The following is a 144,179-nucleotide window of genomic DNA, read 5'->3' as shown; positions in this document are numbered from 1 at the left end:
ATTCTCACTCGACATGGAGAGTGATGAAATTAAAACCGAGACTAAGGTCCTGAATTTAAATAAAGGGAATTATGATGGTATGAGACGGGAGTTGAGTAAGATTGATTGGGTGGTGTTTATGGGGGAGTTGACTGTGGATAAACAATGGAAAGGATTCACAAATCTAATGGAGAAATTGCAAAAATCGTTTATACCGGTTTGGCATAAAAATAAACCAAAAAAGGTGACTCAACTGTGGATAACAAGAGAAATTAGAGACAGCATTGGGACCAAAGAGAGAGCATATCAATTGGCCAAAAAAAGTACCGCAACCGAAGACTGGGAGCAGTTCAAGATGTAGCAAAGGAGGACAAAGGGATTAATCAAGAGAGCAAAAATAAATTATGAAAGTAAGCTTGCGGCAAATATAAAAACCGACTGCAAAAGCTTTTATAAATATGTCAAGAGGAAAAGATTGGTGAAATCCAGAGTAGGTCCTTTGCAGTCGGAATCAGGGGAATATATAATGGGGAATAAGGAAATGGCAGACCAATTAAATTCTTACTTTAGTTCTGTTTTTACAAGAGAGGATACAAATAACCTCCCAAGGATGTTGGGAAACATAGAGACTAATGCAAGGGAGGAACTGAAAGAAATCAGTATCTCTAAGGACATGGTCTTGGGGAAATTGATGGGATTGAAGGCAGATAAATCCCAAGGGCCTGATAATCTACATCCTAGGGTACTCAAGGAAGTGTCCATTCAGATAGCAGATGCTTTAAGAATTATTTTCCAGAACTCGATAGACTCAGGATCAGTAGCCATGGATTGAAGGGTAGCTAATGTTACCCAACTATTTAAAAAGGGGGAGTAGAGAAAAAGTGGGGAATTATCGGCCTGTGAGCCTTACATCAGTAGTGGGCAAAATGATGGAATCCATTATTAAGGATGTAATAGCGGAGCATATGACTAGCAGAGAAGGGATCGGACGGAGTCAACATGGATTTACAAAAGGTAAATCGTGCTTGAGAAATCTATTGGAATTCTTTGAGATGGTGACAGGTAAAATAGATGGAGGAGAGCCAGTGGATGTGGTGTACCTGGACTTCCAAAAGGCCTTCAATAAGGTCCCGCATAAACGACTGGCTTCCAAAATCAAGGCTCATGGGATTGGGGGAAAAGTATTGATGTGGATTGAGAACTGGCTGGCAGGTAGAAGACTGAGAGTTGGGATAAATGGCTCATTTTCAGAGTGGCAGGCGGTGACCAGTGGGGTACCACAGGGATCTGTACTGGGACCCCAGCTGTTCACAATTTACATTAATGATCTGGATGAGGGGATTGGATGTAATATCTCCAAATTTGTAGATGGCACTAAGCTAGGAGGGGTTGTGTGCACGGAAGAGGGGGTCAGGAAGCTCCAGTGTGATTTGGATAAATTGAGGGACTGGGCAGACACATGGCAAATGCACTACAATGTGGATAAATGTGAGGTTATCCACTTTGGTAATACAAACCGGAGGGCAGATTACTATTTGAATGGCAATAGATTAAGAGATGGGGAAGTGCAGAGAGACCTAGGGGTACTTGTACATCAGTCTCTGAAGGCGAGCATGCAGGTACAGCAGGCGGTTAAAAAGGCAAATGGTATGTTGGCCTTCATATCAAGAGGGTTTGAGTATAGGAACAAGGATACCTTACTGCAGCTGTACAGGGCCTTGGTGAGACCACACCTGGAGTATTGTGTGCAGTTTTGGTCACCTTATCTAAGGAAGGATGTTCTTGCAATGGAGGGAGTGCAGAGGCGATTCACCAGGCTGATACCTGGAATGGCAGGAATGACTTGTGAGGAAAGATTGCGCAAATTGGGATTGTACTCGTTGGAGTTTAGAAGATTGAGAGGGGATCTCATAGAGACATATAAAATTCTGGCAGGACTGGACAGAGTGGATGCAGATGGGATGTTTCCAATGATGGGAAAATCCAGAACCCGGGGCCATGGTTTGAGGATAATAGGCAAACCATTTAGGACCGAGATGAGGAGGAATTTCTATACCCAGAGGGTGGTGAATCTGTGGAATTCATTGCCACAGAGGGCAGTGGAGGCAGGTTCATTAAATATATTTAAGAGGGAATTAGATATATTTCTTCAGTATAAGGGTATTAAAGGTTACGGAGAGAAGGCGGGGACGGGGTACTGAACTTTAAGATCAGCCATGATCTCGTTGAATGGCGGAGCAGGCTCGAAGGGTCGAATGACCTACTCCTGCTCCTATCTTCTATGTTTCTATGTTTCTATGTTTCTCACATGACCCTCCAGTTTAAATTCCTCCATATGCTTGTCTAGTCATCTCTTGAAATTCACCAATGTACCTGCCTCCACCATTGATCCAGGCAGTGCATTCCATGCACCAACCACTCTCTGGGTTTTAAAAAAAAACCTTCCTCTAATATCTCCCTTGAATTTTCCATCCATTACCATAAAGCCATGCCCTCTTGTATTGAGCAGTGGTGCCCTGGAAAGGAGATGCAAGCTGTCCACTCTTAACTATTCCTCTTAATATCTTGTATACATCTATCATGTCTCCTCTCATCCTCTTTCTCTCCAAAGAGTAAAGCCTTAGCTCCCTTAATCTCTGCTCCTAATGCATACTCTCTTAACCAGGTATCATCCTGGTAAATTTGCTCTGAACCCTTTCCAACACTTCTACATCTTTCCTATAATGAGGTGACTAGAAGTGGACACAGTACTCCAAGTGTGGGCTAACCAGAGTTTTGTAGAGCTGCATCATTACCTCATACCTCTTAAACTCAATCCCTCGACTTATGAAAGCTAACACCCCATAAGCTTTCTTAAGTTCCCTGTCTACCTGTGAGGCAATTTCAGGAATCTGTGGATATGGTCCCTCTCTGCTATTCCACACTACCAAGAATCCTGCCATTTACATTGTACTCTACCTTGAAGTTTGTCCTTCCAAAGTGTACCAGCTCACACTTCTCTGGATTGAACTCCATCTGCCACTCTCAGCCCAGCTCTGCATCCTATCAACATCCCTCTGCAATTGTCTACAATCCTCTACTCTATGCACAACACCACCAGCCTTCGTGTTGTCTGCAAATTTGCCAACCTATCCTTCTAAGTCATTAATAAAAATCACAAAAAGCAGAGGTGTCAGAACCAATCCTTGAGGGACTTCACTAGACACAACCCTCCAATCTGAATGTACTCCCTCCACCCCAACCCTCTGCTTTCTAAAAGCAAGCCAATTCTGAATCCACATGGCTAAGCTTCCCTGGATCCCATTCCTTCTGACTTTCTGAATAAGCCTATCATGTGGAACCTTGTCAATTGCCTTAGTAAAATCCATGTAGACCACATCCACCACATTATCCTCATCAATATGTCTGATCACCTCCTCAAAGATTTCTATCAGGCTTGTGAGACATGATCTGCCCTTCACAAAGGCACGATGACTATGCCTGATCAGACTATGATTCTCTAAATGCCCATAGATCCTATCTCTAAGAATCTTTTTCAACAGCTTACCCACCACAGATGTAAGGCTCACTGGTCTATAACTACCTGGATTTTCCCCTCTACCTGTTTTAAACAAGGGGACATTTCCCACCCTCCAATCCTCCAGTACCATTCCCGTGGATAACGAGAACACAAAGATCCTAGCCAGATGCTCACCAATCTCCTCCCTCACCTCATAGAGCAGCCTGGAGAATATCTGACAGGCCCCAGGGACTTATCCATCCTAATGCATTTCAACTGCTCCAACACATTCTCTCTCTTTATATCAACATGCTCTAGCACATTTACCCCACCCATATTGCCCTCACCATGGTGAATACTGAAGAGAAGTAATCACTGAGGACCTCACCCACTTGCACAGCTTCCAGGCACATCTTTCCACCTTTATCTCTAATTGGTCGTACCTTCACTCCTGTCACCCTTCTGTTCTTCACAAAATTGAAAAGCCCCTTGGGGTTTTCCTTAACCCTGCTTCCCAGGCCTTCTCGTGTCCTCTTTGTTTCATCTTATATTATACGTGTGAGTTCTTAGACAACACATGGATGAAGGAAAAGGTTCTTCACTTTAAAGTTGTTGTAAACAGCCCATGAAGCATGTCATGAGGTTTTCAAGCCTCCATTACAGATCTTCCATTCAGCAGTCTCTTCTTCTGTATCAGCCCCCTGCTGGCAGCCAAGTATAATCAAACAGGAACTATGATCCTTAAGATCTTGCTAGTGGCAATGCAAATATGATCACTATCATTACACTCTTCTTGCTCTCCCTAACCCCCTATTAAGCTCCTTTCTTGCTCTCCGATATTCCTCAAGAGACTTATCTGATCCTTGCTGCCTATATCTCGTGTATGTTGCCTTCGTCCACCTGACTAGATTTTCCACCTCTCTTGTCAATGATAGTTCGCCCTAACATTCTTTCTCTGCTTCACCAGGAAAGATTTATCCATAACATCCTGCAAGAGATCCATAAACATCAACCACATCTCCATAGTACATTTTCCTGCAAAAATGGTATCCCAATTTATACCTGCATGTTCAAGCCTTATAGCCTCCTAGTTTGTCCTTCCCTAATTGTGATGGCTTAATATCTAGTTCACTAATTACTCTGGTCTGTGAGCTGGAGTGTGGCTGGAGGTGGGCTTAGGGTCCGGAACACCAAAGTCAAGAATGAATGGAGATTTACAGCCAGAACTGAGGTGTGCTCCCTTCAGGTAGAACATAGAACAGTAGAGCACAGGAATGGATTCTTTGGCTCACGATGTTTGGATTAAATATGATGTCCAATTAAATTAAATCTCTTCTGCTCACACCTGATCCTATCTCATAACCTCCTGTTACGGAGTCCAGAGGACCCCAAAAACCAGCAGCAATGGAAATGCACCACAACACAGGGTTACTTAAACAAAAGTCGTTTTTAATTATACTCGAAAAAGAAAACAGAATTGAACTCTAACTTATTACTTAACCTACCTAACTACTTAATCACCCCTCCAATACTAAGTGCAGGTGTGTGTAATGTATATTTAAGATTAGAAAAGTTCTTTGGATCACAGTCCAATCTCACTGGTTGCAGGCAATTCTTGTACTGTGCAGTTTGTTAGCATTAACAAAGTTCACCAGTCTTTGGTGCTTAACAGGCAAATGGTTACCACTCAGGAGGGTTCTTGCTGGTTTTCAGAGAGAGATTCCTTTCCCAGGAAATCACAACTGATTCCTTCTCAATCAGTCTTGCTGATGAAACTTTCCCCCTTCAGGTTTCTCCAAACGATCCTCTTTCTTTCAGGTCACATTTCAGAGCGTCAGTCTTCTCCTTTGACAGACAGCCTTCCAAAGTTTGCCAGCTTTGTCCCTCTGGAAATAATTTCTGACTCCTCTCTCTGTTTCACACCCTCCCTTTCTGGGAGCAAAACAGTTGCATCCTGCAAAAAGCCTTCTGCAAGTCCTGCAAATATTCTGTGCTTTAAAATGTCTATGTGCAAGGTGCTCTAACAATTCCTCCCAAACCACTTCTCAATACTCTGTCACACTCCATTCCCTCCATTTTCATGTGTCCATCTAAAAGCCTCTGAAATATTGTGGCGGCGCATTCTCTCATGGCGAACCGGCCCTGTGTTTAACACCACGTGGCGGGGCAGCCATGGGAAGATGGCGCTGTCAGGGGCTTTTCCTGACTCAAACCTCCCTCTCAGCACGTGCCTCGGGCAGTGATTATGATGTCATCACACACGTGGTGACCAAGCCAGCGCTGCCCTTAAAGGGGCAAGGGGCGCGCACTAAATTCAAATAAATAGTCGCTCAACGTGGTGGCTGTGCTTTCTTCAACTGCGCAGAGCGCCACAGTGTCAAATATCAGGGTGGGAATTCTTCATATTCAAAAGATGTGTCAGTGGGCTTTCTTCTTTGACAATCAATCTGACATATATCTGGCAGGGAGAACTGCACAGTGTGGACAGAACCTACCAACATTTTAATGAGTGGAAGTGAAGTTTTTCAGACTCTTTAAACCTTGCCCCACCAAATGTTCCTCTCTCTATTTCTTTTTGACATTTAGTATCCAGGCAGTAGAGAGAAAAAAAATCCTCATGTGTATGATTTACATTTTGATCAAGTTAGAAGAATTGTATCACAGTTCAATTGAACCTTACAGATTATCATTTGCTTCTCCTCACTTGAAATGTTCAATTCCCATTGATGATGTCGTCATAAAAAAATGAATAGTCACATTTCTCAGGAGCATTTCAGGACAGATAATACATTGGGACTATTATTCAACACTTGATCTATATCTCAATGACCTAGCAGCACTTGAGATGGATTTGTTATCACTGTCTTAATGTTAATATTGAACAAAAACTCATAGCGTTTCAGAGCAGGCTAAATGGAAATGGCACAAGTTAACTGACAGAAAATCAATGCTGAAAATCGAAAAAAAAAAGAGAATATTACTGAATAGAATATAAAATCAGATCTAACATTTACAGCTTTAATGTGCGCAGAATGGTCCGAAACTCTCATATCAAATTTCAAACATATTGGGAAATTCCTGTAGAATGTATTATTAAAAAACACTGGGTCCCAGAAGAGTCCTTCCTGAGTTAAAAGTATGTCATGAAAATCTGTAGCCACTGTGGTTGAAGTAAAAACACAAAGTGCTGGAGAAGCTCAGCAGGTCAAACAATGGCCTGAGTTACATTTCATCTCAATATTTAATACTGAAACTGAGTAGAAAAGATTATATTGGGAAGCTGTGTATCACTGACATTCACAATTTCTCACGAGGAGGCAGTTTGGGGAAATATTTCCCTAATAACTACAACTAAATTAACCCCAATTGAAAATGAAAACAATAATCTGCTCATGCTGAAATTCTGAAACAAAAATACGCTGAAAAAGCTCAGCAAGACTTTCAATGTCTGTAGAAAGCAAAGCAGTGAACCCATGTCAGTCTGTGACCTTTCATCATGACTGGGGAAAGGTGGAGATACAGTTTAGATTTTAGTAGGAGAGAAGGTGGCAGAAGGACGTACGTAACAACAGGATTGTCTAGATGGGTTGAGTTGAAACTGCTGAATGATGCTAATTGTAAGCACATTAATTTTCTTGATGTCTCTAATGAATTGTTAATGGTAAAGTGGTGGGAACTGCCCGCCAAGCTAGACATGAGAAAAACTGGCTGAACTTGATTTTAGAACGGGAAATGGAAAATGCCAGAAAACTCAACATCTGAAGAGAGAGAAACAGTTAACATTTTAGAAGAACAGAGCAACTTAGGGCAAAGGTACATAGTTCCATAAAAATAGTAAGACAGGGTGGTGAGGAAGGTATCTGCCATGCTTGCATTTATCAGTATGAGAAGAGACCTCAGGTTACAACTTTACAAGATGTTAGTGAATTCACACTTATTCACAGTTCTTTAGAATCAGAACCAGGATGTATTATCGTGAACGTCCCATGAAATGTGTGGCTTTGCGGCAGCATTGCAGGTGGAATTATTGCTATAAATTACATTTTAAAAATAAATAAATTAGTACAAATGAAGAGAAAGTGAGGTAGTGCCTGGGGTTCATTGTTCATTCAGAAATCTGATGTCAGAGGAGAAGAAGCTGGTTTTGTGCTGCTGAGTGTCCCTCTTCAGGCTCTTGGACCTCCTTCCTGATGGTAGCAGTGTGAGGAACATTTGGCATTGGTGGATAGAGGCTGCTTTTTAAAGACACTGCCTCTTGCAGATGTCCTCGATGAAGTGAACTATGATTGGCACTGCCCAAGTTCACAACTCTCTGTATTCTTTTCCTGCCCTGTGCATTGGAACCTCCATGCCAGACAATAATGCAATCAGAAAGAATGCTCTCCATGGTACGCCTATAGAGATTTGCAAGCATCTTTAGTGACGTACCAAATCTCCTCAGATTTCTCACAAAGTATAGCCGCTGGTGATAGGATCGATATGGAGAACCCAGGACAGATCTTGAAATATGTTGACATCCAGGAATGTGAACTTCTTAACCTTTTCCACAGCTGACTCCTCAATGTGGACATAGGAGCAGTATTAGGCTATTCAGCACACTGAACCTGCCCTGTCATTTAATTGTGAGCTGATCCATTTTCCCACTCCGCTCCATAACCTTTGATGCCCTGGTGAATCAAGAATCAATCTCTGCCTTAAATATACCCAATGACGTGGCCTTCACAACAGCCTGTGGCAACAAATTCTATAGATTCACAATTTTCTTGCTCAAGAAATTCCTCTGCATCTCTATTCTAAGATCCTGAAGTTGTGTCCTCTTGTCCGAGACTCTCTCTCTCAGCATGGGAAACAACCTTTCTACACCTACTCTGTCCATATCTTTCAACTTTTAATGAGAACCACCCTCATTCTCCTAAATTCTAATGAGTACAGACCAAGAGTTGTCAAATGCTCCTCTTATGATAACCTTTTCATTCCTGGAATCATCCTTGTGAATCTCCTCTGAACTCTTTACAATGTCTGCACTTTGTTCCTTAAATGAAGAGCCCAGAACAGTTCACAATATTCCAAGTGAGGTCTCACCTGTGTTTTATAAAGCCTTAACATCACATTCCTTCTCTTATATTCTATTCCTCTTGAAATGAATGGCAGCAGTGCATTTGTCTTCTTCACCACCAACTCAACCTGCAAGTTCACCTTCAGACTGTCCTGCACCAGCACTCCCAGGTCTCTTTACATCTGGTTATTTTGAATTTTCTCCCCATTTAAAAAATATCATCTGTCCATTTATTTTTTTCTATCAAAGTACATGACTATACATTTTTGACTTCAAGGGAGGCTAGTGTAGAAATTGCAGGGGCTCTGGTAGAAATATTTAAAATGTCTTTAACCATGGGTGAGGAACCAGATGATTGCAGGGTAACTTATGTTGTTCCATTGTTTAAAAAAAGGCTCTAAAAGTAATCCTGGAAATTATAGACCGGTGAGCCTGACATCTGTAGGAGGTAAATTATTGAAAGGTGTTCTAAGAGATCGGATATTCAATTATATGGATAGCCAGGGATGGATTAGGGATAATCAACATGTCTTTGTGTGGTAGGTCATGTTTAACCAATCTTATAGAGTTTTTTGAGGAGGTTATCAGGAAAGTTGATGAAAGAAAGGTTGTGGATGTTGCCTACATGGACATGTAAGGTCATGTGCAGCAAGGATGACAGGCAGGTGATGAGACAAAATAATAGCAAGAGGGATGACAGAGACACACAGTACATTCAAAAACTAGACTGAGGATATTATACTTAAATGCACACAGCATTAGAAACAATGTGGACAATCTTGCAGTACAGCTACAGATTGATGTTGTGGTCATTACTGAGTTGTGGCTAAAGGATGGATGTCATTGGGAGCTGAATGTCCAAGGATACATGTGTATCATAAGGATAAGCAGGTAGGCAGAGGGAGTGGAATGACTCTGTTGGTAAGCAACAATATTAAATAATTAGAAAGAAAGGACATAGCAACAGAAGAGGTTATAGGTTGAGTTAAGGAATGATAAAGGTAAAATAACACTAATGGAAGTTATATACAGGCCTCCAAATAGCAGCCAGGATGTGGACTACAAAATACAACTGGAAATTGATAAGGCATGTGTTAGGTCTGCTTTGTTCATGAATGAGTGAGACAAACACCAGGCTGAGTCGAAATCAGGGTTCTTTGTTCTTTATTACCGGATTGTAACACTTGCGACCAACAAAGTTAGTCGGAGAATGCATTCTGCCGTTATCAGCAAAATGGTGATTTTTTATACCCTTGGATATGTGCTTAGAACATCATCATATCATTACTTGTCCAATGACTAAAACTGTTGCTATCCTTTCCCTGCTAGCTTCCTGCCTCTCAATCCATCAATGTCTCTCTTATCTTGTAAGTACAAGGATGCATTCTGTTACTCCTTAGTACTGGGTGACTCCTTCTCCGGTCCCATCTCATGATGTTTTACCTAACAGGAGTACAAGGACACCTCCCCTTCTTGTTACTGCCCTGTACAGGGTAACTCCCTACACATTCCCATCTCATGATGTTTTACCTTACAATCCCTCCTTTGTCCTCTTTAGAGGACAATCTCGCCCTGACTATGCTACCACCGCGTTACATTAGTTCGCCTATTATTGCCAAGCTCTATACGGGTTCTGTTCACAGGGTAGTTCGGCTGGTGGGCGAGGGCTCCCCCAACCCTCCTTTGCGTACACCCCCCATCCGTCACCCCGATCCCATTGCCCGTTTACAAGTTTCATCCCATTTGCCCCCAAGCAAAAAACTAGCTAACCCCCCGTACATTAGTAAATTCCCAAGTTAACATATGGTCTACAATCTAATTCATAATACTTGTTCTACAATCTGATTAATAATGTTTGTGTTACAATCAATGTTATAATATTTAGGTTACAAGCAAGGTTAAAATTATATGTGTAACAATCTAATTCACAATCCCTCCTTTCCATCACATTCCCCTTCAGACTCCAGATCGATCTCAGCAACTTTCTCCGCCTCCTGTAATGTGAGATAGTCTTGCTCCACAGCCTGCACAGCTTGATATTTCGGAGGCAGTTCATCACGGTCAGCAAAGGCTTTCTCTATGGTCCTCGTGACCAGCGTTCGAATGCATGGAATACAACAACAGCCACAAGTGATAAAAATTGATACAGAAATGAACAAACCCAGCAAAAGTTGTCCTAACAATGTGCTCCATCTCCCAAACACTCCCTGTAACCAGGATAAAACAGGATTGGAGACTCCAGACTGGGCTTTTAATTCTTTCGCCAATGCCCTAAGTTTCGTTAACCCCTTAGTGAGTGATCCATCTGGCCCTGTGTTATTAGAGATAGAAGTGCAGCATAGATCTCCAAACATAGCACACACTCCACCTTTCTCTGCCAGGACCATATCAATCGCTATCCTATTCTGAAGTGTCATAAGGGAAGTTTCTGACAGTTGTTGATGTATTGCCTCAACAACGTCCCTGGTCAAATTTGCAAGGCGCTGGACATTATAGTGAATAAGGTTGATCCTATTAACATTCTTATTTACAGTGATGGGAAAAATTGCACTAAAAACAGGAAAGCTTTCAAACCCAGCTGCAATCTCATCGGCTAATTTAAATTCGTCCGGAATATTCCGGGCTTGGCCAATGGCATCAATCCATACCCCATCAGGGTTCCTTCCTCCCGGCCCCAAGAGTCCAACACTCCTCCTTTTTCTCCACAGCCAACTCTCTGTGTGGCGCAATTCTAGGGAATCCTCGTCTCCCTCCTGCCTTTTGACAATCAGCACTGGCGCATTAAGGGTTACTAGAGCACACCGACCATCCTAGTTAGCGGGGAGCCAGTTGTACAGCACTCTTCTTCCACAAAACTCATCTGTGTAGTCATTCAATCTGCTACAAGTCTCCTTAGTTTCAGATTCATTTTTTTTGTTATGGGACCTCAAAATCATCCCCTGTATATGTTCATGATAACCAGTAACCTGTTTGGCTGCCCTGTCAGGCACCCATGTGGCGTTTTCCCTGCTAATAGTAGGTCGTCTACATACTGAATCAGTGTAACATCTTCCGGGAGCTTTAATTTCATTAGGATTTCGCTAAGGGCCTGATTGAACAGTCCTGGACTGTCCTTATAACCCTGAGGTAATCTAGTGTATGTGTACCGATGTGCTTGGTAAGTGAAAGTTAACCAGTCTTGGCATTCCTCAGCTAAATTCAAGCAGAAGAATGCGTTTGCCAGATCAATGACAGTATAGTATTCGTGCTCCGGACTCAGAGCCCTAAGTGCTACATATGGGTCTGGGACTGGTCTCCCGATGGTCTTGGTAGCCAAGTTAATCTCCCGGAGGTCGTGTACCATCCTCCAGTCTTTTCTACCCTGTTTGGGAACAGGCATGATGGGCGTGTTCCACATACTGTCAGGTGCCGCCCTTAAAACCCCTGACTCCATTAACCCTTCTATCGTTCCTTTAATACCCTCCTCCTGACTGGGCGACAAGCGGTATTGTTTTCTCCATATTGGTTTCTGCCCGGGGTTGGCCAATTCTAGAAATACCTCTCCTTTTATTACTCCCACATCATAGGGCCCCGTTGTCCATATATGTGGACTCAGATTAGAAAGATATTTGTCTGAGTCTCTGTGATCAATATTTTCTCCTTCTATGGCTCGGTCTCTTTCTACTTTCTCATTCACTACCTGGTCCCATGCTTCAATATTCAGTCTGACAAATTTTCCTCCCTCCGGGGTGGAATATCCCGGGATTTCTGTCTGCCTGTATTCACACCCTATCGCTTCCTTTACCATCGGACCCAGCTGTCGAGCGTGATGATCTTTGTCAATACCCAAGGTCACATGAGGCACACTTTCTACTCCTAAGCAGAACCACTCCATTTTTTCTTCTGTCATGACAACCATAGCAGCTATTCCCTCCTTACCTACAAAGATAAATGGACAATGTATCGTTTCTGTCTTCCCTTCTTTTAGAGAGTCCCACCTCTCCTCATATTCCTGGTCCGGGTGGATGGTGTAGTTTAATGTAACATGCATAGGATCTAGTGGATAATGGTAATCCCCATACCGAGGAATACTGGCCCTCCACTCAAAAAACTGTTTAATCAGCCCTGGGCCTGGTTCATCATACAGTAGCCGACTCCAGAAAATACTAACCTCCACAGAGTCTTCTGAAGCGTTAGATGGGGTCATTACTATAAACTGTCCTCCCCTTCTTATTGTATCCCCTGGGTATGTTAACCGAAGGCCCTTCTCAGAACATTGTATGGTTATTCCTAGTTTGGTAAGAATGTCCCTTGCTAATAAATTAATGGGGCAACTTGGCACAACCAGGACAGGCGTTTTAACCCTTTGTCGTCCAAATGTCATGTCGATGTTATCTGTATAGGGCTGTGTTTCCCTTATCCCGGAGAATCCTATTGTAGATAATGTTTTGCCCGAAAATGTGCTCCCTGGGGGTTTTTTAATCACTGTCGTAACTGCTGCCCCTGTGTCAACCATAAATTCAATTTTTTCTCCATTTACCGTCCCCCAAATTTTTGGTGGCTCCCAGGGAGGCGTGATTTTTGATTCTCCAGGGCACCTTCAATAATCAAATTCAGCACTTTCCTCAATATAGTCATTACACTGAGGTGCCTGGACTTGTTGATCACTCTGCCACCCCCCGATTCTCTGGGGCCCATCAATATGTCCACCCCTACCCCTTGCTTGTCCTCTTAAGTTTCCTCCTCTTCCCCGATAGCCTCTAATAGAGGGTAATCTTTTTCCCCTTGCTCTCCCAGCCTCCGGACAGTTCCGCTGGTAGTGTCCAGGATTTTGGCAGTACCAGCATACTGCATGTTCCCCTCTATACATTGTACCTAGCTGTCTTTCCCAACCATTTCTTACTTGGGGTCCCGGATTTATCACTGGCCCCATGACCTGTGGGACTATCTGTTGGGCCGCTAATTTAACCCCTATATGTTCTATGGCTCTCACCAATTTATCGGTTGTTTTGTCCACCTCCTTCTGGGACGCACTTTCTGACTTAGCATGCTCTGATTGACGATGTCGTTTGATTGCATGTGTCAGGTGTCTTTTCCACAAATCCTCTGACATTGTCTCTAATCCCACAATGTCCCTTAATTTTGCTTGAACCGTAGCAGGTAGTCCGTTTATTATCCCATTACGAAAGTGAGCCCTTCCTAAGGGGCTGTGGTCGGGTCTTTCTCCAGTCCCTGTTTCCCATAAGTCCCATGCTCGAGTGAAATACTCGTGTGCAGTCTCTCCTTCCTTTAGTTGAAGGGTTACCAAGGCATCCAAACTATAGGGTGTAGGAAATGTTTCTCTAAGTGCTTCCCAAAATTTATTCCGAAGTGGGTTAAATTCTATTTCATCCCCCAATTTACTGCTTCTTACAATTCTCTCTATTTGCTTCAGGGCCCCTTCTGCCTTTAATTTTATCATGATAGTTCTGACATCTGCGAGTGCTAATTGTTCTTGGCAGGTTTCTCGCTCAAAACAAGAAATCCATGGACTAGCCCCATTACTCAACGGAGGTAGTTTTTTCATTAAACTCTCTAAGTCCATTCGTGACCAGGGTACATATTTTTGAGTTCCCCGTCCCGTGATCAGTAATGGGCATTGATATCTCAATTTTGGGGATTTCTGCTCCTTCTTTACTCTTGGCATGCATTTATTTATCCCACCTTGTTCTGACTCTTCTTTGTCACTGTCACTGTCCCTATCAGTTTCCAATGTCACAGGGTCAAAGGTATATTGGTCACGTTCATCTCTAAGATAATCTTTTCGGCCATAGTTTAGTTGTTTCACATCTTTCTCTTTTGTTCTAACTATGTCCAGGTAGGCATGTCTATTTTTCTCCCTCCCGAGTCTTTTCCTTCTACTTTCCTCCCATGGTGGATCGTATCTCGTTTCCTCATCTGTACTACACTTTTCGTCCTTTACTCCTATTACCATTCCTTCAGCTTTAATTTCTCCTGACAGTGTTGTAGTTATCTTTTCCACTTCCTTAAATACACCTACCATTAATTCTTTTTGATCCTCACTGATCTGCCCCAGCACATTAATATCTCTGTTTAAGTTTTTAATGTTATCCTGAACCTTTTTCATGTTCCATTTCTGTATCTCTAACTCCTTTTCTATTTTCTTGGACTCCAGAGGGGTCTCTACATCTATTACTCCCCCTTCTATTTTTATTAAAGGGGCCTGTACCTCGTCTGATGTATCCCTATTCCCGAGGTTCTTGTCACACCCCAGTGTCTCAATATCTGGATATAAGGGACGTGACTCCAGTGTCCCATCTGGGGTGCCAGAGAGAGAGAGAGAGAGAGAGCATAGCGAGAGAAAGAGATAGAGAGGCAGATACACAGAGCACAAGAGATAGAGAGAGAAAATGCCTTGCACTGGCCCCACTGGGAGAAAAGTCTTCAGATTAACACTTTCGTTTCAAAGGTTTTAAAAGGTTCTCATCCTGTGATCACTGGTCTGGATCAGATTGGGTCTCCCACCACTGGGAACTATCACTCCTTCCTTCCCTCCCACCTCGAGTGAGCTACACGTCAGCCCACAATGTCTGCCCTGATCCCGCAATGGTGGGGGTGCGGGAAAAAAGGGAGGGAGAGAGGATAAAACAGGATCCCATTTGATGCGGAGCTGGAATTGTGGGCACAAAATTAAAACCAAATTGTATTTCTCTGCCCTGCCCAACCTGGGGATTTCAGGGCAGCACCGCCACAGATTGGGATTGGGAGGGGGAGTGGGTGAGAGAGGAGGGGGGGGAGAAGAGAGAGAGGGGGAGAGAAGAGAGAGGGGGGAGGGTGAAAGAAGGGAGGGAGAGAGCAAACCCGGACACTTCGTGGCTGGAAACTGGAAACAGGCACTTTTCCTTTCCCTTCTGTGTTTTGTTTCTTCCAGCTTATCTAAGACACTACGTTTTAAAATTTTTTTTTTTTCTCTCACCTGTCAGGAACATCTCAGTGCCCCCGGGTAACCAACCCCTCTTCCTCCAGCGGTCTACACATTTTCGGAGCATTTTTTGTTTTTCCAATGCCGCATTACTGGTATTTCGCTCCTCTAATTCCTGATTAATTTCCTTAATAACTTGGTCAAAAGTCTTAGCAGGCAACTGTACAGCCATAGCTGCGGGACCGCTTTCTAATGCCTGTTTTAATTTAGGTTTTTGTCTGTTTAGGGGATCTATGTCAACGAAAATTGCTTTTAAAAATGTCCCCTTGCAAGCTGGATGACTAATATCTTTTAAAAGAACAGTCTCGAAGTCTTGTCCTCCAATTGACTTCAGACTGTCCTGTATACTCTGATTGCTCGTTTTCCACTCTCTGTTTTCCCAAAGGGGTCTGAAAGTTAAATTACAACTAGAAAACCAAATATTTGGGCTATACTTTTGTCCTGTTTCCCTGTACCAATCTATGAATTTACGTAACTTTATCTCCTTGGTGATGTTGGGAATACCCTCATTTAACTTATCAAAAGTATTTCGAATAAACTGGGTGTCTCTTAGGAGTTTGTCAACTTTTTCATTAATATCTCCTACCTGATCCGGACACAGCTGTCGCAGCCTTCTGTCGTCGTTCTTGTTCACCAGGCAGGCGTCCCTGAGTACTTTTTTTGTTGTCTCAAGGTCTCTAGTGTCTGCTGTGGTATTCCACCACGGCGAATTGGGGAAATAAATTCTTAACTTCTCAAGTGTACAGACATTATCATACCTACCGGACATTTATAAGTCAGTCTCTCAGATACAATTGAGGCCAATAAGCCTGAACCTTTGTTTTCTTTCAAAGCCCAACCTTCACGTGGGAGATTTCTCCTCTTAATAACCAGTTTAGGGCAGAAAACTCAGGTCCTCAATTGTTTATAGACCACCTTCTCACTCTATTGGACTTTGCAACGACACAATAAAGACTTTTAAACTCTAGTAGTTTCTTGCGAAGCACTTAATAAATGTCATTCAAACACCTTAAGGACTTTTATCTTGTCTGTAATCACTTACGTGTTACAATCCTGGCATGCGACCTTCAATTGTGGTCGTCTAATTTGTCCGATCTCCAGTTCTTACTGACAATCATAAAGATTTAAAAAAAAAAGAATTTTGTTAAAACAGGCTTCTCTGGACCTTTTTATCAGCCGGCTGAGATGATTGTCAGAAAAAACAGAAACCGTCGTCCAGTGTTCACTCACCCATCACGTCGGGGTCACCAAATTGTTAGGTCTGCTTTGTTCATGAATGAGTGAGACAAACACCAGGCTGAGTCGAAATCAGGGTTCTTTGTTCTTTATTACCGGATTGTAACACTTGCGACCAACAAAGTTAGTCGGAGAATGCATTCTGCCGTTATCAGCAAAATGGTGATTTTTTATACCCTTGGATATGTGCTTAGAACATCATCATATCATTACTTGTCCAATGACTAAAACTGTTGCTATCCTTTCCCTGCTAGCTTCCTGCCTCTCAATCCATCAATGTCTCTCTTATCTTGTAAGTACAAGGATGCATTCTGTTACTCCTTAGTACTGGGTGACTCCTTCTCCGGTCCCATCTCATGATGTTTTACCTAACAGGAGTACAAGGACACCTCCCCTTCTTGTTACTGCCCTGTACAGGGTAACTCCCTACACATTCCCATCTCATGATGTTTTACCTTACACATGTCAGAAGGACAGCATTACAGTCATGAATGCATGGTGCATCAAAACCCAAAGCACTACTAGGAGTGCAACAGTCCCTTGGAGAAAAGTCGGGGACTTTGCCTTCTATACAGGAGGAGGAAGAATTGGACTCAAAAAGAGGTTCTTCAGCTGAAGGTGAGGAAGAAGGGATACAAAAAGAGGAGGTAAAGGAAATTAAATTTGGATCTTATATTAAAAAAAGAGGACTTATCCATAATGTTAAAGTAATGAAAGGGAAAATGAAAGAAAGATTAAGGGAAGTTAAAACTGAGATTAAACCTGAAATTAAGGAGATGAAAGAAGAAAGTGATAAAATATAGGATGTAGTAAATAAAATGAAGAAGGAATTGTAGAAAATAAAAGAAACAATTACTAAGGTGCAAGAGGATGTACAACATGTTGAAGACAGGGTGACTAATGTGGAAGATATACCTACTGGTTTAATTACACAAAATGAAAAACTTCCTGATAAAGTGGATATTTTTAGGGAGTTTTAGCAGAAGAAATAATATTAAAATAGTGGGTCTGTCAGAAGAGAAAGAAGGCCCAGATGTGGCTCGTTTTGTTTAAGACTGGATTCCTAAAATATTTGGAGAAGACAATATAGAGAATAAGATAGAAATTGAGAGAACTCATTGGGCTCTGAGACCTAAACCCTTTTTGGTTTTGGCTCAAATACAAACTAAGATTCTTGAAGCGAATTATAAGATGAGGATTTTATCTGATCATTCGCCATTGTTAATAACTATGGACATGCCTGATAAAGCGAAGTTGATATATAGATGGAGATTAAATTCTTTGTTGTTGAAAAAAAAGATCTTTGTGAATTTGTTCGAAATCATATTAAAATATTTTGTGATACAAATTTGAATTTGATAATTGATAAATTTATTATATGGGATGTTTAAAAAAGTTATGTTTTACATCTAAAATTAAAAAGTAGATAAGTTAGAAAAATAATTTACAGATTTAGAAAAAGATCTTCAAAAGTCTGTTTCTGAAGACAAATGCTGACAATTGATTAATTGATTATAATACATTATAAACTTATAGGACTGAGAAAGATATTATTAGAATGAGGCAAAAAATTATGAATTGGGTGCAAGATTGCATAAAGTTGTGGCTTGGCAAATAAAAGTGGAGCAAACTTTGAGATTAATTATTACAATAAAAAAGGATGCCTAATGTAATTACATATAAACCTCAAGAAATAAATGAAGCTTCTAGGAATTTGTATATTAAACTATATACTTTGGAATCTTTAGGAGATGAAACTAAATTAAATGATAATTTATCACAGATAACATTGCAGAGATTAAGTTTAGAAGAACAAACTAAACTTGATGTACTGTTTACTGAGGCAGAAGTAAGAGAAGCAATTAATTATTCACACAGCAATAAATCTCCAGAAGAAGATGGATTCCCATCTGAATTTAGAAAGAATTTCAGAATTTATTAATTCCCATATTTATGCAAGTTTTGGATCAAGCTTCACAAACCTCTGCTCTTGCGGAATAATTTTCTATGGCAATAAAAAGACAGAGACCCCTTTGTAGAGCTCGTCGAAAGAACCAAAGACTTGTTGATCCAAACCAAGGCTTTTATTAGCAAAAGACCGGAGCTCTTCACAGGTGGCCGACCAGTCCGGAATGATCCGACCTGGCTAGGGACACAACCCTTTAAGGCCCAAACAATAGGTGTGGCTTAGCTCTCAGCCAATCGCTGTAAGCACAGTCTAGATACAGTAACTATATACACTATGTACATTGGTGATAGATCTGTACTATCACACCCTTGAAATCTTTATCGTATAGACCTACTTCATTATTAAGTGTAGATTATAAAACAGTAACACAAGTTTTAGCAAATAGAATGAATAATTTTTTAATCTAAATTAATTAAAATGGATTATTCAGGGTTTGTTACAAAAAGACAATCTTTGGAAAATGTAGCTAGACTTCTTAGCATAAAGATCAGATTTTGAGAGTGCAAAAGCTTTATGTTCCTGTTAGGTTAAAAGGAGGGGCAAAAGGTTTGAGAGAGCCGTGGTTTTCAAGGAATATTGGAAACTTGGTTCGAAGAAAAAGGGAGGCGTACATTAGATATAAGAAGCATGGAGTTAAGGAGATGTTTGAAAGATACATTGAATGTAAGAGGAATCTTAAGAGAGGAATTAGGAAAGCTAAAAGAAGGTACGAGAAAACTATGGCAAGCAGGGTGAAAACTAATCCAAAAGAGTTCTACAAATATGTTAATGGTAGAGGAAAGCTAGAGACAAAATTGGTCCCTTAGAAAATCAGAGTGGAAAACTGTGTGTGGAGCCTAGAGAAATGGGGGAGATATTGAACAGTTTCTTTTCTTCGGTATTCACTAAGGAGAAGGATATTGGGAGATGTGGGATAAAAAAAAGCAAATTGGGTAAATATGGGGAATATAGAGATTACAAAAGATGTAGTTTTAGGGCTTTTGAAGAATATAAAGGTGGATAAGTCTCCGGGACCAGACGGGATCTTCCCCAGGACATTGAGAGAAGTGAAGGAGGAAATAGCAGAGGCTCTGGCGGTAATTTTCCAAATGTCATTAGATATGGGGATAGTGCCGGAGGATTGGCGCATTGCGCATGTGGTTCCGTTATTTAAAAAGTGTTCAAGGAAGAAGCCTGGCAACTATCGGCCTGTAAGTTTGACGTCTGTGGTAGGTAAATTAATGGAGAAAATTCTTAGAGATAGTACTTATAAACATCTGGATAGACAGGGTCTGATCAGGAGCACTCAACATGGATTTGTGGGAGGAAGGTCATGTTTGACCAATCTGATTGAATTTTTTGAAGAGGTGACTAGGAATGTGGATGAGGGTAGCGCAGTGGATGTTGTCTATATGGACTTCAGTAAGGCCTTCGATAAGGTACCACATGGAAGGTTAGTTAGGAAGGTGCAGTCTTTAGGTATAAATTTTAAGATAGTCAAATGGATTGAACATTGGCTGAAAGGGAGAGGCCAGAGAGTGGTAGTGGATAATTGTCTGTCAGGTTGGAGGCCGGTGACCAGTGGTGTGCCTCAAGGATCTGTATTGGGCCCATTGTTGTTCGTTATATACATAAATGATCTAGATGATGGGGTGGTGAATTGGATTAGTAAATATGCAGACGATACTAAGATAGGTGGAATAGTGGATAATGAAGAAGGTTTTCAAGGATTGCAGAGGGATTTGGGCTGCTTAGAAAAGTGGGCTGAAAAATGGCAGATGGAATTTAATGCTGATAAGTGTGAGGTGCTTCATTTTGGTAAGAAGAATCAGAATAGGACATATGTGGTAAATGGGAGAGCATTGAGGAATACAGAAGAGCAGAAAGATTTAGGAGTAACGGTACATCGTTCCCTGAAGGTAGAAACTCACGTGAATAGGGTGGTGAAGAAGGCTTTTAGTATGCTGGCCTTTATCAATCATTGCATGGAATATAGGAGTTGGGAGGTGATGTTGAGATTGTATAAGACGTTGGTGCGGCCTAATTTGGAGTTCTGTGTGCAGTTCTGGTCGCCTAATTATAGGAAGGATATAAACAGAGTGGAGAGAGTGCAGAGAAGGTTTACCAGAATGTTGCCTGGGTTTAAGCATCTGGAGTATAGGGAGAGATTGGACAGATTGGGTCTTTATTCTTTGTAGCGTAGAAGGTTGAGAGGGGATTTGATAGAAGTATTTAAGATTATGAAAGGGATAGACAGAATGGATGTGGATAGACTATTTCCGTTAAGAGGAGGAAAGATTAAAACAAGAGGACATGAGTTAAGAATTAAGGGGCAGAGGTTTAGAGGTAACATGAGGGGGAACTTCTTTACTCAGAGAGTGGTAGCTGTGTGGAATCATCTTCCGGGAGAAATAGTGGCGGCGGAGTCAATTGTATTATTTAAGAAAAGGTTGGACAGGTATATGGATGAGAAGAAGATGGAGGGTTATGGGCATTGTGCAGGGAGGTGGGACTAGAAAGGGGTGTTTGGTTCGGTGCGGACTAGAAGGGCCTAATGGCCTGTTTCCGTGCTGTAATTGTTATGTTATGTTATGTTAATTCATTTAGCACCAAAAAAGAGGTGATCTGAGTATTGCAGTGGTGTTAGATGCAGAAAAGGTGTTTGATAGATTAGAATGACAGCAAAGCTAACGTGGAAATATGAATTAGGAGGAGCACAGCTCCCTAATTTTAAGAATTATTATCGAGTGGAACAGATGAGATTCTTTGCTTCTTTATTTGAAAATGTAAAACCGGCATGAGTTAACATAGAACTGAAAAAAAAATTGGAGAAAAGAAATCAGAAGAATTTATATATAAGTGGGAATTGAAATTGTTGGTTGCTGATTGAGAAACACCACTATTGAAGCATTTACTCAACGTTTGGAATAAAATGAGTAAAGATTTTGGTGGAGGGCCTTTATCACCTAATCTGCCATTGATTAATCCTCTTTTGGTCTTTTCAAAAAGATAATCAGTTCTTAAATCGTAAAGGGATTGTTAATGTGGAGGACTGCTATGAGAGAGGACAATTAAGAAATAAATATGATATACCACATACTACTCTTTTTTGTTATTTTCAATTAAGGGCATATTTGAGAGATAAATTAGAGCCAACAATGTTTGTGTCTAATTGCACTGAGGTAGAACTTCTTAGTTGAAGTGGGAATGTCAAATTTTTTTATTTCTTTGATATATTTGCTTTTGCAAGAAGGAACTCCTAAATTAGGATTGGATAGATCTAGGCAGAGATGGGAAAAAGACTTAAATATTATGATAGTTCAACAAATTTGTAGAGATTCTATGACTAATACGATCAATGTAAGTTATAGATTAATTCAATACAATTTTTATGTCAATTATATCTTACCACAGAAGTTGAATAGATTGAAATCAGATTTATCAGATCAATGTTTTAGATGTGGTGAGAATGAAAGGTCTTTCATACATTCAACGTAGTCTTGTTGAAATGTGAGACCCTTTGGGTGACTATAAGTGATTTTCTACAACAAGTTACAGAGGTGCTTTTTTCCATTAAATCCTGATCTGTTTTATTTGGAAATATTGAAGGTATAACCCCTAAATTGAAATGATTAATCTATCACAAGAAATTTGTTGAATTATTATTAGCAATTGTGAGAAGATGTATTGCAATCCCTTGGAAAGTGGATATATATTTAACATAGGTGGCATGCTGAAATTCAAAGTTGTATTCCTTTGTAAAAAAATTACTTACAATCTAAGAAATTGGTGCCCGTACACTCAAATAATGGGATTAAATTTGTGGTCATATCCTTTATAATCCCTCTAGCCCTGCAGAATTCTCCTCTATATGTTTATGTTAGAACTGATGAGTTGTACTGCACATTCTCTCTCTCTCTCTGCAATCCAAGATTCTTTGCTATTTTTTTCTTTTTCTATCTGTTTATATATAGTTTTTATTTTACAGTTTGTATTTTTTTTTTCTTTTTGAGTGGGATATTTTGGTGGGAGGGAAAGGTTTTGGGGTGGGTTGAAAACCATCATGTATCTAATCAATTTGTTCTTTTTTGATATAATAATTGTAGTTACTGCATGTCTGGAGCATTAAATAAAATATTCAAAACAAAAAAATTATAGCATTACAATAATCATGGGGATTATTTTTAATTTTTACAGTAGCAGCAAGACTGTCACAATCTATAAACAAATTAAACACCTCCAGGCTCCTCAGATTTTAATATTAAAATAGATTGGGATCGTCAGGTCATTGTGGGATCTCAGGAGAAAGAGTTTGTGGAATGTCTGGGATTATTTTTTGGAGCAGTTGTTTTGGATTGGCTGCTGTGTAATGAATCAGAGGTGATTAGAGAGCTTAAGGTAAAGGAACCCTAAGGAAAGCAGTGATCACAATATGTTCGAGTTCACTGCTAAATTTGAAAAGGAGAGGCTAAAGTCTGATGTGTCGGTAGTTCAGTGGAGTGAAAGAATTACAGTCATAATAGAGAGGAACTGGCCAAAGTTGAGTGGAAAAGCACACTAATGGGGAAGGTTGGAGTTTCTGTGAGAAATGAGGAAAGTGGAGGTCAGGAAGAAAAAAGAAAAATATTTGTGAATGGAAAAATGAGAGCATTGTGGCTGACAAGGGTAGTTAAAGCCAAAGTAAATGCAAAAATAAGGAATTAAAAGAAATAGTGGGAAGAAAGAGAACTGAGAAACTTTTAAAAACTTGGAGAGGACAACTAAAAGGTGATTAAGAAGGAAAAGATGAATTATGAAAGGAGGTTAGCAAATAATATCAAAGAGGATGCTAAAAGCTTTTTTTAAACATATGAAGAGTAAAACAGTGACCAAAGTAAACATAGGACTGATAGAAAATGACACTGGAGAAATTGTAATGGGAGACAAGGAGATGGAAGAGGAACTGAATGAGAATGTTAGATCAGTCTTCACTATGGAAGACATTGGTAGCATATGGGGCTCTAATGGAACTCTGGGAAGAGAAGTGAGTGCAGTCAAGATCATGAGAGAGAAGATACTTGGGAGCTAAATGATCGAGTGGTGGATAAGTCTCCTGAACCAGATGGAATGCACCCTCATGTTTGGAAGCAAGTAGCTGCAGAGATTGTGGAGGCATTGGTAATGCTCTTCCAAGAACCAATGGATTCTGGCCGGGTTGCAGTGGACCTGAGCATCAAAATGTCACTCCACTGTTTAAGAAGGGAGCAAGGCAGCAGAAAGGAAATTATAGACCTATTAGCCTGACATCAGTGGTTGGGAAGCTGTTGGAGTTGATTGTCAAGGATAAGGTTATGAATACCTGGAGATCCATGAAAAGACGGGCTCAAGTCAGCATGATGTCCTGAGAAAAAAATCATGCCTGACAAACCTATTGAAATTTTTTTTTAATAGATCACAAGTCGGATAGATGCAGTGAATGTTGTGTATTTGGACATTCAAAAGACCTTAATCAAGATACTACATAAAGACTGGTAAACAAGAGGAGAGCCCATGGGTAGAGCAATGGCTGATCAGCAGGAAACAGAGAGTAGGAATAAGGGAATGCTATTCTGGTGGGCTACTTGTTACCAGTGGTGTTCTGCAGGGGTCAATGTTGGGGCCACTTCTTTATTTGTTGCACATAAATTATTTGGATTATTGAATAAATGGCTTTGTGGCTAAAATTGCAGATTATACCCAAAATGGGTGGTAGGGTGGATGGTTTTGATGATACCGAAGGGCTACAGAATGACCTAGAAAGATGAGAAAAATGTATAAATAGGTACAGATGAAATCTTCTTTGGCTTGGCTTCGCGGACGAAGATTTATGGAGGGGGTAAAAAGTCCACGTCAGCTGCAGGCTCGTTTGTGGCTGACAAGTCCGATGCGGGACAGGCAGACACGGTTGCAGCGGTTGCAGGGGAAAATTGGTTGGTTGGGGTTGGGTGTTGGGTTTTTCCTCCTTTGCCTTTTGTCAGTGAGGTGGGCTCTGCGGTCTTCTTCAAAGGAGGTTGCTGCCCGCCAAACTGTGAGGCGCCAAGATGCACGGTTTGAGGCGTTATCAGCCCACTGGCGGTTGTCAATGTGGCAGGCACCAAGAGATTTCTTTAGGCAGTCCTTGTACCTTTTCTTTGGTGCACCTCTGTCACGGTAGCCAGTGGAGAGCTCGCCATATAACACGATCTTGGGAAGGCGATGGTCATCCAGCGCAGCTGGATCTTCAGCAGCGTGGACTCGATGCTGTCGACCTCTGCCATCTCGAGTACTTCGACATTATGGATGAAAGCGGTCCAATGGATGTTGAGGATGGAGCGGAGACTACGCTGGTGGAAGCGTTCTAGGAGCCGTAGGTGGTGCCGGTAGAGGACCCATGATTCGGAGCCGAACAGGAGTGTGGGTATGACAACGGCTCTGTATACGCTTATCTTTGTGAGGTTTTTCAGTTGGTTGTTTTTCCAGACTCTTTTGTGTAGTCTTCCAAAGGCGCTATTTGCCTTGGCGAGTCTGTTGTCTATCTCATTGTCGATCCTTGCATCTGATGAAATGGTGCAGCCGAGATAGGTAAACTGGTTGACCGTTTTGAGTTTTGTGTGCCCGATGGAGATGTGGGGGGGCTGGTTGTCATGGTGGGGAGCTGGCTGATGGAGGACCTCCGATTTCTTCAGGCTGACTTCCAGGCCAAACATTTTGGCAGTTTCCGCAAAGCAGGACGTCAAGCGCTGAAGAGCTGGCTCTGAATGGGCAACTAAAGTGGCATCATCTGCAAAGAGTAGTTCACGGACAAGTTTCTCTTGTGTCTTGGTGTGACCTTGCAGGCGCCTCAGATTGAAGAGACTGCCATCCGTGCGGTACCGGATGTAAACAGCATCTTCATTGTTGGGGCCTTTCATGGCTTGGTGCAGCATCATGCTGAAGAAGATTGAAAAGAGGGTTGGTGCGAGAACACAGCCTTGCTTCACGCCATTGTTAATGGAGAAGGGTTCAGAGAGCTCATTGCTGTATCTGACCCGACTTTGTTGGTTTTCGTGCAGTTGGATAATCATGTTGAGGAACTTTGGGGGACATCCGATGCGCTCTAGTATTTGCCAAAATACAATGTTGGGAAGTGTATGGTCATGCATTTTGGAAGCTTGGCTGCATGGATTAAAAATTGGCACATGTAGAAAGCAGAGAGTCGAAGTGGACCCAGAAAGTATTTTGCCTGGAGGCCAGTGATTAGTGGGGTTTCAAAGGGATCTGTTCTGGGACCCCTCCTCTTTGTGAATTTTATAAATGGCCTAGATGAAGAAGCAGAAGAATTGGTCAGTAAGTTTGCAGATGATACGTAAGTTGGAGGAGTGGTGGACGAAAGGATATAGACAGGATGCAGAGTTGGGTGGAAAAGTGGCAGATGGAGTTCAATCTGGATAAGTGTCAGGTGATACATTTTGGAAAGTCAAACCAGAAGGCTGAGTACAGGGTTAATGGCCAGATACTTAACAGTGTGGGGGAGCAGCGGGAGCTTGGGTCCAGGTTGCCATGCAGGTTGATTGGATAATTAAGAAGGCTTGTGGGATACTGGACTTCATTAGTCAAAGGACTGAGTTTAGGATTCACGAGCTCATGTTGCAATTCTACAAATCTCTGCTGAGACCACACTTGGAGTATTGTGTTCAGTTCTGGTCACCTCTTTATAGGAAGGATGTGGAAAATATGGAGAGGGTGTAGAGGAGATTTACCAGGATGTTGTCTGGATTGGAAAATAAGTGTTATGAGGCAAGGTTAGTAGAGCTAATACTTCTCTTTTGGAAAGTAGAGGGATGAGAGATGATTTATTAGAGGTCTACAAGATTCTGGGAGGCATAGATAAGGTGTACACCCAACACCTTTTTTCCAGGGCAGGACTAGCATGCACCAGAGGACATATGTAGAAAGTGAAGGGAGGAAAATTTAGGGGCGACATCAGGGCTAAATTTTTTACACAGAGCATTGTGGGTGCCTGGAATGCCTTGCCTGGTGTGGTGGTGGAGGCTGGAACAATAAGACCATGGTTGAAAGAAAAATAGAAGGGTACCAGGAAGGAAGGGTTTAGTATATTTTTTGGTAGGAATATATATGTTGGCACAACATTGAGGACCATAGGGTCTGTACTCTGCTCCAATATTTTATATTCTATGTTTTATGATTGGTAGATGAAATAGATGCACAAACTATTATTCAGATGGGGAGAAAATTCAAAATTCTGATGTGCAAAGGGTCTTGGGAGTCCTCATGCAGGATACCCAAAAGTTAACTTCCAGGTTTAGTTGATAGTGAAAAAGCCGAATGCAATGTTAGCATTCATTTCTAGAGGAATAGGATATAAGAGCAGGGATGTAATGTTAATATAAACTGTAAAAAGTCAAATCTCCACTCTAATCTTAGTACACAGCAAACATTGTGGAACATTAGAGCCAGCACCACCAGGCTGAGGAACAGCTTCTTCCTACTTGCTGAACAACCAAAGGAACTGCTCACACTAACCATCTGAGACTGTCATATGAACAAAACAATATTTATTTATTTGTACGCATAAAATGCATGCATATGTTTTGCTTGTCTGTATGCGTGTTCTGTCTGGTTGTGTGTCTGCATTTATTGTTCCGAGGACCAGAGAACGCTGTTTCATCAGGTTGTACTTGTACAACCAGATGACAATAAAGTTCACTTGACATTACATCCTATTAAGCAGCAAAATATCAAATTATATTTATTTCTCTTTCTGCCAGCCAGCTATTCCTCAAAGTCATAGATTCTCAAGTTAGGGCGTATGCTTGAGAATATTTTAGTGGGGCGTAGGAATATTTTGGGAACTAATTAAAAAGTTGGTTTGAAAAAATAAACTCGTTATGTTGATGTGAAAGTTGTGACTTGGTGACATTGTCAGTACAACGCGATTGTGGCAACTTCCAAGTAAAATCACTTCATTCTTTTTTTATTTTCATAACATGTGTTTTTGATGTTTCTCTGTTGGTTCTCCATTGTTTTTCTTATTTTAACTGTTGTTATCCTTGGTTAAAGGCAATGGAATTTCCCTCTTGGTTAACTCAGCCATTGCTGGTGAACTTATCTGAAGTTCCAGTGCAATACCAAGAAGAGTTATCTGAGTTTCAACATGATGAATCTGTGAAAACTCTGTTCAAAGTGAAAGGAACCATGATGTGGCTGTCTAATGAGATCTAAAAGAAATACCCAAACTCGACTAGTAAGGGAACTATTGATACACTTTCCATCGTCTTATTTAGTAGAATATGGCTTCAGTGCTGTTAGTGATTTGTGACAAGCTAAGAGACTCTGACTGGAAATGAGAAAATGTGAAGATTTAAGGTTGAAACTAACAAAATTAATCCCTCTAATCAAAAAATCTGCAGCCAGCATCAAGGTTCCCAATGAAGTGATGACAATTGTTGAATGTGTGTTTGAGATGGTTGACACTTTGAACTACTAGTTGAATATGAAATATGTATTCCAGTGTATTCCCAACCTTAATTGCATTGATATACACTTGTAGTAAATTATTTAATTCAAACGTCTTTTGAATATATAACTTTTTTTTGTTAATGGTGGGGGGATACAATTTTTTGAAAAATTGAAATGGGGCCTAGGGCAAAAAAAGGTTGAGAACCACTGCTGTAAGTAGTTGATTATTAAGTGAAAGAATTCAAGGTTCACCATCTGGAAAAGATGAGGCAGCCATGTCTATGTTTGGATTTTCCATGAGAACAATGGGCTGTACTGGCCCACAGTCCTGACACACAGAGCAGAACTGCGTTGTGTTCCATAGTCAGATCAATCTTAGGCCAGCTTCTGGCTACATGACCATGTGGATGATTCCCCTATGCTGTACATAATATGCTTCAATGGACTTGCTTCTAATTCTTGGAAATCACCATTCTGTGGCATCACTGCACATAACTATTATTTACCATCTGCTCACACCATTTTCTCTAGATTGGCCCACTCTTCTTAACCAATCCCTTCTCTGAATCATACTGTCTTGACAAAGTGTGTTCATGCACCTGCCTCAGAGGAGCGTTATCAGTTTGTTTCCAGTCATTTTTCCAGCTATAATCAGCTATAACATTTTGCAATTAAAAAGTGCACTGTTGTTAATTTATCATTGGCGCCTCGTAAGTCAGATTTAACCGCTCATCAGCTGGAGCGTTCTGCTTTAATGTGAGCACTTGGTCCAGAAATCCAAGTGCATCAGAAGGATAGACCATCATTTCTATTCCAGAAATGTTTGAAACTAAGTGACCATAAAAACAATGAAGAGCAATTTTTTTTTCAATCTATGCAGTCTTTCACAGTAGAGGTGAAGCTACAGGAAGTATAACTTTAGTCTCTATGGAAAAGCACTCAACAAAATATGAAATGAAACAAGTGAATTTAAATGTATGAACTACAGTATCTCAATTATCAAATCAACCGCTCCGGGGCAATATGTTGTTTGAAGAAGAAGAAACATAGAAGACCACAGGCCTCTTCGGCCCTTCTAGTCTATGCCAAACCATTTTTTTTTGCCTAGTCCCACTGGCCTGAACCCAGTACATAGACTTCCATACCTCTCCCATTCATGTACCTGTCCAAATTCTTCTTTAATGTTAAAATTGACGCCACATTCACAACTTCAGCTGGAAGATCATTCCGCACTCCAACCACTCCCTGTGTGGAAAAAGTTCCCCCTTATGTTCCCCCTAAACTTTTTCCCTTCCACTCTTAACTCCTGTTCTCTGGCTTGTATCTCATCTACCCACAGTGGAAAAAAGCCTATATATGTTTACTCTGTCAGTCCCCCTCATAATCTTAAACACCTCTATCAAATCTCTCCTCATTCTTCTATGCTTCAGAGAATAAAGTCCGAATCTGTTTATCCTTTCCCTGTAACTCAGTTCCTGAAGTCCAGGCAGCATCGAGCAAATCTTCTCTGCACTCTTTCTATCTTATTGATATCTTTCCTGTACTTTGGTGACCAAAACTGCACACAATACTCCAAATTTGGTCACACCAATGTCTTATACAGCTTTACCATAATATCCCAACTCTTTTACTCATTACTTTAATTTCTGAAGGCCAATATGCCAAAATCACTCTTTACAACCCTATCCAGCTGTGACACCACATTCAGGGAATTATGCATTTATATTCCCAGATCCCTCTGTTCTACCAGACTCCTCAGTGCCCTACCATTTAACATGTATGTCCTTTCTTGGTTTGTCCTTCCTAAATCCAAAACCTCATATTTGTCTACATTAAATTCCATCTGCCATTTTTACAGCTGGTCCAGATCCCTCTGCAAGCTTTGAAAACCTTCTTTGCTGTCCATAAAACTTCCAATCTTAGTGTCATCTGCAAACTTGCTGATCCAATTTACCACATTATCATCCAGGTCATTGATATAGATGACTAACAAAAATGGTCCCTGCTCTGATCCCTAAGGCACTTCGCTAGTCACAGGCCTCCAGTCTGCGAAACAATCATCCACCACTATGCTCCGGCTTCACCCGTCCAGCCATTATCAAATCCAGTTCACTACTTCACTAATGAATACCTAGCGTCTGAATCCTTCCTGAATAACCTCCCATGCATCACCTTGTCAAAGACCTTACTAAACTCCATGTAGACAACATCTACAGACTTTCCTTTGTCAATTTTCCTGGTAATCTCGAATACTGAAGAAAAAAATTAATATCTCTCCCATCTTTTTTGGCTCCATACAAAGCCAACCACTCTGATGTTCAAGGGAACCAATTTTGTCCCTTACTATCCTTTTACTCTTAATATACCAGGAGATTTCCTTAAGAATTTCCTTAATATTAGCTGCAAAAACATCCTCATGTCTTCTTTGGCCTTCCTGATTTCTTTCTGGAGATTTTTCTTGCATTTCTCATTCTCCTCAAGTACCTCATTTGCTCCATGTTGTCTCTACCTGTTAAACCCCTCTCTCTTCTTCCAAACCAAATCCCCAATATCCCTTGAGAACCAAGGTGTCCTAAGAATGCTAACTTTGCCTTTGATCCTGACAGGAACATATAAACTCTGTACTCTCAAAATTTCACCTCTGAAGGGCCTCCACTTTCCTTGTACATCCTTGCCTGAAAACAACTTATCCCAATCCACGCATTCTAGATCTTTTGTTATTTCCTCAAAATTGGCCTTTTTCCAATTTAGAATCTCAACGTAAGGCCACGACCTATCCTTCCCCATAATTAACTTGAAACCAATTGCATTATGATTGCTGAACCCAAAATATTCACCTACACATACTTCTGTCACCTGTGCTGTCCTGTTCCCTAATGGGAGATTCAGAATTGCATTCTCTCTCTAATTGGTACCTCTATATATTGATTTAGAAAACTTTGCTGAAAACATTTGACAAACTCCAAGCCATCTAGCCCTTTTACAGTATGGATGTCCCAGTCAATTCATGGAAAGTTAAAATCTCCTACTATCACAATCTTGCGTTTCCTGCAGCTTTTACAGATTTTCTCCTCCAACTCTTGTTGACTATTCAGCAGTCTATAACCCCATGAGTGTGGTCATACCTGACCCATTCCACAGCTTCACTCATTATAGTCTCAGTAGATGAACCCTCTGGTCTGTCCTGCCTGAGAACAGCTGTGATATTTTCCCTGACTAGCAATGCAACACCTCTCACTTTCATTCCAACCACACCACCCCCACCCCTGTTCTATCATGTCTAAAACAACGTAAGCCCAGAACATTGAGCTGCCAGTCCTACCCCTCCTGCAACCAAGTTTCACTAATGGCCACAATGTCATAATTCCATGCTCTAAGTTTGTCTTCCTTTCCTACAATACTTTTTGCATTGAAATAGATACACCTGAAGACATTTCCATCACATTCAACTGTTGACTTATAACGGTACATGCAAAATTGATATAAACTGTTCCCTCCTCCACTCCTCTATCTGCTCTAGGACTCTGGTTCCCCTCTCTCTCCAAATCTAGTTTAATCCCAGCACTACCAAATCTCCTGCAAGGATATTAGTCCTCTTCCAGTTCAAATTCAAACCATCTCATCAGAACAGGCACCCAAATGATCCAGAATCCTGAAGCCCTCCCTCCTACACCATGTCTTTAGCCACACATTAAGCTGCATTATCCTCCTATTTCTTATTTCACTAGCATGTGGCATGGGTTGCAATCCTGAGATCACTACCCTCAATGCAGTGCCTATCCCCCTTAAATCGCCTTGCAGGACCTCCTCACCCTTTCTACCCATGTCATTGGTCTCTTTATTGACCACAACATCTGACCATTCACCCTCCCTTCTGAGAATGGTGTAAACTTGATCTGGCGTATCTTGGACCCGGCAACAGGGAGGCAACATATCATCTGGGATACTTGATATTTTTCACAGAACCTTTTATCTGTCCCCCTAACTATGGAATCCCCTCTTTTCTTTCATTCCCTTCTATGCCACAGGACCAGACTCCATGCCAGAGACCTGATTGCCATGGCTTGTCCTTGCTAGGTTGTTCACCCCCCCCCTCAAAATAGTTTCCAAAATGGTATACTTGCTATTGAGGGGGTGGCCACAAGGTTGCACTGCACTGCCTGTCTGTTCCCTTTCCTTCTCCTGACTGTCACACATCTACCCTCCTCTGGCTTCCTAGGTGTGATTGTGACCCTGCAACTCCTGTCTACCATGTCCTCTACCTCCTGAATGATCCAGATTTCATTGAACTCCAGCTCCAATTCTTTAACTTGGCTTGTTTGGAGCTGCAGCTGGATGCACTTCTTACAGATGAAGTCATCAGGGATATTGCTGGCTTCCCTGACAACCCATATTTTACCAGAAGTCCATTCCCTTGCCTTGGCTGCTGTCCCCACTGTCTATGACTAGATCAGTGGTTCTCAACTTTTTTTCTTTTCACTGACATACCACTTTAAGTAATCCTTATGCCATCAGTGCTCTGTGATTAGTAAGGGATTGCTTAAGATGTTATGTGGGTGGGAAGGGAAGGTTGAGAACCACTGCTCTAGACACAATTGCTTCTGAAATATTTTGCTTGAGAAAAATTATCATTGACCCATTTCCTTTGGAGTTATGAAACCATGCACATAACAAGTCAATTAGGTACAATTAAAACAGTGGTTTTCAAACTTTTTCTGATGGCATAGGGAATACTTAAAGTAGTATGTGAGTGGAAAGAAAAACCACTGGACTAGATGAACAAAATAATTATCTGAAAAATCTGCCCTTACCTGTACCTACCTGCTGAATCCATTTTGTTCCTCGAGTAGGGTGACCCTTTCTGACTTCAACTTCGATTATTCCTCGCCTTTTACCTGTTCTTGCCGAAGCCTTTTGTGCCAAAGTCTTACCACTCTGATTCAGCCCACTCCAGTGATGACCACTCTCCCCTTTGTCTTCAACTCTTGAACTCGATTATCCAATAAACTGCTATCTACTGAGTCTCTTCATTTTTCAACCCAGTCTTCAACTGTTGAACTCTATTGCCCAATCAATGATCTCTTCTTAGGAGTGTTTCTGGATAGGTTGTAATACTAATAGCATCTAACACCACATGATAAGGAGTATTCTGGGCACCCAAGGAGCCTTGGCTTTTTCTCTTATTTTTCTTGTCTGCATCTCCCTTGTCGTGTGCTGTCTACTAACTCCAGCAAAACCAGCAAGACGAGATGCCATTCAATGGAATCATTGTAGATTCACAACTGAAGAATATCTGATCCTAAAATGATTTTACCAATGTTGAGTTTTTTTGAACTGTTGAATTTACCAGTAACATTAAAATAACGTGAAGTACATTTTCTTATCTGCAATTGTCTGGCTTGATGCAGTTATATTGAATAAGATAAATCACAAAGCTATTGGAAGAGTTAATTTGAGTTGAATCTGGTCAAGTAATGTGCCAAACATCATGATGGGATTTGCTCATATTCAAAGCATATGTCAGTGGATTTTCATCTTCAACATCCAGGCTGACAAATATGTGGTAGATATAACAACACAAATCTGTCCAGATGTCAATGACTGGAAATGAAATTTTCCAGTCTCCATAAGCCCTACCCCATCAAATGTTCCTCTCGCCCTGTTCCTTTTGCTTGATACTTGGTATCCAAGTTGTCCCTCAGGACCCCTGTATTTGTTTTAGATATGTGTATACCACATATATATAAAATAGCAGATAAAGTATAATCTGGACAAGTGTGAGGTTTCGCATATTGGTAGGTCAAAAGTAAGGATAGGACCTTCTTATGAGCACTGATGTACAGAAGGATCATGCTGTAGAAGTCCAGAGCTCCCTGAAAGTAGCAAGTGGTTAGGGCGCTAAATAAAATCTAAGACATCTTTGCCTTCATCCATCAGGGGGTGACCGAGCTTGCATCGTTTTCTCCCGCATGTCGGAGGCTGACGGAAGCTCAGAAATAGGGGAGATAGTCAGTCTTTTTCACAGGATGGGAATATCAAATACTTATGGGCATAGGTTTAACGTGAGAGCCGGAAGGCCCAAAAATTGTGAGGGGAGTCTTGTTTACACCGAGAGTGGCAGGTGTGTGGACATCATGGTCAGGAAGTGAGTGGGGAAGGGATTTAGAAAATGATACAAAAGTGGTGCTTAAGAGTCATTTAGATGGTCGGATGAAGAATCAGAATCAGAATTTATGGTCATGAACATGTCACCAAATTTGTTGTTTTGCAGCAGCATCAGAGAGCAAACCAACAATGCAGGGAATGGAAGGATGGGAAGAATGTGTAGTCAGATGGGTCGTTTACCTTGGAATTGTGGCTGGTGCAAAATTGTGAGCTGCAGGGTCTGTTCTTATGTTGTACTCGTTTATGTTCTATTTTGATCAAATTAGAAGGATCCTGTCATTGTAAGACTGCACTTTACAGATTATCATTCAGTTTGCCATAGCTTGAAAAGATCAATTCCCACTGATGCCGACTTAATGAAAAAAGGTCATTTTATGCCTTGTGGCTATTATTCAGCACTTTATATGTGCACTCAATGATTCAGCAGCGTCCGGTGGATTTGTTATCTGTGTCTTAATGTTAAAAGTGAACACAAACTCAGAGCATTCAGGATAGGCAAAATCGAAATGGCATGATTTTACTGACGGGAAATCAACACTAAAATTTAAAAATCAAGAGAGAAGTGCATTGAACAGAAGATGGCATCAGATTAATAATTAAAGGCACAAGAGTAAGGTACAAAAATGTGACATCAGTTTTCAGAAATATTGTGAGATGCCTGCAGAATGTATTATTAAAAGTCTCACACTGAGTTACATTTTATCTCAATATTTAAACTGAAGGAACAGATAAAGATATGAGAGCCACATGGGAGACTGTAGATGCTGGAATCTGGAACAAAAATAAACAATCTGATAGAGGAACTCAGTGGTTTGAACAGTATCAGTGGGAGAAAATTAATCTTTTTGAACCAAAAATAGGCCATATTTACAAAATTATTTGCAAAAGGTAAACCACTGAGAGTCTGTCCCCACACCCAACCAACCCTCTTCCCTGCACTTTTCCCCTACTTTGCCCCTCGGTTTACTTTCATATCCATACATTCCTGTAACCGTGCGTTACTTGTTACGTTAGATTCGACTTACACCATTACCAACACTGTGGCATCTTGTCACTTCTCCTCCCTCTGTTGTTTGAAAGACTTCCCCTCGGTCTCAGCCCCTCAATGCCTGATAGTGGGAGGACTCTAGACTATGGTCCTTTCCCCCAGAGTCCTTGGGTTGGCTGCACTGTGCCTCAGTGTGGCCCTTAGCATGTCCTCCTGCGGCTTGGACTCTGCCAGTCATGGTGAGACGGCATTCCCTCACTGATATCTCCATGTGCTGAAGGAATAACAGTGCATCTTTTCTTTTTAAAATATTTTTATTGAATTTAATTTAAAAAACTGATACACATAATAATCTAGTAAATGACATAAACTATATCATATACATAACATACATACATTCTAAATCGAAAACATAACCATAATTCTATTCTTAACTTATCCAAAACATTAAATTGAGGATTGGATTGAATTAACAGCTAACACATAATATATCTAAAGATAATATTGAAACGAAAAGAGAAAAACCAAAAGAAAAGATAACCCCCCCCAGTAAAGGGGAGAGTAAAAAAAAACAGTAATACTCTGAGACAAAAATATATTTTAATTTAATGTAAGGTATGTTATAAATAAAATTCCCTTATTATAAAAAAAAAGAATTTATGCTTTTCAGATGTTATCATCTTCTATAATATGATCAATATTTACAATTCTCAATTATACTCACATTTATCTAATTTACCTCTAAAATAAAAGACTCCCTCTTATAATCAAACCCCTCTCTCTAAACAAGGTTAACTTAGATAAATAATAAACATATGAATCGAAAAACAAGTTCCAGAAACCACACAATGCATATCTGGGGCATCCAAACACCTTAATTCTTTAAATTGTGATAGCAATCCAGGAATGGGCTCCACGTCTTATGAAAATTAAACTTTACATTTTTAATATTGTATCTGATTTTTATTTCTAAACTTAGGAAAGCCACAATATCATGTAACCATTGAATATGCCAAAGATCTTTCCATTTCATCAAAATTGCCCATCTAGCTATCAGAGAAGTAAAAGCTAATATTTGCCTTTGAGTTGAAGTCAACAATGTAACTTTTTATTGAGAAAAACCAAATAAAGCAATAAAAGAGCATGGTTCTAATTTGATCTTAAAAATCACTGATGAAGTTTGAAAAATGTTTTTCAAACATTTTTCTCAATTAGGGCAAGCCCGAAACATATAGATTAATGAAGCCTCAAAGATTTTACACTTGTCACATAATAGATCAATATCAGAATAAAAGCAAGATAATTTAACTTTAGATATATGTACTCTGTGCACCACTTTGATTTGCAGCAATGTCGTGAACAGAAGGAGGACTCATTAATCAAATTAAAAAATAGTGTCCCAATCCTCATCTGAGAGTAAAAAATTCAGATTAAATTCACAATCATTCTTGGTCTTAACTAGCGAGGCCATCAAAATTATTACAAATAATTGAAATTGAGCCTCTTTGAAAAAGTTATGTCAAAAAATAAATCAAGAATGTTTGTTTCAGTGATTCGTGGAAAATCAGAGAGCTTGGACTGAACAAAATGTCTAACTTGGAAATATCTGAAAAAAAATAGCTATTAGGTAGTTTAAATTTTGCCATCAATTGTTCAAAAAAAGCAAAATTATCTCAAATAAAAAGATCTTTAAAACTTTTAATACCTAGTCTATATCAATCCTTAAAACCTGTATCTCACAAAGAAGGTTGAAACATATGATTAGGTAGAATAGGACCAGCAAGAGAAAAACTATGAAATCCAAAAAAAAATTTCTAAGTTGTCCCCATATTCTCAGCATGTGCCTCTGTGGTGATATGTAATTACACCACTAGGTCACCAGGGGTAATCCCAGTGTCCTTGTATATAAAGCAGTCCAGAGCTACAATCTAGCCTTCCAGGTTTGTCTTGCAGTGAGACAAGACCTCTTAGTGTTCATATTAGTTTATTAAAGCTGTCTTATACTTGCACTGCTGGTGTGGTTATTGTCAGGACAATTTAATAAACTAATATAATAGCTACTAGGATGGAAGCTTCTTCTGCTCCAACACATGTTCCCGACCACCTGGAGACTCTTCCTGAGGAATGGAATCCGGGGACGACCAGCACACATGTGCATTCGAGGACATATATGGCGAGGGACCGCTGTACTGGAATTGTTGTGGAATGCAAGGAAGACCACAGAAATACGATAGGGCAAGTGAGAAACAGCCAAGAGCCCTACCTGCCCATGGCTTCACTGGTACAGGTGCTGCCGACCATAAACCCCAGTCCGATGAGAAAGAGGCCACTACAAGCGCAGGTGGAAGGATCTCCACAAGTCGTGCTCCTGATTGCCATGTATGTGCAGAATTCCCGACCACTCCAGAGCCAGGGAAAGCAGACACCACTACCGTCACTCCCCCAGCAGCAGTTTCCCCAGTACCACGGAGACCTGATGCTACCGCTGGGATACCCCTTAAGCCCGCTGCAAACGTCCCAAAGACAGAGATTCAGCCAACAGTCCCAAGCACCCAGGTTACTCCTCCAGCAGACACAAGCCCCACAGAGGCTCTACCAGCAGCTCCCAGTACCCCAGGTTCCGCCCTTGATACACCTAGACCCAGAGACCACGTGGAGACTGGGAACTACCTCCGGGGTGCCCCCACATTACCTAAGGGACCATAGACTGCGGCTTAGCCATGTGCTGCGACCAGACAGGCTGGAGCTCAACCCCAGAAATCCTGGAGTCGCCATGGATTTCGGCTGATGGCAGAGATGCTTTCTGCACTTTGTGGAGGGTGCTGAGGCATCAGATAAAGAGCTATTAATGCTGCTTTTAGCATAGCAGGGAGACCACCCTTACTCCCTTATACAGGATGCCAGGTCCTACCAAGAAGCAATGAGCACTTTACAGAGGCATTACAGTAAGGGGCATAGTGAACTCCACTCCCGGTACAGACTCATGACCAGGTCACAACAAGTAGGGGAGTCTGCCAGAGACTTTATACTCTCTCTGAAAGACCTGGCGAGAGGTTGCAACTTTAAAGCAGTATCAGCCCAGGAGTATGCGGAGGACCTCATTAGGGACAGAATGTTGCGGGCATATGATCCACTGAGACAAGACATCGATTGCTGGAGAAAGGAATGGTGGGGTTAGATGAGGCAGAGACTATTGCAGAAGCTTTAGAAAGCACCAGGAAAGAACTGGAGGAGTATTCACAGGACACACAAAAAGAAAAGTATGCTAATGCTAATGAGGTGGTACATCACTGGCCTACTGCAGGGGGCAACCTCTATACCTGCAGGAGAATAAGGGGACAGGACAACACCTGGTCGGCTGTCAATCAATCAGCCTGAAGGGATCAAGCCCCACCCGGTCAGGTGTCAATCACCCTCCAGAATATAAGCCTGCGTCGGCCTCCTGAAGCTCACTCAGAGTTACTGCAGCTACAGCCAGTCTGGCTCTGTGGAAGTCTGTGGATTAAAGCCTGTTGAACAGTCTTTACCTTGTGTGTGTCTGATTCTGGCTAACAGCGCACTACAGCTGCATCACAGGAATTCACAACAGCAGCAGCACACCTTGAGGGTCCCAAGTACTTTTTCTGTGGACAAAGGAAGCACCCCAGAGCCCTCTGTCCTGCCAGAGAAAATGTTCCAACTGTGGAAAATGTGGGCATTATGCAAAAGTCTGCAGAAGCCCCAAGGTCACAGCAAAGGCCCATTCTCATGCTAATGAGAGGTGGGAAAGCTCTTCTTTCTCCACAGACAAACAGAAGAAGAAGAATGCCATGTGCAGCCAGCCATCTTGGACAAATACTACAGAGCAGAGGACACAGTCTTCAGGAGACGAATATGATGCCGAGTACTATCGGATGGACTCACTTCCCCACGCATGAATCAGGCAAGTCCACACAATTTATCTGATGCCACTGTGTGCATCAAAATTAATGAGGTGAAGGTAAATTGCTTAATAGATAGTGGAAGCATTGAAAGTTTTATTGACCATGGGTTAGTCAACCGCCTTGCCCTCCCCACACGACTGAGTGAGAACCGGATCCTGTTAGCAGCCAGCAGCCTTGCAGATGGGGTAAAGCAGTTTTGCAGGGTTACTCTAGAAATCCTAGGGCACAAAATACAAAGGGTTCAAATTACTAGTACTTCCTCACCTCTGTACACCGGTATTATTGGGATTAGACTTTCAGTTTCAGTTAGAAAGCCCCACTACACCTTACGAAGAAACAACACTGCAGCCTGTCTGTCCTGAACATAGAACCCCCTCTGCTGTTCACACACCTGACCCCAGAATGCACACCAATAGCCACAAAGAGCAGGAGGTACAGCCCAAGGGACAGAGCCTTCATTAGGACAGAGGTCCGCAGGCTACTACAGGAGGGCATCATAGAGCAGAGCACCAGCCCCTGTAGAGCCCAGGTGGTTGTAGTAAAGTCAGGAGAAAAACTGCGCATGGTAGTGGATTACAGCCAGCCAGTCAACAAATTTACACGACTAGATGCCTACTTCCTGCCACGCATAGCAGACATGGTCAACAATATTGCGCAGTATAAGGTGTTCTCCACCATAGACTTGAAGGCAGCATACCACCAACCACCCATTAGAAACAGCGCTCACATTTACACGGCATTTGAGGCAGACGGCAGGCTGTATCAATTTCTGTGACTCCCCTTCAGTGTAACCAATGGAGTGTCCCTGTTTCAGAGAGAAATGGACCAAATAGTAGATGAGTTCCAAATGAAAGCAGTGTTCCCTGACTTAGACAATGTGACAATCTGTGGCCACACTCAGGAGAATCATGAAATGAATTTAAAATGCTTCTTCCATGCAGCCGAGGAGAGGAACCTAACATACAACAAGGACAAATTTGTCTTTAGCTCCAGGAAGTTGCCAATCCTGGGCTACATAGTGCAGAACGGGGAAATCAGCCCAGACCCTGCCCATATGCGCTCTCTCCTAGACCTCCCAGTGCCACACATGCTGAAAGCACTAAAAAAATGTTTGGGACTGTTTGCTTACTACGTCCAATGGATCGCCAAATATGCTGACAGGACCCGCCCACTTATAAAAGCCTTAGTTTTCCCACTGTGCCCAGCAGCCACCAGAGCATTCAAGGACATTAGGGACCATATCGCTAAAACTGCCATGCGGTCCATAGGTGAGTCGATCCCATTTCAAGTAGAAACGGATACATCCGATGTGGCTCTGGCAGCCACCCTAAGCCAAGACGGACAACCGGTGGCCTTTTTGTTGCAAACCCTACAGGGGTCAGAGGTAAGACACTCAGCAGTAGAGAAGGAGGCCCTAGCCATTGTGGAAGCAGTAAGGCACTGGTGATATTATCTGGCGTGCAAACACTTCACCCTTATCACGGACCAACAGTCTGTGGATTTTATGTTCGATAACCAGAACAGGGGGAGAATTAAGAAACACAAAATCCTGCGCAGGTGGATAGAATTGTTTACATTTAACTACGACATTCTATACCGACCTGGGAGACTCATCGAGCCCCCGGACGCGCTGTCTAAAGGCACTTGTGCCATCCTTAATCACACGTCCCAGTTGCAGAGCTTGCACAATGAGCAGGGCCAAAGAGCTGGTCGCTAGACTGTTTCACTTCATTAAAACCCAAAACCTCCCATTTTCAGTAGAGGAAGTGAGGTCAGTGAACAAGAGCTGCCCCATCTGTGTGGAATGCAAACCGCAATTTTACCGGCCAGACAAAGCCACCCTAATAAAAGCTACCAAACCTTTCGAGCACCTCAGCCTCGATTTTAAAGGCCCGCTCCTGTCCAATAATAGAAATGTCTATTTCCTAAACATAATAGATGAATATTCCCGTTTCCCCTTCGCAATCCCGTGTTCTGATGTATCAGCACCCACTGTTATAAAATGGCTCCAACCCATCTTCAGCATATTTGGGTACCCGAACTACATACACACAGACAGGGGTGCTGCATTCATGAATGCAGTAGTACAGCAGTACCTGCACGAGAGAGGGATTGCTACCAGTCGCACTACAAGTTACAATCCCAGGGGGAATGGACAAGTCGAAAGGGAAAATGCCACTATCTGGAAAACTGTCCTCTTGACCTTAAAAGCAAAAGACCTGCCTGTTACTAGATGGCAAGAAGTGTTGCCAGAAGCCCTACACTCTATACGTTCTTTGTTGTGTACTGCCACTAACATGACCCCACATGACCCTATCTTTTCTTTCACAAGGAAAGCCATGCCTAAATGGATGATGACACTGGGACCTGTTCTCTTCACAGCACCCCACAAAGCAGACCCGCTGGAGCATCAAGTGGAGTTGAGGCACATGAACCCTCAGGACGCCTTTGTCACATTCCCAGATGGAAGAGAAGACTCAGTGGCCACCAGGGATCTCATGCCAGCTGGATGCGTGAACAACACGGAGGAAACACAGATGTCTGTGGATCAACAAGGAGCGCAGCAGCAGTCACTAGAACAGTCGTCCATCGAGTCACCCCAGAGGACTATATCACCCACCCCGGAAATCAGGACCCTGGGTACGCCCGCCCCACAAAATATCACCACTCTAGCAGGACCTAATACCATACAAGAGGATGCCCAGCCCATATGGCCACATGACCAACCAGTACTTCCCACTCCCACACCTCCACCAAGAAAGGCCAAAAGGCAGACCGCACTCCCCACCCCTATACCATAACTGAGAAGGTCCAGAAGGCAATGGAAGCCATGAAAAATTTTGGACTTATGAACTTACACACAAGGGAAGGAGGAGGGAGGGGGAATAACAATTTTTTTTTAAAATGTGGGTGAATGTGATGATATGTAATTACACCACTATGTCAGCAGGGGTCATTCCAGTGACCTTGTATATAAAGCAGTCCAGAGCTAGTCTAGCTTTCCAGGTTCGTCTTGCAGAGAGAAAGACCTCAGAGTGTACATAATAGTTTATTAAAGCTGTCTTATACTCGTACTGCTGGTGTCGTTATTGCCAGTACAGCCTCATTATTGGATTGTCTGTCAATTTGGAAAAGGAAAAGGGTAAAAAAGACCCTAAAATTGCCAACATCGATGAATTTCTCGAAAAATTTAATTCCATTTCTACCCAAGAAGGGCAGTCAGCTAATTTATCAAACTGTACCAAAATGAGCAGATTGCATATATTGACCTCCCAGCAATAAAATCTAAAATTTTGAAGTGATGGTGCTCCATTCCTTTTAATCTTTTGTAAAACAGTGAATCTTTCACTGAGTGGATGGTCTTCCACCAGTTCTGGATGTCTGGCTGTGTGCGTCCCCGGGAACAGCCCAAAGGCCAGAGAGTCCTTTACCACATTGTTGCTGGAGATGAACCGTGACAAGGACGATTACTTCCCTAAGCACACACTCTTAGCAAATCTGCATTCTGCAAAGAGGTGGCCAAATGTCTCTACTCCACTGTAATCATCTTGGGGACAATGTGCGTGCATGAGAGAAAATTAATCATTGATATTTTGGTACAGAACCCTTCATCAAATCTGAAGCCTCTTTCACACTTGCATCCACCTAAATCGGCTATTGTAAGGTAAAACATCATGAGATGGGAATGTGTAAGGAGTTACCCTGTACAGGGCTGTAACAAGAAGGGGAGGTGTCCTTGTACTCCTGTTAGGTAAAACATCATGAGATGGGAATGTGCAGGGCTGTAACAAGATGTGAATGCATCCTTGTACTTACAAGATAAGAGAGACATTGATGGATTGAGAGGCAGGAAGCTAGCAGGGAAAGGATAGCAACAGTTTTAGTCATTGGACAAGTAATGATATGATGATGTTCTAAGCACATATCCAAGGGTATAAAAAATCACCATTTTGCTGATAACGGCAGAATGCATTCACCGACTAACATGGTTAGTCGCAAGTGTTACAATCCGGTAATAAAAAACAAAGAACCCTGATTTCGACTCAGCCTGGTGTTTGTCTCACTCATTCATGAACAAAGCAGACCTAACAATTTGGTGACCCCGACGTGATGGGTGAGTGAACACTGGACGACGGTTTCTGTTTTTTCTGACAATCATCTCAGCCGGCTGATAAAAAGGTCCAGAGAAGCCTGTTTTAACAAAATTCTCTTTTTTTTTAAATCTTTATGATTGTCAGTAAGAACTGGAGATCGGACAAATTAGACGACCACAATTGAAGGTCGCATGCCAGGATTGTAACACGTAAGTGATTACAGACAAGATAAAAGTCCTTAAGGTGTTTGAATGACATTTATTAAGTGCTTCGCAAGAAACTACTAGAGTTTAAAAGTCTTTATTGTGTCGTTGCAAAGTCCAATAGAGTGAGAAGGTGGTCTATGAACAATTGAAGACCTGAGTTTTCTGCCCTAAACTGGTTATTAAGAGGAGAAATCTCCCACGTGAAGGTTGGGCTTTGAAAGAAAACAAAGGTTCAGGCTTATTGGCCTCAATTGTATCTGAGAGACTGACTTATAAATGTCCGGTAGGTATGATAATGTCTGTACACTTGAGAAGTTAAGAATTTATTTCCCCAATTCGCCGTGGTGGAATACCACAGCAGACACTAGAGACCTTGAGACAACAAAAAAAGTACTCAGGGACGCCTGCCTGGTGAACAAGAACGACGACAGAAGGCTGCGACAGCTGTGTCCGGATCAGGTAGGAGATATTAATGAAAAAGTTGATAAACTCCTAAGAGACACCCGGTTTATTCGAAATACTTTTGATAAGTTAAATGAGGGTATTCCCAACATCACCAAGGAGATAAAGTTACGTAAATTCATAGATTGGTACAGGGAAACAGGACAAAAGTATAGCCCAAATATTTGGTTTTCTAGTTGTAATTTAACTTTCAGACCCCTTTGGGAAAACAGAGAGTGGAAAACGAGCAATCAGAGTATACAGGACAGTCTGAAGTCAATTGGAGGACAAGACTTAGAGACTGTTCCTTTAAAAGATATTAGTCATCCAGCTTGCAAGGAGACATTTTTAAAAGCAATTTTCGTTGACATAGATCCCCTAAACGGACAAGAACCTAAATTAAAACAGGCATTAGAAAGCGGTCCCGCAGCTATGGCTGTACAGTTGCCTGCTAAGACTTTTGACCAAGTTATTAAGGAAATTAATCAGGAATTAGAGGAGCGAAATACCAGTAATGCGGCATTGGAAAAACAAAAAATGCTCCGAAAATGTGTAGACCGCTGGAGGAAGAGGGGTTGGTTACCCGGGGGCACTGAGATGTTCCTGACAGGTGAGGGAAACAAAATTTTAAAACGTAGAGTCTTAGACAAGCTGGAAGAAACAAAACGGGACACAGAAAACAAAATCTTTAATCGCGAGTCAGCAAAAAAGAGGGTGAGAGACAAGGAGATTCAGTACCGCGATGTCCTAGCTCTATTTGAAGAATTTGGTCTCCCTGGTAACCCACCTGTTACTGCCCCTGTAGAAATAGCTTGTAGACCCCCGCCCTATACATATGTGGCGTCAAAAGGTGCCCCTGGCACCCCAGATGGGATCCTGGAGTCACGTCCCTTATATCCAGATATTGAGACACTGGAGTGTGACAAGAACCTCGGGAATAGGGACACATCAGACGAGGTACAGGCCCCTTTAATAAAAATAGAAGGGGGAGTAATAGATGTAGAGACCCCTCTGGAGTCCAAGAAAATAGAAAAGGAGTTAGAGATACAGAAATGGAACATGAAAAAGGTTCAGGATAACATTAAAAACTTAAACAGAGATATTAATGTGCTGGGGCAGATCAGTGAGGATCAAAAAGAATTAATGGTAGGTGTATTTAAGGAAGTGGAAAAGATAACTACAACACTGTCAGGAGAAATTAAAGCTGAAGGAATGGTAATAGGAGTAAAGGACGAAAAGTGTAGTACAGAAGAGGAAACGAGATACGATCCACCATGGGAGGAAAGTAGAAGGAAAAGACTCGGGAGGGAGAAAAATAGACATGCCTACCTGGACATAGTTAGGACAAAAGAGAAAGATGTGAAACAACTAAACTATGGCCGAAAAGATTATCTTAGAGATGAACGTGACCAATATACCTTTGACCCTGAGACATTGGAAGCTGATAGGGACAGTGACAGTGACGAAGAAGAGTCAGAACAAGGTGGGATAAATAAATGCATGCCAAGAGTAAAGAAGGAGCAGAAATCCCCAAAATTGAGATATCAATGCCCATTACTGATCACGGGACGGGGAACTCAAAAATATGTACCCTGGTCACGAATGGACTTAGAGAGTTTAATGAAAAAACTACCTCCGTTGAGTAATGGGGCTAGTCCATGGATTTCTTGTTTTGAGCGAGAAACCTGCCAAGAACAATTAGCACTCGCAGATGTCAGAACTATCATGATAAAATTAAAGGCAGAAGGGGCCCTGAAGCAAATAGAGAGAATTGTAAGAAGCAGTAAATTGGGGGATGAAATAGAATTTAACCCACTTCGGAATAAATTTTGGGAAGCACTTAGAGAAACATTTCCTACACCCTATAGTTTGGATGCCTTGGTAACCCTTCAACTAAAGGAAGGAGAGACTGCACACGAGTATTTCACTCGAGCATGGGACTTATGGGAAACAGGGACTGGAGAAAGACCCGACCACAGCCCCTTAGGAAGGGCTCACTTTCGTAATGGGATAATAAACGGACTACCTGCTACGGTTCAAGCAAAATTAAGGGACATTGTGGGATTAGAGACAATGTCAGAGGATTTGTGGAAAAGACACCTGACACATGCAATCAAACGACATCGTCAATCAGAGCATGCTAAGTCAGAAAGTGCGTCCCAGAAGGAGGTGGACAAGACAACCGATAAATTGGTGAGAGCCATAGAACATATAGGGGTTAAATTAGCGGCCCAACAGATAGTCCCACAGGTCATGGGGCCAGTGATAAATCCGGGACCCCAAGTAAGAAATGGTTGGGAAAGACAGCTAGGTACAATGTATAGAGGGGAACATGCAGTATGCTGGTACTGCCAAAATCCTGGACACTACCAGCGGAACTGTCCGGAGGCTGGGAGAGCAAGGGGAAAAAGATTACCCTCTATTAGAGGCTATCGGGGAAGAGGAGGAAACTTAAGAGGACAAGCAAGGGGTAGGGGTGGACACATTGATGGGCCCCAGAGAATCGGGGGGTGGCAGAGTGATCAACAAGTCCAGGCACCTCAGTGTAATGACTATATTGAGGAAGAGTGCTGTACAACTGGCTCCCCGCTAACTGGGATGGTCGGTGTGCTCTAGTAACCCTTAATGCGCCAGTGCTGATTGTCAAAAGGCAGGAGGGAGACGAGGATTCCCTAGAATTGCGCCACACAGAGAGTTGGCTGTGGAGAAAAAGGAGGAGTGTTGGACTCTTGGGGCCGGGAGGAAGGAACCCTGATGGGGTATGGATTGATGCCATTGGCCAAGCCCGGAATATTCCGGACGAATTTAAATTAGCCGATGAGATTGCAGCTGGGTTTGAAAGTTTTCCTGTTTTTAGTGCAATTTTTCCCATCACTGTAAATAAAAATGTTAATAGGATCAACCTTATTCACTATAATGTCCAGCACCTTGCAAATTTGACCAGGGACGTTGTTGAGGCAATACATCAACAACTGTCAGAAACTTCCCTTATGACACTTCAGAATAGGATAGCGATTGATATGGTCCTGGCAGAGAAAGGTGGAGTGTGTGCTATGTTTGGAGATCTATGCTGCACTTCTATCTCTAATAACACAGGGCCAGATGGATCACTCACTAAGGGGTTAACGAAACTTAGGGCATTGGCGAAAGAATTAAAAGCCCAGTCTGGAGTCTCCAATCCTGTTTTATCCTGGTTACAGGGAGTGTTTGGGAGATGGAGCACATTGTTAGGACAACTTTTGCTGGGTTTGTTCATTTCTGTATCAATTTTTATCACTTGTGGCTGTTGTTGTATTCCATGCATTCGAACGCTGGTCACGAGGACCATAGAGAGAGCCTTTGCTGACCGTGATGAACTGCCTCCGAAATATCAAGCTGTGCAGGCTGTGGAGCAAGACTATCTCACATTACAGGAGGCGGAGAAAGTTGCTGAGATCGATCTGGAGTCTGAAGGGGAATGTGATGGGAAGGAGGGATTGTGAATTAGATTGTTACACATATAATTTTAACCTTGCTTGTAACCTAAATATTATAACCTTGATTGTAGAACAAATATTATAACATTGATTGTAACACAAACATTATTAATCAGATTGTAGAACAAGTATTATGAATTAGATTGTAGACCATATGTTAACTTGGGAATTTACTAATGTACGGGGGGTTAGCTAGTTTTTTGCTTGGGGGCAAATGGGATGAAACTTGTAAACGGGCAATGGGATCGGGGTGACGGATGGGGGGTGTACGCAAAGGAGGGTTGGGGGAGCCCTCGCCCACCAGCCGAACTGCCCTGTGAACAGAACCCGTATAGAGCTTGGCAATAATAGGCGAACTAATGTAACGCGGTGGTAGCATAGTCAGGGCGAGATTGTCCTCTAAAGAGGACAAAGGAGGGATTGTAAGGTAAAACATCATGAGATGGGAATGTGTAAGGAGTTACCCTGTACAGGGCTGTAACAAGAAGGGGAGGTGTCCTTGTACTCCTGTTAGGTAAAACATCATGAGATGGGAATGTGCAGGGCTGTAACAAGATGTGAATGCATCCTTGTACTTACAAGATAAGAGAGACATTGATGGATTGAGAGGCAGGAAGCTAGCAGGGAAAGGATAGCAACAGTTTTAGTCATTGGACAAGTAATGATATGATGATGTTCTAAGCACATATCCAAGGGTATAAAAAATCACCCTTTTGCTGATAACGGCAGAATGCATTCTCCGACTAACATGGTTAGTCGCAAGTGTTACAATCCGGTAATAAAGAACAAAGAACCCTGATTTCGACTCAGCCTGGTGTTTGTCTCACTCATTCATGAACAAAGCAGACCTGACACTATTCAGTGTCTTGGGGTAGGAATGAGGGTTTGGCCTTTCACACTAGACCACTCTTAACCGGGACACTGAATGCTTTCACACTTGCAAAGATTTATCCCCGGCCTTTGGTCCGTTCTACCTTTAATCGGAAGTGCCTGCATGATGCGGCACGCAAAAGACAAAGTGATGTCATATCATTCTATATGATGGCTGACCTCAGACAGATCTCCTCGGACGTCCAGAAGATATATGAATCCATCACCACACAATCAGGTCTTATTAGCCTCCTTATTGGCAAATTGGTGCAAAGAATGGCTGGTCTTACAGGCCAGAGAACTCCTGATCTCATGTGGCATAATTTCAATAATCTCTTGTGTATAATCTGTGAAGTGTTTGAGGAGGGGAGATTGGCTGAGCTGAGAGTTAGCCGTAAAAAGCATTTGTTTTTAAATGAAGTATCTTGAAAGGTTGCATAATAGCAGAAGGATGTGGAAGAGGAAGAGACCTCAGGGACCTGTATTCTTGGATCAAGTTTTTGAAAAATATGATGATATTCAGTGATATGAGAATCTATGAATGTCTCATGACACATTTAATTTCACTGTTGGGATACTGGGGCCACACCTGAGGCGTAAGAACACAAAATGCCGAAGATCTCTGGAATCTCGGATCAGACTTGCACTAGCTTTGTGGTGGTATGCCACTTCTGGAGAGTATCATTACATCAGTGTGCCTTTTGGTGTTGTTATCTCCACTGTATTCACAGTGGTGAGGGAAATAACTGCGGCAGTGAAAATGTACCTCATGCCACATTTCATAGGGTTGCCAACTGGGGAGTGTCTTCTGGAGACTATTGAGGCATTTGAAAGAAGGGTGGGTATCCAATGTGTGTTGGAGCCATAGATGGCACACATATTCCCCTCATTGCCCCACAGGATAATCTAGCATCCAACTGCAATCGAAAAAGTTGGCACTCCATTGTTCTGCAAGTTGTTGTCGACCACAACTTCTGGTAAGGTTGATCCTTCCATTATTAGCATTTACCCTCACTTGAAAATATAAGCATTAAGTGGTTCCAGCTGTCACCCTCTGTGTTTGCAGCTTTACAATGTCTATGCAGGCTGGCCAGGTCACACCCATGATGCTTGCGTACTTGTCAACTCTCCAATTTACATAATTGCTGAAGATGCAGGTGGTCAGCTATTTCCCCAGTGACATAAGTGGTTTCTGTGAGAACGCTATGATGCCTTAACAAGTGCATGTGACCCTGTGAAGTGTGTGATAAACCCCAGCTTTGCCACTGTTCCCTTCTGCTCCTTCTCACCCACACACTCTATTTGATTGTATCACAGGTCTCCAGAAATGTGAATGATGTGGAAATATTTGCATATTTGATTGAAGATCCTGCCTACCCACTGTGAAAATGGCTGATGAAGGGGTTTCATGCAACATCACGTCATTGATCACCATAATAGCACATTCAACTTCAGACTAAGCTCCACTAGAATGGCTGTGGAGAATGCCTTTGGTCATCTCAAAGGTTGCTGGAGGTGCCTGTCCAAATGAATAGATATTAACACCACCTTCGCGTCAGATGTAGCTGTTGCCTGCTGCTTCTTACATAATATATGCAAGTTTAACAAGGAGCACTTCCTGGAAGAGTGGAAGGCTGAAGTCTCTGATCTCGCTATTCCAGAAAGTCTCCCTTGCAGTGGGCTGCACGCCATACATGAGGCTATAACAGTCCTGTGTGGAAATGACTGCAGAGCCCACCTCACTGTCAAAAGACAAAAGGAGGAAAAACCCAACCCCCAAACCTAACCAACCAATTTTCCCTTGCAACCGCTGCAACCGTGTCTGCCTGTCCCGCATCGGACTTGTCAGCCACAAACGAGCCTGCAGCTGATGTGGACTTTACCCCTCCATAAATCTTCGTCCGCGAAGCCAAGCCAAAGAAAGAGAATGCTATAAAAGGCTATAAAACTTTATTGCTTGTCCTTGAACATAGTGCAACTGTTAAACCCAAACTTTAAAATAACAACTGTATAATAGCCATTGGAACTTTATGTACAACATCAATGTAAACATGGACAATAATTGTCAATAAAGGCAGTGCAAAAACTTCCTTGAATAAAACATTAAGAACGTTAAAAATATTTGGAAACTTTTTGTTGATATTGACCTTCAACTTGACTTGAACATATTACAAAATTGTAAACTTTATGACTTCGGTGAAGAACGAAGGATGTAAACTGATCATTCAAAATTCTCATCCTCATTCTCGAGCAGGTGAATGTAGGAGCTGAGATAATGGCCAGTAATGGCTTGATCAGCTGAACCCTCAGCACCTACGGGTGTCCAGTATATCCCACCCAAAGGGCTGATAAAGGTTGGGATGTAGGCTGGGTGCACCACTGGAGATGGAAGACAGTGTAGTTCAGCAAGAGGGAGGAGAATGGAATGGGGAGGGCTGATGGTGGTGCACAAGAGGCACGTGGCTTCACGGTAGCAGAGATTGGTTGGAATGATGGGGAGGTTGGTGGGAAGGGGGTTGCAGGAGGCCTGCCAAGGATGGAAAGAAACTGAATGGTGGAGGGCCAAGGAAGGACTCACACAATCACTTTGATTGATGAGGCCAGTCTGCTTATAACTGCTGTCTGTGCATGCACCTCCTGTCAAATCTCCATTATCAGGCATCCCAATCCTTCATTTTCACCTGGTGCGCCTGTTACAGAGCCATCCGTTGATCCTGCATCAGCCTCTGCAAGGTCTGCAAGGTCTCAGCCTGCCTATTTTGTTCTCTTTCGTGGTCCATCTGGTCTATTTTGGTTAAGAGGACACCCATATCATTTGCTGCCTCCTGCGGCTTTGTGGACTTCTTACATTTCAGCCTCCTTCTCACACCTAGATATCAGTGAGACAAGTATGTGAATTAACTGCCACACCCTCACCTTTAATTCAAACAAGATTTTTCTTTGAACAGATTAATTATGAATCTTACCACTCCTGGTACAGCTGGAGGTGTTATCCCTGCATTATCGCCAGTTGATGACGGGTCAGTTGCTATCTTCTGATCAGCCAAGGTTGTGACAGAAGATGAGGCAGTAGTAGAGTTTGAGGTACTGGGAGAGGGGAGGGCACCAGGAGCATACTGTTTGTGCACCTCAACCTCCTCATCCTCCTCCTCTGCCTCAGGTTGTGAACTGGTTTGAGGGGATCGTGCATCAGCCCCCCTCCTAGCCTGAAGGTTGCCCACAAGGACGAGTGGAATCGCCTGCCTGCTTGAACCCCAGATGTTATAAACAAGATTAAAATAAGGCCAGTCCTAGCGATCTGTGCCTTTCCTCCCATTATGGTCCATGACATGGTGTGTCCTCCTCCTGAGTGTTTTAAATTTGTTGGTAACCTGTCTCTGGCCCCTTTGTCTGTTTCCTGCCAATCAGTTGCCTCTGTCCATCATCCTTCATTCCTCCTTGGTTAACTATTCCCCAATTGGTTCCTGACCAGCCCCTCCATCCCAGTCAAAATTATTCAAAATGAAAAAGGTGAGTCATACAATAAGAAGTTGGAGATGGCTGGAGGGAGGATGATAAGTGGAGACAAAGGAAGATTGCCAGAATCTGATAATGGTGATGAGAGTGGTATAATAAAAGCCACTAGAGGAGATGAAGGATAGAAGAAACCAGGTGAAACCAAAGTGGGGGGAGAGTGGTATAATAAAAGCCACTAGAGGAGAAGTGAAGGATAGAAGAAGCCAGGTTAAACCAAAATGGGGTGAGAGTGGTATAATAAAAGCCATTAAAGGAGATGAAGGATAGAAGAAACCAGGTGAAACCAAAGTGGGGCAAGAGTGGTATAATAAAAGCCATTAGAGGAGATGAAGGATAGAATAAGCAGGTGAAACCCAAAGTGGGGCGAGAGTGGTATAATAAAAGCCACTAGAGGAGGTGAAAGATAGAAGAAACCAGGTGAAACCAAAGTGGTGCGAGAGTGGCATAATAAAAGCCATTAGAGGAGATGAAGGATAGAAGAAACCAGGTGAAACCAAAATGGGGTGAGAGTGGTATAATAAAAGCCATTAGAGGAGATGAAGGATAGAAGAAACCAGGTGAAACCAAAGTGGGGCGAGAGTGGTATAATAAAAGCCATTAGAAGAGAAGTGGAGGATAGAAACCAGGTGAAACCAAAGTGGGGGGAGGGGGTGGGGAAAGAATCCCATAGTGAAAATATGCGTGGATGAGGATGGAACCAGATAGTGAAGGGAATGAAAATGGGTAGGACTGGCTGGAGATGGGTGGGGAGAAAGAACAATGGGATGCGGGAAAGAGGAACAAGAGAAATATCTCAGAAAAAAGAGAGAGGAAACTCATTACCTGACATTGGAAAATTCAGTGTTCTGTAGTCTACTCAGGCAGTATACAAGATGATGTTCTTCTAGTTTATATTAAGCTTCCCTCTGGCAGTGGAGATCATCAAGAATGGGCAAGTCATTGTGGGAATGGGGAGTTGAAATAGCCTGCAACCTGGAGCTTAGAAAGGCCATTGCAAACTGAACACAGTTACTCTGCAAAATACTTAACGATATTATGAATATTCGCCCTAACACAATTGACAATACTATATCTAAAATTTGAGATATGGAGTAAAATTTGCCCTCATTAAAGTTATGTGCAAAAAGTGAATAAATCAACAGATATAATTTTAATGCATTTCTTGATGTGAACAGATGACACAGATGACACAATTTCAAAGTACATAGAACTTAGATGTCATATTATGAAAAATCACGATGTGGCCTTTTTGAAGAAAAAAACCATCAGGTTTCTACTACTGTTTAATGAAAGAGCATTGTCAAATAGAAACTCAAGCAACTGAAACAAAATGTGCTCCATATTATACAAAAGCACAGGAAGTATATCATCTGCACATACACTCTTCTCTTTCTCTCTCTTACACACTCACACACACACACACACACACACACACACACACACACACACACACGCACACTCTCTCTCTCTCTCTCTCTCTCTCTCTCTCTCTCTCTCTCTCTCTCTCTCTCACTCACTGTCACAAGAGCACATGAACTTGGGTGCAGGTGCCCTTGCTCATGAACTTGCTTCCTTGCTTCCCAGCTCTCTGACCTATCATTCTCCCTGAAACCTCACCTTTTAGTTCTCCGTGTCCTTGAACCCCTTTACTATTATTTTTCTCCATTTCTAGCCTATTTTCTGACTTTCCCAAGCTTTTCTTCTGACCTCTTCCTTGCACTAATTTCCCTCCATCCATACACCTGCCTCTGTACTTGGTCACACTTTGTTTGTCAGCACTCAATCAAGACCATTTAACCGCTCTGGACTCTCTTCTCACCCATTTGCCAGAATTCCTCACCATGATTCTGCCTTAGGATTTTGATTCCATCCATGATCTAGCTTCGGGTTCCCACCTAGGAGCTTGACACTCTTCCCCACCGTACTTTGAGCGCACACCTAGTTCCGATACCAACTATGTTCTGGCTCTACTCTGTCTGAAAACCTGCCTTTCTATTTGCAGCTCTGCTCCTTCTGCACAAAATGAGGTATAAACAGATAATCAGGAAGCCACACTTATAGCCAATGGAAACTGTCACCAGTTCATGAGATGGCAATGACGCACGCTGCCTTTCATAATTATCAGGCATTTGAAATTCCTGGGATTCACGGTACCACAACAGTAAAATATTTTACAGAGGGACTATGGGGATTGAATAATGGCAGATTTTTGTTCAGTTATGGTCGCCTCACTATACAGGAAGGATGTTGAAGCTTTCAAAAGGGTACAGAGGAGATTTACTGGGATTCTTGCTGAATTAAAGGACATGTCTGATGAGGAAAGGTTGAGCTAGGGCTTATCTCTTTGGAATGATGGAGGATGAGAGGCGACTTAATAAAGATGTATAAGATTATTGAGTGTACAGCCAGCACCAGTTTCCCAAGGCGACAATCACCAATACTAGAGGATATCTGTTGAAGGTGAGTAGAGGAAAGTTTAGGGGAGATGTCAGAGTTAGGCTTTTAACGCAGAGAGTGGGGGGGGTTACTGGAATGTATTGCTAGATGTGGTAGTTGAGGATGATACCATAGGTATATCTAAAATATTCTTAGATAGGCACATGGATTTTGGATAAATATTGTGAGGGAAGGAAGGGTTAGATTGATTGTGGAATAGGTTTATAAGGGTTGGCAAACATTATGCTTCAAAGGGCCTTTACTGCGATACACTTTTCTCTGTTCTATGAAACTGGATCCTGTCTTGACAAGTTTCGCTGAGCTTGGAATAAAGTTCAACATCCAGGAGCCAGAACTGATGATGGAAACAAACATCTAATAAAGCTATACATCTTGGCTCATGCCAAATTTAAGGCCAGATAATGCCATCTATCCTATCTGCACCATGAATTACATCCTTCTCTGCAACTTGTGGATAAAGCAGTTTCAGAGGCCAAGACCAAATGATTAGAAGCAGTTGTAAACTGTACATGTCTTTCGGCAGGAAATAATTTTTGTCAGTGATATGATTTAGCTTCATATCTTGTTATTTTATTTTGAATTCAACGTGGACATGTCCAAAATGTTGGATTTCAGAAAGTTAAACTAGAGCAGGATTTGCACAGTAAATGTCAGGGTACTAGATAATGTAGTAATTTAGACAGACTAAGAGGTACAGATTCAGAGTTCAACAAAAATGCTGGTACTGGTTGAAATGGAACTGAATTTTTAAAAAAAAATCTCTATTGGCAGCCCTGGAGTCTTTTTTACCTTCTTCATTTTTCTAAATTAAGCAGTAATCAGATAATGGGACGTAGGTTGAGAATGTGGGCACAATTTAGAAATTTTTTTTGGAATCAATATTTTTTCTCTAGCCAGTCCTATTATAATTCATCATCATTTTTTTAAACTATCAGATGCAGGTTTCAGAGAGTGTTGTAGACTGGGGATTAATAATTTTGCTTCTTTTGAACAATTGAAGGTAAAACTTAAATGACCTAATAGTCATTTTTTCCAGATATCTACAAGTCAGACATTTTGTTCAGTCCAAGCTTTCTGATTTTCCATGGATTTCTGAAACAAACATACTTGATTTATTTTTTTGACTTTCAAAATTTTCTCATAGAGGCTCAATACCAATTATTTATAGTAAGTTGATGGATTTGAGATCAGTTTCTCTAGTTAAGATCAAGAGTGATAGAGATCATGACTTAGATTTGTCACTTCCAGGTGAGGACTGAGATGTTGTTCTAAATTTGATTAATAAATCCTCATTTTGTGCATGACCTTGTCTATTACAATTTAAGGTTGTACACAGAGCACATATTTCAAAATTTAAGTTATCTTGCTTCTATTCTGATCCATTATGTGATAAGTGTTACATTATTGAGGCCTCACTGATATCTATGTTTTGGATTGCCCTAGTTTAAAAAGTTTTTTGAAAAATTACTTTCAAACTTTATCATTTCATTTTAAGGTCAAATTAGAACCATATCCCTTAATTACTTTATTTGGGGTTTCTCAAGAAGAGGAAATATTTCTGACCTCATCTCAGAGGCAAATTTTAGCTTTTACCTCATTAATAGTTGGACGGGCAATTCTGATGAAATGGAAAGGCAGTACTCTACCTACCCATACTCAATGGTTACATGAGATCATGTCCTTCCTAGGTCTAGAAAAAAATTCAGACGTAATGCAAAAGATGTAAAGGTGAACATTTACAAGATGTGGCTCCCATTCATGGAGTATGACCATAATTTAATGAATGAGGGTGTTTGGATGCTTCAGACCAGTGCTGTCTGGTCTCCGTGAACTTTGTTTCCAATTTTTATTAGACATGCAAGTTTGCCTTTTTTAGAGGGAGGGGTTTGATTATTTGGGGTTGGGGGGATTGCTTTCTTTTTTTTATAAAGTGTGTTTGATCTAAAAGGGTACACACACAAGTTATATTATGTATAATCAAGGTTTTATTCAAAATGTTCAAATATTTTTGTATTTTTTCATACCCTAGCAAATGTATGTATGTGTGGATCTATATGGGTAGATTTTTAAATATTAAACTCAATAAAGATATTTTAAAAAGAAAAAAGTATCACAATAATCATTATATATATTGTGCCCAGGGATTTCAGAAAGGTAACCACACTGCTTACGGGTTTACAGCCACAATATTTGCATTTTATTATTGTTTTAGTACAATGGTGAAAAATCAAACATATTTTTGACTCACTTGAGAGCATGAAATACAAGAAAAACTCTTTGGAACAATACAACACTCGCATTTTTCATGTTCTCTGTATAATTAATCACAATATCGATTCAGTTAATGTATTCAGTATGCATCTCATGAAAAAGAAAAAATAGAAGAGATTTATATAATGGATTTCTACTGAATCTAATCATTCAAAGCCACAACATAATATTAGCTTCCAAAATATCAATGAATTGCAAAGCTTTTTTTTATGTGAAACATTTTCATCTCCCTTTTTTAACTCTGTTCTCATTGGCACTGTTTCTCTGGTTTGCCTCAGCCACCTCAATGTCAGATATAGGTTGAAGGTAGGCATCATATAATTACAAATACAGTGAATACAGGAATTAACTTGCTATTGCTTTTAAGAGAAGGCATAATTGTGAAAGGAAATCACAAGAAGGAATTTTACATTGTTATGAATTCTAGTAAATTATTGAAATGAAGAGCAAGGACAACAAAGAGGTTCTGGGGAATGCTCAAGAGATCACCTGAGTAAAAGGGTGTGTACACTTCTCCACAGAAATGAGTAATGATCTACTTTCATTATTTTTTCCATCTTAAAGGCATGTAATTTTGAATTTATTTAATCATTTTCCCCACGGAAATAATTTGGTCTATCAAATATTTCTTCAGGTAAATTAATGTGTTTTTTAAGTTCCCACATTTGCTAAGAATGTTTCTTTTTAGAAAAAATAATGACATCCATATAAATGTATTAAAAAAGTTAATCTGGAAGAATCTCTGCTTTTGGAACACTCTGGGAGATTTTGACATAGATTGTACCCCTTAGTTTCATGTTCAGAAACTAGAGTCAAAATTGTTTTAATTCTAGCTCAAGGGTTTGCTATATATTTTATTCATTGAAAAATAATTAGAATAAAATAAACTCCTGCTTCCAAAGTTTATGAAAATGAAAACAAGGATTATAATCTACATCAAAATATTGTTTCTTCTTCAACGATGTTTAAATATCTTGTATTTAAATGCAGCAGAAACTTTATTCTTCAGTGGTTTTCTGTTTCCTGACAAAAAAAGAGACAATGTCAAACATTGATACACATTGTATTAAAATGGGAATAATATTAAAACAAAAATTGTGATTTTTTTTATCTTTATGATTTCAAAGTTTAATCTCAAAGTAACAAGTTTAAAAAAGAGATCTGGCCTCTTTATTTTGATGTAGATGTGGCAGACTGATTTTTAAAAAATACCCACACATTCAATTCAAATGTGAATATCTTATAAATTTAACTGAAGTTGGCATTTGTTTGTAAAGTTGTTATTATTAACCATAAGACATGAGCAGAATTAGGCCATTCAGCCCATTGAGTCTGCTGCACCATTCAACTCATGGCTGATTTACTTTTCTTTTCAACTCCATTTTCCAGCCTTTTTCAAATTGTTATTCATATTTTCATCTGTCCTCCCATTGTTGAAATCGCCTTCACATTTTAGATTATCTGAATTGGGGTGGGCAACCTTTACTTTTAAAACTTACATTCCACCCTAAGTAATCCCTATGCCATAAGTGCTCTGTGATTGGTAAGGGTTTAAGGTGGTAATGTGAGTGGGAAGGAAAGGTTGAGAACACTACTCTAGACCGAATTGTTACAGAAATATTTTGCTTCAGAAAAATTGTCATTGGCCCATTTCCTTTGGAGTTGTGAAACCATCCACATAATGAGTCAATTAGGCATGATTAAAACTGTGGTTTTCAAACTTTTCCTTTTGTGACATATTATGTTATATTTTATATTATGTATACAAATGTTTTTGGAAGATAGATTGTGAGGTTTTTAGTTAGGTCATAAACAGATACAAACACTTCAAAAGAGATCTCATTTTAAAATGCAAGAGTTATGCATAAGGTGGTACCTAGTATTCTGCAAAGACAATAGACTCCTGTGTTGGAGATTTTCACAATAAGGTGCAAATGGAAGGGCCCATCTCAGGAAACTCATTAAATGATTTTGGGAGTCAGCAAGCTATTTTGGTGGAGTGTGCTGTTTCAGGAAGGTCATGTAGTTTTGCAAGCAGAGATAGTCAGATTTTTCTCTAAGTATGACAGAGAGGGAGAGGGAGGGAGAGAGAGAGAGAGAGAGAGAGAGAGAGAGGAGAGAGAGGAGAGAGGAGAGAGAGAGAGATAAAGAGAGAGAGAGCTAGTCTTCTGCAGTGGTTTTTGGAAGCTTGTTTGAAACCCCATTTTGAAGATAGGTTGTGAGTTCTGAGTTCAGCCTGTTCAAAGCCTTGTGGTCCATATAAGAGGAGATAGCTGGTTGTATAATGTTCTGCTTGGGACAAGGGAAACAGTAAAGGAACCCTGTGGTGACCTGAAAGAAAGAGGTCATCATCTGGGAAACTCTAATGGGGCAAGTGTCTTTGGAAAGACACTGAAGTGGCTGATCAGAAGGAATCAGTTTGTGTGTGTCCAATGAGCAACAAATATCTCTGAGCGGTAAACCTTATTGCGAAAATCTTTAGCATAGAAGTCTATTGTCTTTGCAGAATAGTAGCCACCATCTTATGCGTAACTCTTGCATTTTAAAATGAGATCTCTTTTGAAGTGTTTGTATCTGTTGATGACCTACCTAAAACCCCACAATCCAAAAACATATCTATACATAATATAAAATATAACTATTCACACTTTCCACTCACATACCATTTTAAGTATTCCCTTACTAATCACAGAGTAGTTATGGCATAGGGAATACTTTAGGTGAAATGTGAGTTTTAAAAAAAGGTTGCCCAACCCTGGTCTAAATGGTTTAAGTCAGTGGTTTTCAAACTTTTTCTTTCCATTCACATACTACCTTAAATATTCACTATGCCATAATTGCTCTGTGATTAGTAAAGGGACTGTTTAAGTTGGTACGTGAGTGGAAAGAAAAAGTTTGAAAACCACTGGTCTAAGTGAATAGCTAGATCTATAAAGTACCATGTAGTTTAATCAAGAAATCCCAGTTATCATTTACATTATACTTAAATGACCTTACTGAGATTCTGATAGTTAGGGCAAGGCCGACTTGAACATTTTAAATGACCTGTGGTTTAGTCAAGGTGTGCTGAGCTAAAGTAAATCATTCATCTTACAGAAATAAGAAGAAATGGGTGGATTTCTGACATGGTGAAGCTATGGTCAGGCGGTATAGGATTTAAAGGTACTGAAAATGAAAGAAATTAGGAGTTTTCTGGGTTTGTCTATTTGTTTATGCCATTTCATGGAAGGTTCTATAATCATCAAATCCTTTGATACAACATCTGTTCAAATAAATCAGCTGATATTCAGAGCTTCAGGGAACTCTCTTGGAACAATGATGACCTTATGTTCTGTTGGAATCTGCTTTGTGCCTTTAATTATTCTATTTTTGATTTAATTTCTAGCATCTGCATTTTTTTTGTTCTTTGTTCATTAAAGATAAATATGTTTTGGATGCAGGACACAATTGGTTCAATCCCTGAATAAACTTTTCAAAATAATCTTAGCCGTGATCTTGGTTTGGTGTGTCTGAACTCCAGAAAATGTATCTATATTCAAGATAGATGCATCAATTCACTGTTTGCCAACATTAAATGTAAAATGATTGAGTTATTATTTATAATAGCAGGATAATAGTACAACATGGACTAGGGCCGTTTCTATGTAATAGTGGTCTATGGTTCTAACATGAATAAAGTGGAGCTTGGATAACTTGGGAATGTGAGCAGATAGTTTAAGGATTTGTGGATGTTAACCACACCTAGATTTTCTTGTCATGTACAAGTTCAAATTCAAGTTTATTATCACCTGATTTTATAACTGAACAAAACAACACACCCTGGTCTTCAATGCAAAATCCAGACATAGCATACATACAAAGATACATACACATTACACATATATATACATATAAATATTGTTTAATAAATTGTAGAATCTTGAATGGTTTTTCCGCAACCTGATGGTACCGGCTCTGATGCTCCTGTATGTTTTCCCTGATGGGAGTAGTTGATGCTGTGTACAGGGTGGTAGGGGTCCTCAATGATTTTGTGAGCCTTTTTCAAACAACGATCCTGGTAAATCAGATCACTAATGGTGGGGGACAGGGAGGAGGGAGACCCTATGGATTCTATTCCGCTCTTATGGTCCTGTGATGGAACACTAATCTGATGCTCTATATCTACAGCAGCCCTACTACACTGTGATGCAGCTAACTAGGAAGCTCTCAAAAGAGCTCCTGTAGAAAGTTGCTGGTGGTCTTGCCCACCTCAGTCTTCTCTAGAAGTGTAGTCACTGTTGCACTTTCCTCTCAAGTGAGGGAAATGTTGCATGTCCACTAAGTGAACTTGGTGCTCTCTACTCTCTCCTCTATGGAGTTATTAATGTGTATGGAGGGAGGTTGTCCCTGGTCCTTTTGAAGTCCACAATAATCTCCTTTGTCTTGTCCACATTGAGACTCAGGTTGTTACTCTTGCACCATAATTACAAGATTTTCCATTTCTTCTCTGTAACACAACTCATCGCTATTGCTGATGAAGCCAACTACATATGATGACTCTGTAATCATAACTGGATTTGGCTTTACTGTCATGGTTCAGTACCATGAACAGGAGGGGCTGGACATACCCCTGAGGTGTGATGGTGCTCAAAGTTCCGCTGCTAATCAGGACAGACTCTGGTCTTTCTGTTAGGAAGGCCAAAATCCTGATGCAGAGAGGTGTGTTCAGTCCCAGTGAAGACAACTTCTTCATTAACTTCTGGGGAATGAATGTATCAAATGCCAAACTGGTCAATGAACAGCAGCCTGGCAGATGTGGCATTGTTCTCCAGATGGGCCAGGACATAGTAAAGGGATAAAGCTATAGCATTGTCAGAAGAACAGTTTCTTTTCTAGGAAAGTTGAAATGGGTTCACCTTAAAGAATTTCATAATGTTGGATGTCTGAGTCACAGGGCAGATGTCATTGAGGCCTGTTACTGTCACCCTCTTTGGAATCAGCATGATGGCAGCTGTCTTGATAGGGATGATAGACTGCTGCAGTGACATGTTGAAGATATCTGTAAGGACCTCTGTCAGTAGGGTTTGTGCAGTTCATCAGTACCCGACTAGGTCTGTTGTCTGGTTCCATGCCTTGTGTGGGTTAACCATGGATGGGGTTCTCCTCACCTCAGCAAAATGGATGACTGATCATCAGGGGTACATGGAGCATTCTTTGACTTTAGCCTGTTTTTCTCATCAAACTGTGCATAGAAGATGTTCAGTCATTCTGGGGATTACTCACTACTTTTGTAGCATCAATCGCAATGTTCTTTCTTTCCAGTTGTGTCAAACTTTACCTTTTATGGAAAGAACTGTTGTATTGACCATTCCTGAGTTGTTTTGGATCAGTTGGGAAATTTGACCAGATATTTCAAGCAATGAGTTATCTCTGTATCACAATACAATTTCTGCATAGTCACACAACAATATTCTGGTTGGAATCTTCTTAGAGAACCTAGACTTTGGTTTCCCTGGAGAAATCCTCTCCCATCAATTCCAGGTATCTGATGACCTGTTATACATGTCCCTGCATTCATCACTACCCACTGCCTACAGCACTGGCATTCTGACACCCATCCCCCCCACCCCATTTCTGCTTCTTGGAATTGGCTAACTTCCAGGCCCTGACCTCTGACATGACATCCATGGCCCCAAAATGACCACCTCTAAGTTCCTGTTCAGCAGCTCACAAATTCCCTTCATCTAAACCATCCAAACAAAGTCAATCTCCCATCAGTCAACCTACCAATTTCATACCCTCAAATGGACTTGTGGCTCCTAATCATCTTGAACTGAGCCTCTGCATGTAATTCTGTGTACCACAAATCTTGATTCTGAGAATGCACAAAGCTTAGTTTGCCTCCAGCTTGTAGCAGAAGACAACAAGTTTGAAAAAAAAAATAGGCTGTCATGCTATGCTTTGTCAAAGCAGATAATTGTTAGTCTGTAAACTCAGGGAAAAGAGAAAATTATCTGACCTACTGTGAATCTTAAGAGTGCAGTTAGTCAGGCTTCAGGAAAGAACGGAGGCAGGGTTACTGGAAGCTAAAAATGTTCAACAAACATTAGCAAACTTTAAAATGAACTAAGTATTGGCCTCACATCTTCCAAGATTTAAAGGTGGAAGGCAGGGGATGGGTTGCTATCAGACAAGGAGTCTGTGAAGTTTTAATATTAAGGGAGCTTTGTTAAACAAATAAAAGTAAATGAAAATATGCCCAGGACACAAGCTACAAAGAATCCCCAGAAATCCTCATTTCCTTAAAATAAGCAACCCATGAGATGCTCAGATTTTATTTGGGAGGTGTTGAGTTTGAATAGTTGTGACTTTCCTTCTAAAGTTTTTAAATTAATGCTTTAAGAAATAGAAACTCCATCTTGCTTAGGCATCCAGACTGTTGACTAGCAATGAGGGAGCAGGAGTTTGCAAATCTTGAATTTTCATCCAATGTGTCAAATGTTTGCCAACATCTGAGAATTTTGCAGAGCTGATCATCTTACTGCCAATTAGTCTCTTTATTCTGGGAATAAGAGCTATGATAGCATATGGAATCACATAATGGGTTTCATCTTTTACAGTCCATGCTGGGATTTGGAATCTGCTAACACTTCATCTTGTGTGCCAGCACCATTTCTGTCCATGAGAAAAAGATGTGCTAATCCCATGGTGATTAAAGCAAACATACAAAACCCTAGCACTGCCTCTGCGGGAAATGTAAAATAAATGAGAAAAGTCTTAAAATACACAGCAAATTAGGTAACATCTCTGAAGAGGGAAAGATTTCAAGTCTCAGTTGGTGACCTTTCATCTGAACTATGATTCATCAACCTGAAATGTTATCTCTTTCTCTATTCTTATTTGATTTCTGATCTGTGAAGTAGTCTCATCTAGTTCCTATTTCTTAAAAATAAATATAGCCTGATGGAATGGACTAAAGCGCTAGATTACCTCTGGCATTATTTATTGACAATAGTGGTTGTCTGTACACAGGAATGCTTCATCTAATCTCCATTAATGCCAATCCTCAATGGCACAACTTTACAATTCTCATCAATCTTTGTTCAGCTCATTCCATCTTTCCATAAAGTTCTCTAACAGTGTGTGTGTGTGTGTGTGTGTGTGTGTGTATTTATATATATAAACAATTTGCTGATCTCTAGGATTGTTCAACTGTCACACCACCTACAGGAAGAAGTTGCTTCCCAGTCTGGTAGTCTTAGTTTTATAGCTCCTTGAAGATAGTATCTCAAAGATTCTATGGGCCAGATAGTAAAGGTCCTCAATGATTCTCTGAGCCCTATTTAAGTACCACTCCCTGTAGATATTATTGAACATAAATGCAACAGATCGCTAATCAATGAGTAGTGTACATTTCCTGTGGGCCAGGTGCCTCCATAATGGCTTTAGCCTCTTTCCTCTTTCTCCACTGAAGGGTTTCAGAGCTCGTGTCCTTGTAGAGTGCAGGAAAAGAAAGCTATCGGCCTGTCTGCCTGCTTAAGGGCCATCGGCAGAGCTACATTGGAGGAATCACTCTCTACCTGGAATGGTGCATTTTCATCCACCACATGCATGGTGGCTTTAGCAATATAACTCCTGAATTAGCTAAAATCTGCCAGGGCTTTGGCTGATAATGGAAAGGAGATGGATTTTAAAAGGTGGAGGACCTTTTCAGTGTAATGAGGTACCCACTGGGTATAGATTGAGAAGAAGCCCATGCACCTCCTTAAAGCTTTCATGGTCCTTGAATTCAGGAGGGCTAACAGGGGGAACATAAAGTCAGGGTCTGGGCCAATGACACTATTCTCCACTACATAACCCAGTATAGCTAGAAGTTCAATGCAAAACACACACTTACTGACATTGTACGTGAGGTTCAGGGATTTGGCTGTGTGCAGAAACTTCTGAAGATTGGCGTCGTGGACCTCCAGATTGTGTCCACAAATGGTGACATTGTCAAGATAGGGAAAGGTAGCCCTGAGCTCGTACTAAACTACCATTTCAACCATCTGCCTCTGGAAGATCAAGACCCCATTCATAATACCAAAAGGGACCCTCAGGATCTGATAAAGACGTCCATCTCCTTCGAATGCTGTGTAGGGGTAGCCCTCGGAATGGATCAGTAGCTGGTGATTATGCAGCTTTCAGGTCAATGGTCAAATAGACCGGGTACTGCACAATTTCATTCACCATATCTGAGATTTGGGGAAGGGATATGCATCCAGCAGAGTGAAGCGATTAATAGTTGGCTCTAGTCAATCACTAGCCTGGGCTTTTCTCCCCCTCTACCGACTACCACCTGAGCTCTCCATGGGCTGGTACTGTGTTCAATGATTTTATTCCTCAAGCATCCGCTGTATTTCTGCTCTAATAAATTCTTGGTGCCCTGCATTATATCACTTGCTCTTTGTGGTGAACCACTTACAGTTAGGTTCTGAAACAAGTGTGGGGCAGTTCGATATTCAGTATGGAGAGACCACATGTAGTGTCTAGCTTTTGGGACCTTCCCTTCTGCACTGTGATTGGGGGGTGGGGAGCGTGGGCTTGAGTACTCAGTGGTCATGCTTTTAAGGTAACACAGGAAGTCAAGGCCCAGCAACACAGAAGCACACAACTCCTCCAATACATACAATCAGAACCTACAAAATTTCCCCCCCCATCCACCTTTACAGTTAAGTTTGCTGTGCAATACCCCTGAATAGTTGCTAAATACGATTGCAATGTCAGATAAATACAGTAGTCCATTGGGTAAACCTTTAGGTTTATTAAGCTCTCAGTTGAGCCAGTATCTATCCATCAGATGACTGTTTCCCCTCACCTCCATCGTTGAGTTGTTCAGCTGGTGGATTTTTGCAAAGTCGAGGACAACTGATGCCAGTACTGAGGGCCGGGAATATGGTGTCAACCATGAGGAGCAACAAGATGGCTACCATTCCCACTGTTGCTTCACTTCTCAATTTCCTCAATGCTTCATTTCCAGTAGTTGTTCCCACCATGAGGCGCAGCAAGATTGCAGCAGTGAGCAGCACGGAGAAGCAGACACCCACACTTCTGGGCTTGAGCATAGGGCATACAATAGTTCAGGGTCCCACACACTGTCGCCTTCCTGGTGTTCCCCTTGGCCCAACAGACTTTCACCCAGTATCTCCTCTTACCACATCCTGAAGACTGAATCCTTCGCAGGGTATCTTGTGCAGGGGTGTTTGGTCTGTCCACAGGAGTAGCATCCCTGGTTGTGTGTGGCCACAGTAGTCTTTACTGGGAATAGTTGCGCTCCGCAGGCCTGGTCTTCCAAGAAGGCGCCGCACTCCCAGTTGGGCCTGTTCAAGAGATTTTGCCAGATCGAGGATACTGGCAAGGTCTATCTTCCCCAACTCTAGCAATCACTGCCTCACATACATTGATCTCACTCTGCCACAAGTGTATCCTGGACTTGCTCTTCTTCCTCACCTGGGAAGAGACCACTTTGTAGTGGCACTCTGTCGCAAGTGTCCATAGTTCCAGAACATAGCCATCCAGCGATTCACCCAGTCATTGCGACATTGAGAGTTGGTGTCTCACCAGCATGTCATTCTGAGGCCTCATGTAGTGGGCCTTCAGGCCTTTGATGGCTATCTCATATGTCATGCAGTCCCTGATGACTGTGTACCTCTTGGGACCGACTTCCAAGAGGAGGGCCGATCTCTGGAGGCTGTTGGAGTGGAAGACTTCTTAGGTGTCCATTAGGCAAGATTTGAAGCACTCAACCAGTAGGCGAATTCTTCCAGGCCTTCTGGGGACTGAGGGTCACCATGGAGCATGCTTGGCTTCCATAGAGCTTCCATCCGGTTTTCAAAAGTAAGCTAATAAAATTGAAACATGACTTGTGTGGAGCACAAATATGCTTTTATTAGCTTACAATTAACAGCCGATATCTACAATGGTCTTAAGGTAAATTTGAGACAAGGCGAGAAAACAGGGTTTAATATCAGAAGCGATGGGGCAAAGCCAAAAGGAGGGGTTGGCCATCTAATCTACCATAAACAGTGAATTCCAGTTCACTGCAGGACACAAGGTTGTTGTCATTACACCATTCAATGAGCTGCTGTCTTCCTCCTCTATGCTTCCTCTTTGGAGTTTGTGATTCTGTTGACAACTGTGGTTTCACTGGCAAATTTGTAGATAGCATTGGAATTGTGCCTGGCCACACAGTCATGGGTATGTAATGAGTAGGACAGTGGACTAAGCATGCATCCTTGAGGTGCACCTGTGTGGATAGTTTGCAAGGAGGGGAATTTTCCAAATTGTACTGGCTGTGGTCTTATGATGAGGGAGTCAATTATGCAGTTGGAAAGTGGGGTACAGAGGTTCTGGTTTCAGAGCTTGTTGACCAGCACTGAGGGAATAATGGGGTTGAAGGCCATTGGAGCTGTCATCTCTGAAGAGCAGCTATATGTATGAGTTGCTGTTTTCGAGGTGATCCAGAGCTGAGTGGAGAGCCAGCGATATTGGTTCTGCTGTAGAGCGATTGCGATGATAGGCCAATTGCAGTGATGAGAAGTGATGTGACAGACAATACTAACGAGGAAGAAAACACAAAGCTTGAAGCTTGTAAATTGTTTTATATTTTTTGATCTAGTTAGGTTTAAGGATCAATAGTAATATTGCATCGGGAGAAAAGATAATGTATTTCTAATTGCAGTGTTACGAGCCCAGAAGACCCCAAAACCCAGTGGCAATAGATATTCACCAAGACAAATGGTTAGTTAAACAAAAGTTGTTTTTAATTATCTTTAAACATGAAAATAGGATCAAACTTTAACTTATTACTATTAACTTAAGTCCCTTCTAAGTGCACGTGTATGTAATTGTATGCAAGTTTTGATTTTTTAAATAATTTTTTAAATTTTCCACACTGTGAACCATATCAACCAAAATATGTACAAACATATGTCATTAAATTTAAAGTGGTCTTTTCCGCCCCACCTTCCCTCCCTCACCTCTACCCACCCCCCTCCCAATACCCATAAATATTCAACTTATACAATAAAACCATAAAACAATATTTTCACACAAAGGAAAACAAACAAGAAAAATGTGTCATCTATTCATTACACACTGAATCCAGTCGTTTTATCATTTTCACTCTCATTTTAGGGGATGGAGGTTGTAGGCAAGCTCTCTCTGATATCGTCCATTTATGGCTTCCAAATTTGTTCAAACGTCGTGACTTTATTTTTTAAATTGAATGTTATTTTTCTGATGGAATACATTTATTCATTTCCATATACCACTGCTGTATACTCATGCTCTCTTCCATTTTCCAAGTTGACATTATACTTTTTTTTGCTATCGCTAAGGCTATCATAATGAATTTGTTTTTGCACTTTATCCAATTTGAGGCCCAATTCTCTACTTCTTGTTACTTAAAATAAATATCTCTGGTTTTTTGGTATGTTATTTTTTGTAATTTTATTTAGTATCTGATTTAATTCTTCCCAAAATGTTCTTGCATACACCTCTTTTCCACTTCTTTGCCACCTTCATCCCTCTTTTCCCCATTTTCATCTCTTAGTTTTCTCTTATTACACTTAATATACAACAACATATTTAAGACAAAGTACCCCCGCAGTTCCCACATCCACTAATACCTGAACCCCAAAGTTCCCCCCTCTGAGTTGCCCCATACCCCTTGCCAGGCAACTACAACTCCCCTTTTCATTTGGGTTGCGATCTTGTTCGCAGTGTCAACGGATTTTGCAGGGACAGTTATTCCCCCTCCACCCAGCCCTCTCCAGGAAACCCTTTTTTTTTTTTTAAAAAAAAACACACATAACAAAGCTCTCTCTTTTTTTTCTCCCTTATTCCCTTCCTTCCCTTCTCTTTTCCCTCTTTAGTTCTTTACATATACATTGTTTTTACATCTTTATATATACTTTATCGCCATTCTTCATTCTTGTTACATCTCTTTTCCTGTCCTGCAAACGTTCTCAAATTCTTGCACTTTCTCTGGATCCGAGAACAGTCTGTTTTGCTGCCCAGGTATAAATAATTTAAGCACGGCTAATATGAATTTTTAACCTTTTCTCTACAAAGTTGATTTCGCAGTATTAAATTCCTTCCTTCTCTTTAAGAGTTCAAAATTTGTGTCTGGGTAAAAAAATATTTTTTGACCCTTGTATTCCAATGATCTCCAATCATCTCTAATTTTATTCCTTGCCCATTCCAGTATATTTTCTCTTGTCGTATATCACAAAAATTTTACTCAGACGGATCTTGGTTTCTGGTATCCTCTTTCTCCTCTGATTGCACACTGAGCTCCGAGAGTCATTTTTGTAGTGTACTGGCTGGTGGGTCACGACTCTGCAGGGCAGGTACTGACCTCGAAGGTTGGATGTTCCTCGTCACCACAGCATCCTGTACCTTCCTGTAGGTAAGACCTTCATCCTTCTCTGGCAACTTTTTTACCTTTTTTTCCAGCTGTTCTTACTTTCTCCTTCTTGGAAGCCATCTTCTTTCTCTTCTCTGTATCTTTATCTTCTATTTCTTGTACTTTATTTCTGTTATGCTTTGCTTTTTCCCGACATTTTTTTCTATTTTCCTGGAGAGGGCTGGTTTTCCTGACTGACAACTACTCCATCATGTGACTCCCCAGAAAAGTTCTTTGATTCACAGTCCATTCTCACTCTTCCAAGTTCACCGGTATCAGAGAATTCTTATACTGTGCACAGAATTCAACATTTGCAAATCTTCACCAGGCTTTGGAGCTTGAAAAGTAAATGGTTACCACTAAGGAAGTTTTTTGTTGGTTTTCAAAGATAGATTGGTTGTTCGCTGGACACCCACAAGAGATTCCTTGTAACCGGCCACTTCAGTGTCTTGCCGAAGAAACATGCCCCATCAGGGTTTTCCAGATGATAACCTTTCTTTCATGTCATCACAGAATTCCTTTTTATTTATCTTATTTCAAGTGAAACATTAGACAGCCAGTCCTCTCTTCTTGGATGAACTACAAAACTTTGATCAGGCTGAACTAAGCACTCACAACCAGTCTTCAAAATGGGATTTTCCCACAAGCTTGCCAGCTTGTCCTGTTCCAGTCCCAGGTGCTGGTGCTGAGTGTAAAACTGCCAAACAATTCCGCCCGCACGCACGCTAAAGTGTTTGTATCTGATCTACACTTAAAAACTGCCCCAATTTATCTCCCAAAAACATACCTACATACAATAAAGTTTATAGATACTTATTTTAGTAGGAATATTTGTGCTACATATCTTAACAATTAAAAGTGATGTTGAGATGAGATAGTCTACAGTTAATTTTATCACTTGCAAATAAATTTCCATTTGCATTAACTAAGTTGGTACAGAGTTAAAGCTTGGAAATTTCCTAAATCTGACATAGAACTATTTTGAAAAACTGAAAGGCAAATGCTGAGAAGAATCATAATTTGATAAGGCCATGACAAGAGAGTAGGTTAGGAAATTATAAATGTAATTTCTATCTTAATTTCTGAAAATAAGAACCAAAAGGTTTCAGCGCTCTGTGATCTTTTTCTCCCCCCATAAATATGATGTAAATTCATCACAATTCCCAACATAGATCTTTAAGGTAACTGAACCTAAATATATGCATCTTGTAATACAAAAGGATATTCTGAATGAGAAGCATTTTATTACACAAGATTTTCAAGCTCTTGAACTTTGTTTTATTTCAAGTGAATCAGCCAGATAATTATATAAAGAAGTGTCTCCAATAATGGTCTGAGAATGAACTGAAAATGTGGCACACTGTTGCATTAATAATCTAGTTTGGTTTTGCAAGCATCTTGAGAAATAAATTGCAAGGGGCTACTGGAGAATTCTAAAAATTCAAAGATTCCTTTTATTGTCATAATATCTTAATGTAATATACATGATATAGAACATGGAACATTTCAGCATGGCCCACAATGTTGTGCCGATTTATACCCAAAACCAAAACACTCTGCCTCATAACCCTCTATTTATCTTTCATCCATGTGCCTGAACAAGTCTCTTAAATGCCTTCTTAGATAAACCAAGAGCCACCGGGACCATTGCCCAGAGTCCCTAATTATCAGAAAAAGCAGCAAAACGGAATCCCTTCAGAGACAGAGTGTATATAGATTGACTCCAGTTCTCCCACTATCCTCCACAGGTGCATAGACTCAACTTCAAACTATCAGCAAAACGAGCATGAGATTCAAACCTCTGATATGATCAGAAAGCCTTCAGCACCCGAGGGCCTTCAGGAGGCATTCTAACCCTCAGCACCATCTCGAATCCCAGTTCTGGTACCTGGTTCCCACTACCTAGTTCTCAGCAGCATACAGCCTACGTGGGTCCTTCATAGGCAAGTCACCAACAGCCTGCAGCCTGAATGGGTCCTTCAACCACTGGGACCCTTGCTAGTCTGTTGCCATGCTCACCATCCTATAAGGTTGTCTGCTTCTCAAGGTGGAGCGTTCTTCCCATTTCGGGTGCCCTGCACTAATCTGCTTTTCCTCCAGCTTCTGCAACCCCTCGTGGTAGGCTGCCCAGCCCAGGCACTACAATCTTGGGCAAAGATCGTGGTTTCTGGATTTAATGAAAAAACTGTTGGCTCCATTAAAAGGCCATTTGAAGCTTGCATGGAGCTGTTGGCATTTGGACTGGGCAGTAGAACCCTGTGGAGCAGCGCTGTCTCTTTTCCTTGCTTTCCTGGGTCACAACAGTGGCATCACTACCATTACAGCAATTATAATAGGGGTAATATTTTAAACTTACTTTCATTCCCAAGAACAGGTGAGTTTGGGGCCAACTCAGCTGAAAGTTCAAACATCTCTAGTCTGCTTCACAACACCCAATCTAGAGATTCAGCAGGAGTACAAGGTGGATGGGAAACCTGATCTACACCTGGGAGACAGATTGGCTAGTAATAGTTTGGAAGACTCTGATTCAATTGTTCCAGGCTTATTATTTTGTTCGCATCAGCCAGGTTTCTGTGGGCTTGGGAAACCCAACTGTTAATGGGATGCAAGTATATTTATAACACTGCTTGCAGTTCAAGAGGAGCAGAAGTCCTTCCCACAGTCCAAATAAAAAAGTACCTTCCACCACCTCAACTCCCTGTCGTCACTAATATGCTTGCTCATGAGAATTTCCTCCTCCTAGGTTCTCTGATACTTAGGATAGCCCCTCCAAAAAGGAGTACATGGTCATAGGTTACTATTATTTCATACTAGTTATTTGGCCTCTTTTTGGAGTGGCCACCCTACTTGGCAGTCAGCTTCGACCATAAGCTTATACTCTGATCAGATAGGCATAAAACTGCAGGCAAAATAATCAAAGATATCCTTAGCTAACAGCAAAGAAATATCAAGGAAAGCTTTACTTGATTTTTCTGATGTCTTTTAATTGATCTCTTAATCTGAAGGTACTGTTCTTGGCCTATATTAGGAAATGCACAACTTACGTGGTTGACAAATCTTTCGGCAATCTTTAAGAGTAATGAAGTTATTGTCATTTCCTCCACAACCCGTATAGCTGAATCTCTCACACCGGTGGATATCTTGGTTGAAGTAATACCGTAGGATGTTAGCTGCACAGGTTCCTCTATCTTTGATTTCAGTACAGAATGAGGGAATCACTGTAAAGAAATCACACAAGTAGTAGAAACTTTTTATTGACCTTCAAAACCATTATTTAATTTAAAATGATGAAATAAAGAAAAAAATGTTCTCGAAGAATTACATGAAATTGGGTTGCACTCCAGCTGGCAAGTTGATATATCTTTGAAGTTATTGGCATTGCCACTGCATCCCCCAAACACAAACTCTTCACACATTCCCGTTGCGGTGTTGTAGAAATATCTTTTAAAGTAAGCGCGGCACCTTCCAGACTCTGGTGGCAAATGACACTTGTTGGAATTCACTGTAAATGTAAAAATAAACTTTGTTAAATATATTTTGCACAGATGCTTGTTTAGATACCCATCCATTGTAAATTACATGCAATTAGTGCCTGAGATCACCAGGGACTATATGAATTGTTTACAGGGCAGCACAATCGGTGGCCTCTTGTTTTTCTCCCTATACAACTGGATCCTTGACATCCTGATTGGAAGACCACTGCCAGTGTGTATCGGAAACAACAGGCCCTCCTTGCTGAGAAACAACAAAGGTGAACCTCAAGGATATGTGATTAGCCTACTGCTCTGCTCTCTCAACACCCATGACTGTGTGGCAAGGCACAATTCAAATGCAATCTACAAATTTCCCAATGACTCCACACCACATGGCAATGAGGAAGCATTCAGGATTCAGGTAGATCAGCCAATTGAGTGGCATCATAACAATAACTTGGCATTCCACATTAGCAAAACTAAGGAACTGATTGTGGATTTCAGGAAGGGAAAAATGAGGTGAACATTGAGGGGTCAGCAGTAGTGAGGGAAAAGAACTTCAAATTCCTGGATGTCAACATCTCTGAAGATCTGTCCTGGGACCTTCGTGTCAATGCAATCACGAAGAGGCTCATCAACAGCTATATTTTGTTAGAAGTTTGAGGAGATTTGGTACGTCATCAAAGACTCTTGCAAATTTCCATGGAGAGCATTCTGGCTGGTTGCATCATTGTCTGGTAGGGAGGTGCCAACACACAGGACAGGAAAAAGCTACAGGGGGTTGTAAAGTCAGGCAACACCATCATGGGCATTAGTCTTTACTCCATTAAGAACATCTTAAAGAGGCAGGGTCTCAAGAAAACAGCCTCTATCATGAAGGACCCTCACCACCCAGGCCACACCCTCTTCTCACTGCTACCATCAGAGAGATGGTACAGGAGCCTGAAGAAGCCCAGCAACAGTAGAAAAACAGCTTCTTCCCCTCCGCTATCAGATTTCTGAATGGACAATTAATCAATAGTTCAAAAATGAGGAAAATGTGAGGTAATGTCTAATTATTTTTAAATTTTGTATTTACATAACAATTTACTGCAATTTTGCATCAGTAATGCACAATATTGTGCCACAAAGCAACAAATTTCATGACACATTCATGACAATAAACCAGATTCTGATCATTACATCTATAATTAACGTAAATGACACATTTCCTTTTCCTGAGTTTGGCCACTGTCAATATATTCTCTAGCTGATATTTCATTGAGCCTGGAAACCAAATTCTATCATTTACATGTGACAAATAACAATGTAAAGATTATGGATTTGCACCCTAACCTTCACCAGAAATTTCCAACCTCCTATTGTAATCTCCAAGTCCACACCCATGGCTTTGACAAGGACACATCACCTAGAGCCTTCAGTTGCCTCCAGTCATCTCTTCTTGGGTCTCTCTTGGTGTACAGGTCTCTGCTGGGCCTTCATAAGAAAAGCAAGGGACTCGGAGAGAGATTTATCAACTTGCTTTTGATAGGATTCCTATCCTGACTATGGTCTAACTGCTGTCTTTCAGCACCCTGTGCTTGATCTGCCAGGAACACCAGCTGTTTAGGAGCAATAGCACCCTGGTGCCGTTATCAAAGATGTCGAAGTGCAATCTAAAGGAAGAAGCTTTATGTAGCCAGAGCTCATCATTTCCTGTCAATAATAAAGGTAAGGTCTTGCAACAAGTGTCTGTCAAGCTGGGTCACAGATTAAAGAGCAAGACATCTCTACATTATTTCAAGTGCCATGAGCTAATGAATATAGAAAAAGGAGGATAAGGTAGATTGGGGTATGGCTAAAAGGATGATGCAGGGCTTTAGATTTAGTTATAGAGTCATAGATTATAGTCATTGAGTCAGAATAGAAATAAGCTTTAGATTCATTGACCAGCAGACATGCATGTGCATTAATCCCATAATCATCCTATTTTATTGTCCCATTCTCTTTAACTTACCCCCTCCCCCATTAAACCATATACCTTTGTTAGAGGTAATTTACAATGGCCAATTGATCTATCAACCTGCAAATCTTTAAATGCAGGGGGAAACTAGAGCACCTGGAGGTCACCCATGCTTTCTTTCGCTTGGCTTCGCGGACGAAGATTTATGGAGGGGGTAAATGTCCACGTCAGCTGCAGGCTCGTTGGTGGCTGACAAGTCCGATGCGGGACAGGCAGACACGGTTGCAGCGGTTGCAGGGGAAAATTGGTTGGTTGGGGTTGGGTGTTGGGTTTTTCCTCCTTTGCCTTTTGTCAGTGAGGTGGGCTCTACGGTCTTCTTCAAAGGAGGTTGCTGCCCACCAAGATGCATCACCCATGCAGTCAAAGGGAAAATATGCAAACTGCAACTGTACAGGAGGTCAGTACAGAGTCCAGATAACTGAAACTTTGAGAAAGCAGCTCTCTTAGCTATGGTGTTTGTAGCACTTAAAAACTGAATGTAGAAATTCTGCCTGGCCAACAGGCAAAGTAATCTCAAGTAGTATGTGATGTCATACATGTACTTTGACTGATCTTTGAACTGTGTTTGAGGAAGGTAGGTCCTGTAAAAGCTAGAAGGGTCACACCTGAGCCTCCTTGCAGGGAGGTTTCCAGTGCTACTGGGAAGTATTAAAGTTCATCCAGAAGGGAAATGGGTCACAGAGTAGATGTACAGGTGGAGAAGAGAGACAACCACACACATACAGTAGAGGAACATCTATGTTAGGCCAGTAGGCACACAAAGGCATGACTGAAGGGCAGGTCTGGCAACCAAATAATCTAGGATATAGATTCTACAGTGATATAGATGTGTGTGTGTGGATGTAAAGTGAAAGAAATGGAACTGTTGCAATATTGGTAGAGAAATTTATAACAGTGGACATGAGGAAATATATTCCAGAAGGCTTTTCTAATGAGCATTTATAAGAAAAATAAGAAAGGAATGATCACCCCAGTGAGAGAATCCTACAAGCCTCCTAACAGTCAACAGGAAGGAGGGGTGCAGGCATTAAATCAAATTACAGTGAAATGTACACTAGTGAGGAATTCAATTCCTCCAACATTAACTGGATCACTTTAGATTGATAGAGTTTGACAGCACACAGGAACATCCTAGCTTATTCATGCTGACCAAGGTGCCTTACTGAACTCATCTCATTTGCCGGCATCTGGCCCATATCCCTCTAAATCTTTCCTATCAGGAATCTGTCCAATTTTTTATATATATAGATGTAAATAAATAAAATAAACTTTTCTTGTAACAATTCCATGGGGTCCTAGAGATGCAGGGGTGTCAAGGAATAACAAGGACCCCTAGAAAACTAGAACTTGCTCGCAGACCAACTGTTCTCTTGTACCAGACTGCCAGGGATTTTTATCATTAGGCCTTGCCTGTGGACTAATGAATCTTTTCCAGGCCTTCCTGACACTGTTTAGGAAGAGATTCAGTGTTCAAAATTTATACAAGGTCTGGCAGGTTCAATAGGGCCTGGGCCCACATTATCATGAGACCTTCATTTGATTCTGATACAGGAAAGATTGGAGTCTGTGGATGTCCAGATATGCTAATGCTGGAAGTAGCCTTGGTGTTTGATTGGATTTCCACCTGACCTGATTTTCAGTCCATGATGGACTTGACTGTCAGGTGGGGAGCACTAAGGAGCAGGCCAACACTACAGGTACATAACCCAGAGTCAGCATCACAAGTCTCAGCAGGGGGCATGAGGGTAACCACAGCCATAATCTCAAGTTCAAAAACTCGCTCAGTGGGAGGGGTGGGATGGGGTGGTGCCTACCATCAACCTCCTCCGTACACCACTGCCACCCGCCCCTCATATAACAAACAAATGCACTAGTATTGCAAGGAGACTAGTGACGCTAGTGACTAGTGACGTGGGTGAGGGGTCACAATACCTCATTTGGGTGCGCGATGGTCATGAGCAGGTGGGGGGGGTTCACAATACTTTGTGGAGGCAATGCCCTGAATTCCCCCCTTGCCACCACCTCCCAGTGCCAACCCTGACATAACCTCCTATTGCTGTTGGAGTAGTGGATAAAATCAGATGAGCTTTGGCAACAAAAGTGATGAAAGGGAACTCTATATTCTCCAGTCTCACAATCAGTGTTGTTAAGTATGTTACCAGTCCTCAACTTCTTTGTGTTGCTTGGCTTCCTTGCAATGGTGGAGTGGAGTGCCAGGGTCATTGTAATAATTTCATCTTGCAATCTAACTTTGATGTTCAAAATTCACTAAATAATCAGCAGATATTTCAGTCATTCCAATGAGGTTTTAGATACAACAGTTACCTGAGAAACATTTCCAACCTTTTTGATCTATCAATACTGAATCATTATGGTGCAATCACCCTTGCTTGGGTCAGTAAGAGCTGTGATCTTTGGCCCATTTCTGCCACCTTGGTAAGTAAAGCAAGTCAAAAAGATTGGTCTCAATATGAAACTGAAAAAAGGGGAACAGTTTGAGGCATACCGCATACCTAAACGTAACACATGACATTTGAGAGGCACAGGTTTTTAACGTGAACAGGAAACAGAGGAAAGTATGTGATGGAATTGAGGAACAGAAGCAAAACATGTCAACTTGGTGGACTGACTGACTCACTGGTGAAAGACAGACTGGTGTATGGTATTCCAGATAATAGTCTAAGGGAAATACAGCTAAGAGAACAAAATCTAAACCTGACTGATTATAAGAAGTTTAGACAGAAACCAAAGATGTATGGAACAGAAGTGAAGGTGACAAGATATTCAAGTATTGCTATACCAGTGCAAAAAGAATGCATGGTCAAAGTGAAACACAAGGGCAAAGAGCACATGCTACCATTCATCATAGTACCAAAGGATGTACAGGCCATACTACATTTAACAGCCTGTGAGAAATTGAACCTGGTTAAAAAGAGTACTCGTTGTGGAAAGTGAAGGAGAGACAGTCGATGATGAATTTATGAAAGAGTACAATGACCTATTTCAATGTCAAGGCTGCCTTCCAGGAGAACACATGATCAGAGTGGATAAACTTGTGCCAATTATAATAAATCCATGCAAAAAAGTTCCATTTGCACTTCAAAAGCAACTAAAGGCAGAGTTGGACAGGATGGAAAGCCTGAATGTGATTCAGAAGATAGATGAACCAACAGAGTGGGTGAGTTCACTCGTCATTGTAGACACAAAGAATGGAAAGCTTAGAATTTGCCTGGATCCAAGAGATCTAAACAGAGCAATAAAGAAAGAACACTTTAAGCTTCTGACATGTGAAGAAATCATGTCACAGTTTGCAAATGCAAAGTTTTTCAGCAAGTTAGATGCATCATCAGGATTTTTGCAGTTAAAATTGGTTGAAGCAAGTTCAAGACTGTACATGTTCAATAGTCCATTTGGCAGATACAGATTCCTAAGGTTATCATTTGGAATTGCCTCAGCTCCTGAAGTGTATCACAAAACTCTCCATATAGTCTATGAGCACCTGGACAGAGTTGATAACTCAATCCATGACATCATAGTATGGGGAACCACGAGAATTGAGCATGATGAGAGACTAAGGAAAGTGCTGGAAGCAACAAGGAAAGCAAACCTGAAGCTGAATAGAGAAATGCCAGCTCAGGGTGACAGAACTAACATTTGTAGGAGATATTATTGTTAGGGAGGGCATCAGACCAGATCCCAGAAAGGTGACCACTATTGGGTACATGCCAAGGGCACAATGCAAAATGGACAAACAGAGGTTTAATGGAATGGTCAACTATATGGGTAAATTCATATCCAACCTGTCAGAAAAGACAGCTCCATTGAGAAGACGAACAGAAAAGAACATTGAATGGGAGTGGGATCATGACCACGAAAAGTCATGGAGGGAACTAAAGAAACTGCTCACAGAAGAACCAGTTCTGAGGTTTTACAACCCAGCAGGACCCATCAAGATATCATAGTGGACTCGGTGCAGTTCTTCTGCAAAAATATGACTGCCAACCCATTGCATATGCATCATGCTCAATGACAGATGCGGAGATGCAACACGCTCAAATTGAAAAGGAGCTGCTCAGCATCACATACTCCTGTGAAAAATTTCATCAGTTTGTGTCAGGACAAGCAATCAGTGTAAAGATTCACCATAAGCCCTTGATGGCATTGTTCCAAAAGCCATTAATGAATGTCCACTTTGAATAGAAAGAATGATGATTAGGCTGCCACGTTATACGCTGAATGTGACGTACAATCCAGGTAAGATCATGTACACAGCAGGCACACTGTCTAGAGATGTTGACACGAGAGACCCTGCAAACACCAAAATAGATGAAGATGTGAACGCCTTCGTGGATATGATCACAAGTGAACTGTCCATATCAGATGCAAAAATGGATATCATAAAGTCAGAGATAAATAAAGATGAAACACAGACAATTGTGAAAAAACATCTTGGATGGCCTAAAATGAAGCAGGACTGTTCACCTAATGTTTCAGAGTACTGGAACTGCAGGGCAGAACTATCAATGATTGACGACATCATCTACAAAGGAAACAAAATCCTTATCCCAAAGAGTTTGTGAAAAGAGATGCTAAAAAGGATCCATGGAGGACATCTCAATCAAAAAATGTAAGAGCACTTACACCATGGCCAAGGATCAACAATGATATAACAAATGAAGTGTCAAACTGTACAATATCCTGGAAATATCAAGCAAGCAATCCTGCAGAACTACTAAAGCCACACCCAACACCACATAGACCTTACCAGAAGGTAGGCGCTGACCTATTCGAATGTCAAGGGACAAACTATCTTGTAGTCACAGACTATTACTCCCTGTATCCAGAGGTGTGCAAACTGAACACCACTACTGCAGATGCTGTAATAACAGGTATGAAATCCATATTCTCCAGACATGGTGTGGCAAGTGAGGTCTTCACAGACAATGAACACGTTTTGCAATTTAAAGTTCAGAGTTTGCCAAAGGGTGGGACTTTGTACACACATCAATGTCCAATGGTCTAGTGAAAAAATCAGTACAGATAGTGAAAAGACTGAAGAACAAGGAAAAAGACAGTGGAATGGACTTCCACCAGAGCATGCCACTATAACATACCATACTCGAGAGGCATTCTGTGGTATCAGCACAACTCCTTATGGGATGTAGACTAAGATCAAACCTACCCATTCAGGAGAGCCTCCTAAAAACCAAAGAGGGGAAGAAGGTGAGGAAGTTCAAAGAACAACAGAAAGAAAAGCAAAAGTATTACTTTGCCAGAGGAACAAAAAAACCTACCAGAACTCCACTCTGGTGACCAAGTAAGGCTAAAAGACAAAATGAACTTATGGACTCACAAGGGAACTGTCTTTGGTGAAGTCTAACCAAGATCATACACCATTCAGATGAAGGTACTGTTCTGCAAAGAAATCATCAAGATCTTCAAATGGTACCAGCCACAGTAGATGGAAAGATGGGTACTGCTGAACAACCTGAATGCATGGCTGAGAAGACATCATATGAGGAAACAACTCCAATACAACGTCAATTAGGAGATCGTCAAGACATGTGAATCCTCCTAAGAGACTCATTGAGCAAATTTAAAGACTCCTGTTATAGAATGAAGTAGTGCTATTTTATTCGCTCTTCAAGTTTTAGTGTATGTAAATTTTAGTGTATGTAAATATGAACACATCAACATTGCTAACATTTTTAAACTTGATTTGTAACAATGAAAATGCAAGTTCCTGGTATTAAAAGTTAAAATTGCAGAGTTATACAAAGAAAACATGTTAGTTAACTGTGAGATACTTTTGTTTTAAGAAAGGGAGATGTCATGATAGTGATCATGTTTGCATGGCCACTAGCAAGGCCTTGATTATAGTTCCTGTTTGATTAGACTTGACTGCCAGCAGGGGGCTGACACAGAGCAAGAGACAGCATGCAGAATCTGTAATGGAGGCTTGCAGCCATGACCTGCCTCATGGTGCTGTTTACAACAAATTTAATGTAAAGAACCTTTTCCTTCATCCATGTGTTGTCTTAGGAACTCACACATACAAATACCAAGACTAAACACCATGGCTGGAGGTTAATTGGGCAGCACTGGTGTGGGCTGATATGGCCTGTTAAAATCCTACTGTTCATGTCTGAATTTAAAATTTAATTTAAATAAAATATTCAATGACTTGCTAGAGCATTTCTGAGGGCATTTTCAAAGCCAACTGAATTGGAGTGCATCTGCTGGTACACATGATTGATTTCTTCCTTGAAAAACATTAATGAAGTGGATGGATCTTTACCACAATCCAATGATTTTTGTAGTCATTGTCATTGAGTTATTGTTCCTAATTCCACATTGTTAACCGAACCCAAATTTCAGTTAAATCATCTGTCAAATGAGATTTGAACTCTGAATTGTTAGCCAGGATTCTGAATTCATATTTAGATAACTTAAACACTGTGTCATGACCACACAACGTGTGGTCAATTTCATAAATATTCATGAGAAAATGATCTCATGAACAAAAATAGTCAACGTTTTTAACCTATATTATCGGATCTTTGCCAAAAATGTCAAATGCTCCCAAATAAGCAAGCTCTATTTAAAAAAAAAACATATACATTGTAAATCTGAAATAAAATAGGAACACTTGACAGCAACAATGTCCCAAGTGAATGTTGCTGCTGTATACTGAGCACCATTCATTTAGTTTCCATATGCTGTGAAAGGTTTTCTTCTTGTATCAACAAGGTCATTAGTGCACTGACCTGACCATTACAAGGTTTTTGGAATAAAATATTCTTAAAGGCTGAGAAAACCAATTGTAATCATTCTTTCATAGGCTCAGTTGAAATTTGATTAAAGGCTATTAAAATACAGCAGGAAATAATGATGTTCTTTATTCACTTTCAAAATAAAGGCTGGAAAATTATTCTGGTAATTGACTGATTGTCTGGCCATTCCAAAGATGTGCAAGTACCTACACTAACACATTTTAATAAATGTGGAGAAAGTGTATTTAAACTAGGTCATTGAGCACTTTTCTTTGGAAGGATGTGCTGCTGTCAGTCTCCTGTATGTACTGTTACATGGAACAGCAACTCTCACTCACTTGGAAGTGTGCCATGATGGTATGACAAACAAATGTCAGATATAGATCGGTTCAATACAACTTTCAACATCAATTATATCTTACCATACAGAAATTAAATAAATTGAAATCAGATTTTTCAAATAAATATTCCAGATGCAATCAATGACATATTTTAAAAAACACACTCCACTTGGTCATATTCAAAATTGAGACCTTTTTGGACAAAATTAGGAGTATTTTTAGAACTAGTTACTAAAGTTAAATTTCCTCAAGATCCAATGTTAATTTTATTGAGTAACATATCTGGGAAAGGCCAAAACTGAAATGAAAAATGTTTCAAAAGAAATTCATTAAATTTGCATTAGCTGTTTTAAGAAAATGTATATCAGCAACATGGAAATCTGATTCTTATTTGGGAATGGGTAGATGGCATGCTGTAATAAAGTTTTTATACCTCAAGAAAATTACATAATTTAATAAATGATACTTCCTTAAAAATGTGGTGCCCATATTTATATATTGTAGGTATTACATTATGAAAACTATCCCCTAAACCTCAAGAACCTTATCCTCCTTGAATTTAATGTTTAATATTGTAAAGGCAAAATTTGAATGTGTTAACTTCAGTAACCAGATGTATTTCTTTTTTTTTTTATTTTTTTGCATCTTTTTATTTTATTCCTCTTTTTTTTTCTTTGTTTTTGGGGCTATTGTGATTGGGGGGAGCGGGAAGGGTTAGAGGAGATAATATTATGTATTACTGATTCAAGATGCATGTGGATATTTTCTGTATCTAGATATTAATGCATGTATAAAATTTAAAACATTTAAAAAACTTTCACTCACAATACCTACTTGTTGATTTCCACTGCTTGGGCAATCTTCAGTGTTCTCAAAAGGTCAGAATCACCTCTGATAACAACGGCCCTCTGAATCTGCTGATCAATGATTTCACACAGTATTGTGCATCTGAGATTCTGAGTTTTGCCACAATAACAGTTGTTCAATTACTTTCATTCAAATAGAAACCAAGTCTTTTCTTAACCATGAATCTCATTTAAATCTTTGTACGATCTTGGCTTTGGTTAAAGTGATTTTTTTTTTAAATAAACAAATCCACCCCTTTATTAAGTACTTTAATCAATATTGTTATGCAGGTTCCTCACTAAATTGCACACAAGAATTCCATTTACTGCATTTCGACAGGATTTCATTGTATTCTTCACATACCTTAATGTAATAATCACATGGTGTAGTTGAGCCCACAGTCATGGCCATTGAAACATAGAATATTGCAGCTCAGAAACTATTGCTTTGGCCCATTTGTTCTGTGCCAAACTATTATTCTATTGTTGGGACTATTATTCTGCCTAGTCCCAATGACCCTCCATAACCATCCATGTACCAATCCAAATTTTTCTTAAATGTCAAAATGGAACTCACATTCACCACCAGCAGGCAGCTCAGTCCACACACATGAAGAAGTTCCCTCTAATGTTCCATTTAAACATTTCACTCTTAATCTTGATCCTTTAGTTTTTGTCTCTCCCAACTTCAGTGGAAAAAAGCCTGCATTTATTCCAATTCATAATTTTTGTTTACATCTATCAAACCTCCCCTCACCTTTTGATGCTCCAAGTATCAAACTGAAGATTGCCCAAAGCTCCTAATCTGTTTAACATTTCTCTAGCTCAGTTCCTCAAGATCCAGCAACATCCTTGCAAATCTTCTCTGCACTCTTTCAATCTTATGGATCTTTTTCCTGTAGTTAAAACTGCAACCAATACTCAGGGTTGGTGCCAGAACAAGTGTTGGGGGGGCATCAGGGTAACCTTGGGGGGCATTCTTGTGCTGGTAGCTGCCAAACAAATACCTCTGATGCTCCGATAAAGCAGCCAAAAACACTGCTTTTATTGCATGGAGAGTAACTGGCATGTTGTCAAGCTAGATACTAGAGACACTTGACACACGCTAGTGACATGGGCAGGGAGAGTGTGATGGGGAGTGATGCTGCAAGTGTATGGGGGCACAGCACCTCACTTAGGGAGCAATGCCCATGGATGCACCCACAGCTCCGACCCTGACAATTCTCAAAATCTTATTCAACTTCAGCATAATGTCCCAATTCCTATTGTTATCATAGGCCAGCAGCATAGATGTTTATCAAGGAAGTGTTACTTTTTAAATATTATTATTAATTACTAATAACAACACCTAATCTAACTTATCTAAACTTAACCCCCAACTATGCACAAATAGACTTGTTTGTGTGATACCCAAAACATTACAGCTTAGGCAAAATTCTAGAAAGTCCTCTCCAAGTTGGTTTTAGGCATCCAATGCTGACAAGAAGACTCTCAAATTGATGCAAAGAAGCAAGTATGAATGAATGCTAAAAACTCACAAAACCTTGTAGAGTTATTTCTGGAGCAAATGTCCTTTCAGACGAGTGTGGTCACAACTCCCCTTTTTCTTTCTTTCTTAGGGGAACTGAAACATACGACTTCCATGATGCTTCCAAAAAGAAAAACCCTGGCAAGGGTCAATCAAAATTACTATTCCTTTGGACTGTGTATTTCAATAATTTCCCTGGCAGGGAGAATGAAACAAATTGTCCATCACCACAGAGCCACTCCAGCACAGTCTTCCTTCAAATGGCTGCTGCTCCTTTAAAATGGCCCACAATCACCAAGTATGTTGTTCCTTTAAATATTTCATGGACATGTCTCTCCACACCTGTGTGTGGATAAAACCAACAAATGTTCCTTCGCTTCCTCCAGAAGCTAAACCTTGGGTAAAATCTGTTCCTGATTGTTGCCAACTCAGTACCCTCCATAGTTGTAGATGGTTGAAACTTATACGAGACATCAATTTGTTAATCCTTAAAATGACAGTCACACTAAAATAAATGCCTCATAATATTATACACAATGCTTTGATTTATGAAGGCCAACATTCCAAAAGCTCTCTTTACAAATCTATCAACCTGTGATGCCACTTTCAGGGAATTACTATTTATCTGTATTCCCAGATCCCCTGTTCTACTGCAATCCTCACAGCCCCACCATCTTCCACAATGGTTCGCAACCTTTTTATTTCCACTCACATACCACTTTAAGTACTTCCCATGCTAATAGCTGCTCTGATTAGTAAAAGATATGTGGGTTGAAAGAAAAAGGTTGAAAAACCACTGTTTTAATTGTACCTAATTGACTCATTATGTGCATGTTTCATAACTCCAAATGAAATGGGCCAATGACAAATTTTCTCAAGCAAAATATTTCAGTAACAATTGGGTCTAGAGTAACAATTCTCAACCTTCCCTTCCCACTCACATATCTTAAGCAATTCCTTACTAATCACAGAGCACCAATGACATAGGGATTACTTAAAGCTCAAACTTGTCCACATTAAATTTCATAACTTTGCAACCCATTTTTTCCAGCTGGCCCAGATCCCTCTGGATGCTTTGAAAGCCTTTCTTGCTGTCCACTACACCTCCAATCTTTGCATCATCTGCAAACCTGCTGATCCAATTTATCACATTATCATCCAAATAATTGTTATTTTTGATAAACAACAATGAACCCAAAGTTAGGTAACTAAAACTACACACAATACTCCAAATTTAGCCTCACCAATGTCTTACTCAACTTTACCATAATATTCCAACTTCTATACACAATACTTTGATTTATGAAGGCCAATATGCTAAAAGGTTTCTTTACAACCCTATTTATCTGTGCCATCACTTTCAGGGAATTAAGTATCTGTATTTCCAGATCCCTCTGTTCTGTTGCACTCCTCAGAGCCCTTCCATTTACCATATAGGTCCTTTCTTGGTTTGTTGTTCCAAAATGCAACATCTCTCACGTATCTGCGTTAAATTCCATCTGTCATTTTTTGGCCCATTTTTTCCAGTTGATGCAGATCCCTCTGCGAGTTTTGAAAGCCTTCCTCGCTGTCCATAACACCTCTAATCTTAGTGTAATCTGCAAACTTGCTGAATCATTTTACCATATTATAATCCAGATCATTGATCGAGATGGCAAACAACAATGGTCCCAGCACTGATCCCTGAGGCACACCACTAATCACAAGCCTCCAGTCTGAGAAGCAATCATCCACTAGTACACTCTGGTTTCTGCTGTCCAACCATTGTCAAATCCAGTTCACTACTTTATCATGAATACAGGTAGTTCCCAACTTGCGACCATAATGGGGACCGAAAGATTGGTTGCAAGTTGGAGAATGGGGACCACTGTAAACAGTACTTTTAATATAAAATATTTACTTGTACAGTAGTTTTAATAAAGATTTTAAAATAAATTTGGTCATATGTGTGGGTGGACATAACTCATGTCAGAAATAGAGGACTACCTGTACCTTGCATCCTAACCTTCCTGACTAATCTCCCATGCTGGACCTTGTCAATAGCTTTAATAAAGTCCATGCAGACAACATCGATGGCCTTTCCTTCATCAACTCTCCTCATAAATCTCTAGAAGATTGGTTAAACACCACCTACCATGCTCGAAGTCATGTTGATTATTCCTAATCAGTTTCTGGCTATCCAAATAATTGTATATCCAATCTCTTAGAACACCTTCCAATAATACCATCAGGCTCACTAGCCTACAAATTTCCAGGTTACTTTTGGAGCTTTTTCATTAAAAAACAGAAAATTATCAGCTATCCTCCAATCATCTGGCACCACATCTATCCATGACCAAGGAAGGACATTTTAAACATTTCTGCTAGAGCACCTGCAATTTCTACAATAGCCTCCCTAAAGGTCAAGGGACTATCTTGTCAGGCCTTGGGGATTTATTCACCCTTATTTGCTTTAAGACACAAACATCTCCTTTTGTTTAATCTGTATAGTTTCCATGACCTAACTGCTTGTTGAAATTTGAACACATCCTACTTCCAACTACTCTTTGCCCTTTTCTAGAGTGAATACAGATTTAAAATAAACCATTTAAGATCTCCCCCATCAATTATGGCTCCATGCAAAGCTAACCACTCTGATCTTTAAGGGGACCAATTTTGTCCCTTACTATCCTTTTACTCTTAATATACCTGTGTAAAACCCAAGGATTTCCTTCACATCATTATTTCTCATAGTCCTCAAGAACCTCATTTGCTCCACATGGCCTATACACCTCTCTGCTTCAGAACCAGATCATCACTATCTCTCGAGAACCAAGGTTTCCTCTGCCTGCTAACCTTGCCTTGCCTCCTGACAGGAATATGTAAACTCTGTACTGCTAAAATTTCACCTTTGAAGGTCCTCCACTTACCTCAAACATCCTTGCCTGAAACCAATTTATCCCATCCTACCTTCCAGATCCTCTAATTTCCTCAAAATTGGCTGCATTATCTTTCTATTTCTAACCTCACTAGCACACAGCAGAGGTAGCAATCAGGAGATCATTACCCTGGAGGTTTTGTCCTCAACCTAGTTTCTAACTCCCTGAAATCTCCTTGCAGGACCTCCTCACCCTTACTACCTACATTATTGGTCCCTACATGGACCATGACATCTGGCTGCTCATCCTCCCTCCAGAGAATGCCATGAACTCAATCTCAGACCCTGGTATCAGGGAGAAAACATACCATCTGGGATACTCAATCTCTTCTACAGAACCACTTATCCACACCCCCCCCCCCCCACTATGAAATTCCATATCACTACAGCTCACCTCTTCTTCTCCCTTCTCTTCTTCACCACAGGACCAGATTCCATGCCCAAGTATATCCAAAATGGTATACTTATTATTGAGGGAGACAGTCATAGGAGTGCCCTGCTTGTTCCCTTTCCTGACTGTCACCTATTTACCCTCCTCCTGCCTCCTAGGTGTGATAGTGTCCCTGTAACTCCTGCATCACCCTCTCTGCCTCCCCATTGATCCAAATTCATCCAATTTCAGCTCCAGTTCCTTAACTCAGCTTGTCAGGAGCTGCAGCTGGATGCACCTCTTGCAGCTGAAGTTGTTAGGGGTACTGCTGGTTCCCTGTCATCCACATTTTGCAAGAGCAGCATTGCCCAGCCTTGATTGCCATTCCCACTCTCTATGACTAGATAGACAATATATAATATCTAAAACTCCTGCCCCCTTACATACCTGCTGAATCTTTTTTGTTCCTCAAATAGGGAGATCCTTTCTGACTTCAACTCCAAATATTACTTGCCAGTCTGACTCAGACCACTCCCTCCTTTGTCTTCAACCATTGCATTTGATTGGGCAATCAAGTTCAATTTGCTGAGTCTCTCCTATGGCAACACCTTCGTCTTGAACTCAATTGCCTAATCAACTGTTATCTGCTGATGTTGCTTAACGCAAACAATTTATATTTATACATTGATGAAATGTGGCAGAAGATTTAACTATTTGTTTGATTGAATCAGGGTTTGGTGCATGAGGGAGGCAGGTGTGAGGGATTAGAGCCGAAAGAATTAAAGTTATAATCAGGGAAAGTGATCACAGAGGTTGAGGTGCTGTCTGATTTTAAGATTATGTTGACAAAGGTTGCCTAATTCACAAAGCAAAATAGGAGTTGAAATATGTTGATTGCTGCTAGCAATTGAATGCATTTATGAACATCTGTGCTATGGTTGAGGTTTTGGGGTTAGAGATGTCCAGAATCATGAAGGGGAAATTGGAACAGTGGCTGATTAGGTTTAGGTCTATTGAGTTTTGGAGTGAAACAAAAAAAAAAATCAGTGATGAAGTCCATGGAGGAGACATGCCAAGAATTGATCAAAACACAGATGCTGGATGAACTCAGCCAGTCTCACAGCATTCATAGGCAGTAAAGATATATTACCATCCTTTCAGACCTGTACCCTTACAATGACACTGTCTGCAGAGTTTCATCATTTTCTCTGCCAAGAATTGATGACAGTGCAGGACTTGCCAAACAGAGATCAACATTCATGGGTTTTGTAGATTAATACAGCACGGTATTGGCCCTTTAGCCCTCGATGTTGTGCCGACCCATATATTCCCAAAAGAAGTACTGAACTATCCCTACCCCATAACCTTCTATTTTTCTTCCATCTATGCGCCTAAGAGTCTCTTAAATGCCCCTAATGTTTCAGCCATGATCACCTTCCCTGGTAAGGCACTTACCTCTGATATCTCTCTTAAACTTCCCTCCCTTCACTTTGTACATAAATCCTCTGGTGTTTGCTTATCCAGCCCTGGGAAACCGATGCTATCTATGCCTCTCATAGTCTTGTAGACATTTATCAAGTATCCTCTCATCCTTCTACACTCCAAAACAAAACATCCCAGCTCTGCTAGCCTTGCTTCATAAGACTTGTTTCCCCATACAGATAACATCCTGGTAAATCTCCTCTGCACCCTCACCATAGCTTTCACATCCTTCCTATAATGAGGTGACCAGAACTGAACTCTGGTCTTACCAGAGATTTGTAGAGTTGCAACACTACCTCAACCCCTGAATGAATGAAGCCCAGCATCCCTTAGGCCTTCTTAGCTATCCTATTACCCTGTGTGGCAAACTTCTCCAACTTTTGTGTCATCCGAAAACTTACTGACCCATCCTATCACCTCTTCATCCATGTCATTTATATATTAAACAAAAAAAAATCATAAAGAGCAGTGTTCCCAAAAGAGATTGTTAAGGCACTCCACTATTCTCTAAATTCCAGGCAGAATACTTTCCTTCCACTACTACTGTTTTCTAAGCCATTTTTTTTTTTTAATTCACACAGCCAATGTTCCAATTATCCCATGTCTCATGATTTTCTGGATGAGTCTCTTGTGGGGGACCTTGACAAATGCCTTGCTAAAATCAATGTAGATCACATCTACCACCCTACCCTCATCAATTTCTTTTGTTACCTCCTCAAAAAAAACTCAATTACACTTGAGGCACAGCCTTCCCTTCACAAAGTCATGCTGATTATCCTAGAGACTGTACTGCTCCAAATGCTCATAATGCTATTTTTTTTTTAAATATTTTTCACACTATGAACCATATCAATCAAAATACATACAAACATTTCCCTCTTAAATATACACAGTGGCATTTTCTCCCCTTCCCCCCCCCCCACCTTCCCTCCCTCCTTCCCATCCCCCTCCAAACCCATTAAACGTTCAACATATACAATACAATAAAACCATTAAACAATGTCACACACAATGAAAATAAACAAGAAAATTGTGTCATCTACTTTTACACACTGGATCAGGTCATTTTGTCTTCTCCTCATTTTATCATTTTAGGGGGTGGAGGTCCAAGGCAAGCCCTGTCTGTTGTGTTCCATGTACGGTTCCCAAATTTATTCAAATAATGTGACTTTATTTTTTAAATTGTATGTTATTTTTTCCAATGGAATACATTTATTCATTTCCATGTACCATTGCTGTACTCTCAGGCTCTCTTCTGATTTCCAAGTTGACATTATACATTTTTTTTGCTACAGCTAAGGCTATCATAATAAATCTTTTTTGCGCTTCATCCAGTTTGAAGCCTAATTCTTTACTTCTTTTATTACTTAGAAGAAAGATCTCTGGATTTTTTGGTATGTTGCTTTTTGTGATTTTATTTAATACCTGATTTAGATCTTCCCAAAACTTTTTCACTTTCTCACATGCTCAAATTGCATGTACTGTTGTTCCCATTTTCTTCTTACAGCAAAAACATCTTTTTGATAATATTGAAACCCCTTTATTTAACTTTTGGGGGGTGATATATAGCCTGTGTAACCAATTATATTGTATCATGCGTAACCTCATGTTTATTATATTTTTCATATTTCCAGAGCATAACTTTTCCCATATTTCATTTTTTATCTTTATGTTTAAATCTTTTTCCCACTTTTGTTTGGGTTTATAGCTTATTTCATCATTTTCCTTCTTTTGCAGCTTGATATACATGTTTGTTATAAATCTTTATTATCATTGTGTCTGTAATCACATATTCAAAGCTGCTTCCTTCTGGTAATCTCAGTCTGTTTCCCAATTTATCCTTTAAGTAGGTTTTCAGTTGGTGGTATGCAAACATTGTACTGTGAGTTATTCCATATTTGTACATCATTTGTTCAAATGTTAATAAATTATTTCCCATAAAACAATTTTCTATTCTTTTAATTCCTTTTCTCTCCCATTCTCTAAAGGAAAGGTTATCAATTGTGAAAGGGATTAGTTGATTTTGTGTCAATAATAATTTTGGTAGTTGGTGATTTGTTTTTTTCCTTTCTACGTGAATCTTCTTCCATATGTTGAGTAAATGGTGCAGTACTGGTGAACTTCTATATTGCACCAGTTTTTCATCCCACTTATAAAGTATATGTTCCAGTACCTTCTCCCTTATTTTATCTAGCTCTGTCTTGGTCCAATCTGGTTTTTCCCTTGTTTGATAAAAATCTGATAGATACCTTAATTGTGCTGCTCTATAATAATTTTTAAAGTTTGGTAGCTGCAAACCACCTTGTTTGTACCATTCTGTTAATTTATCTAGCGCTATCCTCGGTTTTCTCCCCTTTTCATAAGTATTTCCTTATCATTCTCTTTAGTTAATTGAAGAATTTCTCTGTTAAAGGAATTGGTAACAATTGAAATAGTTATTGTATCCTTGGGAAGACATTCATTTTAATGCAATTTACCCTCCCTATCAATATTAGTGGCAATTCTTTCCAATGTTCTAAGTCATCCTGTAATTTCTTCATTAATGGCTGATAATTTAATTTGTATGGGTGGCTCAAATTATTATCTAATCTAATACCTAGGTATCGGATTGCTTGTGTTTGCCATTTAAATGGTGATTCTCTTTTAAACTCTGTGTAATGCGCATTATTAATTGGCATCGCTTCACTTTTATTTGCGTTGATCTTGTACCCCGATATTTCTCATATTCCTTCAATTTCTTATGTAGTTCTTTTAATGATATTTCTGGTTCTGTTAAGTATACTATGATGTCATCTGCAATTAAACTGATTTTATACTTCTTCTCCTAAGGATCCTCTTCATTAGTGTGCACACCACTGAAACAAGACCCATGGTTGATAATTCCCAGGATTCTCCCTATTACCCATTTTAAACAAGGGGACTACATTTGCTATTCTCCAATCTTCCGGCATCTCTCCTGCAGCCAAAGAGGATTCATAGATCATAGCTACTGCCCCAGCTATCTCTTCTCTCATTTTTCACAGCAGCCTGGGGTATATCACATTCAGCTCCATGGACCTTTCAATCTTGACATTTTTAAGGAGATCCAACACTTCCACTTACTTAATTAATCTCCACATTGTCCAGCACACAGGGCTGTTCAATTTCAACCTCACCTTGATCAAAGTTATTTTCTTTTGTGAATACTGATGCAAAGTATTCATCTAGGATCTCCCCAACCTCATCTGCCTCCAGGCACATGTTGTTTCCTTTATCTTTTTTGCAGCCCCACCTTCATTCTCATAATCCTTCTTTTCTTCACATAAACATAGAATGCCTTGTGGTTAACCTTAATTCTACATGCCAAGGCCCCCTTCAAGCTCTTCTAAGTCCTTTCTTAAGATCCTTCCTGACTACCATATTCTTCTCATGAGCACTTCACATATCTAATGTATGTTTCCTTCCTCCTCTTGCCTAGTTACATAATCTGTTTCCTCAGCCACAATTGCCTTTTCCTACCAAAGTTTCCTTATCCCAGTGGAAGAAACCCATCTTGAACCCAACACATGTGGTCCATAAACTTCCTCCTCATTACTTCTGCTTTCACCTTTAAACATCTGTTTCCAACTTATTCTTGCTAGTTCCTGCCTCATCCCTTCATAATTATCCCTTCCCCAATTAAGCACTTTTCCAATTTGAACTGTTTTTATCCTTTTCCATAACCATGTTGACACTAAGGAAGTTGAAGTCACTCTCACCAAAATGCTTCCCTATTGAGAGGTCTGCCACCTGACCAGGTTCATTCCCCGGATTGAATTTTCCTACAATTGGCAAATCATATACAGATGGTCCAAGTTCCACTACGTCTTGAAAATGACCTTCCCCTGTGGAAATCATCCCAGGCATATACAGAGCTAAATCATTTCAGGAAAGATCCTGTTCAATTGTTGACATGCAGCCACCTGCAAATGTAAAATGTAAAAGTCAAATTATACAACTGGTTTTCTTGTAAAGTGCTTCAGAATTTAGAACTGTATTGATCCAAACGTTAACAAAAATCCATTTAGTACATGAATAAATGTAATTGGCTGGCTTTTCACACTCCCTAGAAAACTCATTCAACAAGCAGGAACTTCCTTCCTACCCTGCAGATTTCTCATTGAACAAATCCTATTGTTTAAAGAGTACTGGAAATAAACATATTGGAGTAAAAAAAAACTTACTTATTATGTTTTAGCAGTGCAATGTGCATTTTATCTCTTTTTTGAAGCTATTTTAATTGCCTTTGCAACCACTATAACTAAAATTCATACACTTCTGACGTTTTGCATTGTAGTAATAGCAATGGAATTTGATTTTACAGGGTCTTTTATCATAAGACAGTCAGCAGACATTTCTCTGCTCTGGAAAAATACAAATGGTTGCTTGTAGCATCTGTAAAACTACAAAATAACTGAGCAAACAAAAATATTGAAGCCCAGGAGCAAAGAACACATGAAATTCAAGGTATTGCTGATCAGTAAAAGGCATTTTTGTAAGAATCTGAGGATAATGGGGAAACTGACCAAGAAAAGTAGTTGAGGCCAGCAATGATCAGCTATATTTTTTTTACTGACAGGACAGGCTTGAGCAATGCAGTGGCCTGCAATTGCACCTATTTTCTGGTGTTCTTGTATAACCCAAAATATGGTATCTGCACTTAACCAATGTAAAATCAAGTTAAAAAAGAACACCACAATGCTGGAGAAGCTCAGGAGGTCAAAGAGTGTAGTTTCTATAGCAAACATACATAACCAATGTTTCAGGCTTAAGTCTTTCATCAAGGTATGGAAAAGTGTTGGCAGGTGTCTGAACAAAATGATTAGGTGAAAGGAGTAGGGAAGGAGCACAGTCCCAAAAACAGGATATAACAGATGGATAAGGGAGGGAGGGCACAGTAGAGAAGGCCATAAAGGAAGCATTAGATCACTCCTGCCAATACACAAGTGAAAGGCTGCCTCACTTGAAAGGACTGGTTGGGGCCCTGAATTGTGGTGAAGGAGGGAGGTGTGAACGCAAGTGTGGTGGCACTTCCTGCAGCCAGAGGAGATGGTGCCAGGGTCGATTGGTTGGAGGGATAAGTGGGTGAGGGATTCACGGAGGCAGTGGTCCCTACAGAAGGCAGAGGGGGGAGGAGAGAGTAAGATGTGTCTCGTGGTGGGATCATTTTGGAGGAGGTGGAAATTTTGGAGGATAATGTGTTGAATGCAGAGGCTGGTGGAGTGGCACATAAGCACAAAATGGTTGTTGCATCTGGGGATAGAGAGGGCCAGGGGAAATGAGTGGGAAATGAGGAGATGCAAGTAGAGGCTGAGTTGATGGAAGGGAAGCCATCTGTGTGGAAAAAGGTAGACGATTTAGATGATCTGGACTGGAACACCTCATCTTGGGAACAGGTGCAGCAAAAATCAAGTACATCATTATTGCTTAAGCACACTGAAGTGTTCGAGTGCACGTTCAGTGGACTTAGGGTTATTCATGAAGGATGGTTGATTGGGCAACTGGTACATGTGAAAGAAAATGTCACCAACAGTCTAAGTCTTCAGATGTTCTGATTCCACCTGAGACTCAGAATACATTGATGAAATTGAAGGAAAAACTAGAGTATCATTGCTGAGCTAAACTAAACAGACAACCCAATGAGAGAATAACTTAAATACTTAACATACCTGTAAAAATAACTTCTGATGGTGAAATATGAAGAGCAAAAGTTACTAAAAAGGAGCCATTTTCAAAGTTTTTGTTTTACTTTAAAATACCTGAATTGAATAATTACTCAAATTGTGACGTATTCTGCAATACATCAAAGTTTTCACTTCTATAGAGTCAATTGACTTGGGAAAAACTATACTGAGCATCCATTAATGAGCAATGTAAGCACAGAATGAAAACTCAAGCATGATCCGGTTCTGTAGAATTCAGGGAGACATCCAATTGGGATATGTTTAAGTCCAAAAGCCTCTAGAATAATCTGGAAACTCTAAAGAATGATGATGTCCTATGAAGCCAAGAAGTATTCTCCTCATATTTTCAGCAGTTTATATTGAAGAAGAGTAGTACATTTCATTAGTGATGCATTGCATTAAAATTGTACAGCAGGGCTGGTTATAAGTTGCAGAGAGACTTCTTTATGGACGTCATATGACCTGATTTCAATTATTTGTCCATTGGTACTGGAAATGAAAAAGATTGCTAATCCCAAACTATTCCTTTGGGCTCCAAGCCTTTCTTTATAGCCTTTCCACATTATATTTAATAAATTCCACTCACAAAAAAAAACTCAAGACCTAAAACAATGGTTCTCAACCTTTTTCTTTCCACTCACATGCCATATTCTCTATGCCATAGGTGCTCTGTGATTAGTAAGGCATTGCTTAAGGTGGTATGTGGGTGGAAAGAAAAGGTTTGAAAACCACTGTTTTAATCGTACCTAATTGACTTGTTATGTGGACAGTTTCATAAACTCCAAAGGAAATGGGCCAGTGACAATTTTTCTCAAGGAAAATATTTCAGTAACACTTGGATCTAGAGCAGTGGTTCTCAACCTTCCCTTTCCACCCACATACCACCTCAAGCAATCCTTATCAATCACAGAGCCCATATGCCATATAAATTACTTATACGAGTGGAAAGAAAAAGATTGAGAACCACTGGTCCAAAACTTGTTCAAAACATGTTCCTGTTTATCACCAATTTATCAACTTATCAGAACCATTTGGAGGGAAATGGGCCAAACACAGATAGGTGAGACTAGTATGGGTGCAACATTTTGGTGGCATTGGGGAGTTGGCCGAAAGGGCTAGTTTCCATGCTGTAAAACTTCATGACCTACTTGGTCTTCACTGGTTCACCTGTGGCTTCCATTTCCACAGTGACCTGAGTTTCAATGGAATTTATCCTCACATGTAAATGGCTCCCTAGTTTCACCTCTCCCAAGACCATAACAATCCAAATGTAAATCAACTGCTTAATTGCACTTAATTTAAAGGTACATTTTTGAAAATATTTTTATTTAGCTTGGCAAATCCATTTAAATAAATGAAGTGTCTCAAGATATGCTAGCTGTAGATAGAATTAAGCTAAGTGGTGGACAAAAAAATTAATGAATAAAGGGCAGTTGTGATCTTCTGCGATTCCTTGGGTGAAGTAAGGCTTGATGCATTTCAGTTTAGGATGACAATTTTAAACTTGATTCATATAAAGTGGATTAGTTAGTGAATGATTGAAAAATGTGTTAACACAGTCATCAGAAGATTAGATGATGGAACTCAGTACAACTAGTCACTACAATCTATATACTGTTTGTTTTAAATAGAACAGTACAGGCCCTTCAGCCCATGATGTTGTGCCAACTGAAATTAACCTATTCCACCATCAACTCTTATCTCCCTTACAGCACAGAACACTTTTTTCTTAAATCAATATGCCTTTCTGAATGTACTTATTGTACCAGCCTCCACCACCACCCCTGGAAATGCATTCCAGGCACCCTCCACTCCATGTTAAAAAAACCTGATTCCCTAAACTTTCCTCCAATCACCATGACAGATGCCCTGTGGTATTTGCCGTTGTTGTCCCAGGAAAAAGGTGCTGGCTGTTCACCCTCTCTAATCCCCTCATAATCATATACTTCTACTACCTCTCATCTTTTATCGTTTGAAAGTGATGTCCCAGCTCAGTTAACCTTGCTTCATAAAAATATTTTCTCCAATCAGGCAGCATCCTGCTAAATATCCTCTGCACCCTCTCTAAACTTTTTGTATCCTTCCTGTAATGAGGCAGCCAGACTCAACACAATACTCTGTAGTTCAACCAGAGTTTTATGGGGCTGCACGATTATCATAGGGCTATTGAACTCAATTCACCACCATACCATATGCCTTCTTAACCACACTATCAACTTGTGTGCCAAGCTTGCGGGAATTTAGATCCCAAGATTACATTCCCCCCCCCCCCCTCACCACACAGTTAAGAATCCTACCATTAACCACGTACTCCATCTTCAAGTTCAACCACATAAAGTGCTTCAATTCACACTTAACTGTATTGAACTCCATTTGCTATTTCTTAGCCCTACTGCTCCTATCCACATCCTGTTGTATCCTACATCAACCATCTACACCAGTGGTTTTCAAACGTCCCCCCTAAACTCGCATTCCACCTTAAGCAATCCCTATGCCGTAAGTGCTCTGTGATTGTTAAGGGCTTGCTTAAGGTGGTATGTGAATGGGAAGGGAAGGCTGAGAATCACTGCTCTCGACCCAATTGTTACTGAAATATTTTGCTTGAGAAAAATTGTCATTGGCCCATTTCCTTTGAAGTTATGAAACCGTGAACATAACAAGTCAATTAGGTACAATTAAAACAATGGTTTTCACCTTTTTCTTTCCACTCACATACCACTTTAGGCAATCCCTTACTAATCACAGAGCACTTATGGCATAGGGATTACTTAAGGTGGAATGTGAGTTTAGGGGGGCAGTTTGAAAACCACTGTCCTAAATGAATACTTTACTTCAGTATTCACCAGAGAAAAGGACCTTGGTCAAGGTGAGGTCAGAATTGAAAAAGCTTGAGAGCTGCACCATATTGAGATTAGTACTTTATTCACAATGACATTTAAGTGTTGGGTCTAGAAAATATCCTCCAAGATAGTAACTCCCAGTAATTTAAATTTGACAAGTTTATTGCCATCTGATTGTACAAGTACAATCTGATGAAACGGTGTCTTCGCTACAAAACATGAAGACACAACACACATACTGACAAATAATACATATGCAGGACAAGTATTTCATCTTTACAAATAAATGAATAAATATTGTTCTGTATATATGACAGTGACAGGTGGTTAGTGAGAGCAGTTCCTTCTGTCATTCAGCATTCTCACTGCCAGTGGGAAGAAGCTGTTCCTCAACCTGCTGGTGCTGGCTCTGATACTCCTGTATCTTTTCCATGACGGGAGCAGCTAAAAGATGCTGTGCGCAGGGTGGAAGGGGTCCTCAAAGATTTTGCACACCCTCATCGGACAACCATACTGGTAACTCATGTCAATTATGGGGGAGGATGGGGGGGAAAGACTCCAGTGATCCTTTTTGCCACACTAATTTGCTCACCCTTTCTACCATGGATCTCCCAGTGATAACTTGGTTATTCACTTTTGGTTTTTTCTTCTTAAAAGTCCACAGTTCCTTGGTTTTTGAGATGTTGAAGATATTCATGAATACATTGGCAAATTGATCATGTGGTGAACTGTTACACACTCTTTAATCTGGTTCCGCCCTATCCTGTGACTGGACCCTTGGCTCCTCGCTCTTGAACCTGTATAAAGGCTAACCTCTCCCCAGAAAGCCTCAGTCACAACACAGGATGATGTTCAAATTTATTGTAAATAAAAAAAAGCCTATTGTTCTGTAACTCCAGTCTTTTGAGTTATTGATAGCACTTCAATTTTATTTATAATATTTTGTTCCAACAATGGAACACTCTTAAAGCCTAATAAGCTGGAGATGGACCAACAATCGCCAGAAGACTCAGACCGCTTAGAACTCAAACTATGTTGCTTTGATGTTGCTTTGATGTCTTTCTACAGAACTCCACCGGATTTGTGGCCATGGAGGCAAACAGGCTGCATCTCCTCTTCTCCTGTGTTCTCGATGTTCAGGGACACCTCAATGCATATGGAGGCAATGAATATACTCAAGGAAGGACCAGTACAGGAAGAAAGTTAATGAGGTATATGCCAGGCACATGCAGGCTACCCACAGACAGCAGCCAGGTGAATCAAGTGACAAGTTCCTCCGGGCCCTGTGTGGACTGGCATGAGTGTGCAACTTTCAGTCAGTGTCAGCTGCCCAGAACATGGAGGTGCAACAGGTTATTAAGAAGGCAAATGGAATGTTGGCCTTCATCGCTAGAGGAATTGAATTCAGGAGTAGGGAGGTAATGTTGCAACTGTATAAGGTACTGGTGAGACTGCACCTGGAGTAGTGGGTCCAGTTCTGGTCTCCATATTTGAGGAAGGATATACTGGCTTTGGAGGTGGTCTAGAGGAAGTTTACTAGGTTGATCCCTGGGATGAAGAGGTTGACTTATGATGAAAGATTAAATCGTCTAGGATTGTATTCGCTCGAGTTCAGAAGAATGAGAGGAGATCTTATAGAAATATATAGGATTATGAAGGGTATGGATAGGATAGATGTAGGAAGGTTTTTTGAGCTGGCCGGGGAAACTAAAACGAGAGGACACAGTCTCAAGATTCAGGGGAGTATATTTAGGACAGAGATGAGGAAAAATAGTTTTTCCCAGAAAGTAGTGAATGTTTGGCATTCTCTATCCAGGGAAGTGGTTGAAGCTGCTTCATTAGACATATTTAAAATTTGGTTAGATAAATTTTTACATGATAGAGGAATTAGGGGATATGGGGAGAAGGCAGGTAGGTGGAGTTAGGTCATAAATTAGATCAGCCATGATCTTATTGAATGGCGGAGCAGGCTCAATGGGCCATTTTTGGCCTACTCCTGTTCCTACTTCCTATGTTCCTATGTTCCTAGGATATGATCCAGGATGCCTATGTTGCAGATATCAGTTTGGACTATGTGTGCCAGAGGGTACTCACGCAGAGTAAGTTAGACTTAAGATCAACCTTGTGAAATAACTGGAAATCTCCCGCTTTAACATGGAAGATACTCCATTTGATGATCGAACCCACCACAGCCGCAGTGTCCCAGGAGCACCAAAGTGTTACTTTTGCAGTCAACCAAAGCATCCCCAAAAACACAAAAGATGCTACATACTCGAAGTGCAGAAAGAAGAGGTACTACGCGAAGGTATGTTCCAGTCCCAGCGCTGCCACATGCACAGCATGGGAGCCGCCATCTTGGCCACCGTCAGCTTCCAGGGATGACCACGCTGCAACACGGGGGCCGTCACCTTGGATGCATCCAACTTCTGGGGTTAACCACATCACTGCTTGGGCACAACCATATGTTTCCAGACTACGTGTCAACACGGGCTAGACTACAAACTGACACTGTGGTGCTAGACCAAAACGGTCCACATCAACTCTCCCGTCTATGATGGACATCTCAATAAGCGATCAGGCGACAAGAAACCTTTTTGATAGAGGGACCACTGAGAGTTTTATCCACCCAATACAGTGCAGTGTTACTCCATTAAAGAAAAGCCAGCAAGCTGTAAAGTCACCCTGGCCTCAAAGATCCACTCAGCCGAGACCTACAGCTACATCACTGTGATGCTAGACCATGCAGGGCGTGACTTAAAAAAAACTTTAAACTCCTTATCATGCTGCAGGTCTGCGCACTAGTGCTACTAGGGCTGGACATTAAGTGCCATCTCAAGGGTGTCACAATGCAATACGATAGTTCCCTCTCCCCCACTCATGGTCAGAAACTCTCAGTTCATCAGCACACCCTCTCCCACCATGGTACCCCCCCCCACCCCACCACTGCCAGCCCAACCGACACACAGTCTCTCTACTCTCGATACCAATCCACCATCACAGCTAATCAACCTCAATGCCACCTATAAGCCAGTTGCTACAAAAAACTGGCAATAAAGTGAAGGGGACAGGATGTTTATTAAAGCAGAGGTCTGGTGACTTCTGAATGAGGAGATCATTGAGCCCAGTACCAACCCATGGAGAGGCCAAGTGGTGGTGATCAACGGTTGGGGGTAAACACAGGAAGGTGATCGATTATAGCCACTCTACACAGCTGGATGTGTACCCCTCCTTCGAATTGCAGACATGGTCCATCAAATTGACCAATATCATGTCTTTTCAATGATTGACCTGAAATCTGCCTACCACCAGCTCCCCATCTGCCTAGAGAACTGCCAGTACACTGCCTTTGAGGCAGACAACCACCTCTACCATTTTTTAAATATTTTTTTTTATATAAAGTCTCCTTGGTGTTACCAACAGTGTCTCCGTTTTCCAGCAGGAGATGGACCAGATGGTGGACCAAAATGACCTGTGTGCTACCTTCCCCTATCTGGATAACATCATGATTTGCAGCCATGACCTGCAAGATAATGACGCAACCTCCAGATATTCCTTAACAGCCAAACACCGAAACCTCACCTACAACAGGGATAAATGCATTTTTACACCACCCACCTGGCGAACCTTAGCTGTGTTGTGGAGAATGGGGTTATTGGCCCTGACCCTGACCACATGCACACACTGCTAGAGCTCCCCTTCCCCACAGCCTCAAAGCTCTGAAAAGGTGCCTGGGCTCCTTTTCCAACTACGCCCATTGGGTCCCTAATTATGCAGACAAAGCTCACCCCCACATCAAGTCCACATCCTTCCCCCTGATAAGAGAGGCTCAGGCAGCCTTCAGCTGGATAAAAGAGGACATCACTAAAGCCACAATGTATACGGTGAATGAATCTGCCCGGTTTCAGATCGAGAGCAATGCATCCGATTTCACCCTGGCTGTCACTCTGAACCAGGCAAGTTGGCCTTCTTATCCCATACCCTCCAAAGCCCAGAAATATGACACTCCTCCATCAAGGAAGAGGCTCAGGCAATAATTAAGATGGTGTGGCACTGCAGACATTACCTGTCCAGCAGATGTTTTACCTGGCTCATGGACCAATGGAATGTGGCATTCATGCTTAACAAAAGTGGTGTAAGTTAGAGAATGATAAAATTTTGAGATGGAGGATTGAACTTGCCATCTACATGTGGTGAATGTCTGCTAAGCTGCCTGTCACCCCTCTGACGAGCCTTGCTCTACTAACATTGGCTGTGCATTATCTCTACTGTTAAGGACACTCCCCATGGGTATAACTGTATATGCACCTATTGTCTTTCATTATTGTATCATGAGTTTTTGCTAATAAAAGCCATGATTATTGTTTGACCACATTGTCTTTGTCTAGTTCATCAACTGGCACTTCAATTTTATTAGCAGGAATGGATGCAGCACTCAAGCCAGAGCAGCTGATAATCGACCAGTCTGCCCCGAGGGCCAGAGAAATTTGCAACCACTGGATTGCTTGTTTCGATTACTACGTGGCTTGAAACAACGTGGTCGATGAGGCGATACAGTGGGGCCACCTGAACTTTATGTTGGGTGAGGTCCCTTCACCGTAACGCATGGAGCTACCACTCTGGCTATAGCCTGGGAACGTCTGACTGCTTACTATGCGGCGCCACGGAATGTAGTGCTTGCTCGACACCAGATGCTGACTAGACGACAGAAACCCAGGGAAAGTGATGCTGCCTATGCACTGGCCCTCGACTCGCTGGTAAATGAATGTGATGCCAGGGCAGTCAATGTGCAACCACACCGCAATGCCTTGAAGCTGGATGCTTTAGTCAACAGGATTGACTCCAGTTACATCCAACAGAGGCTGCTGGAGATGGAGTCCTTAACCTACGTCCGGGCAGTCACTCTAGCCAAAACACTGAGAAGTGCCATGTGGTCCAGTAAAATGCTAGAAACCGAAAATGAAACATCCAGGAGTGCTGGAACTCAGAAGGAAAGAAAAGGGCGAACCCCTGAAAAATGCTACTTCTGTGTTAAGAGCTGGGACCCCAGACAGAAGTGCCCTGCTTGATTTGCTACCTGCAGCTATTGTGGGAAACTCGGCCACTTCGCTAAAGCGTGTAAGGCAAAAAGTACTCCCATTGATAAGAAGCAGAAGAGACGCATCAAGAAAATGCGTCCTGGAGCTGCAGGAATGGAAGACAACTGTGAAAAGTGGGAATCTTCAGTCAAGCAGGCTGAATCGACTTCAAGTGACGGCGAGGTGAGATCCCCTGTGATAGCTCAATTGACTCCAAAGCTTGGGGGATGTTACGGACTGGAATGGTTGACTATGAAGGGGGAGGTGAATGGTGAATCTCTTGATTGTCTAATAGACTCGGGGAGTGCTGACAGCTAAGAAAGTTGCCAGAGCCTTAAATTTGCGGAGATATCCAGTGAACCAAAAGATATCGATAGCTTGTAGTGAACTTACAAAAACTGTACGGGACAAGTGTAAAGTTTCTTTAAATTTGCAGGGGCATTGCCTTGCTGATGTGTGGCTCTTTATTATGCAGGAGCTCTGCGCCCCTGTGTTACGGAGGTTAGATATTTAATCTCAGATGAACAGTGTAGTGTTAAATTTCTGTGGGCCACTACCCACATTTACCATCCCCTGCGCTACTTACTGCAGTATGTCTGCATTAAAGATCAAAGCTCCTTCCCTTTTCAATGATTTATCCTGAGTGTCAGCCGATTGCCACTAAGAGCCGTTCTTAAAGCAAAGAGGATTATCAAAGTTTATCAAAGCGGAGACCCAGAGACTGCTTAAAGAGGGAATAATTGAACCTAGTAAGAGTCTGTGGCGAGCCCAAGTAGTAGTCGTGAAAAATCACATTAAGAGACGACTGGCTATTGACTACACTAACCTGGATGCCTACCCCCGCCACACATCAATGAAATGATTAATCAGATAGTGCAATACAAAGTGTACTCTTCTATTGAACTCAAAGCAGCTTATCACCAAATCCTCATTTTGAAAAAGGAACGGATCTATACAGCTTTTAAGGCTGATGGGGGGTTATACCAGTTTTAAAAGGTACCTTTTGGGGGTCACTAATGGTGTGTCCGTGTTTCAGAGGGAAATGGATAAGATTGTTAGGACGTATGAGTTACAGGGTACGTTTCCCTATCTGGATAATGTCACTATCTGTGGGAAAACACAGGCTGAGTACGACAGCAACTTAAAGAAATTTTTAGCAACAGCTAAAGAATTCAACCTTACATTTAATGAGGGCAAATGTGTGTTCAACGCGACAGAGCTACCCATTCTGGGCTACATTGTCCGCAAAGGCGAAATCCACCCCAACCCGGAAAGAAAGGCCCCCCTTAAGAAGTTAGCACCCCCTGTAATGGAGGATTAAAACCATGTACCCAGATGCTTTTTGCTTATGTGGAACTGACGACACTGGGTCCACACGCAGGTCACCTTACTTTCAGAACTAGCAGATGTAATTAAACTCAGCCATGGGGACTTATCTGAAGATACACTTTGAAATGGAATTCCACTGTGAGGCCCAGGGAAAGCAGTTGTCAAATGCAACACTCTGAAATTGACGAATTGGTCACAACCTGTCTTGCTCGAGAAGTTTTAATAAGTCTTTGTATCTACGAGATAAACCAGGAAATTATAACATCCTGGTTCCATAATAATTAATCTTCTAAATTGTAGAATGTAATGTTCAGTTTTGATTTTGACTGACAAATATTAGAAGGAGTAGGCGCATGATTAATTGTTTTTGGGGTATATAAGCCTGTGGTCCTGCTGCTGAAGTTTAGACTCTCCGAGGGGTGGGAACACCCCTTGTCAAGAAGGAAGAACAGCCAGAGTCCGAGCAACGTCCCAGTCGGGGGAGGTGGAGAAGCTGCTACCAGCGCCCTGACAACCTACTATAAGTGTGCAGTCGTTGCCTCGCTTCGGCAGTTGGGACCAGTCCAAGCGTTGATAAGTATAGTTGGGAAGGGCTTGCATATTGTAGTGTGAAATCAGCTTTTGAATTAGTAATAAACATTTGTATAAACTGAACTGCTCTCGGTGTGTGTGTCTATTTTCTTTCGGTAGCTCAAACACTGTGACCAATCTAAAATGAACAAAATGAGAGGTATAAGTTTACCCAAGACAATTGGCGCTGCGAGCAGGGTTGGTCTCAAGATGTTTCGCCGAAAGAAAGAGGTGAGCCCTGAGCAGTTCTTGATTCCTGGATGGACTTCCAAAGACGATGGGTTTGGCATGTTGGCCAATACCCTGTCTTTGTTGGGACCACCCATTAGTTGGGATGAGAAGTTAGACTCATCAAGTGCACCTCTGGGAGAGCGGGTTGCCACTCTCCTTCGAGAAAGTAAATTTCCTGATAAAAAGGGAACGCTGACGAATGGTTTTTGGTTGCTGGCCACAGCATTACGCCACTCCGTTCAGCGTGAAGCAGAATTAATTCAAAGAGAAGTAGAATCTCAGTGCAAAAGAAAGCAATTAGAGGAGGAGCTAGAAGTCCTGCGACAATGCTGTTCCATGATGAGCGAGATTGTTCGCACCAGTCAGGACAGAGCCAAAGAATGGGAAGATAAGCATGTCCAAATGATTTGCCGTAATATTAAACTCCGGCAGCAGCTCTGTGCAGATAAGGAAAGGCATGGAGTAGAACCCGATCCATATCGTATTCATGCCATGATAAGGAATGGTAACGATCCTGATGTAATTGAGGATTGGGATGGGAATATCTGGAATGACAATGGTAATAATGCAGATACTCCTCAGCATGTGTCTAACATACTACCCTCTCCATCTGCTGTTCACGCCCGCCCTATAAGGCAGCAGATTTCCCAAACAGACAGAAGGGGGGATGATGTAAGGGTAGAGATGGAAGGGATAGATACCCCGGTTTCCCATGTGGACCCAGGGGAAAATACCCAAACCCCTGCTTATGCTCTATGGCCTACTCCCTCTGTTGGATGGCCTCCACCTCCTCCCCTAGACTGGGTGGAGGACCCTGTGAGTCAAAGTGGGAACAGGGGTCGGAAGGAGTCAATGATCCGTGATTTCTCAGTAAAAGAGCTGGCTGCCATTGGAGATCGATTTAGGCAAAAAGCAGGGGAACATCATCCCCAGCTGCTGAGTCCTGGCCCAGCTGTGCTTTCTGCTCCCACTGCTGCTTCTATCGAGCTGGCTTCTCCTGCTCCAGTTACTCATGATGAGGTAAAACAATGGGTTAAACAGGCTCTTAAAGATAACAATAGCATGTGGTCCTGGAAGCCCCCGAACCCTTCTGAAGCCTCAAGGTGTGGGCAGGATTCCCGTGTCTACTCCATCGAGACACGGCGCACACATGGGGATCCGCGGCCCTACATACCGTTAACAATCCACTGGGGTGGGGGTAATGATCGCCAATACTTGGCTTTGGTCGACACCGGTGCAGAGCACTCGGTGATTCCTGGTAATCCCGACCTCTGGACTGGACCGGCCTTTCAAATAGAGGGGTTGGGAGGAGCGGTCACCCTGGCAAAGGAAATAAAAGTCTGTGCCATGGTGGGTGATAGCCCTTCCCCTGTCTGGTTACATGCCCTGGTGGCTGCTACTGACGAGTGTATCCTGGGTATTAATATGTTGGCCGGTATGGCCCTTAATACTAGCCAAGGGGGATTTGAATTTGGAATTCGAACTATTACAAAAAAACTAGTAGTGGGTCAGGTTAAGTGGGATCCTGTGATGGTGCCAGCCCCCATGAAACCAGTGTGCATTCCACAATATCGTCTCCCTGGGGGGCAGGAAGAGATTACTGCCACCATCGATGCTCTGCAAGAAGAAGGGGTAGTGAGGCCCGCAACGTCGCCCTTTAATAGCCCTGTTTGGCCGGTCCAGAAGCCAGATGGCTCCTGGAGAATGACAGTTGATTATCGTTTTTTGAACAAACATGCCCCACCACTTGCTTCAGCAGTTCCGGACATTGTCACCCTTATTGAAAACATTGCTACTGGGAACTCAGGAACATGGTATGCTGTCATTGATCTCGCTAACGCCTTCTTCAGTATTCTTATAGCTGAGGATTCACAGGATCAGTTCGCCTTTACCTGGAAGGGGCGCCAGTATACCTTCATCCACCTTCCAGTATCGCCTTCCCTCTCAATTCACCATTATATTGATGATGTGGCCTCCTGGAGCCTCTGGCAGAAACAAGAGGGTCGCCGAGTCCCACTGGGATTCTGGTCACGTACCATGTCCGAGGCTGCCACTCGTTATTCTGTTTTTGAACAACAGTTACTAGCCTGTTTCTGGGCCCTGCTAGAGACTGAAAGAATGACAGGTGATGCAGATGTTCAATTGCGACCTGCACTTCCTATAATGAATTGGGTCCTGGCTAATGATGCTAATCTAAAGATCGGGCGGGCTCAGCAGTCTTCTATTGTTAAATGGAAGTGGTATATTCAGAGTCATGCGACCAGAGGGCCTGAAGGGGTGGGCCACGTACACGAACAGGTGGCTTACCGTCCCAGGTCAGGAACTCACTTATCGGAGGAGGGGGATGGTGGCTCCAGTCAGTATGCTGAGTTGAAGGCAGTCACTTTACCACTAGATCCCCATGATCACCCTCTTCGCCTGTTTACTGATTCCTGGGCTTTGGCTAATGGACTTGTGGTATGGATGCCTGATTTGCAAAAGAACAACTGGATGATACATGACCGCCCAGTATGGGGCAAAGAGTTGTGGCAGCTGTTGTGGGATGCTTCCCACCATCGTGAGATAACCGTTTATCACGTTGATGCCCATACCAATATGGCGACTAACATGGCTCAACATAATGCAGTAGCAGATCAGCTTGCCACTATCAGCTGTGCTGATACCGTCCCCCTGGCTCGATGGGCACATGAACAGAGTGGTCATTTGGGGGAGAAGGGATCAGCTATGTGGTCCCGTACACATGCTTTATCCGTCCATCAGGATGATGTCCGCGTGGTCGTACGTACATGCCCAGAATGTCAGCTTGTGAAGTTCCATACCATTCCACCTGGTCCACATGGCCGAATAAAACGGGGTGCTCACTCAGCTGCGGTCTGGCAAATTGATTACATAGGCCCCATGCTAGACTGTATGGGTAAATATTACATCCTAGTAATGGTTGACACCTTTTCGGGCCTGGTTTTTACTTTTCCCACCAAGACGGCTGACCAAGCTAGCACTATCCAAGGACTAAACCATTTGATTTATCGTTATGATGTTCCAGAGGAGATTCACTCTGATAATGGCTTGCACTTCTCCAGGAAAGCAGTCTGTGATTGGGCAAATGACAATGGTATTTTATGGATCCACCATATTCCTTATTACCCGCAGGCTGCCGGGTTAGTTGAACAAATGAACGGCTTACTGAAGGAACAAATTCGTTTGGAAACATCACTGGGGACCCAGAAGGGATGGTGCCATGTGCTGCAGCAGGCAGTCGACAATTTGAATCATCGCCCTTTAAAAGGAGGTACACCTTTCCACCGACTTCTTCACGCTCCTGAATTACAGCCTATTCCAGAGGAATAACAGTCATTGCCCCCCATCCCCGAACTAGAGAATGTTGGACAAAAGGTATGGGTGGCACCACCAGGTAGTGGCCCTCCTGTAAAAGGGGAAATAGTGACACCTGCCCAGGGTAACACTCACTGGGTAGCTATTGAGGGACAGGATGATTTAGTCTGTTTAAACACTGAACGCTTATGGTATCATGAGTGACATGTGTCAGGCTTCTTTGTTCCAGGTTCTCCATTTTACACTCCTGGTGATCTGGCTTAACAGCTGCTTTGATGCCAGCAATTGGATTTGTAATGTCGAGGACGTTCCAAGGGAGTTACCCGTGGGAAACACGGTCCGATGCATTACACCAAGGAAGTCCTCGGTCACCAGCCTCAAGTGCAGCTTATATAAATATGTTATTGTTCAGCATGTTTCAAAATCTGTTTGTGAGCTCCAGTACCTGGGTATTGTGGCCAACAAGGATAATTTGAGCCTTGGTTGGAATCCTTTCTCATGGCTAACTGCTACATTTGGGGGGCTGGGCCACACTATCCTCCGTTGGTTGCTCGCGTCATTGCTTATCTTTGTAATTGTTGTTTTGATTTCTCTTTTTTCGCTCCCTCTGTACTCAAATACTGATTAGGCCTCGCAAATGACAGATTGTGACCAAGGGGTGGGATGTAATGGAGGATTAAAACCATGTACCCAGATGCTTTTTGCTTATGTGGAACTGACGACACTGGGTCCACACGCAGGTCACCTTACTTTCAGAACTAGCAGATGTAATTAAACTCAGCCATGGGGACTTATCTGAAGATACACTTTGAAATGGAATTCCACTGTGAGGCCCAGGGAAAGCAGTTGTCAAATGCAACACTCTGAAATTGACGAATTGGTCACAACCTGTCTTGCTCGAGAAGTTTTAATAAGTCTTTGTATCTACGAGATAAACCAGGAAATTATAACATCCTGGTTCCATAATAATTAATCTTCTAAATTGTAGAATGTAATGTTCAGTTTTGATTTTGACTGACAAATATTAGAAGGAGTAGGCGCATGATTAATTGTTTTTGGGGTATATAAGCCTGTGGTCCTGCTGCTGAAGTTTAGACTCTCCGAGGGGTGGGAACACCCCTTGTCAAGAAGGAAGAACAGCCAGAGTCCGAGCAACGTCCCAGTCGGGGGAGGTGGAGAAGCTGCTACCAGCGCCCTGACAACCTACTACAAGTGTGCAGTCGTTGCCTCGCTTCGGCAGTTGGGACCAGTCCAAGCGTTGATAAGTATAGTTGGGAAGGGCTTGCATATTGTAGTGTGAAATCAGCTTTTGAATTAGTAATAAACATTTGTATAAACTGAACTGCTCTCGGTGTGTGTGTCTATTTTCTTTCGGTAGCTCAAACACTGTGACCAATCTAAAATGAACAAAATGAGAGGTATAAGTTTACCCAAGACACCCCCAGACTTAGCAAAAGCCCTTAAAAGGTGTATGGGATTCTTTTCCTACTACTGCAAATGGGTTCGGGACTACGCCACCAAGAAACATCCTCTGTTTGGCACTAAATCTTTTCCTCTCTCTCCAATGTCCTTGAAGGCTTTCGAGAGAATTAAAGCTGATATTGCCAAAGCTGCACTCTCGTCCATTGACGAGGATGTCCCATTCCAAGTGGAAACTGATACTTCAGATTGTACCTTGGCAGGAACCCTTAATCAAAAGGGCAGACCTGTGGCATTCTTCTCCTGCACATTACGCGGACCTGAACTTAAAAATCATGCCATTGAAAAAGAAGCCCAGGCTATTATTGAAGCTGTTCATTACTGGAGACACTTTCTAGCCTGCAGGAAATTTACTCTTGTCACTGATCAGAAATCTGTAGCCTATAAGTTCAGTACTAAACACAAAAGTAAAATCAAGAACGATAAGATGGCACGCTGGCGAATAGAACTCGCAACTTATAATTATGAGATCCAGTACAGACCGGGCAGGTAAAATGATCCCTCTGATGCATTGTCGCAATCTGTTGCTGGTGCTCAGCTGGAGGGGCTAAAAGAGATCCATAGTAGACTGTGCCACCCAGGAGTCATGAGGTTCTTCCACTACTTAAGGGCTAACAACCTTCCTTACTCTCTGGAAGTCAGGAAACTGACTAAAAGCTCTCCCATTTGTGCAGAATGCAAACCACAATACTTCAAAGCTCCGGAGGCCACTCTCATCAAGGCAACTCGACCTTTTGAGAGGATTAACTTAGATTTTAAAGGACTGTTACCTTCCAACAACAAAAAATCTATATTTCCTTACTGTAATTGACAAATATTCCAGGTTTCCCTTTGCGCTACCCTGCCCTGACGTCTCGTCAGCATCTGTCATTAAGTCACTTAACAGAATTTTCAGCATTTTTAGTTTTCTCAATTACATTCATACTGATAGGAGCACAGCATTTATGAGTGCTGAACTGCGGCGAACCCTGCTACGAAAGGGGATCGCCACCAGCCATACCATGAGGTACAAATACAGTCTGGAAGACTGTTAATCTTACTTTAAAAACACATGGTTACCCTGTTACCCAGTGGCAGGAGGTGCTGCCTGAGGCGCTACATTCTATTCGGTCATTATTGTGTACTGCAACAAATCAAACACATCATGAACATATGTTTGCCTTTCCTAGGAAATCAGGAAATGTGATGGACTGGCCAGCCTGTTTATCTGAGCCTGGAACCGTGCTGCTGAAGAGCCATGCTCGGGCGCATAAAACAGACCCCGTAGTCCAACCAGTTCAGCTACTGCTTACCAACCCCAACTATGCTCATGTTAAATTACCAGACGGGAGTACAGACACTATACCCCAAAGAGATCTGGCCTTGTCTGGTTTGCCCCTTCCTTACACCCCTACTCAGAGTGAGCCTGAGAGATTGGGCTCACCTCCCCAGCTTGTGACCCCTAGTAAGCTTTCAGATGGCCATGCTCAGGCTCCACTGCCTCACACTGGCAATTCTGGAACGGGTCCAGAAGTCAGTCCTTCCCACACTATAGACCCAGGAACTGTACAGTTCCTAAAGTTGCAAAGGAGCCACCTGTTTTGAGAAGAAGCACCAGAATTTGTAAACAACCTGATAGGCCGACATATTGCTTGCTAGATACTGGCGTATTTTGGCTGTTAGAGTATTCTCAATGCCAAATCCATGCATCGCTTGCTTCAGTCTTTCCCAACAGCTGTCATTTTGATTTTAACCCTTCTTCTGCCGGGGGGAAGACTGTGGTGAATGTCTGCCAAGCTGCCTGTCTCCCCTCTGGCGAGCCTTGCTCTACTAACATTGTCTGTGCATTATCTCTACTGTTAAGGACACTCCTCTTGGGTATAACTGTGTATGCACCTATTGTCTTTCATTATTGTACCATGAGTTTCTGCTAATAAAAGCCATAATTATTGTTTGACCACATCGTTCATCAACTGGCATTTCACTACAACAATGGTATTCTGTATCAGCCAGGGAAGCTCAAAGTCCCCAGATGCCCTATCCCAAGGGATATGTGTCAGTGCAGATAGGCTGCCTCAAAACTCTCCATAATGACATCTGCCATGAGATTTTTCCACTTCATCAGATCTTGTAACCTGCCGTACTCCATTGGGGAAGTCAGAGACATGATCAGGGACTGCCAGGTCTGCGCGGAGTGCAAACCCAGCTAGGCCTGCCTATTTTTTAGCTACGTGGAGCAATTTATGCTACAAGCCTACACCGGCAAGGCCCCTCAACTCTTCCTCTGCTACATTGTGTACCCATATTGAGCTCATTAACGTCACCCATTTTGCTGCAAATGTCCACCCTGACCTCTAATTCACTTGGTCCATCTCTAGCAACACTCTCCATTTCCTCAATCTGTCTCCATCTCAGGAGACAAACCTTCAGACATCTTTTACAAACCCACCATCTCTCACAGCGACCTCGACTACACCTCTTCCTACCCCGTGTAAAGATTCCATTCCATTCTCTCAATTCCTCCATCTCATCTGCACTCAGGATGAGGGCTTCCATGCCAGATCATCAGAGATGTCCTCCTTCAAACAAGGTGGCTTACCCTCTACCACCATCATCTCAGCGCTCATCTGCATATTGTCCATTACCCACACATCTGCCCTGGCCCCCTCCACCCCCACATGCAATAAAGACAGGATTCTGCTTGTCCTCACCTACCACCCAACTAGCCTCTGCATCCAACATATCCTCCTCCGACCTTTCCACCACCAACACATATTCCTTTCTCTTCCGTCTCTGCCTTCGACAGGGACTGCTCCCTCCGTGACTCCCTTGTCCACTCCTCCCTCCCCACCAATAGTCTCCTTGGGACCTACCCCTGTGACCTCAGGAGATGCTCCACCTGCATCCACACCTCCTCCCTCACCACAATTTGGGGCCCAAGTCTTTCCAAGTGAAGCAACATTTCACGTGAATTTGTGGGGATCATCTACTGCATCCGGTGCTCCCGTTATGGTCTCCTCTACATCAGAGACACTAGACACAGACTGGGAGATCACTTTATTGAGCACCTCAGCTTTGTCCACCACAATATTATGGATCTTCCAGTGGCTACCCATTTCAATTCTCCATCCCATTCCCTTGCTGACATGTCCATTCATGCACTGTCAGACTGTAACTACCTGTAAATTGGAGGTACAATACCACCTCTTCTGACCCTCTAAGTGGATGGCATTAATATGAACTTTTCTAGCTTTGTTAAACCCATCACCTTTCCTTATCTCTGTCTCTCCATTCCATCTCCTTTCACACAAACAGGATAAATCATCCCTTATCATATCCAATTAACACCCTTTGTTGCTCTGGATTCCTCCCTCACTGTTTGAATTCTGAGATTTCCTGCTTCTGGCTCATTTCATTCTGCTTATTCCTTGAAGAAGGGCTCAGGTGCAAAACGTTGGCAATATATCTTTGTCTCCAATAGATGCTGAAAAAAATTAACTTAGTTCCTCGAGCATTTTGGTGTGCTTTTACTCTTCACTGTACTACACAGCTTGAAGGTGTTGTTACATTCTCCTGTGTCATGTAAAGTGTGGCATACACCTTGGAATTTGCTCTTCCTGACCTTTCTGCTAGCCACTTGCATGCTTTCCTGGATTGAGGATTATCATTTCCTGATACAAAAAAAATCAGCAAAATCGTCACCTTCCTTATGCTCTGCAGTGAATCCAGCTGTTTCTCAAATTAATAGGCTACTTTATTTTCAATTTAACCTTGCATTTTATTTTATCACCTCTTTGTCTCACCTCCATTCTGTTTCATTGACTTCCCTGCTTGTCAAATGTTTCTTCTTTATGCTTTAGCATGTCTAACATGGGTAAGACATACAGTGAATAATTGATGAATGGAATGATATGGATCTGGGGAGTGTGGTGGAGCTGAGGGATCCAGGAGTGTAGATGTGTAGTACCTTGAAGGTGGCTTCACAGATACACAGAGTAGTCCAAAAAGCCTTCAGCACATGGGCTTTCATCAGTAAAGTTGGGCTGAAGGGCCCGTTACTATGTGTATGACTAATACTGGAAGAAAGTTCTCCTGCCAACACAAATATCATCCTAATGGGTAGACTGAAAATGGAAAAGAAGGAGGTACCAGAAATGCTGGTAATGCTGAAAGTAAAAAAGTCACGAGATCTAGGTGAGATGCATCCAAGGTTATGAGATTATACAAGTCCTTGATATACACCTTCAAGAGTGCTAAAGGACTACAAAATAGCTCATGTAAAACCCTTGTACATCGACTTTAATAACCTAGGTAGAGAGGGCTAAAAGCTATGCTGGAAAGTTGGTTTAATATGGATGGATTAGCATGAATTTCAACACAAATCTGCTTTGTAACTGCATTCACTCTTGAAGTTATGCATTTGAAAGTTGCAAAAATGTTCACTGAAGGTGCTGTTTTGAGTAACAGCAAAAATAAAAGATTTTTGGGGGAAAAAAACCCAGAAAACTTTTATGGGTGCTTTGCTAATACTTTCTCCCCTTTTAGAATCAAGCAGATTATATAGTCATCATCTCATTGATATTTTAAGAACAAAGAGGTGGGTGGATACATAAGCATCTGATGGTTTCATGTCATCAGCCACCTTTGAATAAACCATTTCATGATTGATTCATCAATTGTTCTAACAGTTTTATTCCAAACTTTATTTAAAAGAAAACAGAAACATAGCATACAATATAAAAAATAATCAAAGAAGATTTTTTCATTAATATCCATTCCCCCTCCCACCCTTACAGCCAGCTTCCTTAACGGGAGCAAAAAAAAAGAAAATATTAATTATATATAAAGAAAAAGATTTTTAAATGTTAACAACATTTCAAAGTATATCTAACTGCATATATTTCAAATACGGAGACCACTTACTAACAAAAAGAAGAATAACTATCATGCAAAATATAAGTAATTTTTTTCCATAACAACACATACTTTCAATTCATTATGCAAACGAGCTATATTAATTTCAGTATCATCTTTCCAGGTACTAGCAACGCATTTACTCATGACTGATAATACCAAACGTACAAAAGCAATTTGAGTTTTATCCAATCCCATTCCTCTTAACGAATATAAATTTCCCAACAAAAAAATCATTGGATCTAACAGTAATATAAAATTATATAATTTCTCCAAAACTACTTTAATTCCTTGCCAAAATGATTGAACTTTAACACAATTCCTTACAGCATGTAAAGAAGTTCCAGTACATGAACCACATCCAAAACAAGAATCCGAATTACTAAACCCATATTTTTTTTAAATTTCTGGGGTCAAATATAATTGATGTAAAAAATTATAATTAACCATTCCATATCATACATTAGTCAATTTAATTACATTCTCCTGACACATATTCGCCCAATCATCTTCAGGAAAAATAAATACTAAATCACTCTCCCATTTAAGTTTAGATTTCTTCCAATCTGGTTTATCCATATTATCTTGTAACAAATTATACATAACTGAAATATAACCCTTTTTCGTTACAGAGGAAATCAAAGATTCAAATCTCGACAAAGTAGGTAAAATCATCCCTCTACCGTAATTATCTTTTATCAAAGCTCTAAGTTGATAATAAGCAAACAAAGAATTTACAGGTATATCAAATCTTTCTCTCAGTTGATTAAAATAAAGAAATTTCCCCTCTGCAAAACAATCTTGTATTGTCTTTATACCTTTAGAATCCCAAATCTTTAAATAATTGTTAAACATTGAAAAAGGAATAAGCTGAGTGGAGTTAAAATAGATAATTTATCTTTCGACCCTAACACCCTATTTTTTTTTAGCCAAATCATCAATAAATGTTTCAATGTCGGCATATCATATTGCTGTAACAAATTCAAATTCCAACAAAATATAAATTAATGTATTTCAACCCTAGGAATACACACCATCTCCACTTTAGCCCAGCTAGGAGATGGATCTAAATCCATCAATCTACTGGGCCACTTCATAAAAAATTTCAAAATGTGGTAATTGTAATACACCCAGTGAATACTTCCATGTAAGTCTAATTTATCTTTCCATAAAAACCCTCCCACTGCTTTATTCAAATCTTAAAAAAAAAACCCTTATAAAGTAAACAAGGTAGTGACTGAAATAAATATTGAATTCATGGAAAAATATTCATTCTAATACAATTAACCAAACCAATCAAAGTTAATGGAAGATCTTTCCACTTAATCAAATCTGCTTTAATCCATCTTAATATAGGTAAATAATTTAATTGATATAATGATTGATACTTCGTATCCATTAACAAACCTAAATATTTAATTTTACTTGTCCACCTTAATTTTGTAATTGTTTTAAATTCAGAATATCTCTAACTGGTAAAATTTCACTTTTATCCCAATTAACTTTATATCCCGATAATTCTTCAAATTTCAACAAATGTTCTTGCAATTGTTTCAACGTCCATTCCAGTTCCGTCATCCGCAAGTAAATTAATTTTATATTCTTCATTCTTAATCCACATCCCTCTAATGTCTTCATTTTATCTAATAGCCTGAGCTAATGGTTCAATAACCAATGCAAATAATCCTGGTGACAATGGGCAGCCCTGTTGAGTTGAACAAGACAATTTAAATGGTAAAGAAATCTGTCCATTTGTCACCACCCTAGCAATCGGGTTTGTATATAAAGCCTTAACCCAACCAATAAAAAAGGGCTGAATTTAAATTTCTCTAACACCTTAAATAAAAAATCCCACTCAACCCTATCAAAAGCTTTTTCTGCACCTAATGCAAACACCTGGCTGTGGGGGGGGTTAGGTTAGGTTGCTTTCGATATGCATTGACCAAAGTAATTAGTTGAAATATATTGTCTGATGCATTTCTATTTTTAATAAAACCTGTTTGGTCAATATGTACCAATTTAGGCAAATATTTAGCAAGTCTATTAGCTAATACTTTCGCTATAATTTTATAATCCACATTTAATAAAGAAATAGGTCTTTATGAAGACACTTTCAATGGATTTCTATCTTTTTTTTGAATAACAGTTATTAAAGCACTAGAACATGATTCTGGTAGCTTCTGATCTTCAGTAACTTGATTTAACACCTCTCCAAATTCATTAGATAAATCATCATAAAAAATTTATAAAATTCCACAGGAAATCCATCATCCCCTGGGGACTTTCTGTTTGGCATTTCCTGAATAGTTTCCTTAATTTCAAAATCCATAAAAGGAGATTCCAATTCCTGAACATCAATTCCATCTAATACCAGTAACTTTAATTTAGATAAGTAAGAATCAATAAAACCATTATCCTGTTTCCCCTCAGAAGTATATAATTTTTGATAAAATGAATAAAATTAATTTCCTGAGGCTTATGAGTTAACATTGAATTCTTCTTAACAGCATTAATAGTCCGAGATGTCTGCTCAGCTTTCAATTGCCAAGCAAGTACCTTATGAGCTCTTTCCCCAACTCATAATAACTTTGTTTAGATTGATTAATTAAGCAGTCAAACTGATAAGTTTGTAAAATATTATAATGCAACTTCAACCTCTCCAATGCAATTTTTTTAAACCTTCTGTTGCCCCTTTCTGAAAGTCCTGCTCTAACTCAGCAATCTTATTTTCTAACTCTAAACTTTCTGCCATATATTGTTTCTTAACTTTCATAGAATAACTAATGATCCACCCTCTCAAATAAGCTTTTAAAGCATCCATATTACAAAATGACTATCCACAGAATTAACATTTTCAGTCAGAAATAAAGAAATCTGCTCTTTAACAAAAGTAACAAACTCCATTTTTTTCAATAACATTGCATTAAACCTCCATCTAAATGACAGATGCACTACCTCCGAACTTTCACAAGAAAAAATAATGAATGATCTTATATAACTCTACTTTTTTTATTCAGCTCGTAATACTCTACCTTGCAAATGCGCTGATACCAAAAATAAATCAATTCTAGAAAACGAATCTCTGTAGGGTTAACTTTTCTCCAAATATCCACCAAATTTAAATCTTTCATTAATGCATTAATTTGTATTGCCATCTTTGATTTCCTTATACTTTTTGGATTTCTATTCAGTAAAGTGTTGAGAACACAATGAAAATCTCCACCAACTAAAACATTTTCATTAACTTGGGTTAACAATAAAAAAGCTTCTGAAATAAACCACTCATCATCTATATTAGGGGCATAAAGATTCAATGAAGTCCGTGATTCAGCAAAAATTTTACAATTCACTCTTAATACTCTACCAGCATACTCCTCTAAAGATTCCAATTCAAAAGGTAAATTTTTATGAATCAAAAATCGCTACTCCTCTTGCCTTAGAATTAAAAGAAGAAGAGAAAACATGATCAACCCAATCCATTTTCAATTTCAAACATTCTTTCTCAGTCAAATGTGTTTCTTGTAAAAAAGCAATATCAATTTTCATTTTTTTTAAAAATATAAGCCAATATTCTCTTTCTCTTGATTGGATTATTTAACCCCTGCACATTAAAAGTTGCAAAATTCAATTGAGACATATTTTTTTCCAACTACTAATATACTTATACACTATAAAATAATACACCCCCTACCAAAAAATAAAAACTCCTTCAAAAAAAAGAAAAAATAAATACAAAAAAACCCACCCAAAGGTAGTAATGCCCTAAAAAACAGGGTGTGGTAAACTCACTAGTGGTAGATGACTATCAAAGTTTTCAGTGTCATCCACCCCGCCCCCCCCCCCACCCCCAGCCAGATACATATTGATTATTTAATCTAACACAACCAAATAGAGTCCATACATTCAACTCAATGATTCCAACCCCAATGACTGCTCCGGATCTTCAACATCAAGAAGATTCTGTGTCATTTCTTCTTTCCTTCCATTCTTTCCATCCCCATGTCCATGTCCATTCACTCTCCTCTTAGGAGATAATGGAGAAGATCCATTTCTTTGCAATTCCAGCAGAGTTGGCAAAAACCAAAGCATCATGATCATTCTCAAAAAATTGAGATAGAAAATTTCCATAGAAAACCTTCAAAATTGCAGGATAATGAAAAGCAAACTTATAACCTTTTTGCCACAAAACATTTTTAGCCGTATTAAATTCTCATCATCTTCTAATAACCTAGACTCAAATCAGCATAAAAGAACACCCTATTATGTTGAACCATTAATGGAGATCAATTCTGTCTCACATTCTGTACTGCCATACATAAAATCATTTCATGATCTTGATATTTTAAACAACGAATCAAAACTGCTCTCGGTGATTGTCCTGGAAGTGGTCTTCTTCTCAAAGCCCTATGAGCCCTGTCCAATTCCAAACCTTCAGGGAAAGACTCTTTAACCAGCACCTCTGGGATCCACTGCTTACAATTTTTTTTATAGGGTCAGCACCTTCCATATCCTCTGGAAGACCAACTATTTTCACATTATTCCTGACTTTGATTTTCCAATGAATCAATCTTCTTCATTAAATCTCTTTTCTGAATCTACAAATCTACAAAAGAGCCTTCCACTTTTTCCATTTTTTCTCTATTACATTCTACCTGAGTTTGACACTCAGAGAAAGCTGTTTCAATTTTCTTAAAATTATCTTGCACAGTGTCTACTGATTGTACACATTTATTAATATCACTTTTAACTATAGTCATTTCCAGTTTCACAGTTGACATTTCATCACACAAAGTATTCATTTTTATTTTCATCTCCATAAATCCTTGAGTCATTTGAGTTGATATTTGTTTTGACATATTATGCATTTGCCATATTTGACCAGCAATCCCCTCCAAAACAATAAACACTGAATCCAGTCCAGATTTCACTTCCACTTTTTGAGATTTACCCTCTTTAACAGCAATCTCCTCCTCCTGGATGTATTCCAATAAGGTAAGTTCCTCTTCTTCCTCAGTCAGCACAGTTCCTTTATCTGAATGGCTGCGGGTCTGGACACCCGACACCGGCACCCCAATCTCTTCGGGACACCGGCGCTCAGGCTCCCCCACAGCGCTAATTTTGTCCAGCAGTTCTCTGGCTCATGATGCCACATGCAGGCCAGGCAAAGCCATTGGATGTGCAGAGGCATCTTCTGATGCTACCCTGCGTGCCACCGGGCTGCCCAGTGAGATCACAGGCTTGCGGATCCCCTTATTGGCCATGCCGCCCGCGCACACGACTTCGCATGGACGCGGGTCGGCAATGTCCAAACTCACTGATGTACCGGTGCCATCTTGTGGATGCAGGATCGGCGCCAGAGTCAAAGTCAAACAGGCTGGAGTCCTCTGAGGCTTGGAGACTCCCAGCGACTACTCCGTGGATTCAACAATGCAGGTAGACCTCAATTCTTCCGCACTTTTATATGGTAGTTTTTTCTGAAGCTGAGGTTTGAGCTTTTTCACATTAGATGCCATCATAAAGCACTGTTATTTAAATAACTGTAAATCTTATTTTAAGCACTTTTATACTATTACAAAACTGGGTATTTAATGACTCAGCTGGGGAGAGGTGGAAAACACGTCTTCCTTCTATGCCATCTTGCCACGCCCCCCAATTGTTATAACAGTTGATAGAACTCCATATATTAAAATTATTGCAGGTAGTTTTTAAATACATCATGACATGAGTAAAATGACATCCAAAACTCCCACAAATGAAGACAGATCATTGAGTAGCTATGAAGCAGCCTTTGATGCAACCCCTGGGACAGATAAGTTTTCATAATGCAGCACATGACTTCACAGACTCAAGTCAAATGTTGGTCAATAGTCTGAAGAAAAGTTATTGATTTAGCTATGCTCACCACCACCAAAGCAAAGATCTTCAACAATTTGCAAAAAGCTTTCTGCATTTCAGCACTCGCTGCAAAATTATACATATTTAAACATGTAGGGCATGGTTGGGCTGAAGTACATGGCAGTTCTTGAATTTCAATATTGAATTCAGAAAATCGGCTTCTCTTGTTTGTGTCAGAACTAGTCAGTTCTAATGAAAGATGATCCAGACATAACATGAATTCAATTTTTCTTCAGATATTACTGATCTGATGTGAATTTCCATTATTCTTTTTATTGTGAACTTCCAGCAACAGTTCTGCCATTGCGTTATCTCTTTCCCTTCCTCAGGTTCATCCGGCTCTTTTGTATACCTTTAGATAGATCAGCTAAAATTAACTAGTTCACACCAATGATGTCCATTGGACAATCTTGGTCTCCAACCTATCATTTATATTTCCTTTGTTCTCTCAGTGCACACTCATTTTTCATCCAACCTGAAATGCAAACTTAATTTTTCTCTCCACAGATGCTGCTTAATCTCCTGAGCTTTTCCATCATTTTCTGTTTTTATTTCAGATATGCAACATCCACAGTTTTATTTAATAAAAACTTTCAGCAGGTGCCATTTGCTCTGCTATTAGGTTGTCACTCATTTCTCTGCAGAATCAAGATAAAAAGGCTTTGAGATTTTGAAGTATTAATTAAATACTATTATTAATTAAATTAGAAAAAAAACGTTTTACTTGTAATATCCTTTAGGAGAGAATTTGCCACAAGGATAAAAAAATTTAAGTGACCAGACCCAGAATTTTATGCCATTTCAAATTTTTTTGGGCATACCAGTGATACGAGTGGACTGAACCGTTAGAACGTGGAACCACACCATGTTGTGCTGACCTATGCAAACCTACTCCACATCCATCTAATCCTTCCCAAGCCCATGACTCTCTATTTTGCTGTTAAATTGCACTTCCAAGCTGGACCAATCCTTCCAGGCCAAGTCAGATGCAACATGATAGTGGAAGTATCTAGCATGGTGTAAAACGAGACAGTAGACAATCAAAGTGCTGCAAAAACTTTTAGTTTTGCTTCATTTGGTATGGTCACCTGCCAATTTAAGACTTTGTAAATGGTTCAGACATTCGACAACTTTGAAAAGAAATAGTAATCAAGTGAAACAAGCGGGAACACTAAAGCAGACTTTCCATTGATGTGAGAAACCAAAATGCAAATGTCCAAAGATTTCCAGCATGAAAAGAAAAGCATAGGGAATTGGATTGTGCGGAGAATGACAAATTTGAACTATCTTAAAAGAAACTCTAAATAGGAAACAGAATATATTCTTCCAGTGATGAACTCATTCCAACGTGATGCCAGCAAGAGTCTCCAAACAGCAAAGACGGGGATGATTGAGGCAGAGCTCCGTTCAACCAGATCAAGTATAGGCATTGCTCCCAGAGTGAAACTAATGGGTGCCAAGTCTCGAACTTGGCGAAACCACTTTCTCGACTCTGATTTTCTCACCCTCTCTTTGTGACTGAAGTTAGCCTCCGCAGTGATTTTTTTTTCGATGAATTGAGCAGGCAACTTTTTTTTGCCATGTTTTATCATTGGTATTTTGATTTGCAAACTTTACGACAAATTCCAGCAACACGACTAATTAACAGCGATTGTTGCTCGCCAAATGGAAGCGAACTCAGTCACGATGCGCTTGGCTGTTGTGAATGCGTTACCTTTGGACCCCGCTTCACACGGGAGAGACAGGAGCAAAGCGCCGCAGGTCACGCGAAAGATGCCCCACTGCATGGTCGGTCGGAGTGAGTTGCGTTGCTCCCCCCTTTCACCCGAGGCTGCAGGTCGATCCGGATCTGCGGCGCAGTCTCAAGCTGTCGCATTTATAGAGCAGGGTTTCCGATCACTGCGCCGTTTGTCCATTTCGGAGATAGTCAGGTGGGGTTGGAAATGGAAAAACAAATCCCCCAATGGAATGCATTTCCTTTTGTTTTGGATGAACAATGACGGGCACTCAGTAATTTATCAAAGTTGAACGGAAAGATATACCAGAAGGTGGGTGGGGATCTAGATGAGGATTCGTTTTCACTTGATGTGGTGTGGACACGTTGATAATGCCAATCAACAGGCACCCATCTGTATGAAATCCATTTTTCACACTTGGCCATTCGCCTTCAGGTGATTAAAACACTCAACCTGAAGCTCCCACCACTCTCTCAGGCATCTAGGTGGAAAAGCTCCCCTTCACATTCCCTTCTAAATCGCCACTCCTCACCCAAAATCTATTTCCTCAAGTTTTATTCTCCTCTGACAAGGGGAACATTCCTAAATCTCTCTAATCTATACCCCTTATAATATGAAGTACTCATTTGTGTCTCCATTTGACCTCCTCCACTCCGCTGAGAACAGACCTCCTCTCTTCAATTTCTTCTCAGGACAAAAATGCTTCATCCTTGGCAACATCGTACTTTGTGTCCTCTCTAGCTCTATTACATACTTTCTATAGAATGCAGAACAATACAACTGACTACAAGCCCTTTGGCCCTGTACCCCTTCCACCCACCCCAACATTTTATTCAGGCACCAGCCTGCACTTTGCTCATTCCTTACAAAAAGATCAAGCCCGAAACATTGGTGATGTACCTTTATCTTTGCTATATAAAATATGCTGTTTGACCTCCTGAGTTTCTCCATCATTGTTTTTACTTCAATCACAGCATCTGCAGACTTACATGGTTTACTTCAACATGATATTGAACTTATGTATACCTACAAAAAAATCCGAAACCCTCCCGGCCTCATAACTCTCTATTTTTCTTTCATTCATGTGCCCAAGAGTTTCTTAAATGCCCCTATTTTTCTAGTCTCAGATGCTTGCTATTCCTGCCCTGGGAAAAAGGTGCTGGCAGTCCACCATATCTATGGCTCTCAGAGTCTTGTAGATTTCTATTAAGACACTTCTTGTCCTTCTTCACTGCAAAGTCAAAAGCCCAAGCTCTTCTAAATGTACCTCATGAGATAATTTCTCCAATCAAGGCAACATCCTGGTAAATCTCCTCTGCACCCTTTCCAAAGCTTCCACTACTTACTGTAGTGATACAACCAGAAATGAACACAATATTCTAAGTGTAGTCTCACCAGAGATTGATAGAGCTGCAACATTACCTCATGGCTCCCAAGATCCCTCTGTTCTTCCACACTATTAAGGATTCTACCAATAACCACTAGTGGCGACATTCTGAACCAATTGGAGATGGGTTAGGGAGGACTGACCAATCCCAGTGTATAGAAAGTTAGCATAATCCAGACATGAGAAGGGTGTAAAGAACCCTTTTGAGGCCTTTGAGTGAGAGGTACAGTTTTATTTTAACAATGGTGCAGAGTTGGAAAAAGCCAGCCTTCACCATGGCATTGCCCTATTTATCAAATTTAAAGACAGGGTTGAAATAAGGTATTTAACGTGGGGTTTAATAAGAGAGTGTACCAGCTACTACACACACAGAAACACCACAGGACACAGTGGAGGTTTCAGTTGAACTGTTTATTTGAATTTCGCGTGTGCCCCTTTATGGCTAACAGGAGTTCTTCCCCACGCTGGGTTATGCCATCACATTGCCTGGGGTGCGAGCTGTGGCCTAGGCCACAAGGTAATCAGCAAGCCTCGACAGCACCATCTTCCTGCAAATGCCCAGCCAGTGCAGCAATACGAGTGGGGCTGGTTCGCCACAAGAAATGTGCACCGCCACACAACCACCCTAGAACTGACTTACGCATCTCGCCGCTTGGGCGGCCAATCCCTTTGCTTAGGTTGGGCCATCCTCACGGGTTGATCGAAGTCCACATGCACCATTTTCAGTCTATCAACAGTAAATAACTCCTCCCTGCCCCCAATGTCCAGGGTAAAAGTCTTTCCTGACTGGTGTAGGACCTTGTACAGGCCCTCGCATGGGCACTGCAGGGTGTTAAAGTGCGGGCCATGCCGGACGAAAACAAAATCTGATGAGGCTAGTTCCTTGGGAATGTTCATCAGATGTTTGCCATGGTGGGTTGGCAGTGGGGGTGCCAACGAGGTGAGCCTGTTGCAGAGGTCTGCGAGGAGGGTTGGGTTCTCACCTCCAGATTCTCGCCTGTCCCAAAGAACTCTCCTGGTAGCGTCAATGGTGAACCATAGATGAGTTCCGCAGATGAAACCTGGAGATCCTCCTTCGGGGCCATTCGAATGCCAAGCAGAAACCATGGCAGTTTGTCTGTCCAATTAGGTATTTTGAGCTGCGCTATGAGAGCTGCCTTGAGATGCCAATGGAAGAGCTCCATGAGTCCATTGGCCTGGGGATGATAAGCTGTGGTGTGGTGGAGCTTGACCCCAGGTGGTTTGCCAGTTGCACCCAGAGGGTGGAGTGAACTGGGCGCCCCTGTCGCTGGTCATATGAGCCGGGATGCCAAACCAGACTTCCAGTTAGTGAGCAAGGCCCCGGTGCAGGACTCGGCGGAAGTTTCTCTTATGGGGATGGCTTCCAGCCACCTTGTTATCCAGTCAACCACAGTCTGGAGGTAGCGGGCATCCTTGGACACCAGTAGGGGGCCCACTATGTCAATGTGGATATAGTTGAACCTTCTGGCTGGCGGGTCGAAACGTGTATGGTGGCTTTGACATGCCGTTGGAATTTAGAGGCTTGGCACTGGCTTGGGCTACTTGTTTTGGACTTGGGTTACTTGTTTTTTAATCTGTGCCAGACAAAACATTCTGCCGCCATGCATACTGACGCCTTCATGGAAGGGAGGGCCAGGTTGTGGACCATTCGGAATGCCTCTTGCCTCCATTGTGGGGGAACTACTGGGTGCGGTGAGCCAGTTGAGACATCACACAGTAGCATGTCATGGCTGACCAGTAGCTTCAGGTCCTCGAGGCGCAGGCCTGTGATGGTGGTTCCGAAGGCCTGCGTCTCTTCATCCCCTTACCCACCTGGTGTCGGATGTCGGTAGTGAACTCCAAGACGTAGGAAAGGTGCCATTGCTGGTGCGCCGATCAAGGGTCCTTTGCCATGGCAAGGTCCTACGTGAGTGGCTTATGGTCTGTGAATGCAGAGAAAGGCCTGTCCTCCAGAAAATAGCGGAAGTGCCTGATGGAGAGGTCCAGGGCCAGGAGCTCCCTGTCGAAGGCACTATATTTCAGCTTGGGAGGTCGGAGGTGCCAGCTGAAGAAAGCTAGTGGGCGCTACTGTCCATTGACCGATTGCTCGAGGATGTCCCTGATGGCTGTGGCAGATGCGTCTATCAAGAGTGCTGTGTGGGCATCGGGACGTGGGTGGGCCAGTAGCGTGGTGCTAGCAAGGGCGTCTTTGGTGTGGGTGAAAGCGGTTTCGGCCTTCTTCGTCCACTCAAGGGTCTTTTGTTTCGCTGAGATTAGGGTAAACAGTGGGCGCATTATGCGGGCTGCCCCTGGGATGAAGTGGTGGTAGAAATTAGTGAACTCCTTCAGGCTCTTGAGGGTGTCCAGCTTGGGGAACTGCTGCATGGCCTAGACCTTGTCCTGTGATGGTGCTGCTCCATCTGCAGTGATGATAAGGCCCAGAAACTATAACAACTCCTTCCTGAAGTGGCATTTGGCCACATTGATGGTGAGGCCGAATTCTGCCAAATGGGCAAACGGTGTGCGGAGATGGGTCTTGTGCTCATTGTGATCCTGACTGGCGATGAGAATATCGTCGAGATAAATGAACACGAAATCCAGGTCTCTACCCACTGCGTCCATGAGCTGCAGGAATTCAAAAAGGCCAAACGGGGTGATGATGGCAGTTTGGCCAATATCATCCAGGTGGATGGGGATTTGGTGGTAGCCCCTCACCAAGATGACCTTCGAGAAAACCCTGGCGCCATGCAAGTTAGCCGTGAAGTCCTGTATATGGTGAATAGGTTATCAGTCAGGCATGGTTGCATCATTGAGCTCTTGGTAGTCCCCACAAGTGTGCCAACCCCTAGAGACCTTTGGGACCATATGCAGGGGTGAGGCCCAGTGGCTGTCTGACCTGCGGACTATGCCAAGTTCCAGGAAGCAGGAGAACTCCTCTTTCTCGAGCTTCAGCTTCTCCAGTGGCCTTGTGTCAGTGGGGGGGCCTTGTATGGCGATGTGGTGGTGGACACCATGCCTCAGCATGGTGGCGGTAAATTGTGGCCGTAAGATGGTGGGGAACTCATCCAGGATGCAAGAGTACTCGTTTTTGAGTGTAAAGTCGGTGGTTATCCCTGGGCCACATGCACTGGTCTAGAAGGTGTAGGCAAGTACGAGACTCTTGCTCTTAAGGTCTACCAACAGGCTGTGCACCTGAAAGAAGTCGGCTCCCAGCAGTGCAATGCCCACAGTAGTCAGCAGGAACATCCAGTGGTACTTGTTTGGTCCGAGGTGTACCTGAATGCTTCACGTGCCGAAAGTCTTTATGTTGGTGCTGTTCGCTGCCCAAAGGGTCTGGCCTCGTGTTCTCATGCAGGATTTAAGGCCGTTTGGGGGAAGTTCGCTCAGGAAATGCTGATCACTGGTCTTGTCGACCACAAGCAGGAGTCTGTTTGTGTGTCCAGCCTGGTTGTTTCCCTGGTATGAGCAGGGCTGTCAGCACTTGTGGGCTTGGGATTCCCAGCATTGGTGGTGGAAACACCAGGTGGTTTGGTGTTATTCCGGCTTCTGCCTGGGGGTAGTCTGTGGTTCGCTGGGTCAAGGCTGGGTGACCTGATTTGTGGCAGCCTCGTTCTCCCGTATGGTTCTCCACAGCCACATCGGCGTGGGCTGCGACTTTCCGGGGTTCTGAGAAATCCTCGTCCGCCAGTAGGAGCTGGATGTCTTCCAGCATTTGTTCCAGAAAGACTTGCTCAAACACCAGGCAGGGATTGTGGCCTTCTGCCAGTGCAAGCATCTCATCCATTAGAGCAGACGGGAGAGCCTGGCCGTGCATTGCCGACGGGAGAGACCAAAGGTGCCGAGGAGGAGGGCTTTGAGGGCAACATACTTGCCCTCCTCTGGTGGATCGTGGATCAGATCATCCACTCTGGCCGCAGTTCCTTCATCGAGGGTGCTCACCACATGGTCAAACATAGTGAAGTCAGAGGTGATCGGTCTGAGGTGAAACTTCACCTCCACCTGCCTGAACTAAGTGCGAGATCGATGGGTCCAAAAGGGGGGGATGTTTCACTGCCATAGCGCTGATTGCCATCAAATCCATAGTTGGAGACCAGATAATGTCTGGGATCTGCAGGGTCACCAATGTAGCGACTGCTACAACACAGAAACACACCACAAGACTTCCACCCACAATGACTCCCTCCCTCCATTGCACTGCTCCTTTCTGCATCTGTAATATTATTCCTGACTAGTAATGCTCAACCCTGTTTACTCCCAGATCCTATTCCTTTTAAAACATTTATACGCTGGTACATAAATCAGCCAATCCTTTCCTTGCATGAGCCCAGTCTCTGTCACCCCCACAACATCATATTTCCATGCTCTAACTTCATATTTATTCCTAATACTCCTTGAATTGTAATAGACACATTTCAAACTCACCAACTGACAACATTTATGCTTTTTCCCCTACTTGTCCATCCTCACAAACCCACAACACATTGCATCATCTTTTCTACCTTCTGCTCTATTCTCTTCAGTCACATTCTGGTTCCCAACCTCCTGCCAAACTAGTTTAAACTCTCCCCAACAATTCTAGCAAATCTGCCTGCTATGATATTGGTCGCTCTCCACTTCATGTGCAGCCTGTCATTTATGTGCCAGTCATACCTATCCCAGGAGAGATCCTGATGAACCACAAATCTAAACCCATGCTCCCTGCACCAATTCTTTAGCCACACATTCATCTGTCACAACTTCCTATTCCTACCTTCACTGGCATGTGTCACAGGCAGCAAGTCTGAGATTATCACCCTTGAGGATCTGCTTTTCAGCTTCCTTCCTACCTTGCCATATTACCTTTTTCAGATCTCATCCCTAGTCTGATCAATGTCATTGATACTAATATGGATCATGATTCATGGCTGCTCACCCTCCTGCTTAAGAATGCTGTGGACTCAATCAGAGACATCCCTGATCCTTGCAGCTGGTAGGCAACATACCATCCAGGAGTCTTGATCTTGTTTACAAAACCTCCTATCTATTTTCCAATCAAATCCCCAATCTCTATAGCTCTCCTCCCCCCAACTTCCCTTCTGTTCTGTGCTAGAGACTGACCACTATGACTTGTCCCTGGTGTGTAGATCATCTCTCCTCCCCCACAAACAGAATTCAAAACAGTATACTTATTGTTGAGGGAAACAACCACAGGAGCACTCTGCATTGACTTCCTATTCCCCTTCCCTCTCCCAACCATCACCCAGTCACATGCCCTTTGACTGTTTCCCAATAGCTTCTGTCTATCACCCACCCTACCTTATGAATGATCCTGAGTTCATCCATTTCCAATTCTAGTTCCTTAATAATGTTCACCAGTGATATTTCATGATTCCATTTGAATTTAATGGAATTGCATTGTTTATTCCAACATGTAATTAGACACAATGAAAAACTTTGTTTTGCTACTTATCCAGAGAAGTCCTCCACACTTAAGTGCAAGAGGTGGTGCAAATTTTTTTTAAAAATGTACAGTGTAGTATTACATGGAAAAATACAGTTAAAGCAGTACAAGTGGTGCAATGAGAAAGGATTTGTGAGATAAGAGATCATCTGTTACTAATGAAGATCAATTCAAGAGCCTGATAACCAGAAAATTAACTGTCCTTGAATCTGATGGTGTGTGTTTTCAAACTCAAGTATCTTTTGTCTGATGGAAACAAAGAGTGTGTGACTGGGGTGAAATGTATTTATCCCATTGATTATGTTTTAGTTTTGATGTTTTTAATCTCCACATCTTTTTACTCCATTCATTCCAATAACTCAACAACCCTATTGAAGTGACTGATATAATTAAGACAGATTTACTCTAATCCATAATAACGTTTTATAGAAAATACGGACACATTTTAATGAAGTGCTTGAAAGCATATAACATAACATGAGATGTGCTCATTTTTTATCGACCAGATCTATGCTTGAATAATAAACAGAGTAAAAGGTTATTCAACTTATTGTGTTCATTCTGGCACCATAGCAGAGAAACACCATAATTCTGACTCACTTCCTCTTTCCCATAAACACAATTTTTAAACATAATTTTTTTATCTAATTTCCTTTTGGAGCTGGATGTGCTTACATTGCTCTTTCAGTTAAAATATTCTTGATCGCAAATCTTGTTAATGTGTGGCCACTACTCTTGTAACTGAAAGGAGTTGCACATGAAAATTGAGATACACATGAACATTCAGGTTGTTTAAAAGCTTTGTCAGTTCTTGCTTGTGGGTGTGTTATAATCAGCCATCAGTATGTTTCAGATAGGGTTAAGATCTCAATGTAGTGCCTTGTCAAGTAAGTCAGACTAGTTTCACTTAACATGTTTTAATATGGATAATTCACTCAAGATCAACCAGGGCCTAAAATCAATTCCAGGAAGTTCTGAGGGATTAATGTGCTTTGACTTTACACCTTCACAGATTCCTCAAAAGCTACACTTCTGCATTTGACAATATAAATCCTTTCTGTTTTCCACATCTATTTTAAACTTTAGATTTTTATATCTTTCTACTCCTGCTGATCTCTTATCATATCAGTTGTTTCTCTACTGACTCTGCCATCCCTCCCCAAGTATGGGCACCATGGCATCAGAATGATTTTCAACTGTGGGCAAAGTCTTTGTCAGATGGAAAATTCTGGAGTAGAAAATAAAGCAGCATTTGACAGAGGAAACATTTACCAGGTCTCTGCGGACAAAACAATTCAGTCCTGAAATATTAACCATGTCTCTCCTATCACAGATGTTGCCTAACCTGCTTTGTGTTTCGAGCATTTTCTGTTTTAAGATTTACAGCATCTGCATATTTTTTTCATTTTCATGTTTTAATTTTTTTATTATTGCAATATTGGATAGGATCAAGCCAAGAGGTTGAAGCATATGTGTGGGAATGTGTGAAATATGGAAAGTGAAGTTGGCCACTTGCAGGTCAAATGTAGTTGCATGGAAATGTTGTTCAATAACAGCCTTGGCTCAAAACGGGACTGGATTGGGTACAGGAAAGCTGACAGGAAACCTGAATGGCCAAAGGATGTACATTTATTGTTTAAAAAAATATTTCCTTTGGAAGTTGTGTGGGCCACCCTAGAACAATATACTTGATGAGAAAGTATTTTCTCCCTTTCCAACTGATAAATAATTCTATTAACATTTTCAATTTGAACAAATTACAAATTAAGTTATTGAAGTATTCTCTATAGAATCGCAGTTAACAGATTGCTGGATTACTGGCTGTGACAGTGGTAGGAGAATATTGTTCGGCTGTGAACGTTTAATCTATCCGGGACTGGTGAGCCCATTGTTCTCATATCTTCTGTTTACTGCATGGCGCTCATTTTTAAAAGCTCTTCTTTTTATCTACACTTTGCAACCTGTGATTTTCTGAACAGGCCTTTTTATTTTGTTTTTAAGACAAAGGTAAAGTCTGAGATGGAAGACTTAACCGACAAAGACCGTTTGAAAATGGAGATAGAACAACTTAAGAAAGAATTACCTCTAGAGAGGATGCTGGTAGGAACTCCTGTTTATAATTTCAAACATTATTTCATTTCTTGCATTTCCTGTTGTAATTTTATGGAGTTACAGATAGGTTGTATGACCACACTGTTAATGTTAATTTCAGTGTGTAAACAGCAATATTAATGAAATCCAATTAAAGATCAAGGATATGAGAAAACGATTGACATTTTAAGTATATTTTAGCAACATGTTCCATGTCAACAAATCACCTATCACGTAAAATTATAACCTTGTGTGATAAGGACATGTCTGTGTACAATATCCACTAAGGACAGTAATGTAGCTGATACTCATTGATTATGGGCCTCGTGCAGGTTATTGTTAATCACTTAAAGTATACATAGTCAGTTTACGGGAAATAAAAAATGGAAACTGGAAGAATACATAGCACAAGTTAAACATTGCTGCCAGAAGTAGTACCAGCAAGGCTGTTGTTGCATTCACTGGCTGTAACCAGCAACCTCACAAAAACAGGAGAGATGATAACATCTTAATGTCCTCAGAGCAGCCAGTAAGTGTCCATACGGCTGTAAGGTAGGAAATACAGCAGCCTATTTTACACTCCAATCTCCTATCAATAGTGTATGAAACTGGCCTTGTGATGTTCTTTAGTGACATGGATTGACTTAAAATATTGAGAGGGACATGAGAAAGTGCTTTCCCATCCTTGTGAAAAATACCGTTGCATGATTTAGTGTGCACCTAGCGCAGATGTTAATAGATGTACACCAGATCATTTCTGGTGTGAAGTGTTATCTCATATTTTTTTTCCTTTTCTTTGAGGCACAAGTACTATCCCGTAAGCCATTTGCTGCTCTCTCTCGATAACATTGTTAACGTGTTTAAATTCTATTACTTTCTGGCATTTATTCTTTGGACTATTTCAGGTATCCAAGTGTGCAGAAGAATTGAAGGATTACATTGAATCACAGTCTGCAGAAGACCCTTTGGTCAAGGGAATTCCTGAGGACAAGAACCCCTTCAAGGAGAAGGGAGGCTGTGTGATCACATAAACCAGAGAGGATTTGGATAGCCCTAGGTCATCAGGGTATTTTCCATAGCCTCAGTGAAGCTGGAGGATGGAACAATAGTTTTATTTTAATCTCTCAGGCATCTTAACATAGATGTTGAATTTAAAACAAAGCTACAAACTGGATTGGGCATTGAAGGGTGAGAAAATTAAATGGGAGGGTTGAGGATAGGGGAGTGGAACTAAAAGGATTATGAGGATGGGAGGGATCGAAGACAAGAAAGGATCTTGGACCAAAGGGATGAGAAGATTGACAGAGAAATGATGGAAGTATGGTGGATTTTAGATTTTTATCATGGATGGGGCAGTTTAATGGGAGAGGATCGGGTGGTGGGAGAAGAATATTGTATGGAACAGCCATGATCCCATTATGGAAACAATCAAGGTGGGGTATAATTTGATCAGGGTGTCAATTATTGGAGGTGGGTGGGTAGGTTCATCACAAAAAAAAATCAATAAATGGGCCTGAAGATATCAACTGTGGAGGGAGAGAGATTGTGGAAATGATCACGAACAAGGAAAACTGAAAGAAGACATTTTGCTGGAGGAGATGGATAGTCCTTGAACAACCTTTGTCAAGTGGGCATGCTTTAAAATTGTTGCCAAAGCAAATTTCATCCTCTGGTTAAGACTTGCTGCTGGTTGCAAGGCCCACATCATTTGTGGACTCAGGCAGACTTGAAAAGCCTACTACTGGTACAGAATTGATCAGGACTTTTGAAAAATATTCCATTTTGTAGCACTTAAAAACATTGTAGAACACAATAACATTTGTCATCCAATATGTTTTAATATTTGATTTGTAAATTAGGAAACCAAGAACACTTTCAAGCTACATTGAAGATAATGTCTTGCCTTAATTTTTACAGAAAGTTGTGTGGTTGACAGGACCTTGAGTTAATGTCTCATCTGAAAGACTATTCTCTGACCATTCCAGCACTTCCTCAGTATTGCATTGAAATGTCAATCTGGATGTTTTGATTTGCTTAATAATTCACTCATTGTGCGAAGAACTGGAATGAAAGACAAATTGCTTAAGGAACTCTGTGGGTTGAGCAGCATTAGTTGAAGAAGAAAAATGGTCAATGTTTTGGGTTTGAACCTTTCATTAAGATGTGTTGAGACCCGAAATGTTGACTGACACCACCAGAGTTCCTCCGGTGGACTGTTGTTCGTTCCAAAGTTCAGAATTTGCAGTCCTTTGTGTGCGATTGTATCTCTTATTCCAGATTGTTACTCTTTAGAAGGCTTGGCCAATACCTCTTCAAATGTAACTCCTGATTCCTTCAACCACAAAAGAAGCATACCTTGTGACTTATCCACTTTAAATGCAATCAGCTTTTCTCATGCTGTTCCATTATCGATTTTAATAAGCTAGTCTAATATCTCAAATGATTCCATCTTTACTGTGATTTCAACAGTATCCTTTTTAATGACAAAGTAATTATCTTGTATTTCTGTTCTTTTGCAATTAGAACCTAGACAAGAGAACACGACAGCACAAAAATAGGCCTTCAGCCCATCGAATCCATACCAAACTATTTTTCCACCTAATCCCATTGACCTGGTCCATAATTCTATCAAAATTTATCTTATTTTTTGGGTATTTTGTAGACCTGATGGATTCAACATTGATTTCAATAAATTCAAACAATGATTCTACAATTCCAGTACTATCCCTTTACCCTTGCACCGGGTTCATCTTTCATATTTAATTAATATTTAATTTCTTCTGCCATCTACAAGTGTGCTACAGCTATCAGTGCTTGGACCCTAACTTTCTACAGTTTATATGAATGATGGTTTCGAAGGTATCATTACTAAATCTGCTATCAATGCACATAGGTAAGAAGTAAATTGTGAACATGACCTAAAGAAGGGGTGATGGGTTCATTGAATGGCAATGATCTGGAAAATGGTGTATGATATGGGAAAATATGAAATTGTCTATTTGTAGCTGGGAAAAAAAAGTAAACATTTGATCTAAATGGTGAGGGATAGTAGAGACATTTAGGTGTCACTTGCATGAGACCAAAAACTGCAAATAGGAAAGATAACACAATGTGAAACCTTATGGGAAGGGGAATTGAATACAAAATGGAAGGTTATGCTTCAGTTACATAGAATATTGGTGAGATCATTTAGGAGAACTACGTAATACATTGGCCTCCTTTTTTAAGGAAATAGGCTACAGTATTTGAAGTAGTTTAGAAAAACTTTACCAGTCTAATGGAATGTGCAAGTTTTCTCATGAAGAAAGGATAGTCAGGCTAAGGTTGTAGCCATTGGAATTTGTTAAAGTGAGAGGGGACTAGATCAACACATGCAAGATCCTGAGATACATAAGTAGGGTGGATCCAGTGAGGTTGTTTCTTTTGGTGGAATTGTACTGACAATCACCACACCAGCAGTGTGAGTATAAGACAGCTTTAATAAACTAATATGTACACTAAGAGGTCTTCCCTCTCTGCAAGACGAACCTGGAAGGCTGGACTGTAGCTCTGGACTGCTTTATATACAAGGTCACTGGGATGTCCCCTGATGACCTAGTGGTGTAATTACATATCACCACAGGGAGAACCTAGAACAGGGTCAAAGTTTAAACATAAAGACATGCCCATTTGTGACAGGTTTATGACCTTTTTTCTCTCAAAAAAGTTGAAGGCCTTTGGAATTCTCTTTCTTAAAGGAAGCAGCATCTGGGGATTTTTGAAAACAAAATAAATGGGTACTTGATCAGCAAAACTATGAAAGGTTGCCACAAGCAAAATAGGAATGCAGAGCTGAGATGATAGTCATGTATCCATGATCATGATGAATGACCTGAGGAACCAAGTGGACTTACTCCTGCTCCATATTTGTATGTTCATTTGGTCAATCCAATCAGAAAACGTACTGACTTTCCCTTTTCTCCCGCACCTCAAAACTGTTTTATTTCTACTTTCTTTTTTCAGTTTAAATTTATTTTTAAAAATTTAATCATACAGAATGGTAACAACCCATTTCAGTCCATGAGTCCGTGCCTCCCAATTAACCTACGCCCCAGGTACATTTCAAATGGTGGGAGGAAGCCAGAACCCTTCCCCGGGGAAAACCCAAACAGATACAGGGAGAACGTACAAACTCCTTACAGACAGCATGGGATTCAAACCCTGGTCCCGATCGCTGGAGGTGTAAAAGCGCGGTGCTAACTGCCTGTGATGTTAACTCAGTTTCCAACTCTACAAGGTCTATCTGTTCTGCTGAATATTTCCAGAATTTTAATGTTCCAGTTACCAATAACATAGATATAATCAATGGAAGAGAAACCAAACCACCTGATTACATGCTCTTAAGGAAGGATAGTGTATGAATGTGGTGGTACACCACCAGCCTATTGCAGGGGGAAACCACTGTACCTGCAGGTGAGTAAGGGGACAGGACAACACCTGGCCGGCTGCCAATCAGTCGGCATAGATGAATCAAGCCCCACCCGGTCGGGTGTCAATCACCCTCCAGGATATAAGCCTGCACCGGCCTCCCGAGGCCTCACACTGAGTTGCTGCAGCCACAGCCAGCCTGGCTCTGTGTAGGTTTTTGTGGATTAAAGCCTGTTGTTCAGTCTTTACCTTGTGTGTGTCTGATTCTGTCTAACACCGCACCACAATTAAATTCATTTCATTTATTCAGATACCTTGCTATTTAGCATGGGCGATCATGCCTCTCCATCCATCTCAATCTCTGACCCTCCGAATTGTACTTGTTGCCTCCTCTGTTCTCCTTCGGTGAAGGCTCCATCTTTGAGCTGAGAGCATAGTCAAAGTTGAGTTCATGATTATACAAGGGAAAAATACTGAAATGGTTTTCCATTGCCTTCTTCAGTTGCATGGTCCAAACTGGATGGGTAACCCTGACCATTGATCAGCAGATTCATCTGCCCAGCATTTTTAGTTGTAAAAGCCATCCACCATCTGGAATCCATGGATTCACGTGACACTGATTGGGAGGCTAAATAGGTACTACACTTTACCCAAGGATGACCTGTAGGCTATCAGATGGAAGGAGCACCTTACACCTCCTTTTGCTGAACAATTGCACAGAACCAACACCTATGTATGAAATTAGGAAATCTATAGAAAATCTTTTTTTTACAGTGTGAGAACATAATAATGACATAGAATGGGGTAGCCGATGAATGCAAATGGTGAAAGTAAAGTATAAGGTGACTCTAACAAGGTGCCACACAAGAAGTCACTTAACAAAATTAGGGAAGATAGGATTAGGGTGATAGACTTGCATGCAGTGAGAATTGATTCATAGACAGAAAATAAAGGGTTGAAAAACAGATAACTTTTGCATTGGGCAGTTGTAACAAGTGAAATGTCCCAGTGACTGGTACTGGGGCCCTAGCTGGTTGTTATAACCATATGACCATATAACCGTTTACAGCACGGAAACAGGCAACATGATTTATGAGAAGGATCCAGGGAAGCTTCAGGGGAAAGATAGGCTGTGTGAGAAAATGGACAATAGAACAATATTGTCTGATAGGAATTCGTATACTTTGGTGAGAAACTGAGAAGTGTTGTTCGGAGAGTTCTGATTGTCAATAGATTCAAGTCACAGAAAGTTAAAATGCAAGTATGGAAAACAATTCAATATAATTAGTATGTTTATCTTTCCCTCAAGAGGTTTTCAGTGGTAGAGTAAAAAATGTTTGATGGCATTTAAATTTAAATTAAATTTACTACACAGTAAAAGCTGATTCTGGCCTTTGAAACCAGTGAAATAATTATATCCAATTCACCTAGCAATCCTGCACAATTTTAGAGGAAGACAGCAGAATGGAGCACCCAGAAAAAAATCCCACACAGGTCACAAGGAGAATGTACCAACTCCTTACAGACACCTTTAGATTCAAAGCTGGGTTACTGGCACTGTAACAATGTTTCACGAACCGCTCTGCAAACTCTTCCACCCATAAAGTCTCATGTGAACCCATTTATATTGAGTTCAAGAGAGACTATATCTGGAATATTCTGTATAGATCTGGTATCCCTAAATAAGGAAAGATATACTTGCATAGAAAGTGTGTAGGGAAGTTACCACATATTAATTCTTGGAATGGCAGATTTGTACAGTGAGGAAAAACTTAAGCAGATGGGCCCTCGAGTTTGGAAGAATGAGAGTGAACTCATTCAGATGCATAACAGTTCTTGGAGATTGACAGAATAGATGTAAGGGGTGTCTAAAATCAGGGTCATAGAATCAAAATAAGGGTAGGTCATTCAGTAGCGATTGTGAATTGATGAGGGATTTATTAAAATTCTGTACACAAGGAATCTGAAAGAAGACCTCACTCAATTATTCTGTGTTCATCCATTACCATCTTAATGTCCTTGGATATGTTTTTATCAATCTGGTCAGAGTTTTTCACTCCTCTAATGCTGTACACATTTCATCTGCTTCCACTCTTTTCATAACAAAAAGGCAAACTTGAGTTTGGAAGAATGAGTGATCTCATCTGAAAAGCATAACAAACTGGCTAACATTCCACCCACCTCTGGTGTCCATCTAGGTTCCTACAAATGTCTAGAGAAGGTTCAATCTTACACCACCCAGCATCTCCCGTGTTCCCAAGTATCTCTTTTTTCATCTCTTGCTGCCTTTTACTGGCATCACTCTCAGACAAGGTGATAAATGACAATCCTTTCCCCAGAACATCCCTTGACCCATGTCTGCCTGTCTCCGTACTTAATTTGGATGAACTACAACTCTATTTCTTTCAATATCAGGAAGACTAAAACATTGCTTTAGACTCCTATCAGATTTTCCACAAGCTACTATTGTTTAAGTCTGAATCAGAGCTCATTGGGTCTCAGCATCCTGTTGATTTATTCTGCACTTTTTGTTGAATCAAAACAAATAATATTAATGCCGAACTGACTTTGGCTTTCTGAGCCTGGAAAATTGAGGAAGGTGAATTATTATTCGGGAAAATTAGTCCATTGCTGACGTTCACCGGGTTAATGTCTGTATCTTCTGTGATAATAAATTCATCTCCATCATCCTGTCCAGCAGTTCCTTCAAATAGTTGCCAAGTGTCTCTTTTTCACCTCTTGCTGCCTTTTGCCATTACACTCAGAAAAGTGATGACTGACAAACAAATCACCAAATCACCACTTAATTAGTTATTTATGAAATGAAAAGACATTTATCAGTGGAAGTTACTGTGCTTTTGAAAACTGATTTCTGTACAATCCCTTTTGGTAAACATTGAAAGAACATATATAAAAACACACCACAGCAGCCATCACAAACGTACTATAGGCAAAACAGATGTGATCATAAATTCAATTTGTTGCTGGGGGTAGAAAGATAAAACATGTTTTAAAGAAAAAATCAAGAGATGAAGGCTGTAATTAACAGAGCCAAAATAAGCATGAGTTGGCAATCTACTCAAGCAAAATTTAGTAAACAAGTTAGTCCAAGAATTAGAGTCTGGGAATTTTTAACAACATATTTTAAATAATATGAATTGAACTTCAATTATCTAACAAGGAAGAATAAAAAAGATTTAAATCCTTTTATGTTTGCCAACCAGATTCCATTGATTTTGCTACACAGTTATTTGAAACAGAATTGTAATTCTTGAGTGCAGCAACAAGCTTGTGAAATTTGCTAAATACAGTCTTTTTCAATAATCGAAACTATTGATATTTTTCTTCAATTATAACTGCAGATTTCCACAACTAAAATATAATGCGATAGCATAAAAACAATTATTTTTGCAAATGTTCTGAAGCACAATTCAGGCCTGGAGTAAAATCTATCACTCATTGGAAATGGTGACTCAAAAAGTTGGTTTTATTGTAGCTTACAGAACTAAACTTCTGGAATCTTTCCCTAAATAGTTCAATGGTGGCAATAAACAACTAAAATAAAACATTAAAACTGCAAATAGAAGAGCTGGGCATTAACATTTTGAGACTACTTTCTCTTTATTAATTTATTTCAAGGTTGATGGACATTAGCTGTGCTAATTTGGAATAATATTTGAATTAGTGCTGGCGTGGGCTCATTGAGTAATAGAGTCTGGGGCTTGGACCAAGAAGCAGAGAGAAAGAGATGTGGCCTACTTATCAATGCCAACCATTTTGCCTGCATTCAGCCTCCCTCTAAATCTCTTCTATCCTTGTCTCTGTCCAAATGCCTTGATGGGTCAAATAGCTTTCTTTTGTGTTGTAATAAAAAGCAGTTGAGAAGGAGAAGCATAGAAGACAGCCCTACAGGATGGTTTAGCAGACCAGTGAGAGGCTAAGTGGCAGAAGACCTCACACATGCTGCAGGTTTCTGGCGACACAGTCAAAGGACCCACGCGGCTGCCAACTGCCGGAGACTGGCTCATGGGGACCAGGTATCAGAACTGGGATTTGAGAGACTGCTGAGGGCAAGAAGAACTTCCAACCAGCCTCAGGCATTGAAATCTTCCTGAACATTTCAAAGGTTTGCATCTGGAGTTAAGGTTTCCAATGGATTGATCAGGGGTCTGTATGGCTGCAGAGGCTCTAAGTGCTGGAGGCGAATACACGGACTCTCAGCATCTCTTTTCCTTCTCTTTCTCTTACCATAAGGGGCATCGAGCAGTAACAATGGCAATGCTTTATCTGCATTATGGCAGGCAAAAGAATATCTTGTACATTATTAGATTTTCTGTATTATTACACAACAATAAAGGAATCGAATATTCCTTTCTTCTTAATTTGGTACAAGGCAAGTAGTCCTGAGATGATCAGATGTTTAAAACTTACTTCTCTGTAAGCTCTTGGCTCTAAATTACCCCTCCAGCCTTCAGTATTTTCTGTACGTTGCTATTTTGAAATCTCGATTAGATGAGCTCTTGCTTATCTGAGATCATTTCTTTTGGTGTTCAACTGATCTTAGATCCTTTCATTGACTGCTCACTCTTTCCTCTAGTTCTGCTCAGTTCAGCTCTGCTCCCATTGTGAGATATCTCTTCATTTCTTCTTCTGGACTCACCCATTCTACTCCTAAGATGGTCCAAATAGCCCCAGCACCAGCGACAGGGGTTCGAACACTGTGCTGTCTGTCCAATAAGCAAGAACACAAATCTGAACTCTGCTGGTCCAGTCATCTCCTGGATAAATTCTGCCCTCTATTAGTTCTCAATCAATTTTGAGTTCCTGGATAAGTTACAGGATCCACCAACTCATCATCAGGCAGCCTGAAGATATAATTTCTCAACTTGACCATGTCTAATTCAGCCTTTGTGCAACCATCCTATTTGACCATGAGCTGGTCTTCAATATCACATCCCATAAGTAAAGGTCTGGGATACCTCCACTCTTTGGCAATTCCAACTGTGACATTTTTAAAGGTGCCCTTGTCACCGTTTGGTTTCCACACAGTTTGCAATTTACTCTCTGGAAAATTCAACATCTGAAATTCTGCTGCAAGAAGGTTGTGCTTACTTATCTCCTGATAAACTATATTCATATCCATGTTCTCATCAAGAAATTATTCTGCACCCACATCATTTTATAGTTCAATCTCCTCCAAATTCATTACATTTAAAATTTGTGTTCCTCCCTGTTAGATGTGGATTGTGGAGGAACACATGGACTCTCTGTCTGGAACTTGTACGTTTAAGGTTGGACTCTGCCACTCATTGGTACTGTGGGCTCATTTAAGTGGGTGGTATGCTTAGCTTAGCGGTTAGTGCCATGCCTTTACAGCACCCACAATCGAGACTGGGCTTCAAATCCACACTGTCTAAAAGGAGTTTGTACATTTTTCTCATGTATGCAAGGTTTTCCTTGGGGGCTTCGGTTTCCTCCCACCATTTGAAATGTACTGGGGGTGTAGGTTAATTGGGTGCAAATTGGGTGACACAGACTCAATAGCTGAAATGGCCTGTTACCATGTTGTATGTCTACATTTAAATTTAAACATTTTTAAAATTTAAATTTAAAAATATATTTTAAAAAATCAGTGTCATCGTTAGCCAGATGCCAAGTTCAGAATAGTATAAATATTAGTACATGCCACATCTCTTTCTCTCTGCTTCTTGGTCCAAGCCCCAGACATCGCTCCATACCAGATCACTACTATGGACGTTGCTGGAGGAGTCATGAGTAAGGTGCGCATTACATTTAAGTTGAGCTGTAGTACTGTGATAGATCAGCGCTTGCAGAGAGCCACACTCCTGGTGGTACAGGGAATCAGGAGTGTGTTTGAAAGTCCCTGTATGTGAAGTGTTTACACATGCAGGAGCATGTGGAAAGTTGGCGGCCACTGGTTTTGGAGTCCAATCTGGGTCTGATGTGAATGTCTATATAGTTGTTTAGTAGTAGAGCAGGCTTGAATTTCAGAAAGGAGAAGAATACTATTAATACAAGATTCAAAAGAATGTGGTACAAAGCATACTCTCAAAACCTAGATCAATGGACACAAAGAAATAATCCACCAGACTCTGAATTTAAGTTCAATAAGCAAGCAGATTATTCTAGTTCCTGGAAACCAACGATGAGCCCGTGGCAGTTTATGGTATGACCTTCAATAATCATCTCAAACAATAAATATCAGCCATCTCCCTTATGATCTTCAGCGACAGCACTACATCTAATATCCTTCTATCAACATCATATAACATTACAATTAATACGCACAAAAAATCAATCATTTAATTCCATTGGTACAAGGTAAATGCTGCTGGATATTCTCCATTTAATGGCTCACCTAAAAAGTCTCAAAATCTCTCCACCACACAAGTTAGAAATTTGATGCAAGACCCATTACTTGTCTGCAAATATACAACATCAGTATTTCTTGATTGTTACCTGTGCCAATCAGCTTCAAAGCCCTGACCCTCCAGTGAAAAGACATTCGGAGCCAGAGTCAACACATGCTGTCCTTTTGCTCATCCACACGAATCGCATTTCCTGCATTAGGACAGTAACCTTCTATTCTTTTCCTAGTTAAATACCAGTCTAAATGCCTCTTAAACATAATAATTACACCTGATTCTACCATCTCCTCTGGCAGTGCTTTCCAGATATCAACCATTCTCTCAACTGCACAGTATACAATTTTTAGTGTTAATGTAGCAATGCATAAAGCTTAATTCTCAGTTTATATCTTCACTACAGACATAACCAATAAGGATAATTTCAGCAAATTTTGCAAAATAAAAATTAGCTCTGCACTAATTTACACTCAATGCTTCCCCACTGCTAGAATTTCTCACATGAAATCAACAAAATGGAATCTAAAGAATTCAGAAATTAGGAGTGAATATTAAATGGGACCCTGCCAAAATTGCATGCACTATAAATTCCTTTTTGCTGCCAATAGATAATCAGGAGGATGACTGGAAGGGTGTGATCAAGGAACAATGAAGAAGAGCAGCAATTTGAAAGCACATAATGTATTTCAAAAATTATAAATTTTGTGTTCAGGAAGAGAGTTCCTTAACCAAAATCACCAAATTTAGATTTAGTAGGGGAAATGGAGTACAGAATATCAGTCTGTTCTGTAAAAGACTGCTAAAAGTGCAGAAGAGATGCAAGGTGGAAAGAAAAATCTGAAAACTATTAAAGATATAACTTTGGCAAGCAACCAAAATACAGTAAAGCACTGGTGGAATGGTATGAAAAGACCAGTGAATGTTCAGCACATTGCATTCAGAACTTTATGTTCAGACATTATTCATAAAACAGCTAAATATTTGTAAAATTCAACAAAGAGCTGATTTAGATCAGTTGAACTTAGAATTTGACACAATAACAAAAGCTGTTACAAAATTTTTCATCTTTTTGCATTTAAATATATTGTCCTTTGAAAACTTACACAGATATACTGAGTTGTGGTATAATTATAGAAGCTAGGCTTAAGCTAGAAATAAATTGAACAATATTTTGATGGTGATTTTTGATTGAAATAATTTTTGGAAATAATACATGTAAAATATTTGAAATTAATGGGCCCATAGTTCCAGATGCACTGACTTACAGAGAAAGTTTGTTCTTAACTTTCATGGATCCTATGGTTTTGATTTGCTTTAAATTGAATCTGTGTTCAAAATGACACAGCTGTTCTTTGTGACAGGACCTCATTTGACATAAACAGCATTGTATTAACATAACGGCACAAAACAAGCCTCACTTGCAGAATGGCTGGAAAATGAGTCCCGAAAGCACCAACCCCAGTTGTTCCCATACCAGCAAATACATATCTGACAAGCACAGCAGATTGCAAGAGGCAAGTTAGCCTCAGGCAGTATATCAGCCCTGCCCCTGGAACAATCTGGAACCCTTTTACAACTCATTTTCTGTAAAAGATATAAAACATTTATTCAAATAGATTTAAGCAAATAAATTTTAAAAAAAATCTAATAAAGTATGAATGTAACAAAAATATACTAAAATACAAACAAATAATTCAAAGGAGTGGCATGGTTGGCGTAGCGGTTAGTGTAACGCATTTACAACGCCAGCAATCAGGACTGTGGTTCAAATCCCGAGCTGTCTGTAAAGAGTTTGTACATTCTCACTGTGTCTGCATGGGTTTTCCCCAGGGGCTCTGGTTTCCTCCCACCATTCAAAACGTACTGGGAGGTTGTAGGTTAATTGGGAGTATATTGGGCGGCATGGCCTCGTGGGTCAAAATGGCCTGTTATACCATACTGTATGTCTAAATTTATAAATTTAAAATTAAAATAAATATATTAATTATTTTCCTGTAGTAAAAACACAAACCTGCTGGAGGAACTCAACAGGTTTCACAGCCTTCATTGGAGGTAAAGATATATAACCAATATTTCAGGCCTGAGGCCTTATTTTAAGGTATGAGTGAAAAGCAGGCATGCATGTGAATTAGAAGGCTGGGGAGAAGGAAAGAAAGGGCAGTGTGAGGAGTATCGACCAACAGACAAAGGCGATAATTGGACATGGATAAGGTGAGAATTGATCAGGGGAGTGGTCGTGTTCTCTGAATGCAGAACTGGAGGAAAGGAGACAGGAGAGAAAAGGAAAGAGGGAGCTAGAGGAAAGGAGAAATTCCAAGACGTTGGCACATGAGGCTGTAGTGACCACTTCAGCTCCTCACAACTGTGAAACCTCCAACTCACTACATTGTATCTACAATTGGGAAACTCTCATCAAAATACAAATCGGGAACCAGACATGCAAATTAGCAGATGAGATCAGTAAGATTCTATGTGGTTTAAACCCACTGAACCCTGGGAATACAGACTGCTGCAAACTGCAGAGTGGATGCGTGGGAGTCCATCAGAAGTTCTGCTGGAGAAAGCAGAAACGTATAAATATGGGCCAGTATTAGTGTCAGATTGAGAGTTAACCCCTTCAGACCTGCGCTCCCAACAACCTTACTTTCAAATCTAGGATACTAGAGTAGAAACTGGATTACCTGA

General features: G+C 41.1%; 2 protein-coding genes and 1 long non-coding RNA gene across 4 annotated transcripts; 2 read left to right on the top strand and 1 right to left on the bottom strand.

Moving 5' to 3' along the window:
* Positions 1 to 56,445: 56,445 nt before the first annotated feature.
* On the bottom strand, positions 56,446 to 122,023 carry tfpi2 (tissue factor pathway inhibitor 2). Of its 2 annotated transcripts, XM_069915656.1 has the most exons (5): positions 121,762 to 121,833; positions 82,393 to 82,472; positions 72,292 to 72,471; positions 72,014 to 72,187; positions 56,446 to 57,565 (listed from the first exon to the last, which is right to left on the bottom strand). In XM_069915656.1, coding segments are annotated over exons 2-5 (423 nt in total). In that variant the 5' UTR covers positions 82,394 to 82,472; positions 121,762 to 121,833; the 3' UTR covers positions 56,446 to 57,497. The 2 variants fall into 2 exon arrangements, with proteins under 2 accessions (XP_069771757.1, XP_069771749.1); XM_069915648.1 differs by lacking the exon at positions 82,393 to 82,472 and having other exon boundaries at positions 121,762 to 122,023.
* On the top strand, positions 102,233 to 109,122 carry LOC138751411 (uncharacterized). Its single transcript, XR_011349907.1, has 2 exons — positions 102,233 to 102,500; positions 108,010 to 109,122. It is a non-coding gene; the product is annotated as an uncharacterized lncRNA (long non-coding RNA).
* Positions 122,024 to 130,277: 8,254 nt separating the features above from the next.
* Positions 130,278 to 133,414, top strand: LOC138753042 (guanine nucleotide-binding protein G(T) subunit gamma-T1-like). Its single transcript, XM_069915638.1, has 3 exons — positions 130,278 to 130,489; positions 130,612 to 130,710; positions 131,607 to 133,414. The coding sequence occupies exons 2-3, from the start codon at positions 130,630 to 130,632 to the stop codon at positions 131,730 to 131,732; spliced, it is 207 nt and encodes a 68-aa protein (XP_069771739.1). The 5' UTR covers positions 130,278 to 130,489; positions 130,612 to 130,629; the 3' UTR covers positions 131,733 to 133,414.
* The last annotated feature ends 10,765 nt before the right edge of the window (positions 133,415 to 144,179 follow it).

Source organism: Narcine bancroftii, chromosome 1 (assembly GCF_036971445.1).
Source record: "Narcine bancroftii isolate sNarBan1 chromosome 1, sNarBan1.hap1, whole genome shotgun sequence".
NCBI classification, from domain to species: Eukaryota; Metazoa; Chordata; class Chondrichthyes; order Torpediniformes; family Narcinidae; genus Narcine; species Narcine bancroftii.
This window is presented reverse-complemented; position numbering and strand designations above follow the sequence as displayed.

Coding starts and splice junctions, on each gene's coding strand:
- tfpi2 (XM_069915648.1), bottom strand. CDS start 121,834: ATGCAGTGGGGCATCTTTCGCGTGACCTGCGGCGCTTTGCTCCTGTCT. Junction 72,472..121,761: donor GTGTGAAGCGGGGTCCAAAG/GTAACGCATTCA, acceptor TTACATTTACAG/TGAATTCCAACAAGTGTCAT. Junction 72,188..72,291: donor GGAGTGCAACCCAATTTCAT/GTAATTCTTCGA, acceptor ATTTCTTTACAG/TGATTCCCTCATTCTGTACT.
- LOC138753042 (XM_069915638.1), top strand. CDS start 130,630: ATGGAAGACTTAACCGACAAAGACCGTTTGAAAATGGAGATAGAACAA. Junction 130,711..131,606: donor TACCTCTAGAGAGGATGCTG/GTAGGAACTCCT, acceptor GGACTATTTCAG/GTATCCAAGTGTGCAGAAGA.